The sequence below is a fragment of the Cloeon dipterum genome, chromosome 2, assembly GCF_949628265.1.
Source record: "Cloeon dipterum chromosome 2, ieCloDipt1.1, whole genome shotgun sequence".
Classification (NCBI taxonomy): Eukaryota; Metazoa; Arthropoda; class Insecta; order Ephemeroptera; family Baetidae; genus Cloeon; species Cloeon dipterum.
In genome coordinates this window covers 14,069,845-14,206,824 of record NC_088787.1, presented here as the reverse complement: position 1 = coordinate 14,206,824, position 136,980 = coordinate 14,069,845, and the positions used below count along the sequence as shown (strand labels likewise).

The 136,980-nt window shown below is 40.6% G+C and overlaps 19 protein-coding genes across 42 annotated transcripts in view; 11 read left to right on the top strand and 8 right to left on the bottom strand.

The window, feature by feature from the left end:
* LOC135937105 (cuticle protein 7-like) overlaps positions 1–895 on the bottom strand; it is a 981-nt gene extending 86 nt beyond the window's left edge. The window contains exons 1-3 of the mRNA XM_065480190.1: positions 756–895; positions 257–419; positions 1–200 (exon numbers count right to left, since the gene is read on the bottom strand). The exon at positions 1–200 is cut by the window's left edge and continues 86 nt beyond it. Coding sequence (XP_065336262.1) covers positions 1–200; positions 257–419; positions 756–788 — 396 coding nt within the window. The 5' untranslated portion in view covers positions 789–895. The remainder of the gene's footprint in view (positions 201–256; positions 420–755) is intronic.
* Positions 1–1,059, top strand: part of GramD1B (GRAM domain containing 1B) — a 7,213-nt gene extending 6,154 nt beyond the window's left edge. For all 7 annotated transcript variants that reach the window (XM_065480185.1, XM_065480179.1, XM_065480180.1 and 4 more), the window contains one exon: positions 1–1,059. This exon is cut by the window's left edge and continues 640 nt beyond it. The gene's annotated coding sequence lies outside the window, so the exon portion shown is untranslated.
* CCT3 (chaperonin containing TCP1 subunit 3) lies at positions 972–4,186 on the bottom strand. Its single transcript, XM_065480186.1, has 12 exons — positions 4,038–4,186; positions 3,913–3,974; positions 3,606–3,782; positions 3,298–3,452; positions 3,052–3,238; positions 2,847–2,996; positions 2,636–2,794; positions 2,439–2,582; positions 2,188–2,385; positions 1,913–2,069; positions 1,740–1,855; positions 972–1,337 (listed from the first exon to the last, which is right to left on the bottom strand). The coding sequence occupies exons 1-12, from the start codon at positions 4,075–4,077 to the stop codon at positions 1,227–1,229; spliced, it is 1,656 nt and encodes a 551-aa protein (XP_065336258.1). The 5' UTR covers positions 4,078–4,186; the 3' UTR covers positions 972–1,226.
* A 580-nt stretch (positions 4,187–4,766) lies between these two features.
* Spt (Spitting Image) lies at positions 4,767–8,826 on the bottom strand. Its single transcript, XM_065481020.1, has 14 exons — positions 8,513–8,826; positions 8,257–8,388; positions 7,768–8,112; positions 7,588–7,717; positions 7,413–7,537; positions 7,220–7,354; positions 7,009–7,162; positions 6,759–6,952; positions 6,546–6,696; positions 6,342–6,490; positions 6,135–6,288; positions 5,471–5,719; positions 5,271–5,414; positions 4,767–5,214 (listed from the first exon to the last, which is right to left on the bottom strand). Exons 1-14 carry the CDS (start codon positions 8,570–8,572, stop codon positions 5,030–5,032), a joined length of 2,307 nt encoding a protein of 768 aa, XP_065337092.1. The 5' UTR covers positions 8,573–8,826; the 3' UTR covers positions 4,767–5,029.
* Positions 8,827–8,950: 124 nt separating this feature from the next.
* Positions 8,951–12,959, top strand: LOC135937784 (sialin-like). The gene is made up of 4 exons (XM_065481023.1): positions 8,951–9,238; positions 9,400–9,954; positions 10,400–10,833; positions 10,922–12,959. Exons 2-4 carry the CDS (start codon positions 9,446–9,448, stop codon positions 11,557–11,559), a joined length of 1,581 nt encoding a protein of 526 aa, XP_065337095.1. The 5' UTR covers positions 8,951–9,238; positions 9,400–9,445; the 3' UTR covers positions 11,560–12,959.
* Positions 12,960–14,508: 1,549 nt separating this feature from the next.
* Positions 14,509–25,565, top strand: slgA (proline dehydrogenase slgA). Of its 2 annotated transcripts, XM_065481021.1 has the most exons (12): positions 14,509–14,996; positions 21,002–21,210; positions 21,438–21,449; positions 21,745–21,782; positions 21,843–21,986; positions 22,037–22,101; positions 22,161–22,345; positions 22,539–22,713; positions 22,779–23,021; positions 23,082–23,278; positions 23,339–23,427; positions 23,841–25,565. In XM_065481021.1, exons 1-12 carry the CDS (start codon positions 14,709–14,711, stop codon positions 24,044–24,046), a joined length of 1,851 nt encoding a protein of 616 aa, XP_065337093.1. In that variant the 5' UTR covers positions 14,509–14,708; the 3' UTR covers positions 24,047–25,565. The 2 variants fall into 2 exon arrangements, with proteins under 2 accessions (XP_065337093.1, XP_065337094.1); XM_065481022.1 differs by lacking the exon at positions 21,438–21,449 and having other exon boundaries at positions 14,510–14,996.
* Positions 25,566–26,317: 752 nt separating this feature from the next.
* On the top strand, positions 26,318–28,248 carry endos (alpha-endosulfine). The gene is made up of 3 exons (XM_065480792.1): positions 26,318–26,544; positions 26,608–26,724; positions 27,213–28,248. The coding sequence occupies exons 1-3, from the start codon at positions 26,467–26,469 to the stop codon at positions 27,414–27,416; spliced, it is 399 nt and encodes a 132-aa protein (XP_065336864.1). The 5' UTR covers positions 26,318–26,466; the 3' UTR covers positions 27,417–28,248.
* Positions 28,249–28,488: 240 nt separating this feature from the next.
* On the bottom strand, positions 28,489–29,495 carry LOC135937630 (RNA-binding protein 7-like). The gene is made up of 2 exons (XM_065480791.1): positions 29,334–29,495; positions 28,489–29,229 (listed from the first exon to the last, which is right to left on the bottom strand). The coding sequence occupies exon 2, from the start codon at positions 29,226–29,228 to the stop codon at positions 28,647–28,649; it is 582 nt and encodes a 193-aa protein (XP_065336863.1). The 5' UTR covers position 29,229; positions 29,334–29,495; the 3' UTR covers positions 28,489–28,646.
* A 58-nt stretch (positions 29,496–29,553) lies between these two features.
* Positions 29,554–31,070, top strand: Prosalpha3 (proteasome alpha3 subunit). The gene is made up of 7 exons (XM_065480793.1): positions 29,554–29,682; positions 29,954–29,996; positions 30,061–30,223; positions 30,279–30,445; positions 30,501–30,631; positions 30,693–30,816; positions 30,868–31,070. Exons 1-7 carry the CDS (start codon positions 29,680–29,682, stop codon positions 31,002–31,004), a joined length of 768 nt encoding a protein of 255 aa, XP_065336865.1. The 5' UTR covers positions 29,554–29,679; the 3' UTR covers positions 31,005–31,070.
* A 37-nt stretch (positions 31,071–31,107) lies between these two features.
* ref(2)P (refractory to sigma P) lies at positions 31,108–34,600 on the bottom strand. Of its 2 annotated transcripts, none has more exons than XM_065480786.1 (9): positions 34,217–34,598; positions 33,587–33,794; positions 33,354–33,506; positions 33,042–33,295; positions 32,914–32,983; positions 32,641–32,745; positions 31,811–32,002; positions 31,665–31,754; positions 31,108–31,609 (listed from the first exon to the last, which is right to left on the bottom strand). In XM_065480786.1, the coding sequence occupies exons 2-9, from the start codon at positions 33,774–33,776 to the stop codon at positions 31,458–31,460; spliced, it is 1,206 nt and encodes a 401-aa protein (XP_065336858.1). In that variant the 5' UTR covers positions 33,777–33,794; positions 34,217–34,598; the 3' UTR covers positions 31,108–31,457. The 2 variants fall into 2 exon arrangements, with proteins under 2 accessions (XP_065336858.1, XP_065336857.1); XM_065480785.1 differs by having other exon boundaries at positions 31,109–31,609; positions 32,641–32,856; positions 34,217–34,600.
* Positions 34,601–35,904: 1,304 nt separating this feature from the next.
* On the top strand, positions 35,905–36,980 carry LOC135937627 (protein OPI10 homolog). Its single transcript, XM_065480789.1, has 2 exons — positions 35,905–36,155; positions 36,221–36,980. Exons 1-2 carry the CDS (start codon positions 36,126–36,128, stop codon positions 36,782–36,784), a joined length of 594 nt encoding a protein of 197 aa, XP_065336861.1. The 5' UTR covers positions 35,905–36,125; the 3' UTR covers positions 36,785–36,980.
* An 896-nt stretch (positions 36,981–37,876) lies between these two features.
* Ns2 (nucleostemin 2) lies at positions 37,877–40,349 on the top strand. Its single transcript, XM_065480784.1, has 5 exons — positions 37,877–38,066; positions 38,133–38,369; positions 38,433–38,886; positions 38,945–39,442; positions 39,504–40,349. Coding segments are annotated over exons 1-5 (1,968 nt in total). The 5' UTR covers positions 37,877–38,064; the 3' UTR covers positions 40,281–40,349.
* Positions 40,350–40,702: 353 nt separating this feature from the next.
* Positions 40,703–42,729, top strand: Vamp7 (Vesicle-associated membrane protein 7). The gene is made up of 7 exons (XM_065480788.1): positions 40,703–40,850; positions 41,283–41,498; positions 41,555–41,692; positions 41,756–41,846; positions 41,903–41,970; positions 42,026–42,118; positions 42,173–42,729. The coding sequence occupies exons 2-7, from the start codon at positions 41,295–41,297 to the stop codon at positions 42,320–42,322; spliced, it is 744 nt and encodes a 247-aa protein (XP_065336860.1). The 5' UTR covers positions 40,703–40,850; positions 41,283–41,294; the 3' UTR covers positions 42,323–42,729.
* LOC135937628 (lysozyme C-1-like) lies at positions 42,722–43,662 on the bottom strand. Its single transcript, XM_065480790.1, has 2 exons — positions 43,353–43,662; positions 42,722–43,293 (listed from the first exon to the last, which is right to left on the bottom strand). Exons 1-2 carry the CDS (start codon positions 43,614–43,616, stop codon positions 42,967–42,969), a joined length of 591 nt encoding a protein of 196 aa, XP_065336862.1. The 5' UTR covers positions 43,617–43,662; the 3' UTR covers positions 42,722–42,966.
* Positions 43,663–44,466: 804 nt separating this feature from the next.
* Positions 44,467–48,394, bottom strand: LOC135937625 (uncharacterized). The gene is made up of 5 exons (XM_065480787.1): positions 48,078–48,394; positions 47,973–48,025; positions 47,821–47,901; positions 47,479–47,762; positions 44,467–47,001 (listed from the first exon to the last, which is right to left on the bottom strand). Exons 1-5 carry the CDS (start codon positions 48,126–48,128, stop codon positions 46,622–46,624), a joined length of 849 nt encoding a protein of 282 aa, XP_065336859.1. The 5' UTR covers positions 48,129–48,394; the 3' UTR covers positions 44,467–46,621.
* A 2,243-nt stretch (positions 48,395–50,637) lies between these two features.
* Positions 50,638–54,705, bottom strand: nSyb (neuronal Synaptobrevin). Of its 6 annotated transcripts, none has more exons than XR_010574608.1 (8): positions 54,561–54,705; positions 53,825–53,969; positions 53,310–53,388; positions 53,172–53,251; positions 53,065–53,116; positions 52,738–52,811; positions 52,283–52,313; positions 50,872–51,009 (listed from the first exon to the last, which is right to left on the bottom strand). XR_010574608.1 is itself a non-coding variant. In XM_065481735.1 (7 exons), coding segments are annotated over exons 1-6 (363 nt in total). In that variant the 5' UTR covers positions 54,563–54,705; the 3' UTR covers positions 50,872–51,009; positions 52,283–52,308. The 6 variants fall into 6 exon arrangements, 2 of the variants coding, with proteins under 2 accessions (XP_065337806.1, XP_065337807.1); XR_010574610.1 differs by having other exon boundaries at positions 52,742–52,811; XR_010574607.1 differs by lacking the exon at positions 52,283–52,313 and having other exon boundaries at positions 50,870–51,009.
* Positions 54,706–55,518: 813 nt separating this feature from the next.
* LOC135938159 (transient receptor potential-gamma protein-like) lies at positions 55,519–129,702 on the top strand. Of its 9 annotated transcripts, none has more exons than XM_065481724.1 (26): positions 55,522–55,690; positions 107,497–107,672; positions 110,643–110,773; positions 112,031–112,268; positions 113,203–113,232; positions 113,992–114,134; positions 115,582–115,783; positions 115,945–116,016; positions 116,083–116,181; positions 121,059–121,293; positions 121,365–121,484; positions 121,887–122,026; positions 122,162–122,277; positions 122,351–122,626; positions 122,807–123,074; positions 123,971–124,165; positions 124,222–124,263; positions 125,159–125,299; positions 125,792–125,975; positions 126,456–126,601; positions 126,670–126,969; positions 127,573–127,838; positions 128,001–128,311; positions 128,794–128,896; positions 128,953–129,102; positions 129,151–129,702. In XM_065481724.1, the coding sequence occupies exons 1-24, from the start codon at positions 55,675–55,677 to the stop codon at positions 128,823–128,825; spliced, it is 3,879 nt and encodes a 1,292-aa protein (XP_065337796.1). In that variant the 5' UTR covers positions 55,522–55,674; the 3' UTR covers positions 128,826–128,896; positions 128,953–129,102; positions 129,151–129,702. The 9 variants fall into 9 exon arrangements, with proteins under 9 accessions (XP_065337804.1, XP_065337796.1, XP_065337800.1 ...); XM_065481728.1 differs by adding an exon at positions 97,953–97,995 and having other exon boundaries at positions 128,953–129,702; XM_065481723.1 differs by having other exon boundaries at positions 128,953–129,702.
* Positions 116,801–118,224, top strand: LOC135938160 (uncharacterized). The gene is made up of 3 exons (XM_065481733.1): positions 116,801–117,161; positions 117,296–117,704; positions 117,981–118,224. The coding sequence occupies exons 1-3, from the start codon at positions 116,842–116,844 to the stop codon at positions 118,197–118,199; spliced, it is 948 nt and encodes a 315-aa protein (XP_065337805.1). The 5' UTR covers positions 116,801–116,841; the 3' UTR covers positions 118,200–118,224.
* Positions 129,703–130,254: 552 nt separating the features above from the next.
* Positions 130,255–135,872, top strand: LOC135936165 (ABC transporter C family member 8-like). Of its 3 annotated transcripts, XM_065478882.1 has the most exons (17): positions 130,255–130,559; positions 130,617–130,808; positions 130,866–130,970; positions 131,020–131,224; positions 131,283–131,505; positions 131,582–131,738; positions 131,798–132,120; positions 132,174–132,526; positions 132,983–133,309; positions 133,369–133,928; positions 133,992–134,491; positions 134,545–134,672; positions 134,726–134,833; positions 134,885–135,130; positions 135,187–135,347; positions 135,402–135,562; positions 135,714–135,872. In XM_065478882.1, exons 1-16 carry the CDS (start codon positions 130,552–130,554, stop codon positions 135,541–135,543), a joined length of 3,738 nt encoding a protein of 1,245 aa, XP_065334954.1. In that variant the 5' UTR covers positions 130,255–130,551; the 3' UTR covers positions 135,544–135,562; positions 135,714–135,872. The 3 variants fall into 3 exon arrangements, with proteins under 3 accessions (XP_065334954.1, XP_065334953.1, XP_065334956.1); XM_065478881.1 differs by lacking the exon at positions 135,714–135,872 and having other exon boundaries at positions 135,402–135,588; XM_065478884.1 differs by lacking the exons at positions 130,255–130,559; positions 135,714–135,872 and having other exon boundaries at positions 130,670–130,808; positions 131,030–131,224; positions 135,402–135,588.
* The last annotated feature ends 1,108 nt before the right edge of the window (positions 135,873–136,980 follow it).

The window sequence follows — 136,980 nt, the reverse complement described above, 5'->3', positions numbered from 1 at the left end:
GGCTCTTTCAGCAGCAATTCTGGCATGGTCTGCAGCGATTTTTTCGGCCAGGGCCAAGTGCCTCAGCTTGGCGGCGGCAACCACAGGGGTATCAGTCACGGGGGCGGCTCCAGTATTGAGGACTGGGTGGAATCCAGCAGCGTCGGCCACATAGTTGACGGTGCGAATGCGGTTGCGAGGATCAACGTAGGAAAATTGGCCTGAATTTAATTAATGACCCAGTTAGATAATTAGGCCTCGATTATTTGGCTTTTACCTCTGACAACACCAAACTCATCTTTGGTCTCTGAATGGGTTCGATCGACGTGGCCCGGGGCCCTTCCTGCCGCATAGCTGAACGCATATGGCTGAGGTGGCAGCTCCTCTTCTTGATGTGCAATGACAGCGACCTGCTGCACAGCCGTCACAACTGTCGTGAGCTGAAAGGAGCAGAAAATCCTGTCAGAATTTTTAATTTAAAGCTGAGGAGGCTGACTTGCCAATCTGACAAGGTGGCTTGTCAAACAGATAAGTGTTTCTATTTTAAAGGTTTTAGTTCGTCTCTTGCTTTGGGGAAAATTTAAAAAAGAAATTTATATACAACAAAATTGATAAAATATGACCGTGATGAGTTATTGGCAAGTAAAAAGAGGATTTTTCTGTTTAATATTTGATAGCAAACCTCCAAACGTATGCACGTTAAACAAAGCATATTTGCCTAGATTCAAAATATAATTTTAGCTGGCACTCAATTAATAGTACAGCTATCAACTCACCGCAATAAGCGCAATGAAAATCTGATGTTCCATGATGGCGCTCTGGAGAGAACTGATCACCGTGCGTTAGAAGAAATTGAAAGCACAAGTGAAAGTAAACAACCGCCTGGAGCTACAAGCCACCTTGGCCTGGAGCAGCGAGTACCAGTCTATACCGTTGAATGATCCACGTCCATGACCTTTGGGGGAACATGACGCGCAACAAAAAGACTAAACTTTCTCAGTGAAATTCACCTTTTTTATTTATTACAGCTCAAAATATTAATTACTTGTGAGATGCAAAAAAGTTATTACTGTTACAATTGCAAGCAACATAAATTACGTGAACGACAGCGGAAATTGAGAATCAACGTGTAAAAAAAGAAAGTGCATCAATTAATATTTATTACAAGGATAGCTGTCTCGCTTGATCCAACAAAATATTAGTTTCAAAGCGACAAATTGCCGCCGATTAAGGCTTGCAGGAGTTGATTATTCTCTCATTGCTTCCTCACTGGGAGGAGCAGCTGCTCTCGACTCAGCATCGCCCCTCTTTTTCGAGCCAGAAACAATGTCGTCAATACGAAGCAGCAGGATTGCAGTCTGAAACAATAAACAAAATCGTCAAGATGGAAACATGACAATGAATTTCAGCTAATAGCAAGTTTTCATAATATGCCAAGTTCTAATTTAAATACGTTGGAAAAAGGAGTATGATTATGATCTAAAAGATTACCTACATTTTGTTTAAGACAATGTTAATTAAGAGAAAAAATGTTAAGATGCAATTAAACATTTCCCCAATATTGTGCAGCTGGGATTAAAAAATTTTAATGGAAGTAACTCTCCTATTGTCTTCTTGAATTATATTTATATTTCCTGGCTTTGCAATCTTGGAAAAAATTTCATTGCATCATGAGATTATATCTTCGCATTTTTCTGTTAGAAACCAAAACCAGAGCAGATGTCTACTCTATTTCAAATACACGTTTAGATTTCTCTTACCTCCACAGCAGTCTTGTACGTCTGCAACTTCACAGTGAGAGGCTCCCAGATTCCAAGCTCCTTCATATCAACCAACTGACCAGATTCTCCGTTGATTCCCCAAGAAGTGCCTTCGCCTGTTAAAATCAAAATAATTAAATGCTGTCAAGTATTTTGAGTGTGACTACACAAACCAGTAGCGTGTTTGGCTCTCAGCGCTGTCATGGTCCTGATTGTGTTGGCACCACAGTTTTGAGACAGTGTTCTTGGAATGACTTCAAGGGCTTGCGCCACTGCGCGATATGGATACTGCGCAACGCCCTCGAGAAGCTTAGCCTTCTCCATAAGTGCCTATTTGAAGGATTAAAATAAGTGAGACTTGATGATTGATCAATGCACTCAGTTTTGCTCAAATCAATTTGAACCTCTTGGTAAAGGTAAATGTGTGTGCATTTCAGATTTAAAGTACCTTGGAAACGGCCATTTCAACCGCACCGCCGCCTGGCACCAGCTTGGGATCAAGCATGATGTTGCGGGCGACGTGGAGTGCATCTTGGAGGTTGCGTTCAGCTTCGTTGAGCACGTCCTTGCTCGCGCCTCGCAGAAGGATGGTGCAGGCCTTAGGATCCTGGCACTCAGTGACCAAGCAGAAGTACTCATCGCCAATCTGCATACGTTTCACTTGAGTCTAAGCCATAATTTTACTTTCAATCTTCCCACCTTTTTAATTTCAAAAAGTCCAGCTTTTGTGCCAATATCTTCTTCCCTGAGCTCATCTGTTCTGTTCACAATGGTTGCTCCACAAGCCCTGGCGATTCTGTTGTTGTCAGACTTGCGCACGCGGCGAATCGCGGAAATTCCAGCCTAAACTCAAGCGCATGAAACAATGCTATTTTATCATTTTAATTGAGTCATACCTTCATTAGATAGTGCTGCGCCAGGTCGGAAATTCCCTTCTCAGTGAAGATCACGTCGGGCTTCAGCTCAATGATCTCACAGCACATCTTCTGTACGAACTCCTCCTCAAGCTCCAAGATTCTGCTGAAGTCTTCCTCCTTCGACATTTCAAGGCTGGTCTGAAATTGAACAAGATTAAACCAAGCTAGGCAAGAATTTCAGCAGGCTAACCTGGCTCTCGCCCTTCTTGTATTCCAAATTGCAATCAAGGAGCATAATTCGTGGTTTTTCAATCCTCCTCTTCATTTTGGGGTGGGTCACATCCTTATTGACCATGACTCCGGACAGAACGCAGGAATCAGCAATGCTCCCGCCAGGAATCTACAAAGGAAAGGGTAACCAAGATTAATCTACATTGCACCTTCAAAACAGGTACCTTCTCGACTTTAGCGTAACGTTTGATATCAATTTCTTTCCGGCCGTTGTCATCCAAAGCTACAGTGTTGACAGCATCCAAAGCAATGCCGCAAGCCAAGTCAGACCACCGGCTGATGAATTTGGTGCCGACACACGAATTAACAACTTGCAAGAGCTTAGCGCGGTCATTCGTGTCTAGCTTGATGCTGACGAACATATCACTTGTTTAGAGCAGTTTTGTAAATTAATTATTCACTTGACTAACCTGACTTGCTCGTTGAGAATAGTCACCATGTCTTCAAGTGCCTGTCTGTAGGCGCGGATGATAACGGTTGGATGCATTTGCTGCTCCAGGAACTGCTCAGAAACTGCCAGCATTTCTCCAGCCAAAACAATGACTGAAGTGGTACCATCTCCAACCTGTATAAAAAATTACAGTTTATTAGCATCCATACCTAAAACTAACAGGAAAACACATTTTAATAAACAGCCGTCAGTCAACGCCCAATAATTTTGTGTGGGCGGAACAAGAAGTGACGCTTCACTGCCTCAAAAATATCACACAAAAAATACCTCTTCATCTTGAGTCCTAGCAATTTCAATCATCGACTTGCCAGCCGGGTGCTGCACTGTAATTTCTCGGAGAATAGCATTTCCATCGTTGGTCATAACAATACCACCCATAGGGTCCATCAACATCTTCAGCATAGCTTGCGGGCCAAGACATGTTCGAATAACATCCGCAATAGCCTAAAATAGTCAAAAATACCAATGAATAATACATCAACAGTGTTATCCAAAGTCAGAAGTACTACACAGTTACAAAATTAAATGAATTTTTATTTGTAGTGAAGAGGAAAAGTTCTAGAAAGACGCCTACTTTGCCGGCCTGTACGTTCTCCAGCTGCACTTTCCGACCGGAGTCTCGCTTTGTGTTCTGGCCTAAGATACACATCATAGTGAATTTTAGCCGCAATAGATCAAAACAAAGAACATTTCACTCACTAAGAACAAGAACGGGAGCCGCACCAGGAGGACCAAACATTTTTGCACAGGTAAAAATACTCTAGACACAGGATGAGCACGAGGTTGCTGTCGGTCTGACAATCACGCAAGCTTGCTCAGGCGAAGCACACTGCCATCTGTCGAGGTGTCGAGTAATATAGGAAATAAGACGAGAATAAAATGAGAGTGGCGGGAGCCGACTATGCTTGTCTGCTCATGCTTACAATTATAGATTAAATTGATTTTAAGAGGCTCTAATCTCCGAAATAATTAAGTTAGGGTTCATTGAGTACATATCTCCATTTATTTTCAGATGCTAGTGTGGCGAGAGGTAATGTGGTATGCTTGGTTTTTAAATAATTGAAATAATTATGACTTGTTTGAAAGAAATGCACCAACGCAGTAGAAATTTATTATTTTTTGCTATTTAATGTTGTTATTGCTTATTTTCCCGTTAGCAGCATTATCAAAGGTTTTGATAAGTTTAAAATCGTATTATTGTACGCATACGCATTCTATAAAAATTTTGGATTATGACGAAAAAATTCCCCGCCAGTTGATTATAGGGGGAAGCTGGCAATTTTTACTCACCATTATTAGTAGCCATTGAGCTCCTCAGGATTCAAAATACAATGCAAGCCTAAACTTAAGAGGAAAAATGCTTAAATACATAGCCAAACTGTTAAAACGATTCAAACACCAAGGTTACAGTGAATAAAAATAGTTCGATTGCGTTCCTTAATTTTATTAGCCGAAAGATGTTCTAAAAACAGTTTCTTTGTTTATATTCCTACCACAGTATAAAATGAAAATGAGCTAAGTTCACCATTAAGTACAAAACTATGAATTAAATGTTTCACGTCACATAGCTGCAAAATTTGCAAACACGATTATATATATAATATCAAATGGCAAAATATCCGGCAGTGCATAGGACACATTGAATGCGTGATAAATGCATAAAAATACTACTTATAAAAGTTTGAAAAAGCTTAAAAGAGCTCGTCATGGCATGAATCGATGGTTTTACCAAACGATTCAAGGTCTATTTTGAGATCTTCAATTTTCTTGTGCAGGAATGACAGATCCGTTTCACGCTCTCCAACAGATATGCCTTGGCTTCCAATGCTGGGAGAAGGCAAAGATTCTGCGACTTTTGGCAAATTCTTCACGTCACCTTTAGATTATTTACTGTCTTAAAAATGAGAAAAAGAAAGCAAACTTGAGATTTACCATTGTCCAATTTCCTGGATCGCAAGGAAGCGCCAATTTTGTAGCGTCTCCTTTTGAATCCCTCCAGGGCAGTGCACATGGTTTCTTCCAATCCAGCAAAAAGACTCAAGGTGTCTTCATTGGCAGATAGGTTTTCCAAAATTTCTTAATAAAACAAAACTTCAATTAGCATCATAATCTTGAGCTTTGTCATTATTTACCTGTCACATTTAAATCCATTGAAGAGTCCATGTCATTTGTGGCGCCATTATTTTCCCTATCTACTCCTTCATTTTCAGATGGGAATAATTCTTTTGCAACTGTGGCGCTGGCATTGTGAGAAATGAGATTTCCAGGAGTTTTTCGCAAAACAGACAAAGGAGTTTTGCCCTGCTGCGGCGTCTTGTACATCATATTTCGTTCCTTGTTCATCAGTTTGCCAGCCATTATAATAGGCTCAAAATTTGTTCCTGAAATATTAAATACTAATATTAGCCATTTATTGATGGTAATTTAACATTTGCTGTGAAAGCCCATGTTGTCTAAAGCCGTCAACAGCCAACAGCTACTTTTGATTTTAAGACACTTCCGCTGCGATTTCAGACTCGATCCTGATTACTTTTGATTTGCTGAAAACAAAAATCAGTTTAGTAAATCTCCCTAAAAACGTCTGGATTTTTAATTTCAATAGATGTTTTTCACGTTTTTACGGAAATATGCCAAACCGATTTAGGTTTTCAGCACACCAATGTAAATTATTTTGAATATTCTGAATACTCAGCAGCAGGATTGAATCCTAAAACGCAACAAATCTGCCTTAAAATTGAAAGAATGTGGTAGCGCTATCTGTTGGTGGCTTCGATTAGTGAATTGTTATTAATAAACCTCTGCAAGATTCAGTAATGTCCAGTGGCAAATCTCTGACACTCTCAGGGAAGGATGGGTTGAGCGAATTGCGAGGTCCAGCAGGTTCCTCCTCAGGTATAATCTCATCCTCCGTTGGGATTGAAGCTGTTTTTGTCTGGGTTTGAGATTCACTCTGAAGAATTCGCCTTATAAACATTAAATACAATCAAACCAGTATTTGATTACCCAGTGAGATTCAACAGTGATTGAATGGTCAACAAGCTCTTGGGCGATGACTTGAACTGATTTACTCAGCAGGCGCGCTCTTTCAAGCACTCTCCTCTCCCACTTGTCGCAAGGTGGCTGTTCCAAAGCTGCACGCAGTTCAGCCAAGTCTAATTTAAAATCACGCATTATAAATTATTGCAATGTTGAACATCAAGTGCTTACAAAAGTCAAACTTTTTAATCAACTCAGAGCTCAGGTCCAGTTCAACTGCATCAAGGTGGGAAATCAAATTGCGGAGCTTTGAAGCGCAGAGCACCAATTTTGGAGCTGTCAATGTTGATGACTGAAGGGCAGTTACTTGAGTGGCTACAATCTGTTTAACACATTTTAATTTAAAGAAAATCTAATTGGAATACCAGATTCCCGATAAATTACCTGAGCAAACGCAGCAGGATCGATCAACTGATCCAAAAGGGTCTCCAAACGTCTAACCTCATTCTTCCAATGATTTTCAAAAAACTTGACCAGTTCTGCATCTCCTTTACCAGACACCATTGCTTGCACAGAGGGAACAAATTCTGGTTCCAAGCTTTCAATGCTAGCCAAGCAGCTCCGCACACTAGACACTCCTGAAAAACGAGGTCTTTATAATTATCTGTAGAATGCAAAAAATAGACAAGTTTACTTTTCACGTCGCTGCTGCAAGCTATAGCAAACAGACCGATTTGCATAACTCTGTCAACATACATGTCAAAATCAGAGACTCGCTTCTCAAAGTCTCCAGAATCTTTATCAGCAGTCGTAAGTTTCGCAATGGAAGCATCAACATCAGCAAAAACCTAGGGAGCCGTAGTTTAAAATTACAGAGAAAAAGGAATAATATTTAAATAGCCGACTTCAAGCACAAGTCTAAGCAACGCATTGTTGACGACTATCTCAAGCTGCAGAAGATTGTCGGCAAGCGCCCCCAGTTGAAGACTTATCAGATTTGCAGATTCTTCCTTGCACAATGACTCAGCCCTACTCAGAACCTAGATTATAAGTAAAACGTTTACTTTAACGGCAAATTCGCTAACTGGACAACTATACCTTCTGGCTGATATAAAATATATCTTGACAGTCTTGCTGGAGAGCTACGTGAGCAACGGACATAGCATGGGTGAGCAAGGTTTGACACGTACTTTTGAGCTTTCCTACGTCAGGGTTTGAGGAGCCTATCAAAGAGAATGTTAGGAAGGGTAAATCATTTGATTATCACTTTTACTATTCCCCTCCAATGCATCTAAAACTTCATCCATCACTTCCAAAAACTGTCCGCAATCATTGGCGTCCTCGTCAAAATTCGTATCTTTGACGCACCAAAGGAGTCGTCCAAGAACATACTCAGTTGCAGTCTGATAAAATATAATTAACATGCCAAATCTTGACAGAAAATTTAAAATACTTGAGTTGTCTTGCTAGAATTTTTCTGGTCCCCTTCAAATGTAGCAATTGCTTTGATGAGCAGTTCAAGGCTTGCGTTGATTTGGTCCGCAAGGAGGATGTGTCGGCCTTTGTCCTTTGGCCTTAAACCATCAGCTGTCTTCAAAAGGGCATGTACGACTTTTTTGTAAGCCTGTACAAGCTCTTTCAAACCAGCAATGTTGTGGCTTGCAGGAAGTTTTAGATTGAGCGTCAACCTTCGACACTGCTTGAACGCATCCTCTAATTTACTGTTTCTTTCTTTTTCTTGTTTTAATATGGCAAGGCATAAAGCTTGGTACGCACTAAATACGCGAGGAAACACGTCCTGCAACAGGTTAAACATTTAGTATAAATAATGTTGACATCTGCACAGCATGCACGCTTAGTTCGAAGAGTCAAGGCGAGAATGAGAAATTTCAATTAAGTATAAAAAAATAATGTTAAGACAGATTTTAAATCTTCAACAAACCGAAGACTTCGCCGGTCTGTCATGTAGGGAGTCGATGGTTTCCAAGAGATTTGATTCCCTCTCGTTCGCAAAATTATTGTCATTCAATTCGTTCTCGACCTTCTGAACTATGTTCAGATCAATGTTTTTGACCTGCAACAAAAACATGCTAATTAATTTCAAGAGTATGTTATGTATTTTAATATTATTAGATGATCATTTTGCTATGCAACCTGGTATGCACATACATACAAAATTACGAATTCTAATAACACACCTTTAGGTTGATTGATTTCCAAATTTGATAGAGTTTTACAGATTTAATCTGTTGCTCCATTGTTTTTAGCTGCAGCAACCACTGATATGCACTTAAAAGAGGAAATATCAAGACAGATGTATCTTGAGAATTTCCTTAAGAAGCTGTCATTGCCGGAGGCAGGTGTTTTCTCAATAATAATTTAAATCCCCCGCTCCTCCACCCTCTCTAAACTCCCTTTCACTTCGGGTGTTGTAGAAAATGAGTTGCATTGATGAGCAAGAACTTGCTTAAATTAGTCAAAGCATGCACACCAGATTCTTTGCACTGCAACAAATGTAAAAAACTGCATTGATATATTCAACGGGAAAGCGAAAATGCGCAAAATATAGTACATATTAATGATAATACCAAGACGGCGTTTGCAAGTCTCCTTCCACTCCCCGGTCTACCCATAACCCAAAACAATGATAGTGACAGTGGGGAGAAAACGGGTCGAAATGTTCAACATAGCAGCATTCAGGCTGATAGATTGAGCGCTGTGCAGTCGCAGAGACTGAATACGCATGCACGTTGCATGAAGTGTGTGCATATTTTTCGCTGACTTTCGTGATTCTTTTCGGGGTGAAAAAACTACTTGTGAGAACGACGTAGACGCATTCAACAAGATAAAGATGTTTATTGAAAAACTAACCGTCGAGAGATACACAGAAGTGCAGGCTGCCAGCGCTTGCTGAACGTATAAAGGTTTGCATGATATAGTTTTGCTTTTGCTGCTCAAACACACGCACTCTTTTATCAGATCTTACAATTTTATTAGAACGCTGTGTTACAGTACTTTGCTCTTGAGCAGCTTTCATGTATACAAAGTGTTTTTCTCTCATGTTTTCGAATTATTATTATTGCAGACAAAATATTGGACCCAACTCAAGTTGACTGTGATAGGAAGAAAAGATGGATCAAGAACCCTTGGAGATCTCAATCGACGGCAGGGACCCGACCTATAAGCAATTCCCAACATGGTCATTCCGTCGTCTGCAGGCTCTCATCCCAGCCAGGGCCGTTCTGTACCTGCTCTCTTTTTCTGGGTTCCTCGTCAGTTTTGTCATGCGAAATGACATTAACTTGGCCATCATCGCCATGGTGCGCCACCCTGTCCGGAACGCCACTGATGATTCCTCGACCGAACTTTACTGTTACACTCAAACGAACGTCACTGAAGATGAAGATTCTGGACGACCAAACTATGAAGAAGGAGACCTGGACTGGGACAGCACCATTCAGTCAACTATAATCAGCTCCTTTTATTGGTGTTACGTAATGTCTCAAATATTGGGCGGATACCTCACCCAAAAGTTGGGCCCCAAGACGGTGTTTGGTTACTCGCAACTCGTCACTGCCATTGGATCTATTTCTATTCCTCTTGCAACTGATATCCACTTTGCTGCAGTCATATTTGTAAGGTGAGAAAGCTCATCTCAAAAATATATTATTTAAAGTTTGAATACGATATTGAAAATAGGGCTGAGCACAATTTTGCTTAATTTAACAGACCACTACTATTAATTATTCCAATACTAAAATCCTGATGAGTTTTATCATGAGTTTAAAATAAAAGCAATTAGTATTTTCAGCTCTTTTTGACTTGTTTAGTATTTTATTGTTTAATAGTTTAAATTGACACCCAATAAAGTTATCTTAACTTACCACTTCATCAAACAACAGTTAGGAAAACAACCAGAGTAGCTAGTGTAAAATAATTTAAATTTGTTTACCTTTTTTCTGTTTTCAAAATTTTTAAAAACGTTAAGGCGTCTATTGAGCTATTTTGCTATAAATATTGTTTAAATTAAAACTACAGGACTCGCTATGGCCCAACAAACTACGTTTTTTTTCTCAAAATTTTAGGTCTGTCCAAGGATTCGCATCAGGCTTGACATGGCCAGCCATGTATGCAATGGCAGGAAGATGGATCCCACCGAGCGAGAGGAGCAGGTTCATGTCATCATTTCAAGGTTTTAGTTTCGGAATTGGTTTGACCTACCCTCTTTGTGGTTGGCTCATCGCCAATTTTGGATGGAGGGTTGTTTTCTACGTGACTGGAAGCTTGGGTTTCACGTGGTGCATATTCTGGTTCCTGCTGGCATATGACACCCCTGCTGTGCATCCCCGTATTACGCCTTACGAAAGAAGCTACATTGAAGTTAGCCTGGGAGAGACAGTGGTGAAAGGCAAGGGACTGCCGGTGCCTTGGAAAGAATTGTTCAAGTCCCTGCCTGTTTGGGCTATTGGCATCACCACCTTCGGGCGTATTTGGGTCAGCTACACTTTTATAATATCAGGTAAACAAGACAACTTTCACTTTTTGTGTTCAATCGGAATTAAGACTGGACATGTGGAATGTTACTTAATTAAATCTTTTATTTACAGGTCCACTGTACATGAAAACGGTGCTGGGCTTTTCCATTCAGACAAACGGTCTTCTCAACGGGGCGCCGTTCCTGCTAAGCTATGTCACATCTGTTATCTTCTGCTACCTCGCTGATGTGATAGTCACCAAAAACGTGATGTCGTTGAAAAATGTCCGAAAGATGAACACCGCTATAGCGCAAGTTGTGCCTGGGCTGATCTGCGTTCTGATTGGATACCTGGGCTGCAACATTGTGCCCATTCTGGTGGTTTGGTTTATAGCGGTTAGCTGCATCACGGCAGCCTATGCAGGTGCCATGGCGAGCATCGTAGACATTGCGCCGAATCTTGCTGGCCCCATCTTGGCCTTTGCACAAACCATTCACATGTCTGCTAGCTTTCTTTCGCCCATTGTTGCTGGCTTCCTTCTGAAGGAGAATCAAAGCCTGGAGCAATGGCGAATCGTGTTCGCAGTCACTGCCATCGTTTCTGTCAGCACATATTTCATGTTCCAAATCTATGGCACTGATGAGGTTCAAGCGTGGAATTATCCCGACAGTAAGCCACCAATGCAGCAAGACGACACTAACACACCGCTTCAGTTATTAAATGTGGATGAGAGGCAAAAGAGTAGTTCATCTGAGCCCAAAGAGAAGTGAAAATTTCCAAAACTTTCCTCATTTCATCTTTTATCTTAAATGTACTTAGTGTTCATCTGGTATGAACAAGTACTGCTCAAAAATTAAGTTTTACATGTGACAGGAGCACCTATTATTGTGATCTTGTATTTACAAGCCTTCTGAATTGAATTTTTATTTTTGATTTACGTTGAAGGTTTCTGACTGCATCCAAATATTTTTCTAGTTTGTCCTGTAGAGGAGAAGAGTTAACAAGCCATTTAAGTTTCTTGCCATCAATCATTTTATAACTTAACTCACAATATTATTAACGTTTACGATAGTTAAGAAATTATCACTGCATCAAAATAATTTTGAAATATTCGCGCTTATGCCAGACACTAACATCACAAACCAAAAGGATACTTTAAAAAATAAAATAACATTTAATTTAACAAGTTTTGGAGATGCATGCTCCAAATAATGAGTGCATCTAGATGAAGTAGATAATAAAATCAGGGAGTTGGCGTTGATAGAAAATTTCACGTTTAGTTCATACTCAATCTTGCTGGATATTTGTTCAGAAAATAATTTTTCTAGTTTTATGATTTTATTGGTTTTTGATGCTTTTATGAACGTCTTTTCCCGAAGTGTGAGTATCTCTTAATTGTTTTGAGAATTTAGGTTCGTTTAAGTAGGATTTCGCTTTTGATTTTGCGTCCACAGAAAGGTTCCTTGACATAAACACATAATATTAGTAATAATATATTTGAATCGTGGGACGCGCTGCGAGTACCGCGGGAACACGATTTAGCGCGAGTTTCAGCGGTACTTGCAGCAGCGCGACCAACGACTCGTAAAATATTGACGTGATGAGTTTACTCCGATAAATCAATCTATTTTTCGCGCCAAATCAAAAGCGAAGTCCAACTGTAAGGGATCAATCTTGGTGTTTTATGAACTTTAATTCTTTGACAAACAGCAATTTAATGTTGTAGCTTTAAAATCTTTAATAATTTGTGAAGTTATTGCACATTCCACGTTATTCTGAACTGATTGTTGCTATATTGCAAATATTTATCGCAATCTGCAAGGCGCTAAAGCAGCCATTAGTGACCTTCAAGATCCGAGATAATATCATGAAGGGCTATTTTTAAATGATTTCAATATTGCAGGGAGGCGGGCCTCATTATGGTTGTTCAAAATAAAATCCGGATGATTAGGATTGGGGGTTTTTATTTAGTAACTTAAAGAATTTAATGAAGTACAATTAAACCGAGTCATTCTAAACTTGCAACCACATTTGAATTCATTTTCAGTGCCTATGAATGTGAAATGCAAATTCGATTTTTCTACAGTATGGTTTGTGGCAGAGTTGAGGCACATCTTGTCCTTCACATAGGTTTGTGATCCAATAAAAATATTCCACAAGTTGATCAAAATGTTTAATTTGAGAGTAGTCAAACGTGATCATGATCCACTCCTTGTCATTTTCAGCCTGTAGAAGTGAGCACTAACACCCTGACAAATTGAGACCAAACATGGCTGGGACTGTTGGACTAGTCGCACAATGTTCTTTGCTTTTCGTAAGTGTCCTTGCTGAGCAATACTAATTGCTAGAAATAAATAGCAGCGCGACTTCATAATGGGGTCTCCCATGCGAATAGCAAGCCTCAGCTGAGCCCAAGAAATTTTCCCTGCCATCACAGCCTGAAGAACAGAATACAAAGAAATTTAGAGTTTCTCATTTGATTTTCCCATAACTTACACAGTGACCGTAGTTGTCTCCAAGCGCAGAAAACGCTCCTCCCAAGGTTGAAAGCCAAGAGAATGCGTGCTCAACTTCTTCTCTTTCTCTTGCTAAATATTCCATTCTACGGCCCCTGTAAATACCATAGTTAGCAGCAATGCTACTGGAAACATTACAAAACGTATTATACTGTACCAAGCTTTGTCTAGGAAGAAAATAGTTGGTAGAATCTCAAATGCAAGAAGATTTTTGTGACAGTAGTGACGACTGACGTAGTCTAGCCAAACTGTACGATAGTTTTGAGACCTCAATAATGTTTGCATGAAGAAATGAAACGTGTACGAGTTCAAAACAATGCACAGCTTTCTTCGAGCTACGAAATAGCCATTTTCAGTATGGTTGACAATGCCTTGGGGATTCAATTTTGACTTAGTTTTATCAGGAATACACTGTTTTTCTGAAACTAAAGCCACACTACGGCGGCCTGTGGTGTCTATAAAAATAATTTTAGCAGTTGACATCGCAAAATTTCTTTCCAATCACTCAAAATCGAAAAAATGAGCGATCCACAAGTTCACAACCTCCTGCACAACCATCTGTTTACAAATACAAATGAAGTTATCCGGCTGAAGACTGCTGAAGACAGAAGACTGACATGAGTCAAGTCTGGTCAAGTCAATCCGCAGACGCAGATCATACTCCGCATGGCTCGCAGCGCAGCTTCACACACCCCCTATTTTGACCAATAGGAGTGAAGTGTTTCGATGACGTCAAACACTACAGTTCATTATAAAAAATGCATTATGAATGCGGCTGTAGCGATCAATATTGACATTTAAGGGTTTTAATTTTCTTAAGAGGGTATCAAATTTTAAGGGAAAGTTTGAATAATCATATCTTGTCAACAGAATCCCCTTAGAACGCCTATCAGATGAAATATCGGAAATAAAGTACTATTATTTGTCAGCGCAACAACGATGCCAGATTGGGCTCTCGACCTTTTGATGTACTTTATTATTTCGTGTTAAGAGCTTAATGATGTAAATTATTAAATTTTATTATAGATGCCACTCATTCGGAGGTATTCTGAATAGGACTTAGCTTTTTCATGATAAATTAAATTTAAATAAGAAAATTGGGAGCTGCCGGCAACATGGCCCCGGGGTAAATCAGTACACGCCTCTTTTGTCCCACTCCCTACCCGATCCCGAACCCCGAGCAAATTCTAGAGGAGGCAAGGCAAAAGGCAAGCACGAGCCAGTGATCTGACATCAAGTTTCATTGACGACCGTACGCTCAGGTTGCTGTACTGACGCTGCCGCCGCACTCTTGTGCTTTCGCCGTCAAAAAACTCACCGGAAACATTGAATTAGCGAACGTCGACCCCCGATTGAACACATCGTCGCATTTTCATTAATTTTCATCGGTGCTTCCTTGTCCAATGGCGTACTTGCGGATTGTCTCGCAGAGAATTTGCACGACCAAAAAGCTCGCATCCAACACCCCCTTGATTAAGTTTGTGCCGACTACTTTCAAGTCGACGCATGCCATCAACGTAGAGGCTGCCGTCAACCCCAAGTCGGACGAGAATCCACCCCGCGACCCCCTTGACCAGAGTTTCACCGACTGCCGGGCTGCTTTCAAAAGCAAAACGACATGGGAAATCATCAGGGCGTACATCGTCTACACCCTTTGTTCCTCGAACTACCTCGTCGAGAACAACATGCAGGTATGACGATATTTTCATTTATTTTTATTAAGGTTTTTTTGCTTCTCTCCCAAATATTTTGTAGATACATACTCTACTGTTTATTTTTGAAACTATGTATGTACATAAAAAGTCTGCACTTAAGGCAGGAATTTTTTCTCCTGATAGTGTGCTTGTTTGTTCACTAAGTAAATTGTCGAAATATCATATTTGTGGTGGAAGAAAAATATTTCCACAAAATACTCTTAAATCAGTCCCACTTAAAAAAATCACCCTTTAAACTAGCTGCTGGTTACTCAGCGTGAAGTTGTACTCGATCATTTTTATTTGGACTAAAATTAAAATACATAGAATACATAGCTTTAATTTACCTTGACACCATGAAAATAGCACAACAGTTTAGACTGCAAACTAAATAATATCAATTTTGAAAAAAAATCAGATAATATTTTTCTTTTTTTTACTGAAAGAACAATAATTCAATTATTATCACCTATCAAACTAACACTATCATCTTGCTGGGAGGATGAGTTTGCCATTTTAATTTAAGAACACTATTATGTGCTCGTGTTTTGGAAGATTTCAAATATCAATTAGTTAAATTTGAAAGCAGTACGTACTAATGACGAAAAATGCAAGAAATGCTTAGTGCTGTGCTTGCAAAAATTTGACTAATGCAGAAGTCACTTGAACTCCACATGGCACAGCCATTGATTTACTGTCAACTCTTCAAAATAATACACGTGCCAAAAGGAAATATTTCAAGAGCTTCCCAAAGAAAATACTTTCTTTCGTATAGAGAATTAACCGTAAAGAGCAGTTTTCCCTTTCAGTAAAAATTTCTGGTAACTTAATTTTATTTATTAACTCGTATATTAATATAATATAATTATGAAAAAGAAAACTCTCCCTGAGGAAGAAACTCTTAACTTATTTTTTAATTCTATTGTTGAGATTAATTCGTTGATGAAAAAACAAGACAATGAAACCTAAAATATTACGTAGCTCCGAAGAATTAAATGATTATTTAGGGTTCAATTCAATCCCAACAAACTTTGCAACAATTCAAATTTAGCTCAAGGACGTGGCGCTTAAAAATGAGGCAGACGGTTTACTCCACTCCCACCAGCCACCACCCCAAAAAGGTAAAATAATTGAGGCAGTCAAGGACGGCGCCGAAACACTCATACTTTTTGTACAGCTTCGGCGCTCTTATCAGCTTACAACTTGGTACTAATAATCGTTCAACAAACATTACCAACATGCAGCTTCGCATGAAGGAATCAGCTTTTTCGCTCTCCAAAAAGTGTTATAATAGCTGATACGGCCTAAATATCACCATGGTTGATTATATATGCAGCCTTAAAAATCAATCTCGGTAGCAAGACCAGAAAGTTCTAGAATGTTACCCAAATTTAACGCTCAGATTTTATTTAATTTCTCTGGTTCTTGTTTAAGTTTCATCGCGGGGAAATGAAATACAGGCTACTTACTGAGGCGCGTTTTATTAAACCCTAGATACAATTAAAGTAGAGCTTAACTGACCAACAATTATTACGAAAATTTTGCAATGTTGACCCTAGCAAGTAGTTCATTGGGTTTATTTTTTGTAAAATTGAGCTACAGTTTGTCTCTACAATATAGTGAAATCAGAACCGAGGAACAGTTAAATATCAGATTTTGCCCTTTTTCTTGAAAAAAAAAAAATACCTGTTTTTTGGCTTGATTTCGGCCAACCTGGGAAATCTTTGAGGCTTTTTGCTTTAGATAGTGTTTCAGGTAAAGTTAAAAAGGATTTTTTTCACAAATATTCTGTGCAACGTTACTTTAAACCTTTTAGTACCTCAGCCTGTGCTTTCAATTTCAAAATAACTTGAACTTGGGACATAAAATTTCATACTTAAATCGTGCAATTCTCTACCTTAACTGTTGTTGTAAAAAGTGAGCTGAACCTTGAGATTATATGAAAGCGATTTGAATAAAACTTTTAATTGGGGCTAGTGTGTTTTTCCCTCTTTTTAATTTGACACAGATACACCCAAAATTATGGATTCCCAGCCTCAAGGTGTATTTTTAAAATGAAAGAGCACTTTTATTAGCGGACGGCGTGTGTAGTGTAGCGTCTAGCCGCTCGATTAAGTCGCGGAAAGCAGAGAGCGATTTAGGCCAGCAAGGTGACTTTAAGATCAATGGTGAACCAGTCGGTATCACTTGCCACCGCGCGCTATTGATTTCGCTCGCAGCCAACATCCTTTTTGTGTTCGCCAAAGTTACATTAGGCTGCAGCACCAGACTCGCGTCATTTTGCGTTCTCCCGAATTGCCTCCCTCCAGTGCGTCTCCCAAGGCAATTTTTACTTTGTAGCCCCGACTGGCGTTGCAGTTTCTCTACACGAAACTAAATTTAGAATACCAGTCTTGTTCAATATTGCGTTGTTTTGACTTCCGAGAAAAAAAGACTTGGAGCTGCAGCACCCTGAAATAATAATTTGAGAAATAATTCCTTTTTAAGCTGCTAAGATTGCTCTGGCCTCCGGTTGACCGTCAAACAATTTGAAGAATTGTTACGGCATGCTCTGTTTTTGTATATCTAATTTTTGCTAAATAGTAATTAGCAATTATTATTGGAGGCCCTCTGCATCATAAAATTTGCACACACTTCTTTGACTGTAATATTTGGAATCATGAACAATAAACATTAATAAAACTAAAGCTTTCCAAATCAATGACCCTGAGAAGGAGCAATAAATATATCGGTTATCACCTTCAACAGATCCCCAAAGAATAATAATGTTGTCCTGCGTGTCGGCATTATCATATCAGCTTGTAATTTTCGTAGCATTATTTATTCCCGAATATACATAACGTAAAAGTCCTAACACGGCGGTATTTTCTGGCTGTAAGCTGCTAATATTCACAACAGTTGGGTGGGCACTTCAGACTTATCACACGATAGCAAAATATTTCTGAAACAGCAGGGTACTGTTCAGCCTGAATTTTTTTCGACAGTTGAAACCACAAAGTTGTCATGTGGTTACAAATAGTTTACCGCTTTCTATACGGCTGGGAAAAATATGCAGTAATTGCATCAGTGGAAATCATAGATAGTAAATAAATTAATATAAAATCACAGCCTTCCTCTCTTATTACAACAACTTCAGTTTCGTGGTTCCCACTGTACTCAAGGCCAATCCCTTTAACTGAAGGCTCGTTAGAACCGTGCGTCGCTTCGCAATTTCGTTCTCGACGTTATTGCGTCCATGGCTCAGGTGGTCGTATCGTTCATACGTAACGAAGTACGCGGCAATTTGCTTTGCGGTTGCGGGTGCAGCAGGCAGACTCTAATTTTGGCAGAGGCTTGTTCACTGCCTCGCCAATCACTTTCGTGTCTTTGCGTAGTTATTTGCAGAACGGCATCATTGAGGTCAGTCTGCTGACCAGTGACTATCTGCGACTGCCAGAGAATGTGCACACCTATGCGTACAATGTCTAATCGTAAGAAAGTGCCCCCGTTTCTATTGCATAGTAACCACCAAAGGTGTTTGGAGCATTGAGGACATTGTCGTAAACTGACAAGACGCTTGTGTCGTGAATCATGGGCCCTATAAATAGTGAATGCTACGCGAATAACATATATTCTTGCAATGGTCAATACAATAATAAATACATTGAATACAAAATTTAAAAGCAGGAACAAAATTCAATCAATTTGTTATCGTGACTTTTCAGACCAGTAGATCAAATATTTGGTTCTTATATCTATCGTGACTAATTTTATTTAATTAAGATTGTAAGACTAATTTGTCTATGGGAGTAGCCATGCTAAAATCAATTAATAATTAGTAACCCGAAATGGATTTTTCATTTATTTTAAAGTCAAATTAACTTCAATTTAACTTTAATTTAAATCCTCTTGATTAGCCTGCACTAGCATCTTTCAGGAAGGTATGCGAATTTTATAGTTTCCTTTCTAGATTTTTTTCGGTTGCACACAATCAGAGATGAGTGCAGGCGATCTCTTATTCAAAATTCTCTGCAGCTAATGCTGTGGCTATGAATTTTGTTTTAGAGGTAAAGTACTGCTGATCCTAGGCCCGCGGTGCCGAAACATACGCTGTGCGGTACGAGAGCGTATGATATTTTTTTATATATAATTTTTCGAATTATTAGCCTTCTGTTCTTATTAATTTGTCTCTAACGAATAGCCATTTTAAAATCAATAGCGTTACAATTGTTCAAACGGTTCTCTTTCAACAAAATGCTTGCTCTTTTTTTAAGTTTATGGTGAGGCTGAAGGTACGTTAATGTTATATATTTTGTGCTTTCGTATTATTCATTACTATTCTCTGTAAAAGATCACTCAAAAGGAAGAATAAAGAAGCATTTTAGTTTCACCTTTTACTTTAGCGAAAGTATAATATGCTTGTGGTAGTTTATTAAAATAATCAATCTTTTGAATTTAAAAAAAAAACACTTAGCAGCGATGATCTAGCTTGATGCTTGAACCTTTTTATGAACATTCTATCCATCGAAAGCTATAAAGCTCGTTGTAAAATCGACCGCAGTGCAGCTTCGAGATTTCTCTCGCTATTATGCTCTTGTACCCCAATTTTTGCTTTTTCCCTCATAGATCATCCCTCGCACCCCTCATCCGGAAAAAAGAAACATCTGCTCTCCAGTCCCTTCTGTTATGTCCTCAAGCATTATTCCTGCTCGAATGAAATCCTATTGGTTGGTGTGGCATCGCCTGATGATTTCTGGCTTCAAATTGCAGCTCTTTCCACCGAACAGTTTTCCTTAATTATGGTTCCCACTCCGACGTACCGCAAAAATACACTAATGCAACGCCTATTCCCAGGAAGACCACTTTTTTCTATTTTTAGCCACATTTTGATAGTAAGTTGCCAAACTGCTTGCTCCGCCGCTTTATACTATTTGGCCACACCACGTTGTCGGAGTTAATTAATTTCGGCTTTCGCGATACTGCGGCCTATTTTATCTGCGGTGGCATCACTTGACGGGAAACGAGATAATGTTAGACGAGACGTGATCTAGTTCAAATATTGCGTCACCATCATCGCAAAAACTGATTTTTTTGTTCGAAAAGAGACAGGTTTCATTCCAGCCGTTGTAAATATTTTCTTGGAATCCATTTCCTTAGTGAAGTTATGTAATACCAGAGCTGTGCAGACGAGAAAAACAGGTATTGTTGCAAGGAAACAAATAATTATGAAACAAGGAGGAAAATAAAACTGAAAAATAGTTCAGGAATTTCTTCATTTATTTTTTTTAAAGACAAATCCATATGTGACAGACAAATCCATTAAAGGTAGAAAGAAAAAAACAAGTGTACAAAATCGTAGCCAAATATTTAGTGAACAGCCATTCAGACTTTGCCCTCTTCATTTTTTGTGAAGCGAGATGCGACAATGCGTAAAACGTTGAAGCAGACTCTTCCATTGATCCACTTGAACGCATCATCTCGACGGCAATCAATATTGCAGGCACAGCGCCAGCCAGCTAGCTGGCTGGCTGGTCCACCGGCGCGCCCCCAAAATCAGGAGCAAACACGCGGAGTTAAAGATGCTCGCTCGCACTAATTACTAAATGCAATCTGCCACTGCAACACCCACCAGTGACCGCACTCCAAATAAGCTCTGTCAACAAGCTTCGCAAGGATATTATTTTTGTACTCATGCTTTCTCGTCAGCATTCAAAATATCTTTGAAGTTAAACGAATATAGCCATGCGATTATTGCTGAAATGTTCGCCAGTTCAGATATCAACCATTTCAGCAAGAACGAATATCAATTATTACTTGATTGGATTTTAATCATTTTCGTTGGTAAAATAAAGTTATTGTAATGCGGCAGAGTCTACAATAAAGTTGCCCCTCTGATCTGCAGTAGTTATTTTGAATTAAGAATTAATATTTCAAAACATTTGTTCTTTATGGCGTGTGGTTCATATTTTTTTTCAGATGGTTGTGCAAACTTTTAAATCAAATTGTCTGTATTTTGATTTCAGATTATGAAAATAAGTCAGAAAATTCTTGGCAAAAGGCTGTTCAACTGGTTCATGAAGGGTACGTTCTATGGCCACTTTGTGGCTGGCGAAAATCAAGTGACGATCAAGCCGACCATCGACAGACTGCGTTCCTTTGGAGTCAAGTCCATCCTCGATTACTCAGTTGAGGAGGACATCAGTACCGAGGAGGCTCAGAGACGAGAAACTGAGTAAGTTATTCCATGCAGAGAATTCTTGTGCATTTTCTCACTAATACAAGTAATTCACGAGTTACGTGTTACATTGTAATGGTTTCCTCTTTACAATCCAGCGAGGACTAATTTCGAATAATGGTCCTCGCCGTTTCTGCACCAATCAGTTTGCAACAAGCACACTTTGCCATTCGCTCATAAATTTACTATCATGGTCTTGTGTTTATACTCTTCTCTCTGAAAAGGATTCACGATGGGTAACAACTTAAAATTTGCTTTTGTTAAAGCATGACATTATCTACGAGTGTTTCTTTTCTGCATTTTGAATCTTCGCCTTTCTATTCCTGCGCATTCAGCTAATCTGGAACTTATTTTGATTCCAGGTTTGCCAAAAGGTGTCTTGCTTAGTTGCATGCATTTTAAGTGTGGTGTGTTCTCTACCACTCTGCATATTTAAAAGTTAACTCTCGGCTTTTAGTTTAGTATTTAAAACATTGTTGATGTCGCAGTAAGTGATTGTAGAGCAAACCCATGACTTATTTTATTTTTCAGGTCGTGCGTTTCTGAAGCAGGTGATGATCAATCTCAAGGTAGAATTATCGTTGGACAAAATTGAATTGTGTTGCACCACAATTTTCTTTTGATTGCAGGGACTATCAAAAGATACCACAGCCACCAAGAATTCGCAGACAGGCGATACAAAGTCGACAGTGCAAGAACTTACTTCTATCTCAATGAGGCGCAGTGCGAGAGGAACATGGAGATTTTCTTGCGATGCTTGGAAGCAGTTTCAGGTAAATACTCAATTTACAGCATAATTGTTTGGCATTGAAGAAAATTTTAGGTACAACATCCGGCACCGGAATAACTGCTGTGAAACTGACTGCGCTTGGTCGACCCCAACTTTTGGTATAACCATATTGAGAATATTCTTCTCTCGCCATAAGCTAATTGGTGTAATTTTCAAGCTGCAACTTTCTGAGGTCATCATGAGGGCTCGTCGCTACTTTGAAGAGTTGACTGGTCACCACGGAAGTATCATTGGACACCATGTAAAACCTGAAGAACTCGCTGAAAAGTTTGGAAAGGCTAGGCTAATTAATGATGTGCAAGTTCAACATTTCCTTGACAAACTGACCTACGACAAGAAAGGGTATGTGCACAACTTCACAGAAAGCTTAAGAGATTTGCCAACCACTCTTTAAAAATGACGCAAGGGGTTTGATCTGAATCCATGTTTCATTTAAAGAGAGATATCTTTTGGTAAGAATGACTCTGTCAAAAATTTGCTCATCTATTTTAGACATAAAGAGAGCATTGTAACAAATGTTTTTAATTTATTTTAGTGTGATCCATCTCTTCCCTTGGTCTGGCATTATTGATGAAGATGCTCAACTGAGCGAAACCTTCAGACTGCCTGACCTGAAAACAGGTCGCATGGTACGCTTAATTTCCCAGCTAACGCCAAAGGAGGAGGAAATGTTCCGAAACATGATTCGCCGCATTGACACTCTCTGCAAGGTATGAAACTGAAGATATTGCTGCATGATCACATGAATTAACTGACACCTCCTAACTTGATGCAGTGTGCCAAAGCGCTTGACGTGCGCATCATGGTAGATGCGGAGCAAACCTACTTCCAGCCGGCCATCACTCGAATCACTCTTGAAATGATGAGGAAGCACAACAAGGAAAAGGCCATCATGTTCAACACTTACCAATGCTACCTGAAGGAGGCATTCAACAACGTCAGCACCGACTTGGAGCAAGCCAAGAGACAAAACTTCTATTTTGGAGCCAAGCTAGTGCGTGGAGCATATCTTGAACAGGTTTGGTTCAGATTAAATTTTTTAATTCGGCTCAATAATCCCCAATGGTTGTCACTATAGGAGCGTGCTCGTGCTGAAGCGCTTGGATATGATGATCCAACAAACCCATCATTTGAAGCGACATCTGAGATGTACCAGAAGACCTTGAGCGAGTGCTTGAGGCGCATCAAGGATGGCAAATCCAAAGGAGAGGGCAAAAAGATTGCTATTATGGTGGCTAGTCACAACGAGGACACAGTTCGATTCACTCTCAACGCGTAATAAACCCATTCAATTAAGATAGTGTGTGAAATGTTCTATGTTATTTGCATTTTTAGGATGAATGAATATGGAATCTCTCCTGAAGACAAAGTCATTTGTTTCGGTCAATTGCTGGGCATGTGTGACTACATCACCTTCCCACTTGGTAAGTTTTTGGCCTTTGGGAAGGGGTCCACATTGAAACTTGTCACTCAAACAATACATATTGATGTTTATAGCTGCAAAATTTAGACATTAAGTAATTATTTCTAACTCCCAATCACCATCGGACCATTTTATGTAATTTGAAGCAAACTAAAATTGGCAGAGCCTGAGGGAAAAAGCATCTTATCGTTTGGCGCCGTTTATCCAAGGGTGACTTTTTGGTGAACCCAAATATATTCTTGATTCTGAAATGTTATATTTTTATTCTATGAAAAGAAGGAAGTAAGATACTGTGCAATTTTCAAGTGTTTATTTATGCGATAATATCGATAAACGCTGAAAAAATATAAAATTATGTCAGCAGAATTACATGACCACAAATACATGATTTTGATTCGACAATTTTAATTTCAGGTCAGTCTGGCTACTCAGTGTACAAATATATCCCATACGGGCCAGTTGATGAGGTGCTACCGTATCTCTCTCGACGCGCTCAAGAGAACAAGGGCATCTTAAAGAAGATTAAGAAAGAAAAGTCCCTCTTGTTGCAAGAACTGAGCAGGCGACTTGCAAGGGGCCAGCTGTACTACACACCCAAAGGTAACTACCGGCCCATCTAAAGCGAAAAGCAGTAATGTGATCCCCTTTTATTTTACGAGTGGTTAAAACAACTATAAGCTCCATCAGTGTGATTAAACTAATAGTTAGCTACATTGTAAACGAGTTCCATGGAGAACCACATGGTAGTGGCATTGGTGGGATGATTGTCGAGTATTAGATAACGTTAAAAAGAAAAATAGTACTTAAGCGATAATTAGAGAACGAAAGGATGCGACACAAGCTGGTCTGTCATATCTTGTTACCTATTCAACGTAATTATTTTGGAAAAAGAGATGGTGAACATCTGTGTCCATGCCCCCCGAATCGCAGCGATCATGTTTTAATAGGGAACGCATCAAACTGAAGATCAAAAAGATAATTTCTTGCCAAGAGTCAGTCTTTATGTCCTTTTACAGGAAAACTTAAATGTGTACTTTGAGAATATGACTGGTGTTGTTGTTTATTATTAATTGGTCATACTGAGGAATTAAAAGGTGGGATTATTACACTAGTGAATGAATTGCGGAAACATAAAAAGTATTATTCTCTATAAACTTGGAAACAGTGCAAGTATGCTGACGCAGATCTCTGATTTCACAAGGAATGAATCTCTTGATCATTTTGCCAAGAGGCCTAAGCAGCGTTTTGTTAAATGCCTTCGGAGAAACGTTTGTATATTGAAACAAATAATATTTTGAAAAAGAATCGAAACTGAACAGTATTTTTGTGCCGAATTGAATCTCGAGATATGATTGACACAAAGTATTATTTATTTGTCGTTTCGTCACTATTTTGTGAGTGTAACATGTTCAACCTGGTTATTTATTTCCTTGGAGTTTTCAAATTCACACTATTAGTTTTAAGTCTTGGAATAGGCCCTTAATTCTTGCTAGCTGAGTACATGACACAGTAGAAAAACTAAGTAAATAAACACAGAAATCTAACGCAAAACAGATATATCATTCCTCATAAGTGAGGTCTTTGGGTTGCCTTGGTGCTCATGTATCCATTTTTGTTTTTCATTTAATGTGCGTGTTAATATTCTGTATAACAATAATTTAATTTCAATCTTTTACTACCTGTGTAACGACTGTTCTTTTTTATGAAAAGGATTTCTGTCAAACAAAGCAGACTGTATGTTTTTGAACGTATTGAGCATTATGTTATGTACTGAAGGGTGAAGGTAGGCAACCCTAGACCTAGATTTTTGTACAACAGATTGCTCTGCACTTCTTTTATTGTCAATGGCTAGTCGAAACTGTGTAAAAACAACCTCTCGCAACAAGCAGGTGGAAGTTCCCAAAGTGCATTTCATTACTATTTGTTTAATCCTTGCATTTAGATTATAATTTCTGAAGGATTCTTTAAGTGTTATACCCTCAGAAAGATGCTGTAAGAGAGGTTTTGGCTTTGGCATGTTGAGATTATGTCTTTTCAATCCATACAAATTTTTACACAACAAGGATCCGTCATTTAACTTGGTGAAGAAGAAAGAGTGATATGTCCGAGACAATAAAAATTTCTTTCATGTTCAACGCACTACTTGGAATTTTATTTCTCAACATTATTAATTCAAAAATATGTTCTTAAATCAGCCTAAAAATTAGTTGTGTGGTGGAAATAAATACATATTCAACATTGAGTTTGTAATTAATTGACTGAAGTTGATTTTAAAACTTCAATTATTTAATTTTTATTGGTGGGCGCAAACTTTAGTTACCCTCAGAGACACCTAATCTAATTTAATATTTTTCATAAATTGGTAAAAATTTAAAAATATAACACGTAAATTTTTATTTTCCTCCTCGCCGCCCAAAATATTTAACGTTTTAATATAAAAGAATAATTGTTGAAAATGTCTTAAATTTAGACTCAGTGTTTTCAAAATTATAGTCACTGTGGTTGTCTTTACCCCCTTTACTTTGGAATTATGTGGGGTATTTTTTTTAAATCTCATCCTTTATATTACATATTTCTTTGATCTCCCAACGAAATAGAACAGCAAAATAGTTGAAATATTTGACAATTCCGTTATTTAGTTTTCCAATGTTTAATAAATTTGCCAGTGAACGAGGAAATGGGGGTGATCTTGATACTAAAAATAATTATACATATATATCATTTTTATTACTAACTGCTTACCATTTTAGAAAAATTTAGGTTTCAAAGCAATTTCCCCAGCAATATTATCATAATTTTACAGCAATATGATGTGTTAGGTGTATTAGCACGCATTTCACGCGCCTTTATTTAAAGAAAATCATGAATGGGAGAAGGGGAGTGGCTGCGCAGAGACTGTCAACTGTGTGACCTCGAGGTGCGAAAAGTCTGTTATTTTGCAGCTGCTGGCAACAAATCGCTTGGTTTTTCTATGATTCGTGCGTTTCTGCGCGTCTGAACTTATTAGGTCTCTTAGTTGGAAAACAAAAGCACAGTCGATATGTCGGACAGTGCGGAAAATGCCCCTCAGGAAGATGTTTCCAGTCCCGAAGAGGCCGACACCAAAGAGTTTGTTCAGGTATGAAACGAGCGAATTTCACCTTGAGCGTGGAAATTAAAAAATCGATTTTGACATTTTCAGCCTTCTCAACAGGAGATTGAAAAGATCGAGGAGGCAAAGTTTAAGGCCCGCTACCCTAAATCGATCCAGCCGATGAGCGGGCACTCGGCTTTTTTGCAAAAGCGGCTTGCGAAAGGGGTATGCATGTTCAGGATTTTTGTTTATGTAACATACGCCGTTTTAATTCTACAGGCAGGGGTTGTTGCGCGAAACTTCGTCTATCTGGCAATGCATTTTACTTCAGTTGATTTTCCACATAACTAAGCGCTGTGCTCCCTCATGCTCAACAAGTTAAAAAATATCAAACTTTGTGTGCATATTTGACATCGTTAAATAATATTATGTACCGTCTTGGTGCCGTTAAAATGTTAAAATTGCGCACAGCTCCAAACGTAAATTTTACAGGAGGTTTCTCCACTACAATGCATGGAGCACATCGCAGCTGTTGGTGTATTTAAATGCTATTACTAGATTCACACATTTTTGTCTAAAATACACAAAGCAAAGCCCGAAATCCCAATTTTAAAAACAGGCTTTCTCCTGAGACCTGCATGTTTTGAAAAGGAATTAATCACAAGTCTTTTTATAGTGTTAACTCGTTTTTTATGTACACTTTTATTTTTCAGCAAAAGTTCTTTGATTCTGGAGACTATCAAATGGCCAAGCAAAAAGGCTCTCTGCCGACAGCAGCTAAGACCAGGGTGACCCCCGCGATGCAGCCATTTGCAACAGGAGAGGCAATCCCAACGCCTGAGACCGTGCCTGTCCGAAAGACATCCATAATTCAGCAGCCAAAGTTGAACTTCAACAACGCCCCTGGTACCAACTAAAGACCTTATCAGTGACTTTCTCTGCTTTCGCTTCATGGCAGACTCTGTGGCCTCAAGGCCGTAAATTTTCCAACATTGGCTTTGTTTGCTCTAAATGGTTAATTCAAATTACCGGTGGCTCTGCTCAGACCGAAATCGACTTGCTTGAGATTTGCTTTCCACGGTTATTATCTGTCAAGAAAGATTTATCAATCAATTTACAAGGCACAAAAACCGATATCGTGTAAGTTCCAGTTACTTATTTCCTTCCGCTGTTTGATCTGTGTAAATAACTACAATGATTTTGCTAGGTTTAGTATGTTCTTAAGTAAAGGTGTTAAAAGATTAATTTGAATATATAAAAACACACATTCAATCACTATTCTCTGATAGTTGTATGCATGGTCCAAATTTAGATCTCTGATATCAGTCGCATTATATTGAGAAAAAAATTGGTCAGTGAATTAACAAGTTTATTTGGTGCTTGATTGAGCATTTGGTGATGTCTGATGGTTTGGAAATTAAATCAACGCAAACATGTTGACGTGATAAAATTGAATGTGCGTTTGTTCTCCACACTTATTGTTAGATCCAGTCTTCAGACTGGTCAACATAAAATATTAAAATGTTAGTTCTAGCAAGTAAGCTTGTAATTGACGAGTTTCAGCATTTCGCTTCTATCCACAAAGTCACAGAAAATGCTCATTTTGGCTTTCACACATGGATACAGCAGCTGCCAGTTTTTGTATTCACTGTCCGTAAAAATAATGGAATTCTTAAGATGAAACAACACTGTACAAAAATATTTTCTAATTAAATTTGAATTGTGCCAATAAAAAGAATGTATCATAAATTCAAAAACTCTTTCAATTTTTCTAAATAATTTGTTTTGTTCCTTTATTTAATGGGAGTGGTTTAAATATTAAGTGCCAGCTGATTGTGTGTTTCTTCAAATAACTGTAAGAAAATGTCAGTGGTGAATATGACAGCACGACCCAAATTATTACCAAAATTTGAATATGAAATTGATTTATCCTGATAACTTTGGCGTCATGGCTGTGGAGTGTGCAAAAAGTAATAAAAAAATCGCAAATAAGGCTGACAATCCTATCAGTTGTTATTTTGAAGGGGGAAACACACCTAGAAATGAACATACAACATGGGCATCACAGAGGAAATGTCTGCGAAGTAAATTTTGTACACAAATTCGCTCAACAAGAGCTGTTAATTGCACTCTGAAAGTCTCCAAAGCTATCTCCTGTTTCTGCCATGTCGTTGATGTTGATTGTTTTGGTAGGGGTGTTGCTGGCGGTTGCGGTGATCTCGAGGGCGCTCTTGATATCTATTTCTGTCCTGAGATCTCCCGTTGTTGTGTCGGTCTCTGGAGTAGGGCTCATCGCCGCGGTAACCATTATTTTGTTGATGGTCCCTTCTGTAATCTTTCTGGGAGGCGTAGATTGCGTTGAACTCTTGCTGGTTCCTGTGCTGTTGATGTTGCTGGTACTGCGGTTGTTGCTGGTATTGCTGCTGATGCCTGGGAGTAGATGGTGATTGCTGGGGTGTGTTCCCACCTGCGCCGTCCCTCAGTTGAAGCTTAAGAGTTCTTCCGAACAGCTGGGTTCCTGCTAGCACTTGTGTAGCGTACATGACAGACACCTCATGTTTGAATGTCACAAATGCATAGCCAGCTGGCTGATTTGTCTGTTTATTTTTGGGGATATGAACTTTTTCGACAGGCCCCACTTGAGTGAACAGCTCGTGAATCAGGGCCTCTGTGGTTGCAGGGGTCGCCAGATTTCCAACGAATAAACTGCGCTTTCTTTCGTCGTCCATACTGCGAAACATGAATTAAATCGTGTATTAATTACATGACTCCTTTATGATAGCGGAAAATTTTTGTAAATAATTCATATCTTTACTTATTGCAAAATCTCAAACCTTTCATCAACTCTTATCAAATTTTCTCAAGGCTGATGGTAGATGGTGATACGAGTTCAAGCGTGATCAGAAATTGGGTAGTTTTTGTAATTTTAAAGATTATTTGTTTTCTTAATGAAAGTTTACAATTTTTGGCTATCGAGATCAAAACACAGACAGTACGTAATACAAAACGCTATTAAGTTGGCCATTTGATTTAATTTCAATATATTTGTGACCCGCCCCCAACGCCCACTTTGTTTATGGTTTTGTTGGTACAAAGCACTGCCGTGAGTTAGTAAATTTTGTCGACAGGCTCCAAGCTCGCCGATTATTCTTCACTTTTTGCAGTTATTTCTCTGATAATATGGTAATTTATCCCAACATGAATATATGAAGTCTATGTGAATACTCATATGTTGCATTTTGAATCCCCAAACCACAGATATTTGAACACGGGAGAAGGGAACGAGCATTCATTTGATGCGGTTTAATTTTCCTTGACAACTCTGCAAATTTGATGATATAAATTTGTAATTTTGAATTTATTCTTAATGTATGCAGCAATGGGGATTAAATAATTATTTCACCACGCACATGTAACAATAATTCGACCTTATGTTAATATTCTTCGTTTGCAGGCTCGTCGTTATGACACCAGAACCACAATTTTCTCTCCTGAAGGTAAACAGTATTCCTAAATTCTAAGGCAAAATTGCATACTTATCAAACTTTGAACTGTTTTAAGGGAGACTATTTCAAGTGGAGTATGCCATCGAGGCTATCGGCCATGCTGGCACTTGCTTAGGTATTTTGGCCAACGATGGCATCCTTCTGGCTGCCGAGAGGAGAAACACAAACAAACTTCTAGATGAAGTTTTTTTCTCTGAGAAAATCTACAAGATCAACGAGTCTGTTTTATTTCTTATGACAAAATAAATTAGCTGATTTCCTTTTTCTCTTTAGGGACATGGTTTGCAGTGTTGCTGGAATCACCTCTGATGCCAATGTGCTGACTAGCGAACTGAGGGTCATCGCCCAGAGGTACTTGCTCACTTACGGAGAATCCATTCCTTGTGAGCAACTTGTTTCGTGGCTTTGTGATATCAAACAAGCCTACACTCAGTATGGAGGTATAAAAATTGCAATTCAAAAACTTGGTTGTTTCTAAAATCGTGCATACTCCAGGCAAGAGACCTTTCGGTGTTTCGATCTTGTACATGGGCTGGGACAAGCACTATGGCTATCAACTGTACCAGTCCGACCCCAGCGGCAACTACAGTGGTTGGAAGGCAACTTGCATTGGCAACAACAGTGCTGTGAGTCTTTTCAATCCTCGCCAGTTTTTTACTGTCCGATTACACGCTTATTTCTCCGTAGGCGGCCGTCTCGATTCTTAAACAGGAGTATAAGGAGGGTAAGACCACCCTGACGGAAGCTAAGAGCTTGGCCATCAAGGTGCTCAGCAAAACTTTGGACATGACCAAGCTGAATGCTGAAAAATGTAATTATTTCTTTAGTGAGTTAAGAGAGTGACTTGATTCTTTTGCTGTAGTGGAGATGGCCATTCTGGTTCGTGAGGATGGCAAGACCAAGATTCGCATCCTCCCAGCGAAGGAAGTGGAGGAAATCATTGCTGCATTTGAGCAGTCTGAAGCAGCTTCCTCCTCAGCTGAAGCGGCTCAAAAATAATTAGCGTTAATTGATTATTATTTCTTATTCTATAAATAAAGCAAAGGTTTTGATTTGAACTAAAAATTTATTTATTTCATAATCCTTACAAATTTTATGATTTTCTTAGACTTAGTATTGACTTGATTGAATATAGTAGTGACTGGTAAATGGTTTAGTCTTGAGAAGGCCACAGTTCAATTTCCAAAATCACAACGTTTCTGTTTATAGTTTCATCTAAGCAAAAATTGAGCATAGTAGTAAGACATATTTAAAAATAGGAACATCTTGCTCATTAAAACTTCTTGAGAATATTAATTAATTCATAAAAAATACTTCTGAACTCTATGGATATGATTCTAATTTAACCTTAACATAACTAGCATATTTATAAACACATCTTAACTTAGAGATTAGAGTGGTGTTGTTTTGATTCTAATTATTGCTTATCAGGTGCTTCCTTCAGATTCTCATTCATTGGTCCTCCTCATCTAGAATTTTACAAGCTTTTTCAACATTGAGATCGACGCTTCGTAAAATTGCTCCCATCTTTTCAACGTCCGCAACATAGCCTTTAGCTGAGAGCTGAAGGACTGCTCTTTGAATCTGTACATCCACACTTTCCTCTGAATTAAACAATGAGTTAGTGAAATAATTTAAACCATATTATTGAACAAATACCTTCTATCTTAGGAGAGCTTGCTTGAGAGTTTCCCTGGTGAGATGACACATTCAATGGCACTGCAGGTGTAAGCAGGAATGGATTGAAATCTATCGAAGCATAAATATTAAAAAGGAATACAGTGAGAATAAATGACCACTCTTACAGTCCTCCAATTGACTTGGATAGAAATTCTGATTCAAAGGTGGCATCAAGGGATGATGAGGAAAGTGACCCATTGTCACAGAGGGGGCTAATGAGGCAGCGGGCCTCATGCCCAAGTATGGGAAGAAATTTGGTTGGTAGTGCAAAGGTGGCCCTTGAGCCACCATTGCTCCAGCATTGATCACCGGTCCACCTGCAAGATTTAAGGATTTTTGTAAAATTGGTAGAAGATATTCTATCTCTAAGAACAATGTTAACTTCAGTCTAGGAACAAGTTCACTCTGCTATTCCATAAATGGGCTGTTTATATTATCCAAAGTAATTAATACATAATATTTACTGTGCAGTGCTATAGCAGCATGAGAAATAGTTCCTCAAGGTTTATTTCCAAGCTACGTCATGATATTATACGCATTATAATTAACATAATTAATAATCCAATCAGGGCTCCGAATTTTCCCCACCGAGTTTCAACCGGCCCGGTTTTTTTCGGGTTTTTCCAAGCCAAAAAACCCAATAAAACCAACTACATTACACATGGCTCCAATATTTTTTACAGAATAAAAATCGAAAAAATATGGAAAACACCAACAATTCTTTTTTTAAAAAAAAAAAAAAAATAAAAATAATGCTGCATTGCAAAATAGGTAAGACCTGGCGAATGGGGGATGAGTTTCTTTGTTTCTTAAAACCTTCAGTGAATAGCAAATCCGAAAATACCCTTAAAAACCCTAAAAACACCAAATTACCCCCAATAAAACCTAGGTGGGTCAGGCAAAATGTAAAAACCCCAGGTTTTTCGGAACCCTGAATCCAAGAAGTGTTCATTACCAGAAATCGGCTGGCGCGTTGGTGAAACTCGCATGATAGGCATTGACGACAGAGGTCTCATGGCACTAGTGTTTCCATTCATATTTGGTTTGTTTTGCAATCCACCTATCGGGACAAACTTTTGAGCATTTGCTGAGCCACTCTTGGACAGTTGTCCATTATCAATGATTTGGGGCTTCACCACGCCACACTGGTTACACATCCCAACCTCTTGTTCTGAGGCAAGAAAATTACTCTCACATGGGGCTCATGCAATAAATATTAAGTGCTCACCTATTGTTTTGGCTAAATTAAAAATTGCTTTGTTTAGGGATCCTTCCTTAGGAACACCATTACAGGATCTCTGCAATTGTAATTGCAGGCATTAGTTGTCGTACTGAAGACACATGGAAAGTTCTTACCCGGATGGAGCAGTTGGAGCAATTTTTGTGGCTGCAGTCTTGTTCTGATAAAAGAATACTCAAAACCCTGCAAACATGAGCCACCATGGTTTCAACATTGTTGATGGGCTTTGGCAGTTTCAGCATGGCATGCTCATGGTGTGAGTTTGGTTCGCAGTGACCACATACATCATAATCCAAACACACCACACATCGGTAGCGGTTCCCTAATATTTCTTCGCTGCACTCATTGCATCTGAAGTTCTTGTGTACCACTTGATATGTTAAATCATACTTCAAACTCATGATTACAAGAATAATTCAACCATTCACCTTTCTGGGGACTGTTCCCATTCATCAAGGCATTGGCTTCTTTTGAGGTTTCTTTTCTTAAATGAACTTGTAGCTTCCACACAGAGCCCTTCTGGCTGGTAACAAACTTCAACTCTTCATCAGTGGATATAGTAATATTGTCACCATCCGAGTCTGTAGAGTGAAATTAACACGCAGGATTAACCGAGTTAGTGACATAACATGCAAAAATGACTGTATGATACAATACATACCTAAAAAGGAAATGTCAAATGTTGAATTTGCTTTGCAGATTTTTGGGAATGCATTGCAAATTCTTTGATGAACATTTATAAAATTTCCAGCAGCTGATTTCTCCATTGTGAATTTCCGTAGCTCCATCAGCTTTCCCTCGAGACAGTAGAGAGCAACTTTGTAGGTGACCTGCTCATTTTTCTGATCCATTTCTAACTGGTAGTGCTGCTGCAAAGATAGAATGCAACATTTAAAACTAATTGTATTTATTCTATTTATTCTGATATAGGGGACTCACGCTTTCCGATCACTCACACTTCTCGCTCTGATGGGAAGAATCAATGTTAATGCCCTATCCTAGCCAGAAGTGCGAGTTGGGCAAATATAACAAGTATTTGGATACTCGTTGAAAGAACAGATACAAATCTTTCTCAAACACTCAGATAGATGGCAGAAACAATATCTATACAAATAAATTCAACGAGTGTATCCAAACACTTGCCATGCAAAAATAGTGAGTCTACCATAGTACTTTGTAAGTGTATGTATGAATACATAGTGAAGCAACGTGAGAAATTCATATCACTAACAACAACTATGTATCATTATGTACGTTACATACATACACAATGCCATAAATTGTTTCTTACCTAATGCAAAATTTTTGTCTCATGTATTATTTTAGCCCAACTTGGCAACTTTGTTGGTTCTGTATAGATTTTCAACACATTGATGGTCACAACATCACTGATCACTCCTAACCCAGAATAGTTTGCAGTAAAAACAGTTTCGTATTTTTCAAGCACACGTTCGTAGAAATAAAATGTTAATGAATTGAGGATGTAACAGCAGTGAATTCCGCACGAGAGAGCGTGTTGCTGTACATATTATTATGAAAATACGAAACACGCCATGTTGAATGCTTTCCTTTGTTTACTTTCTTATTTTCGTTCTAAAATATGTATCTCCTGGACAAGTTCGAGATTACTCTTAACCAAACACATGCTTTTGTAAACAGTCGTCAGATCCCTCCTGGATCCCTCCCAGGTTGCCTCTCCCTTACGACCGTGAACTTAACCGCTTGCGTTTGCCGACCGGGAGAAGTAAGCCTCTTTTTCAGCAATGCTGCCAACCTAAAATTTCTAGCGTGACCTACTGCAGGGGTGGGTGGTTCTGTTGATGAGGCCTAAACAACATTAAATATCCGGGCCGTCCCTATAATTCAAGAAATAAAAATAAAAGTGCAAAAAAGGGTCCCATATATGAAGGAAAGAAATTAAAGGGGTGGCACCTGGGGTGAGTTTGAGCTTGTAACCCTACTCAATTTATTTGAACAATAATTTCCTGCGAATTTGAAGCACTCTGCTCGCAGTCCCAAAGTTAGAAATATCCAAACCTGAAACGTTGTTAATCATTGTGTTACCGTTGAAAAAAGGTTATGAGTTTTCTAACTTCTAACTCGAGCTTAAGACGGTGAATTTGCTTCAAATTCGCAGAAAATATCGAAAATATTTGCTTTATTAGGTAAAGAAATCGAGTTTTTGTTTTTCCTTGTCAATGACGTAGACGTGCCCTGCGTAAACTCTGAAAACGCATCTTATTGTTTAAAAGAAATTGAGTTAATATAAAGGATAATAAAGGTTGCAAGCATGAACTGGCATGAACACACACCCCAGGAGCCACCTATCGTATTTTTTCCTTCAAATTCAATCCTTTGTTGCACTCTAACTTTTATTTCTCGACTTGGGGTCGCATATTTATTAATATCTTTAGGTCTTGAAAGAACCACCCCCATCCCCCTACAACGAGTCGATGAATACATCAAACAAGCTAAAAAATTAGTTTGGCAGCATTGCTGAAAAAGCGGCTAACTTCAGTAACTTTTCCTAGTTTGTATACGCAAGCGGCAAAGTTCACACTCTAGTCATTCATCTCTCCTTTCTCCTTTGAAATGCTTATTGTTAGGAGACAGAGACAGGCGCCATTTTCTTTCTTTTTTTAAGTGCTTTCAGCGCTTTAATGTTTTAAGTCTCTCTATTATTATGAATCTTACCTTGAAATCAATTAAATGTTTCGAATATTTCTTTGATACATGTCATGCATGCCAAGTGAATTGTTTTGCAAGCTGTACAAAATCTGTTTATTCGCAGAATCCAGTCCAAATAGATTATTAGAAATCTAAACAGCCGCCTTGTTCCTGCCGCCCACTTCGTTTCAGTCTAGAGTCAGCCACCGCGCCCACCGCCAGTGCAAGTCCTTTTTTCTTAAATTTACTGATTGTGAGCATGCGCGATACATAGCATAGCTTCTGATTCCTAACCTACCTTAACTTTACCGTGTAAAAAGGATAAAAAGAATAGTTCTAGACTCTTCCCGGCTGATCCAGTCTACGCGTGCGTTTGTTTTCTTTTTCAAATATATTAATGCGTACTGTAACATCGCACTGGGTTGTAATTCTGGAGAGGAAAAAAGTGATTGCATAGTTAAGATTTATTCTGTTCCCTACTGAAAATTGAGTTCTAGTTTTAAAAACTTCAAAGCACTTTGACAGTTTTTAACATGTTTGCTGTTATGGTTACAGGAAGACTTGTGAGTGAGCTTTACTTGAATTTTTTGCTAAAGAACTAATTCTTATCTTTTTTCCAATCATTTAGGCTCAGACACAATGCGAGCATATCACCGAAACGCAATCAGTCTTCACGATTCCCGACGCGGACAACATCAACCACATCGTCGTATTCATGACAGGCAGCGTCCCGTTCCCTGATGGCTTTGGTGCTCAGGTGTACTTCAGTTGGCCAGAACCGAATGCACCCCCAACGTGGTTGCTGCTTGGTCACCTGTCCAATGAAAAGCCATCTGCCATTTTCAAAGTGTCAGGCCTGAAACACGCGCCCAACACGGTCATCGACCCAATGCAGTTCGGACAGCAGCAGTTTTCTCATCTCGCACAGATTGGACTTTCTATCGAACCATTATTTACCATTCAACAGTCAACACCTGCCATCGCCTCGGAGCCATTTAAAGGGTCAAAGTTTGCGGAGTTCACGCAGAAAATGCTTGACAACTTTGTCAATTACTTGTCAAGTTTTGGAATCACTCAAGCCGAGATGACACCAACTCCTAATGAGACCTTTCTTCCTATGTCCAAGATGCAAACCTGGTATGCCAATTTCCAGCGCCGCCTAGCACAAAATCCGGACTTTGTCTTTTGTTGAAATTCGGACTTAAGCTGAGCAGCAGACTGATGAAGACTTAGGCTGCCTTTGAAATGCGATTGATTGTGTGTGTCAGTGCGTGTTTTTAAATGTTTCTAGAGGATTGTAAACTAAGTAAACAACTTTCTCACTTAAATTCCAGCTATACAAATTTATTTGCTGGCTTTCCCTGTTGACATTAAATATTTTTTTCAAATAATGATGTTCTTATTTTTAAATTGCTGTCCTGTGATTTGAATTTGAGTGAGTAAAGTCAGATGAATCCCCAGAATTAAAGATAAGGAACTAAAATGGATTTAATCATTATCTAGTTTGTAAGCGAATGTATATAACCTAATATATTTCTTCTCTTTTTCCAATAATGAAAGAGGAAAATTGCCCACGGAAATATTGGACTTCAAAAAAATTTTATTTCTGACAGTTATCTAATCTAAATGAATTTTTTCTAAGTTGTTCACAAATTACGTTTTCAAAATCAACTTTCTGATGCCTGAAAACATCTCCCATGTAAGACTTTTTAATATAGTGCTTTTAGAAATAATAAAAACGGTTCATAACACTCCATTTTTTATTTTCGAAATTCGCAAGTGGGCGCGCGCAATAATAATAATAATTCGTTGGTAAAACTTTATCTAAAAATCAGAGAATTCGCTAAATTTTTGTGGTAATTTTTAAAATATTCCTTGAAAGGGCTAAGAACAATTTATCTGTCAATAAAAGTTAAAGTAAAAGCAACTAACTCGATTGTCATAATTTAACTTTGACAGCTAGATAGCTTACTCATGGTCAGTCAGAAGCTATAAAAACGGAGACTTAAAAAATAAATAACACCATAACGCACGATTAATCAAAAATGCAGCTTTGCACATTAGTAATGTGTTATGAAAAATTATTAAACTAATTTTTTGCAACTGCCAGATATTGTTAAAATGGCAAAACCCAAAAAAATAATTGTGTTTAAATAGACAATTGTGTTGGCGCTCCTTTCAACCAATCACAGCCTTCCATTTTGAAATGCCATTCCTATGCTGCCATCGCCATCTACATTCGTATTCGTACACTGCTACCAACACGCAAAACATAACAGAGTGCCTCTTCTGAAAACCATCAAGACACGTGTTTATGATTATGGTGTCAGCGAAATCAGCCGCTGATTTTCTTGTTTAATTAGCACATTCACCCTACATCTACGGGAGGTTGATTTTGCTGTCCCTTTCGAACGCTTCATAAGCGAACTTTAATCCAAAAGAGTTAAAAGAGGTAGCAATACATACATCACGATGTAAGTGCTTGTTTTCATCCTACTTTCACTAGATTTTAAATTCAATGCTCGAATTTTTAATTTCAGGGGTAAATCGGTACCAGTGAAGAAAATGAAGGTCAAGGAGGGATTCAACCGATCGCGCCACAGCATGAACCCTGACCGCCCAAAAGAGGGTCTGAAAGGTGTTGCTAAACCAAGAGACAAATCCACCATCAAAAGACTGCAAATGTACAGAAACTTTAAAGCTAAACGAAACAGGCATGGCAAAATTGTTCGTGATGCACCTTTCCAGGGAAGACTACCCTCTGGAACAATGGCTAGGTACAGTACCTTGAATGAATTTGTAACAAAGAGCTTCATTGATTTTTTTTTATTAATTTTCAGGGTTGAACCAAGTCAAATGTGGTTTGGAAACTCGAGGGTTGTTACGCAGTCTGCATTGCAAACCTTTCAAAAAGAGCTTGGAGCAGTGATGAAAAACCCTTATCAAATGGTTATAAAGCCAACGACCTTGCCTGTCAGCCTGCTGAGTGACAGTAAGAAGGAAAGCCGAGTGCACGTATTGGACACTCAGAGCTTTGAAAGTGTGTTCGGACCAAAGAAAACTCGAAAGCGAGCCAGTATGACGCATGGTGACCTGGACACTATGGTAGCGGCCGCCAATGAAGTCAATCAAAAGTATGAAGTGGAGAAGAAGGAACAAGATTATGATCTGTTGAAGGACGAAGTCAATGCGGTCAAAAACTCGGCAAGAGATTGGATTATGGGAGCTGGACAGAGCAAGAGAATTTGGAATGAACTGTACAAGGTTATTGATTCATCAGATGTCATCCTCCAGGTTAGTTTTAACTGCTCAAAGGAGCTTTCTAAATTAAATGTGAACTTTTATTACACAGGTTTTGGATGCTAGAGATCCAGCCGGAACCAGGAGTAACCACATTGAAAATTTTTTGAAGAAAGAAAAGCCACACAAGCATTTGGTCTTCGTCTTGAATAAGGTGGATCTGGTGCCAACCTGGGTGACCCAGCGGTGGGTGGCCCTGCTCAGCAGCGAATATCCGACAGTTGCTTTCCACGCTTCTCTTAACCACTCATTCGGCAAAGGCACACTGATCAACCTGCTGAGGCAGTTCTCCAAGCTGCACACTGACAAGAAGCAAATCAGCGTTGGGCTCATTGGCTACCCCAACGTTGGCAAAAGCTCTGTTATCAACACGCTCAGGGCCAAGAAGGTCTGCAAGGTGGCGCCTATTGCTGGAGAGACGAAGGTGTGGCAGTACATCACCCTGATGAGGAGGATCTACCTCGTGGATTGCCCTGGGGTTGTGTATCCCAGTGAGGAATCAGACGCAGAAAAGGTTCTCAAAGGCGTTGTCAGAGTTGAAAATGTTCAGGTAAAGTGAATTGGTAAATTTCAATTGTAAGCAGATGTGCTCAATTTCTACTTTTCTCCAGGAGCCTGAGAGCTACATTAACGCCGTCTTGGAAAAGGTTCGCAGGGAGTATTTGGTCAAAACCTACCAGGTTGACGAATGGGAAACTGATGAGCAGTTCCTTGAAGCACTAGCCAGGAAAATGGGCAAACTGCTCAAGAAAGGAGAGCCTGATTTAAACGCTGTTGCTCGGATTGTCTTGAACGACCTTCAAAGAGGCAAACTGCCATTCTACGTCATCCCACAAGATTTTGAGACTCCACGCCTAGTTGAAGAGCAAAAAGAGGGAGAAGCCCCTGAAATAAAATCGGAAGAAGTGGAGGCTGAAAATGCGAAAAAAGAGGAGGGAAAGGAAAATGAATCAGTCACTGCCACTCCGATTCAAGTTTCTCAGGATCTCAAGAAAATCAAAATCGCAATCGACTTTGACAACGTTTGCGATGAAGACCCATCTGCTGAGGTTGCTCCAAAAGTGGACATTGATGAAGTATTGAAGCCTGAAGATATGCCGGAATTGGAGGGCGCGGTAACAGACGAAAATGAAAGCAGCGACGACGAAGAAGATGATGATGATGATGTAGATGCGACAGATACAGCTAGTGGAAAGTTTACTGTGTCATCGGTAGCCAAACGTAAGGCAGAAAGTGGAGAAAACCTCAAAGCTAAGGAACGGAGAGCACTGGAGAGAGCCCAGAAACGAAAGAAGATTGGTAGCAATTTCTATGAAGTTACGAATGTCAAGAATAGAAACAGAAATAAGATCAAGCCTGGTGCCAGCGAGTTGAGAAAAAAGAAATAGGACCTATTTGTTAATTCTCTAAGTTGGAAAATTATAAATTTAATTGAATTTTTAATTAAAAAATTAAAACCCATTTTTTATTTGAATTGCGCCAAAATTTAACGCCCACAATATCAGATTTTTTCTTAAACAAGTGCCTCAATGATTTTAATCTTTAATAACCCTAATGAATAAAGGAAGGGAAAACGTATCTGAGTGTTGAATTTTAGATTTGGCAGCTCTCGGAATAAGGTTAATCCGACGCGAAATTTTTTAAAATATTTTCCATTCTTTTGTTGCGGACGGGAAAGAATGTGTCATTCCATTAAAAAAAAATTGAAGATATATAGCATAATAATAATTATTATGTCTTATCAACCCGCCATACCTCAATAAAGTGTATGAAGACACTTAAATACCACAGTCCACGATTTCTGATTGGATAGCACAATACTTCGTGGCAACCATTGGCTGCTGTTTTTATGTTACGTCTCACAGGTCAGCTGACTATTCTTGTTATTTCCTTCATCAGTCGTAACACAACTACTGCTCTTTCGTCCTCGCTCAATTGCGAAGTAAATATTACACCAGGTAACTTGTTTTCTTTTCAGAATCATTCTAACCGAAATCTTATTTTAACTATCAATGATTCTGCGGATTAATGATTGTGAACCATTATGTATTCACACACTCAATTGCTTTGTAGGAAACTATGGTGTTGTAGTCCCAGCTCTCTCGATTACCCTCGATTATTACTCCCAATTTTGTAATAACTTTGTTTTTGTTTGGTTTTACTTTGATTTATCTCGCACAATCTCGCTTTTATAACACTACTATGTACTCAGTGAATTGAACTTATTACGAATTATATTTTTATGCATTATCCGTCTATGATACATACCTATTGATTGCATGCTGTTAAAGTTGTTTATATCATTTTTACCAAAAAAAAACCCCAAATAAGATAAGACAAGTGTTACGTTGATCAATTACCTCAAATAATTTTCGTTTATTATTTAATAGGAAAGGATCACCATGCCGATTTTGTACAGCGTCGTTGCCAGAGGAATCACGGTGCTGGCAAAGTATGCATCGTGCCCTGGAAACTTCTCTGAGGTCACGGAGCAGATCATTGCTAAAATTTCGCCAGATGATTCCAAATTAACATATTCCCATGGTAGCTTTCTGTTCCATTACGTCTGCGAGGACAGAATAATTTACATGTGCATCACAGACGATGTAAGTTGATAATTCGGGGTTTGAATTCAGTGTTAATAATTTCTTCACAATTGTAGGAATTTGAAAGATCTCGAGCATTTTTGTACCTTGGTGAAATCAAGAGAAGGTTCCAAGCTTCTTATGGATCTAGAGCTCAGACCTCCTTAGCTTACTCCATGAACACTGAATTTTCTCCATTCCTGGCCAATCAGATGGTACCGAGATAATATTATTTTTGTTGAAATTCAGTAATAGTTATTTTGTGTTCAATTTCTTAGAAACACTATTCTGAATCACAAGACGTGGACACAATTTCACGAGTTCACGGAGAGCTGGACGAACTCAAGGACATCATGGTTAAAAATATTGGTAACTATACTGTCATCTTTTTACTGTGTATCACAAAATTAATTTGTCCTCTAAAGACAACATGGCCATGAGAGGAGAGCGTTTGGAGCTTCTTGTGAACAAGACAGAGAATCTGAGTGCCAATGTAACTATATCCACTCATTAAAAAATAACTTTCTAATAAGTGCACACCTCTCTAGTCTGTTTCATTCCGAAAGACGAGCCGTAACCTGTCTCGCGCCATGTTCTGGAAGAATGTGAAACTGTACCTGATTGCGGCCGCAATAATAGTGGTAAGTGTGAATGTCTTCAGAAATAAAATGGGATTGTGATCACGTTACTTTCAGTTTGTAGTGTACATCATCATATCTCTAGCCTGTGGTGGCTTTGGTTGGGGCGATTGCGTTGCTTCGTCGACTCCGACTCCTGCACCAACCCCAGCACCAACAACCCCTCCTACAACAGCCTCTACAACTGTAAAACCTCCTCCTTCGTAATCTGCAACTTGCTGAGACCACACGGTGGCCACTGTGAGTATGCCTGACAAAATGCAAGTGCTTATTATGTGATTTTGAATGCCTCCAAAAATATTTTTGACGAAAAGCACGATAAGTTTCAAGTAAAATATCAATATTTCGTTTTATGACAAACATATATGTGCAGAAAACTGAGTTAATGTCGCTATTTAGGTTCTGTATCTCTAATCATTCATTTTAAGAAGTTAGTGTTTAACTGAAAAAAAAACGCAACTATTACCGTGTAATTGAAAGTACAGGAAGAGCTTTTTCAAGAGGCTGATTGTGCATATTATTTCAAATGATAGTTGGTATGCTCTGCTGACATTATTTTGTATCTCTGAGGTATTAATTGATGATCAAATATGAATAAACTTTAAATTAGCTGATATTTTATCGTTTATTGGTATCTTGAGAACCATTTGAAAGAAACCTTTTTGACAGTTGTAATTTTCATTGAGCTCTATCAATGATTTCCCTGCAAAAGTTACATTGTCATGGCGTGCAGTTGCAGGAGAAAACATGATCTCCCCACATTTGACTGAAGTGCAGAAAACTTTCTGTTAGTGGAGCTCTGAGAGTGACGGGTGATGTTTGGTTAAAGTTAGTTTTAATTATTCATTTTATTAAAATATATTTTGATAAGTGTAATAAGGATATCCAAATCCTGTGAAGTACAAAGTCAGAGCCCCTGGTTGCTGATCAACTTGAATGCGTTGAGCTGGTTCCTCAACCCGCGACGAGTCTTGTCCAAAGCAATCATTCGTGTATTTCGCTTCATTTGCCGCTTGCCCGGCTGAGCAGTGAGGCTGGTAAACTGCCCAAGCTCTGAAACCGTTTCCCTGAAGGCCCTGGTGCGCTCTATATATTCTACGAGCACAAACGTAGTCATCTCTTATGTCATCGTCCAGTAACGAATTGCAGTCTATCCCGCAAGCTCCACCAACGTCACCCTGAAGATGGCGATTTTTTTTAATTTTACTGCTCGAAATTAATCTCAAAAAGCACTCACCGTCTCACACCAATACAAGTCACTGATTTGGAAAATTCCGTGATCCTTTCCTTGGGCCAGGGTGCCAATAATAGAAGTGTTGTATCTTGATTCGTGCTCTGCAATGCAGACCCAGGTCGCGAGTTGCTCTGCTGGCACGCGCAAGCGGTCCCGGAGTTCCTTGGCAAGCTCGCAGCGCTCGTAAATCTTGCTGCACGCCGAGCCGAGCAGAGTGCAAATTGACAGCACGAGCAACACGTTTCTTGACGATCCTGGCATTTTCATTCAGCCGACTGCCAACACGCAGTTTCCGAGTGGTCCCTTTTATAGCAGCCACCGACCCTGCGTTCATGCAAAATAGGTGTCGTCACCAAACTGGTCACCTGGATGTGCGCGGAGGTGGCTACTAGGCTACTGACGCACTCGAGGAAGAGGCAAAAAACTCTTAAAAGATATCTTTGGATGATCGATCGATAGTTCATAAGTAAATAATTTACTTTTCCAGTTTATTTGTATTTGAAAAAAAAAATCTTGCTGTAATTAATGAGGAAATAATACTTTGCCTTTTTTGAAATACAAAGCACGAATTTTTTTAAAACAATTACGTGACTTTCTTCGATACAATACGGTTTGTTTTGTGAAGATAGTAAAATTCAAGGTTTTTATTTCTCATTCTCACTAGAAGAATATCTATTGTCTTATAAATGATAAATATTAAATGAAAGCGTCCTGGTCCCAGCAAAATTGCGCAACGTTCAACAAACACCCAAATTTTCATTGTCGAATTGATTGTTGACCTTTTCTTGCAACAAGGAAATTCGCGTTTGGTTGTTGAAAGTAACGCAATTTTGCCGGGACCAGGACGAAAGGGTATTAGGTTTTTAATTTTGTTCAAGCTGTGAACATCTCGATAATATTAAACATTAAAAAGATGTTGCCACTCAATGTACTTATTTGAGCTGGATAACTCGATCAAGATCAAGAAGTCCAAGATGCCGATACATTCCAGTCGCCCACTGACTCCTGTTGTAAACCTGATTTGAAACTGTATCTCCCAAAATACAGAAGTCTACTATAACCAGTTACACCCTAATTCCATATAAATGTTGGTGTGTTGCCAGTTTTAAATAAAACCATTATTTTTCTCAACAAAATATAATTTGTGCATATTATAATACAGATTAGCTTTTAGCATGCACATACATGTCAAAAAATCATAGATAAAATGGATTCAAATTCAATTTGAACAAATATGGAATTAAATTGGGATTTGACTAGAGGTAAATAATATCAATTTGACAAGGAAATGAAAAACGCTATATATATACAAATAAATTACAAAGCAGTAAACTCAATGCAATGATACAAAATAAAAATGGAAGACACTTTGTAAAATAAATACATACTTATTGATTTATACCAATTACGGGTCTTATTCCACATGAGTAAAATCGAGTTCAGGATTCATAGTATGGAATTGCGTGAGAGCGCGAACCTAAATTTTAACTGCTTGGGCTAAAATTAGTTGAGATGTGCGTGTTTCCATTACAGAGAATTTATAACAGTTTCTTGTACATGAGACTTGTCTTTTACCGTTCCAACCATTAATGATAGACCGATGTTTACAATAATCGTTTCATCTGAGCCGTTGTCTTTACATATTTAGCACACCCGTGACAGCAATATTAATATTTAGGGTTTAAATTCTACAATATTGATGGTTAGATGATTTCATCCATACTTCTCCGAGCAATACTACCGTTTTGATTGATTCTCGCACTAACATATAATAATTGTTCCCAGCCATACACATGGTACATACAAGATGAAATGTTAAAAAAGCAGACTTGACTGCTCAGACATGTCTTTTGATTACAACTTTAGATTATGCTCAAAAGAAAGTACCAAATATAACAGGTAAAGTTTGTTATCAGCAATGCAGTGAGTGCGAAATATTTTAAATAGATTTAACAAAGCAATACAGTGAGAGGCACCAAAGAGCAAAAGCAGAACGATGAAGATTCGTAGACTAGCACAATGCTTAAAATCACATAATTCTTAGATCATGTTTAATACTCTCAGAAATGTTCAAATATCCACCTAACGTTGTGTTTCAACTACTATCCTTGTACAATGCAATCATTGTATATTTTTGCGCATTAAATTAGGGCCAAATCTCAAAAGCATTTGAAGCATCTCTGGTTTCAGGCACCATGTTATTATGGTGAAATTTGGACGTCAATTTTGATGGCTGATTTTGACTGAGGCTCCACGGAATTAGCAATTAATTATCTAGGGGATCCGCAGCTACATAAATATATAACCTATCAATTTACCCATAAGCGAGCTACAAACAACAGACGCTGTTCATGAAGTGGGCTTCCTGTAGAAGCCAAAACTGGTTGATCTTAATGAAGAACTTAAGCTCCGAGGAAAATGTCAGGAATTTCAATTCAACATTATGAAAAAAGGACGCTTTTTAAGCTATAAAAATTAGCAGATATTTTTGCTTTTGAACTGCGAAAATGGGTTTTATCAAATATTACATAGGAAAACTAAAAACTTCAATTTTCTTAACACAACGTAAATAAGAGGGATGTGTTTCTTGAGATTCTTATTTGACAAACATTCTGTACCGGCATTAAGTTCACTTATTTAATTATTGTATACTAAAATTGATAATGATAAAATAGCTGACAATGAGCTAATCTGCAGGTTCCTCAAGTATATAATGAAATCCGAGGGCCTTTTTCTGCTTTTGTGCCACTGGCACAAAACGGTTCTTTTATTCCCCTTGCCCGGTACCCTCCCTGATTTGCCCAGTTGCTTGTCAATGCAACCGCCGAGCCGGAATGCCTACCTTGGTAGCTTTAAGTTACAATTGAACCCGTTTACCCCTAGACGCCGCATTCAATTCTTAAAATCAAAAAAGGAATTTCAACCATTATTGAGCTATATCTATCAACCATACTTGAGATGTTAAGCAAGCTAATCTCACAACACTACTTTAGGGTTTTGGGCCACTAGCCCTCTCAGATCAATTCCAATTTGAGCGGTTTAAACCATATTTAAATCGACATATTGCTAAGAGTTTCTAAAGGTGTTGTGCAAAATACAAATCGGCCCAGTCAAAATCAGCCATAAACAGTACAGTGGCAATTATACCAACAATTACCAAACCGTCAGGGGGTGAACTAGTCGTTGTGCTTTAACTACCATTATATTATAAGAGGCCATCCAGTCGATGATAAAGATACAACTAGACAATAAGTAAAATCGCCCGTAAGTGATCACAGTGCAGTGGGACTCGAGACAGGGCTGGAAACTGTCTGCGAAGCCTGGTGCGATGTCTGAGGTCCAGGGTCATCCTCGGAGGTAGGCGAACAGGCCTCCTGGTGGCTGGTCGGGGTCATCGGAGAGTGCACCTGTGATGATGGGCAGCTCTCCAGCGAGCTGGTTGCCTCCGACAGAGGCGCCACTTGCAGGTGGGTGCCGGAGGGGCCCGCCTGGTCCTGCTGCATCACCGACTCGTAGCTTGGGGGAGGGCCATACAAGATGTAAGGGTTCATCAGCTGCAAGCCCCCAGTTGCTTGCGGCACTAACACAGGGTCAGCTCTGGCTGTTGTGTATGAAGGAGGGCTGTCCAGGTGGTGGATGCCACCACGCGAATCTGGAAACAGTACATGAAATTCCTGTTATTTTTTTTGTAACAAATAAAAACTTAAACATTTTTACAATATTCAGTGTTTAAAAAGAAAGGCAACTCTAATTCTAGAATTAAATAGCTCAACGGCCTGGGAGGCGCCACTGGATGGTTTTCGCACCTTTCCAGTGGCTATAAGAACAAATGTAAGGCGTTTCAATAGACCTCGGTGCAGGGAGGCGAAAAGATGGCCACATAGGACCCAAGCTCCTCTGCAACAATTCAGACCCCATGCTATCCGTAGGTAATTTAGACCACCAGGATGTACTGACAATGAGTATAGTTTAAAGGGGCAAATAAATAAATCCAAGGCGTAACATCTAACAAGGACATACTAATGACTTAAAATTATCATCAGGGAATAATTAAGTAAACCTCCCATTCTATTAAATTGAATAATTAAAGAAACAACGAATTAAATATAAATTTACTCCAAAAACTGACCTTTCCACAGTCTATGCAGGATCAGTCTGTCTCCCGATGAGCTATAACTGACCCTTGCAACTTGAAACTGTCCTCCCTGAGGAGTGAGGTTATCGACAGTTGGGACTGCCATCGAGGAAGGACGAGAACGGGTCAGAATAGCTGGTCTTCGGGATGTTGCCATTGAGTTGTTTGTACTCGTTCTGGTCACCGAGGTTTGCGTCTCCGGAAATCGGTTCCTCAGCCAACATCGATACCACCAACCGCCTCCGGAGCAAAGCAAGAACATAAATATTACGAGCAGCCTGAAATTAGAAAGCGTTAGTCAAATTTTAGGCTCTGCTAAAAACCAAAACTAAATACCAATAATACCACAGTTGATAAAATTGGAATGCAGGAGAAACACAACATCCAAAATTGCAGCAGTACTCTGTCCGTGGGCATCTGCGAATACATATTGATAAAAACATTAGCGATCTCAACACAAATAGGTCCAAGGACAAGCTCGTTCTTACGTGTAAAACCTGGTATCGCCATTGACTTCATAGGCGCAGTACTTCGCCTCCACCTGTCAAAGTTGTTGTTTTATTACACTGACATAACGAGGAACAAAACCTTACCTCCCGTATTACAAATAGTAGGGCCAGGACTATAATATTTTCAGGGAACATTTTAGTTCATGAGCTGCCTGGCTCGAGGTCGGCGATGATCCAAAAGGCTCGCACGTACTGACTTCTGCATTCCTTTGAGCCTCGGGTATAAACAATTGAGTCAGAAAATTAAAAAACCTGAGGGTTTGCTGTCGGTTCGAGCTGTACTGGAAGTCAATCACTCGAATATTCAGGACAATTAATCCCTTTTTCCCTAGTCCCTTTAAGCCATTGAGCGAGTTTCTGCGACTGCGACTCGCCTGCTCAGTTATTTATTGTTTTCCACGCCCACTTTTTAGGACTGCAGCCCGCTAAACTAGTGCTCACGCATTATCATCGAATGTGTGAATCAAAGTTTAGTACAAATAGATGGTAAAATTATATGCCTGTAGTCTGTGAGTATAAAAATAATTTGTCTACCAGTTCAATCTGATGTTGCCTCGCCGACATTCGATCTGAATTTGTTGCCGCAACGAAGTAATGAAATTTACCCTTTATATTCAGCATTATGAAAGTAGACAACCTGAAACACACAACGGCAACCCAGGTTGCCTAATTTTATAATTGCAGGCGTTTTGTTTCGTACTGGTAGCCTGACAATTTTCGACACAAAAATGAGCGTTAAGGTATAGCTTTATAGAAATTTTCTATAAGACCCTTATTTACCATGAAATGAAATGGAAAAGTTAATATTTCCCAAGTTGTGCCATTTCAATTTTTGAGAAAATCGGCTCAAACGTTTGCGTGCTAATCAAGCGGCGGGCATAAACTGTCTCCTTATTGTAAATCCCGATTAATTTTTTTCCATTTATCTAACTTTTTTAGGATTTTTTTTTCTCACACCAATAGATAGATTGCGACGAGAGGGACTGAAATGAAGCGAAAAAATCGAAAAAAAAAACACATAAATGTTTAGAGAAATTTGTCTGAAATTTAACTTCCTCGGTGCTGATACAGTAATAATTGCTCATTGTAGGGATAAACTTTTGCAAAATTTCACAAATAATTAACCCAATGAACTTCTTGCTAAAGCCAGCAAAACAAAATGTTCTTAATTTTTGGCCTATAAAGCTCTCTTAAATGAAAAACGTTATTTTAAGGTGATATATTATGTGTTCTGTTTTATTGTTATATTTCATGTACATTATTTAATTTGTAATAATTCATAATAAGGGCTTCACAAATTAAACAATCCATTAATAGTAGTAAGCCTATTATGGTAATGTAACATGATGTTAGCATGATATAGTGCCCATATGTCTCCGTAATGGTTTTTATAATTCGCATTACCTACATGCGTCATCGGTCGAGAATATATTTATAATACAGCGTGTCTGTGTCCGTGTTTTCATTTTCTTTCCTCTCAAATACATAGTGAAACTCTTTGAGATGCGGGCGTTTTAATTTTTTAAAATGTTGCCTTTCGCCACGGGTAGCTTTTTGGTAGTTCGTAAATACGCAGTATCTAACCGAATAATACCCTAGTGATATACACATCTTTTAATAGTCAACATTGTAATAAATGTACCTCGTGATAACAGCACAGTGCGCCTGAATATAATTGTATGCAGCTTGCGTAACAACTGTAATCTCACCGAAAAGAAAAACCTGAATTTAATTGCGTACATGCACGTAAACGGTGTGTCCTCTCTTTCTTTATGTTACAACAACTTCTCAAATAGAAGGCAGACTGTTTTTATGATAATATTATTACACACATATAATATTTATCAGCAGGCAAATCCAGGTAAATCGAGATTACAAAAAAGGGAACTAAGGTTATTCCGCTTGCGTGGGTGTGTTTTTTCGTTCATATAATAGTTATGCGACTGTATATCATTCGGACCAACAAAACGTCGATGAATCAGAATTATGCAACACTCATTGATGCAGTGGTTACATCCTCGATAATCAAAGTCTCTGCTACAGACTCTACATTCATTCACCTATATTACAGAATGAGTCTCATTTCGCGTTTCATTTTAATTAACACCGATAAACCTGCGGCCGACGAGCGGCGCCGCGACGCGCCAAGCCTGTTGCGCCGGGCGGCGCCGCGCGTCGCCTGCCGTATTGTTTCAATTACACAGTGCAAAAAATACATCCGATGGAGTTCGTTCTATTATTGTATTTTTCCTCGAGAGACGCAATCGCCGTCTGACGCCGGGAAAGCAGCCGCGGGTTTCGCGAACAGGTTCGCTCGTTCTCGCACTCGCACACTTCCGGCGCCGAGCGCGTGTTTGCACCCCGCGCACCTTATTCTTACTCCACATGCGGATTAGGCCATTTGATTTGCAGCCGAATTTCGCGAAACCCGCGCTCTTTTCCGCACGCCAGGGGGTCGGTCGAATTTGGGCAGCGAAGCCGACTCCACGCGTTTCGTCAAAATGTACACAAAAACACACATTTCTGGGTATGTTATTAGTGGTGTTGATGACTTCTTTTGTCGCAAATTTTGCTCAGTAAACAACTAGTTTTATTGAATGTATTAGAGAGATCGTGTTTTTCATGCCCAGGTCTAAAATATAGAGGAGAAAGCGGCTACCAACGAGAGACGTGACCAAAGACCGAGTTTTGAGACTTGCGGTCGCCACACAGCTGGAGTGGGACTCTTTTCGCAGATACAGACCCGAGGGGGCGGTGGTGGTGATCGGTTGTACATGTGGTCGAGACATTAATACGATAATATATAAACCACACAGTAAAATGGGCTCGAATCAAAGTAGAGAAGAGGTCTGTATCTGCGATTAGGCGCCCGACTTGGTGGGAGCGGCGGCGGCGGCCGCTGGAGCTGCTGCAGGGGCTCCTGCTGCTGGTGGTGGTGCTTGCTGAGGGGGCAACTGCATTGGGTACATGCCAGGTGGGTAGGCGGGCTGTTGAGGCTGGTCGGGCATGAACTTGGCTAGAACACGGAGAAGGAAAATATGAGCCCACTCTGCCTGGCACCAACTGCTGACAAAATCCATTTTTTTTTCTTCAATTCTCTAATTTGAAACTTGTTGTAATTTTGAGAATGGATGTTGTCTTCTGCTGACGACACATAAAATTTTACAAAATATACATTTAGCCAATTAAATACAGTTACAGCTTGGAAGGGCGCTTCGGGCGGCGCCAAAAATAACAGAATTTCTTGAGGATCGCCCAAATATACAGCTACTCGCACAAAATGTAAACGAAAACCAACATTACAACCAACATAGATATAGAGTATTATGTAATACAGACTCTGCGTTAATTCTGATTTTTGGTCTGCTGCAAAAGAAACCAGAGGATTACGGATCGTCGAATAGATTTTAAGGTGAGAGTGGCTGAACCAAACGCTGGGGAGAGTTGCTAAGTAAGTCAAGAGTGTTTACATAGTCGACAGTGAGAGAAAGGGGACCAGAGATTCCCTAGGATTTGGTTTTTCAACATTTTTGAAGCCGTCCCTTACGAGGGGTGAGAAGAACGTGTGTGTCTGTAGAAGAACTATTAAAATAAAACAATAAACAAGGAGAAAATACGCAAAATTATATATAGTACCTGTTTCAAGGGGACAGAGCAATGAGGGAAACGATAAAAAAATGCACAGTTACGTGTGTGATATGAATATGGCGATGTTGTCAGTGTGCAGTTTCGGCAAGATGCTATATATTCTAAATCACGTTCGTCTCTGAAAAGCTAACGCGATTCTGCGAGGATTTTTCAAAGGCGAAAGTGTGCGTCTCTAGGTATGTGTGTGGTTTCTACTAAGTGAATGATATAGTCATCATTATGAAATAGTATCATATATATATATAATAGAGGTTGGTCGTCAAAGAGCTCAGTACAATTTTTCATTAAGCCAAGAAGCAGCAGCAGATCAAAATTTGTGTCATGCACTCTCTTAATAAAATTCAATGTTCTTTTTTATTTTTATTTTGGAGCAAAATTCGACGGAAATCTTGTAGTTTCAAACGCATTCCGTTTTTTTGTCTCCAGAGTCCATAATAGTAACACACTAAGTTTTTTTTAAACAATAACACTCAACACACATCACAATACTACAGTCCATTACATGCGGAACATGACCATACTTTTTACTGTCATTGACACGCATTCTAATCAAAATCCACGCACGAGCAGTAACACACAGACTTTTCAAATCATGCACACGTTAAAACAGCAATACACGGAAATATCATTTGGCTCTGGACCTTTTCAAAGAACGTTGGCACCAAATTCAGGCTGCGAATAAGAAAGTAATTTTAACAGTGAAAGCGAAGCAGAAACTGAGATGTTAATTTAAATCTAATCGCCTCTTAAAGGAGCATGCATTACAAACGTGCAAAGAAACAAGTCCCCTGCATTTAGTACAAAGTCGAAACAAGGAAATATATTTGCCAATATAGCAACGGTATATAGAAATATTACTTTTTGTAAAAGATAGAAACACGGATTTTTTTACTAAAACCACAAGAAGGATAGTATAATATAGTCAAGGTCGGAACACGGACGCAACCCAGAGCATTTAATTTTTGTTTGTTTACTAGACTGAATTCAGAGCAGCAAGACCGAAATCGATAAATAGGGCTGTTTGGCTTTTAAGCGCGAACAATGCGCTGGGTTGCAGAGACACGACAGATACACAGCGATCTAACACGCTGCTAACCTGCCTGTAGATATGGAGGATTTAGATTTTCATGGCCTCGCTTATGCACCCTGTGTGCTCTTACATGAAGTTAGCTGAAAGTGAGAAACAGACGGTGATGCGCGCTCAGATTATTTTTCTCCCTTGACTGGAGTGGGATCAGTGATATGAGCGAAATCGTACAAAAATCATCTCTTCTTTAGAAACCTGTCAACGACTCATTTGGCGTTTTTAGCTTTACTTTGGTTGTAATGTCAGCATATCAGCGTTCTCGACAAACGAGACAACTCTTCTTTCATATTTCTGCGTCGTTATAATTGTGGAAAGGAGGAAAAATGCTATACTTACACACAAGGATCGCAATAATCACGAGGCCAATGACTCCCATAATAATCATCATCTGTGAATGGGATGCAAAGTTATTTTTTATAGAGTTAGCCTTGGATGAAGCTAACCTTGAGATTTTGCAGCCAGAATTTCCTCTTGAGCTTTCCTGCTTGCTGTTCAAACTGCGAAGCCCCTTGCTGCAGCGCATCTGAAAGGAAAACAATCATTTTGATCTGGTTTTCGTCAAGGTAAAAGCAAGTCCTCACCCGCTCTGTCGTCAAGCTCTGAAAGTTTCTGATCTCGCTCCAGCACCTTCTCTACATTGGTCTTCATAATATCCACCACCTGAAATGATTTTAAAATTCAAATTTCAATGCTCATACTGATAATTAAGATTTTCAAGGGAAATCAAAATTGCAAAAATAATAATTTTAAAAAAGGTTATGTTCCTTAGAATACCTTCTCTCGTAAGTATGAGTATTTCACATTGATTTTTGATCAAATGACGGGCAAGAGATCATTTCCATATCTATTTTAGAACCATTTGGAAATTACGGATTTGATTTTTTTTATTTTTAACTGAATCATGTTGCGTAAATTAATGGAGGGGGCTGCATAATTTAACGAGGCCATAGTGCGTTTCTCGACACAGTCACGTTTTATGTAAGTGGTTTAAATATCAAAGTTTACAATTGATCGAATTTGACAGTGTCAGATGGTGCAAGAGTTATTGTCCCGTTTTTCATCGCGGCGATTAAAATTCGTGGTAGTGAATGCTAACCTCATCGACTTGTGCCTGCGTCTGTTGCAACCTTTTCTGCGCAGCAATCTGTTGAGGTGTCCTTGGTCCTCCGATGGGTTCTCCATCAGGGCCTATTTGGGGTTCAAGGACGGTGGGAGGACCGTTTGGGGGAGCTCCAGATGCCCTGAAAAAGTTCACGCGTCAAGTGTGATTGGATATGGTGCGTGCACGTGCGTGCGAAAGACATACATTTAGGTTACGCAAGTGAAAAAGGGAAAAATGATCTCGTCCTCTGCAAATGTCGAATTGCAAAACATGCTTTGATTAACTTAAGCGGCGATCGTGATTTTCCTTGTTCACCTAATTGCGTCTCCAAGCGGCGTGGGAAGTTATTATTGTTGGAGAGAAGGCAAAATGGGATTGCCGCCGACAAATCAATCAAGGGAGGAATCGCCCACGTAAAAATGAGCGCCTCCTCCATGATTTGACACCTACATTCTGCTCCCTTGCCTGGCGCTATGGATTCAAGGACCGGTGCGTGGGACTTTAATCAAATCCCAACGACCTGATCGGTTCATCAAACCGGATCCAATGCAAATAGGCGTGTGATCGGTTGGACGAAAAACCGAGCGAGTTTTATTGAGGACAAGGTGGCGAGTTCCGCCAGGCTGACGGCAAAAATCGACCCAAAGCACAAGTTGTGGCTGAGAGGCTAGGGGCTGCGCCCCCCGGCGAATCCGGGGGGGCTCGGTAATTGGTTTCGGCGACTACTTACATGTTAACTGCTAGTTTTTGATCGCAGCTGAATGATTTTGGAGCTGCACAAGGGAAGTATTGATATAACTGTAGAAGTCAAGAACAGCACACCAAGATACTTGCAATCGCCGCTCGCGCAATCGATAGCAGCAGAAGCGCCACTTTTCTCGCCCCACGCAGGCGCCCCGTTCTCCATGTAATACACTGGGTACAACTGAAATTAAATGTGGGCGTTTTGGGGTTTACTCGGACACAATTGCTGCTTTAGTTTAAAATTTCTAGTTGGTGTAGAGACTCTTAATAAAGTTACCAGTACAATCTGACCAAACTTTCTTCATTGGTGTTTTTATTTTTATTTTTCTCCACTTTGTAATTTTTATAGTAAATTTTTCTTATTTTTGTAACAATTTATTAGAAATTGTCGGATTTGTGGACTGATGGGTAGTCGAATTTGAATTTTGTGCTTTGACAGCAAGTAGGGCACGGCGCTGCGGCTAAAAGTGACGTCACGTGCCGCTCAATACTGGTCGTTGCGTGGGAGAGTGCATTGGACTATCAGAGCTGTGAGCGAGCGAGCGCGCCGCGACGTACTCCTCACGCGTATTAAACCCTCATTATCAGACCGACGTCCGTTTTTTGCCATCCAACCCGAAAATGAAATTAACCCAAATCCGCCGACGTCGGCCGTTCATCGCGAGTAAAAAAAATCGAGGAGGAAATGAGAGAATGGATTTCAGGAAGAGAGAGAGAGTGCAATTTCCTAAGTTGCCGGACAAGAGAAAGAGTGTGTTTGGGTGCGATTTGAATAGCGGAGCGATCCATCAAACGGCGTCAAGAAGTGGGAAAACAAACGCATCGACGAGTGTTCATATAATAAAAGCGCCGGCGGAGGTTTAGGGGTGGCGCCTGCGGTGGCGCCAGCCGCCCCTCGCGCCCAGTGCTGCGTTCTGTACCCCGCCGGGCCAACTACCAGGCGGCCGGCTGGAGAGGCGGTTTCTCGGCCGGAGTTAGTCGGACGGTGGCTCCGGAGCTCACTGGCCTGCATAGCTGGTTGCAGCTGGAGAGCACCACCGAGTGCAGCGGACACCACTGGAGCAGCTCAGGAAAAAGTCGCGCTCCATAGCTGCAAGCAAATGCAGACAAGTCAAGGTAGGTGCTCAATATTTAAATTTATTTAAATTTCAAAAAAATCTAGTTGTTATTTGATCATTCAAGGAAAATTTGTGCATTATTATTTTTCAAACATATTTATTTATTACTCAACAAACCGTGACAACTCTTGTGTCTGTCTCTTTTTTCGCAAGGGTAACAAATCTATAGAATTTATCTTATCAAAAACGTTAATCTCATTTATTATGTCAATTTGCAAATGCCCAATTTAATGGAGCTGCACCCGCAAAAGGTTTGATCTGATTAAGTCGTATTGATTCCACGCGACAGTGAAGCGAACAAAATCTTTTGTGTGCTACTTTACTTACAGCCTCCTTGAAGGAGCCATGAAAAAATTCCGTCATCCGCGAATAAATTAATTGCCCCGCGCAAGTCTTGACAAAGTTTTAATCGAACTTGTTTGCGAAGGCGTCTAATGTAATAAAAAGCGGGCCGAGACGAGCGGCTAATGAATTTAGCCCACGCTCTTGGGCTGTTGTTCGCTGGCGTGATTTAGAATTAATATTTTGATAATGTTAATATTATCCAAGCCATCGTTTTCGCCCTGCGCGAAGGAAGATTATATTATGGAAAGTGTTGCCAAAAACGGACCACTTTTGTTGGCCTCGTGCCGCCGCCGCCGCCAAAGCAAATAAAAATCACTGTTTGCTTTTTCTGCTACAGCAGCAGCTGAAACGATGCAAAAGTCGCGCTTTCTCTTCTCTGGAAACATGCAGATGGCATTTGCAAACAGAGCGATTAAATAGCGGGCACAAATGGTCCGCGAATATTGATGGCATTGAGTACGCTGAGTCGGAAAATAATGAATGACTGTTGTCGTCTGGAACGGACAGATAAAATTAGCAAAGCCCGAGGGCATTTTCAAACTCTGTGTTCGCAACAAAAACAAATAATCTGAGCGCGCGCGCAATTTTAGACCAAACATCGCGCCAGAGAGGTTAAATTCTGTTCTTCCTGCAGAGGTCAATTTTGAGTACACACAATTAGTAAATGCAATGAAATTCTTCCCATTCTATGCTCGGATGCCCGTGTAATAATGTAAAAGCCCTACGGACCGCTGCGTTCGGTAAATTTGCTTAAGGCCATTACCACTGCTGGGATGGAAAAAAATACGCGCAAGATTCGTTGGATTGCGAAACTAGCCGCAAACGAGACATTCCTGAGATGCGCCTGGGGCCACTATATTTACTTTTTACACAGCCTTGGTCGTGAATTTTAATTAACAAAAAGTTTCGTCTAACTACACTGTGGTTTCTCCGTGGACCGTCGGATCCTTTTGGTTGGGCGGAAAGCTACCCGAGAGCGATTGCTTTTCGCAGCGGACTCGCATTCAATCCGCCAATTTCGCAAGTTTTCACTTGGCTTGACCTATAATTCAAGACGCTGGGATGAGAGTCTAGTATGCGCTGGGGAGGAATTTCGGCATGGCAGGCGTGGATTCGCAAATCCTTGTAGAGCCCTTTGTCAAGAAAAAAAGTTGTGAAGGCGTAGGGAACGCCACTCCTCACCGCGTTGGTTGTTTTTGTGGCACACGTGAGAATCAAGTCTTTTGTTTGAATGCTTTATTCACTCGATTATGGCAATTTCAGCTGGGTGGAAATTTGAATATTATTCCAGCTATTATTTCCCTCCATGAATTATTGAAAAGGAGAGCGATGTATTACTTCATTTCGGTTTTTCTTTCATTCTGCTGATTCGAATTTATATCAAAATGAGAAAATTGCGAGAGACTCTTTACTTTGTGCGATCGTGTGATTTGCTCTTTTAAATTATGGCTTGTGGATTCAATGTAATCATATATACGCAGCCAAAGGGACTCTCTTACACAGAAGTTACAAATTTAAATATTTGCAAGATAAGCGGAAAATTTTCGGTGGAAGAAACGCGGAAAAATGAAATTACACGCCACGCACAAAAGGCGCGGCGGCAAAGAAGACGTCTGGTGCTCGAGTAGGAAGGAAATCATACGGACAGACTACTAATCTTTTCCGCGCGCCTTGAAAAAACGCCGACTGGCGAGCCGCGCACCGAGCCGAATGGAAATCCCTTTAAACCCGCACAATCCGCGAGCGAGAAGGCGTAAATTTGGTTGACGACTACGGCGACAGGACGGCAATATGTCGTGCGCGCGAGGACCGGCGGATCAAAGGCGCAAATCGAATTACTCGGGCGAATCGAATCAAAGCGCTCAGCAGTCGAGCGAACGAGCATATTTCATTTTTGTAACGCCACTGAATTAGAATTCGAGCACGCTGGCGGGCAGGCTTAATTACTACCACCGCCATCGGTGCAGTTTGGCTGTTATGGGGCGAGAGGGATGCTGCTTCTGCTCTCCCGTGCAGGCTCCATTACGAGGTCAAATCAATTGGTCGGAGGCGCAGAAACCGAGTCGCAACTCAATTGTCCTGCTGATGAAGTCGCTGCCACTTGCCTGATAAAACTCCCGCTGCGGCGGCGGTAAGCTCAATTGCTTGGCTGGCCTCTCGTAGGCAGATACGTAGGTTGCCCTGCTTCTCGCTTGCCCAGGAATGCGCGCGGAGCTGGCTGTCCGCAAAAAACCTCTCCGATGCTGACAAATGACGGGGAAATTGCAATCTCGACTCGGGCTGTAATTACCAACGTTGCGTTTCTTGCTCTTTTTCTCAACTCGCTTTCCCTTGCTTCATTTTCCTGCACGGCTCGTGAATGACGGTCGGTTGGCTCTTTAAAAAAATGTCGCTCTTGCATGGTGATTACGTTTCGGTTCACTTTCTACGCAAATAAACGACTTCAAACCCAGCGGCTTGACAGCTTGGTGCATTGAAATAGATTTAGGATGGTATGCAGTACTGCTTGTGCTAAAAAACTTGCAAATCCGGCTCCTGAAAACTCTGCAAAGAACAGGAATGCCATCACACTTTTTAACACACATCATTTCTCGTCGAAATGAACGCTTTTAAAAGCTAAATTGAGATCCAGGCTGTTATCTACACTTGCGGTTATTTTCAGCCTTGCCTCGGACGAGTTCGTCTCTTTGCTGATGCCAGAATTGGTTTTTGAACGAATGTAGCAGCAAGAAAATGTTCAAATCAAAACATAGTGAGCTTTTCCAGTCCTCATCGTTTTATTAAATTCATATTTCCCATACGTGCAGCAGCTTACTCATTGATTTCTCGCTTTCAGCTCGCAAATAAATCTTGGCAGTTGCATCTGCATTGGAATATTCGATAAAAAAAAAACAGCGAGTCCTTGGTAGCGGCTGTTGAGTGCTCCATTTAAAAATTAAATTTTTATCTGTCGCGCAAGCGGTGCGAGCGAGCCGCAAATCTGTTGCCGCCCACAGAGTGCTCCAGCCTCCGCGGGAACGAACCGAGATATTTATGAAAACACGCTCGCAGAGACGGAATATTACACACATACGAACGCGGGGTATTTTTATTGTTTGTCATTTTTCGCCGTCACCGAGCGACAAACCTTATTTCAGCGGGACCTCCATTTGTTGGCCGTCTGAGGGCCGGATTTGGAGCCGCTAGCAAAAGGACGGCGACGGCGATAACCCCCTGCACGGGGTGAGCCGCTCCACGTGTAAAGATGACAATCGTTACTGATAATAGAGCGGTCGGGGCTAGGCCCGGCAAAAAGCATACGCCGAGAAGTGCCCTCTAGCCTTGCTTACCAGGGAAGAAAGGAAATATAGGGCACGCATTTTCGAAAAATTGCTGTATTTCCTGCAAAAGATGGACGTTCCAATGGCGGCTGAGAAAATTATTCTGTCTTCCAACGACCTCTCGATTGATTTTCCTTCGTGGAGGCTTTACGCGTTGGCAGGAAACCAAGGCGAGATTATAAACGTACACGACTAAGAATATCTTCTTATTTAGCTGGAAAATTAACTAGGTGGACCCGGGAAAACTCCCCTTTGACGGTAGACTAAACACGACGTCTCATCATTATAGCATATTGATGAGCAAAATAATCGCCAATCACTGTAATCACTGAAAAACATCCAAGCGATAAATAAGCTAAACTTGAATGAATAATTTATTTAACGCAATTATGCATGCAACACTAACCCTACAATAGTTAGCATCAATTTTTACAACTCTTTGCTGCTTCTCTTAAACTAATTCTTTTTTTGAAAATTTCAAAATATGATCCGATACTTTTCACACCGTTCACCACAAAATCTACGTTTTCTGATCGACACAGAACAAATAGTGTTATCCGTGGAATGTGAATCGAGTAAATACATGTCTCAATCCTCAAAATTTGGTCCCCTCCAATTAACATTTAACATTGTTTCTGTCTCATAGAATTCACCACAAATCAAAAGTTATTTTTAAAACCTTTGTGTCACAAAACTTCTTGCATGTATCAGTCTCTGGGAGATAATATTTCACTTTTATATCAATAACATATAAATTCAAGTCTTTGGCCACTAGTTCATATTATACATCTATTGTATTTTTTGATCCCCAGCACACTCCTTAAATATCGTGTTTGACTTGCTCTAATGTTTCAAAATCAGTCATGGTAAGGTAGGGCCAAATAACTTCTATGCAATATAGGAGGCAGTAGTGGAAACTTTCAGGTCGTCACGACTAAGAATATCTTCTTCTTTAGCTGGAAAATTAACTAGGTGGACCAGGGCAAACTCCCCCTTTGACGGTAGACTAAACACGACGTCTCATCATTATAGCATATTGATGAGCAAAATAATCGCCAATCACTGTAATCACTGAAAAACATCCCAGCGATAAATAAGCTAAACTTAAATGAATAATTTATTTAACGCAATTATGCCAATTATGCTTGCAACACTAACCCTACAATAGTTAGCATCAATTTTTACAACTCTTTGCTGCTTCTCTTAAACTAATTCTTTTTTTTGAAAATTTAAAAATATGATACTTTTCACACCGTTCACCACAAAATCTACGTTTACAAATATCCTGGGTTTCTGACTGACACAGAACAAATAGCGATATCCATGGCATGTAAATCGAGTATCAATACATGTCTATCCTCAAAATTTGGTCCCCTCCAATAAACATTGTTCCTGTCTCATAGAATTCACCACAAATCAAAAGTTATTTTTAAAACCTCTGTGTCACAAAACTTCTTATAAATACCAGTCTCAGGGAAATAATATTTCACTTTTAGATCAGTAATATATAAATTCAAGTCTTCGGCCACTAGTTCATATTGTACATACCGCGATCTATTGTATTTAGAGATCCCGATCCCCAGCACTCTCCTTAAATATCGTGTTAGACTTGCTCTAATGTTTCAAAATCAGTCATGGTAAGGTAGGGCCAAATAACTTCTATGCCATAGGAGGCAGTAGTGGATACACTTTCAGGTCAAAGGGTTTAACTGCCGTTTCAATTGAAAGTTTATGCAAATATTTAATGCTATAAGTTGCCATAAGAGCTGCCCTCGCTCGTTTCTCCTCATGCCTACCAAAGGAGACTCCCAAAATTTGAAACTTAACACCAAAATAACAGAATTCTGGCACAAAATAAGCTAAACTGATTGATTATATTGTAGTTTAAAAAATAATGAAAATGTTAAATAAATCATTTGTTTCATATTGCGATGCACTTATTCAAATTAAAAGTTCTTCTGTATGTGACATTTGCAAACATAATAAAAGTTTTCCAACAATACGAAGCAAGGAAATGTAACGTGAATATGAAAGAATGAAACTTTTTAATCAAACTTTGCTCGTGGTTGCTCTCTAACAATTGTGGAATGACTAACAGGCTAGTAGAATTGAATTAATTATTTATTCTAAAACCTAGTCATAAATACATACATTAATGCATGACAGGTCGATTGATTACAAATAGAAATCATGTGAAAAGGGCGACACTTCAGGAAAACAATCAGTGACTAAGATTCTGCCCTGGAGGAAAAAGCCGAAGTGGAAATCAATGGGGATCTTGTTTTTCCATTTTCTGTGTATATCGCAAAAAACTTCAAATGCTAATCTTTTTTAAACATTCAAGGAGATCTATAAAATTTCTAAAAAATCAATTTGAAGGAAAATCAGAAAAGGAGGGAAACGGTAAAAGATGGTTGTTCGGGCCTTTTAGACTCCTTTTGTTTTCTTTTCCTTGTTTCCCCACAGACTATCTTTGAAATATTTGATTTTCTGGATCGATATTTGTTGCCACATTGATTTCTTTATCCAGTCTAGCAATATTTTACTTACTCAGCAGTTTGCATCGTTTTTTTACGCTGTTGAAAGTGTTCACGCCCCCAGTTTGCTCTCTTTGGAACCCGATCCGCTTGCTACAAGATTAAAAATCGTTAGATATCAAAAGGAGACTGGGAATGGATGCTCCATGTTTCCACAACATGCATGTATTGCGATTGGCTTTTGTGAGAGGAAATGGATGGGAGTGCGTGTGACAAGACTTTACTTCACGTGAACGAGTACGCAATGCTTTTTATTTATGCGTGACTGAAACCGCGGCTGCGGGCTCGACTGCGACCGCGCCCGCGGCTGCCGCTGAAGAGCGACTCCGCCGCAGAAAAGATGATCGCAGCAGGCGCACTCACACAGTGCACGGATTGTGTGTGAGCGCATCAGAGTTGCGAAATTTGATGCTTTCTTACGAGCTCGAAGGCACTTCAGGGGGTGGCAAATCGTTCCTTCGCTGCCGCAGTAGTTGATTGCAAATATTAAGAAACACTTATCTCGATAGAGCTGCGCGGAGAGCAATTTTTCACTGTCTTTTCCTCAGCGTTGGCAATTCATCACTTGCTGCGGATTATAGTGCGCATTTACAGCCATTTACTTGGCCACGCTTACTTCCGAGATAATTATAGACGTACATCGTCCGCGCACGCTGATCTCGATTCAATATTCATCCCCGCGGCTCATGTTTTTTAACTTTGGCATGAATCTCAACGATGATTTCGAAATGAGATGTTTTCAAGTGGGTCGCATCTCCGGCTGAGTGTTTTGAAATGATTAGGAAAGACTGACAGTCGAGTAATGAATCGTTTTCAGCTTCCGTCGCGCTGCAAAATATTCCCGCACTCATCTGCATTGCAAAGCACGACTTTTCTCATTGCCTCTCGAATGGGAAAAGGCAAACATCAGTTGGATTCGTGATTGATTTTTACGTTTAATTAAATCCAGACCGTTCATTTACTGACGCAGTAAACAACAAACACGACAGATAATTAACTGTAACGATAGGACAAGAAAGTTATTGCCATTTAATTGCTGTTACATAAAACAAACGGTGCTTTGTTTTCTCTTTGATGACTAGGGTTGGAAACTACACATTGATTTCTAACAATCCAGTGAACAGTTTTAAAAATAAACCTGCATTAATGCTGAGTAAGTTAGACACTTTAAAAATACCAGGGCTTTGAGAAGGCTAATGTTAAAAATACAAAAAAGAAGAAATAGAATTTTCGCTCTTATCATCTCACAGCGTTTGAATGATAAGGATTTTATTGATGAAAAGTTACCTAACAGGAAATTTTCTCAATTAAAAATTTCACTGCTCACAATCAAGATATTATAGTGCTTCAATGTATTAGCAGGTGGTTGTAATAAAATAGAGTTTATTTAGAAAGAGGAAAAACTAGAGGTCTCAGCCAGACGCGCTGCGCCGCGCCAGCCGGCAAATTTTGGGTCACGTGGACAGTCGCCAGCCGCTGGTGAAAAAGGGTCAAAAATTTATAAATGCAGGAGAAAAAAATGTCTTGCGGCCCTTTGGGCTGATAAGCACTATCAAACTTCACGTTTAAAATATTGTCAGCCGCGCCAGCCGCCGGGCCGAAGATCGGCTTAGCTGGTCCCACAAGCCGCCGTCTGAAATTCCGTGGCTGAGACCTCTAAAAAACAGAAAGATACTGTTTAAAATTCCCAACCCTTTCCGTGTGCAGTGTGTAGGCTAGCAAAATATATATCCGACTACATCGAATCCCGCTACCGGCAGCCTCTCTCACTCTCATAGCAGAGGAAATGCACGCTCTAAATATTCCGTGCCAGCCAATAATTCACCCGCTCAGCTCCATTACGCTGGCAATTGCAAATAATCGAGATTTATATCAGCATGCCTCACGTTTTTAATTAGGAGTAGAGATTTTCATAAAATAAAGATGAACGTAAATGCGTGGTACTTTTGACAAGTACGTGAGCACTGCGTCTGCGGACATTCGGCCTCGTGGGGAAAGTGTGTCGAATAAATTTGGCCCGCTGATGAGAAAAGGTCAGAATCCACTTTGTTGCTGCTGAAATGAAATAGGGCAACGCCGGGGAATGCTCTTCCCCGGAGGAAGACCTGCTGTGGAAATTCGTTCCTTTTGGCAACCTTTCCACTCCTAACGCCGACGCCTGCGACTCGCGGCAGAAGCTTAGCTCCTGAATGGGAGAGAGTGCTTTGTATTTAGGAATTGTGCGGCTTTAGCATCTCCCAAGAAAGGAGTTGGAGAGACCTTAAAAAAAGTGTTAAAGTCAACGCAGTTGGCGTAATTTTAATGGCAGCCCTTTTACAATTCTCTCAAAGTGAGTTTGACCTTTGTCTTGTGCTTTTTCTCATTAAATTTCCTGGGAGAGCAGTTCCAATTAAGCAGGCTTCTGGTTTTGAACTAATTTAAATGTTATAATTGATCGGCACGCACTCTTAATTCTAACAGTCTCTAGAGGAAGGTTGGTTATTTTTTAATGAGAGAGCGAGCAAAGTGAAAAAGTTGGCGACACACAATCTTCTTTCAGGCAAGTATATTTACATTATCTCCCAATTCGCAACCACATTCTTCCGCGCCAGTCACACGTCAAATTTGCGTTCGAAAGTAATCGGGGGCGAAGTAAATCATTCAATTCACCATCCCTCCTGCCTTCGCAACCCACTAGACAGCCTCACCGACGTTTTTCGCCTAGCTGTGCGTCAAACTACTAACGCGAATTTGATGTCGCACCCTGAAGCCGAACAATGAATGCATTTGTTAGCCCCTGCCTTTTTACGCTCTGACCATCAGTGGCCGGCAGCCTGCTCGCCAAACAAACCGGTTGTCGCCAATGGGTTCACAGCTGTGGCCATACTCTGCGCGGATTATTTATTGCCAGGCACTTTCGCCCAAATTGGCAACATCATTTTTCTTCCCGGGATGAAATGCGGGAGCAATGACCCGTTGTTCCACATCAGCGAAATTTAAATTTCGACATTAAAAATAAAAACTAAATATTTTGTCAAATATATATGTCTGTTTTGTTGAGACATCTGAGCAATCAAATATGTTGCTGCAAATTCAAACAGAAATTGATTTTTTTGAGACCAAAATAGAAAACCAACCGTAAATATTTTTAGCATGAAGAATTCCACACACAAATTTTGATTTTTGAAATATATTCACGTGGATAAAAAATTTACTGATTTAGACCGATTTGGCTTTTTTAAACGGATTATGATGATTTCGAGAGTGGTTTAAACGACATTATTTCATACGGTTAATATCCTATAACGATATTTGAAAAGTGCGACCACTCGAGGTTGTTTTCATGTTGAATATAATTAAAACCAGGCTTCATCCTCGTTGTCAATTAAAGAGAAATTCGTCTTCTTTATTTCTCGACCAGTTTCGACGTCATCAAGTACGTCCTAATCATGAGTTAGGGGTGGCTTAGAATTTGTTACATTTGGTCTTTGGAGCTTGCCTCAAGTGCCTCATGAATAGGTGGGTGTTTTTTAAGAATTGTATGGAATTTATATGATTTTAGATGTGACATTATTGCATTGTTTGTATTTGATTGTAATTGTAACTCATGATTAGGACGTACTTGATTACGTCGAAACTGGTCGAGAAATAAAGAAGACGAATTTCTCTTTAATTGACAACGAGGATGAAGCCTGGTTTTAATTATATTCAACATCCTATAACGATTAAAAGCAAATAAATAAATCAATATATAAATTCTCAGTTTATTACATGACCACGAAAAAATATCAGGCAAATAAATTAATTGTGCAATTCACACAACGAACATTCGTGTCCCTCGCTCATTTCCAACGATTTTCACGCCCAGTTTAACCTCACCAGGGCGCGTACGAACTGCGGTCGTGTTTCAGGCACGTCAAAAAGTGTTTGTGTTGGCGCAACCCTAATTTTTATGTTGAGAGCAGCACTCCATTGGGATAGGGTGTGACGAACGAATGTTTGCTCTAATTAGCCAGGCGATAAATGCAAACTGCTGCTCGCTCGCAGTCAGTGTGTCGTTCTTTCGGGTCAACAGCGCATCAAGGAGCTTGTTTGCCCGGGAACTTTGCATATTGCGCGAGCATCCAGATGCAAAAAACATCAATTCGCAAGCCGATTGGCAGCGCTTGCATTTTCCCCATGCGAGCCGGCTCTCGAGATATTTCTCCCAGTACAGCAAACTTTCCGAAATGGAAAATTTTCCCATTGCCGCGAGTGGCGAGTAGGTATTGCAAAAGTTTTCTTTCCTCCCCGTCTACTCCAATATTATATTCGCACCGTGGAAATACGCTCACGCATTCTTCGAGTGCGCTGGAATTTTTATAAATTCTTCAGCAACCGTTATGAAGGATAAATCGAGTGTGTGCGAGGCGCGACCAGCGAATGGCAAATTCACTCTGTACCAAGTGCTGGGAAATTTGTAATAGTTAGTTGTGCGGAACTACACTCCTTTCCTTGCCAAGTATGTAGCCCAGGAAAATAAATGGAGAGCAGGTCGACTTGGAATCGTCTAATATGTGTATTATATTGTCTTTACTTTGCTACCCACGGCTGAACACAACCCTTGCGTGATTACTGCGCAGGGTTCCGTTTCATTTTAAGGTCGTTATCCGATTAGTTCGCTGCGGATAATAATAGTACTCATATAACCTCATATCCTTTTTGATGAAAGCAGCAATGCGCATCCTGTGTTCACGGAAGCCGTGCATTTTAAACCAAGCAAGATTTCAAAAAGGAAGTGACGATGTTGTAATTTAGCAATCTCTTCAATACTCGTTGTGAAGAAATGTTGCGTTTTAATAGAAGTGCAAGCAGTGTCATAAGTATGCAGTTTCTAATATTCATGTTTAAAAAAATACATTTTATCAAAACATATAATTGTCCTAATATGCGACAATACCATTAGCATTAATTAACAAGCATTAGAGTTGTTCACCCGAATTCATTTTATTTTTTGAAAATAACTTAAACCAATTATAGAATAAAAAATCTACAAGATACGGTTAAAAATACAATTATAAATATGCTTTTTTGTTATTAAAATTGACAGAGCAGAATTTTAATGTTTTGAAACTTTTCTACTATTATTATACGTGCATGCTGGGCCGTTGTCACGCCCTTGTCGTTTATAGGTTTAATGCTACCTGGCAACGGTTCTTCTCCATCGGCCGGAAAAGTTGGGCAGTGGCGTACGTAAAAGTATAATAGAACAATAATACCCTTTCCAGACGAGAGATGGACTTATTTCAGGTGCGCACTGCCGGTGGTCCTTCTTTTGCCTGTTTAAAATTGCATGATGAGGCGGAAATGTCGAGGAGCACGGGTGTATTTTTATATTCGACGCGAACCTTTCCAATCCTCTTAGGGTTGTTAAATTGGGATTTTGCGGCGCGCCGAATATTTCGCGAGAGCGAACGGAGAGGCTATGGTAACCGCCGGGGACGAACGTAATTTCAAATACGGCCTCCATTGAGGCAGCGCTCACTCTTCATGTACAACAGGGCAAAAGACAAGTGTTATCACCTCACGTATTGATTTTGCTGAAAAATTGAGCCGGGCGGCAACGAGAATAGGGAAGAAGCGAGTGAGTGAAGATGACGAGAGACTTGAGAGGCGCCGACTGCCGCGCGGTGGGCCTTCCACCGAAGAAACAACTTCTTCCTCTTGCTTTTAATTATCATTTGCTGAGTCAGTGCGCAATGCCGTCTCCGTAGCTTGAATCCAAAAGGGATGAGACCCTGGAATGAGATACGCGACGTCCATCATCATTTCCTCTAAAACTTTTGAACCGGGCACGGATTGAACCAGTTTATCACAAGTTAGCCCAGGCTTCTGAGATTAGGAACTAAAATTACTGAATTGAAAGTAAATAATTCCAAATATTCTACATTGTTGGCCTGTAAACCTTTTACCGAAACTGTTTGAGAAGAATACAGTTTCCTGCAAATCAGTATCTATTTATATCGGCAAGATTATGCGTAAAAATAAATCATATAAACAATTTATAAACGTTTTCTCCATAGCAAAATTGGAAAATTCAAACTACCCTTAAACAACGTTACATCCATAATCATCATAAATCAACATAATTGCATGTATTGTGTTGAATGTGTGCATAAAAATAGTTTTCCTTTAAGCTCCGAACAAAACTAAGAAGATTTTTGAGAGCACACCAAATATCCGATGCTGGTCATTCCAAGTGGACGCGCCCAAACATGACAAAAGAAAAATCGACGTCAAGGAATGTCGCACATTCCTGATGCGCGTGCAAAAAGAGCTCGCTCTGCCGATCCTAAATAAGGGTGGGCGCTCGGATTTCTTGCGCTTGGACTGCTTCAATACACATCCAGCATTCGAAGACGCAGATTTTCTTGCATGCCTGGAAACTCGCTTTTTCGAATGAATAGGATTTGCACTATAACAGATGAGAAAAACGGCTAGCGGAGATTTTCGGGCGGCTGGTGCTTTAGCGTCGTTGCGAATCTCCAGGCGAAGCCTCTTTGAGTAGATCCTTTCTGCCACAGCCGGCACTGCTGCTGCTCCATCGCTAACTAATTAGCAAAGGAATTCTTTAATTTTTAACTGCGTTGCTTTTCGTGTCTCTGAATTAAAATTTCGCGAGAAAAGCCCGTCTTCCTTTCCATGATGACCTTTCTTGCTTGATTTAATTAATCGATGTGAGCAAAAAATTGCTACATTTATAATAAAGTCATCTCACTAAATCAATTTCGGCGATTTGCCGCGTTGCCTGAAAGATATATAGAGTGAGCTCTATGTAGCTTGCGTCGTTGAAGCTTTTTTGCTTAGCGATGAAAGCCAGGGGTGGTTATTTCCATTGCGGCCAATCTCGCCAAGTTTAATTACTTTTGCTGCTGTTTGATACTAACTCCACCGCTTATTTTATCTGTCTTTCCTCGATTGCAGTATTCGCTTTTACAGACAATGGGAGTGTTGTGGTTTCTGCTTGCACATAAAAACGACCTAAGCGAATATTTCTACTGTTAAATAAGCTCTTTTGTTACAAATCATTCATGATTGTCCTCCATAAATATGCTAAAAGAAATAAATAGCATAACAGAGTGCGTAGGAGTTAATTTGTTGATCTGAATTTTGAAACAAATTCATTCAGAAGTTATAAAGAGACATTTTTCTACGCTTTTGAAAAGAGGAAACTTAATTTTCGGTTCAACTAACAGCAAAAAGTTGCGTTTGTGTAAGTAAAAATAAGTATAATAAAGAAATATACATTTATTAAGTCAAATTCCAAGAAAAACTTGATAAATAAATATCGACGCTCAAATACGGAAAGTAAACACTGCGGCAGCTTCACTGGCTTGGCAAACAAACAAGCTGATCATTTGAATACTGTTTGTTCAGATAGCAAACGTAAAATAGCACAAACCGAGGGGACGCATTATTCGCATTAGCAACGTCCACGGGATCAGACATTGCCCAATTTAGATTGAATCAATTATCACATCGAGAGTGGCGCGTTACCATTCCATTTCCGTCATTACACCATTGCAGCAATGTTATCTCCGGCTGGGCGAGCGCGAGCACTCGAGACAGACAAAAACGAGGTGGTGGATAACTTTACAGCTGCGAGGACATTCTTTTCTTTGCACTCATAAACCTGCCTGCCTTCAGAACAAACGCGCCGCAATTTTTCACCAGTCCCAGGCAGAGCAGACCCACAACGATTCTTTATCACGATTATCTCTGAAACAAAAGCTAACTCTGTTTTCCTCTTTCTGGAGGACGACGCCAGCAGCAGGAATTTTGGGCAATGCTCAACTTTTCGTTCGACGATACGAGACCGGAACTCATTGAATGATTATACACGAAGGAAGTGACGTAGGTACACACACTCGTAAGCTCCAGATGCCGTTCGTGCACAATAACAAACCGCAAGCGCCTCTTTGGTGAACTGCTAACCAGTTAGAATAGATATGCATCTCGGCAGCTGCGGTCTTGCTAAATTGAGCCCGGCTGCCTGCTCGTCGCTCCTTTCGCAGCTTCCACGCACTCTCAAAATTTGTGTGCGCCCCACATAATTGCGCCCCAGCCTATTGCCGAGAGCACCACTTCTCTTCGACGTGGCGACGTCTGGAACATTTTCAATTGGCTCAGCCCCACAGCGAGCGGCTCAGCATAAATATTATTTGCGAGCTGCCATAATTGAATTGCGGCTGAAACACCGATCAACAGGGATAATGGAAATTAACTCGTTGACGTTCACTGTGCCAAGTCTTCTAACAGTAAAAAGTCGGTTTCTTGTTTCAATTTTAATCTCGGTGAAAGCAATACAACAAACCTAAAAAATAATTAAATACAGACAAATCATGTTAGATTAAAACCCTATTTTATTAAAATAAAAATTAAATCATTTTTTATGTGGAAAGTACTATCCGCAAAATTAGTGCCAAAATTGGTTGCAAAAGAATCGTCGTCCACATCAATCACGCTACTTCACGAGACAGAACTACAAGCAGATAAATAAAACTGAATTAAGCCATAAAGATGAAGTGCTGGATGCGAAAATTGGCTCTAATAGATTCAGTGCTTTGTATCGGAGTCCATTTTGCGTGCTCTGGAAGTCAGTGGCCGCCCAGCGGACTGGGGAATGTGATAAATATGATTGCGGGCGCTCTGGGAGAGCAAAAGCAGCTCTCACCAGTCGCGGCAATGGTGGTGCTCTCATAAATACCATCAAGGCCGCACTTCCATACGAAACAAATGCGCTAAGCACTCGTGGCAGCCAGCCTGTCTCAAAATTTCCTCCATTCCGTCGCAGTAAAAGCAGCGGCAACGACGGCGGCGGCGGCGGCGATGAACATTTTTTCTCTCGCCATTTTTGTTGTTCACAGTGAAAACAATGGAAATGCGCCGGTTTTCCACCGTGTGCGTCGTGCTTTAATGTAATCGCCAGCTTGTTCGTCTGAATCGATGAATTCCGCTCCCTTACGTACTTCTTGCAATTTGGCTTCCCGCCCATCAACTATTTAGTGGCTATGCAACCGGCACGTCTGAAACGCTAGGCAAAAAGTCTACCCGTGCTTAAAGAGGCGGAAAATAAATGGGCACCGCTCTGGGCCGACCGGGTTGGCTGCTATGTTTTTCGCCCGTTTTTTGCTCTCTCGCCAGAGATAAGAGTTATGCATCGCGTCTCTTGAGATTAATTTTGTGCACCCAGGAGCCTAAACACTCATTGCAACACTCGGAATTTTAACAAACACAATGATAAATTATGAAAATCGCAAGACGCTCTCGAATACTCAAGAGTTTACGACTAATCGAGCAGACCATCTGTCGGGGTGAGTTTGCGTGCAAACGCAATAAAAAAGCGAAGATAATAGGACCAAAATGTAAATGTAGTCTAGGGAGCGAAATCAATAACCATTTTCTGCCGTCAAAATTGAAATTTATCACACCATAGAATTGAAGGGGGAAACACGAACGTTTTTATTCCTTTCTTCACACAAAATTCAATTCTGTAGAGAGCTTTTAAATTATCACGCCATCACAACACAGTTGAAAAGGAAATTCCATTACGGTCACCTGCACTCAAATATTTAGCCGAGGGACTCTTTCGCAAATATTTGAGTGTGTCGAAGAGAGATCTCACTCGCAGTTCCCCCAAGCGACCATCCCTTTATGACTCCCGCCCGAGTCGTGCACACCCGCAGAGACCATGTACGCGCTCTGAACAGATTTTTCGCATTCGCATCCTCGGCCATTCATTCGCACTCGCGTAATTTGTGTGAGAAAAAGCCTGCCTCGTGTGATTAATGGAGGACTTTTTCTGATGGCTTTATTTTACTTTCGCCCAGATATCCTTCCCGTCCATCTGGATGATTTATTTGCATGCGCTGTTTAAAATTCCTCGCTAAAGTGGCTGCGATGCAAGCGAGCTTGAATGAAATATGGCTTGACAGCAGCAGAGGATTACTATTTTGTTTCGATAGACCTGGCCTATGAAAGCTTTTTACAACGTGTTTTTAAACGGGTGACAGCAGTGTTTTGAAATCTTCACAGCATCGCTGAAGAGGCGTTCCCGACATGATTTCAAAACAATCTCAGCGTTATGAGAGCAGTAGAAAATTTATAAGTCGTAACTTAAGTTGGTGGATATAATGAAGAGAGGAGTTTCCTTTTTTTTTGTTAGACGTACAATACCACCGGCATTGAAAGGATAAAAGGAAATGATTAATTTAGTTTTTCTTTCACCAGAATCTAGAAATTACTTTCATAGGAAATCATGTAAAAACTATATTAACCCACAAAAGCAAATTACTTTTTCAGAAAGCTCTAAAACCGGTCGTGAATAGGCAAGTCTTCACGGAGCGTAGCAGTTTTTCTTTCTCTCCCCCTCTGCGTTTGCGTGAGGGAGACGTAAACAAGCTTGGAAAAATAAAATGGAAGGGAAGGAAAACATCTGAAGCTGTCAGACTAACAATATTTGGACTAATTTACAAATGAAATCACGTGCTCTGCGGCGCGTGTATTCGCTCTTGAGTTTTTTCTGGAGCGAATTCTGCACTTTTTAGCATCTGAAAGAGAAAAAAGTTGGCGGAGAGAGATGAAAGTTCTTTTGATGCAAAAATATTGAATCTTCAAGTAGTATTAGGAGAGGGGACTGAATTTACTGCTGCGCTTTATATTTAAATCGCGATTCAAAGGAATTTCCACGCGCTCCAGGCGTCAAAACAGCGGTAATATAGCCGTGCGCGTGAATCTTCGCCGATGAATTAATTAACCTTTCGCATTACAATGACAATGTTGTTCCTTTTCCTCAGCGGGCTTTCAAAAACAGATCAGAGCGAACGGATCCGCTTTCTGCGAGCAGCTGGAGGCGTTTTCACAAAAGAACAATATTATTTAATGCGCAGCGGCGCACTACCAACGCCGCGGCTGCCGCTCGTCTTAAATTTAGAATATACACCAGCACAGGCTGGCAGCCGGGATCTGCGCAGGAAGGAAAGGAACTACCCAATTATTGCCGGGAACAAAGCAGAATAATCGCGTCAGAGGCAGCTTATTAATTTGTTTGATTCGCACGATGAATGGCTCTTATGCCGCGTCTGCCGCCGCCAGAAGATGACTTTTCGCGACTGCACGTGCGGCCATGAATTGCCAAGTTGCGAGCCACAATGGCTTTCACTTTTAGCAGTTTAATGAGCTGAATGCACTCTGCTGCATAAAACATTTCTCTGATTAGCACTGCTGATGTAGGATGAGAGCGCCAGGAGCAGTCGGTTGCGAAATTTCAATTGAACTCGCCTCTGAGCATTAATGTGCGCATCTGTAAGCTCCTTGAATTAGCGCTCCGGATGCACGTAAGCACGCTTGATTATTCCTTCGCAGGGCGAATCCATAAGCTGATTATCTATTGACTGTGCGTTGCCTCCTCACAATGAGCTTTTGTATGTACTAGAAACAAGGGTGAATAGTTAACAATAGATTCACATAAAAAAATTACTGGTTGAAATTTATCATCAAATTTAATTTCCAAGTGAAGTTAAAATTTTAATCAAAATTAGTTCAATTACCGATGGAACAAAAGTAAAAATGACCAGTTGAATTTTATGTATCTTATCTGTCTGTTTAAATTCTTAGGCGACAGTTGGCACAAAATGCAGAATCGTGGTTGAACGCAAAGGAAAGATTATTGATTAGAAGACCACCACAATCCCGATACTCTTAATCTGAATTGTTGGGATGTTTCCTGATGTCAATTTAATGTCATAGTAATACAGACAATACTATCTCTTGCTTGATTTCGTACCAACATGTTGCATCAATCCAATTTACCAATTATTTGAATTTATTATTTCACCTTTATCACATGCAAAAAAATAACTCCCAACTTAATGTGACATAATTTATCGCTGCAGGCTATAAAATTAATGTTAGCGTTATGGTCGCTCTCTCTTTTCAAATCAATCGCGATAAAATTTTGTATTGCCTGATAAAATGTTAGTCATAAACGTCAAGGGCTATTTATCGCGTATGTAATATATTTGCGCATATTAAGCGCAAGCAAATTAGGTTCCATCGCTTTACACGTCCACAGTGTCGGGACCGACTCAATCTCTCATTGTTCCCAGCACCCCCAATTTAGCAGGCTCTACTGATTTAGACGGTGGCACCAGCAGAGAATCCCCAGAGCGGAATCTGCCGAATCGGGCCAGCGTGCGCATGAAATATTTTGCGGGAGCTCTGTGCGAAATTAATCGCGGCACGGTAATCAGTGTGCGGTTTCGGAGGCTGCCGGATCGAAGCAGACCCACTCTGGATTTGGACCGCCGCACGATTTTTGTAGCCAATAAAGGGCAATATATCAGCTAGAGGCCTCTCTCAACCTGCTCTCAAGAGAGGTTTGGCAGAGGCGCTTTCGGGCTTTAAAAGGCTGCAGAGACGCTCTCGCTGAACACTTAAAACTGAATTCCAATATATACCGCTGCTGGGCCCTCTTCACCGAGTGTGGATTCTTTCTTCCTTGGGTCGGCGGCTAACTCCCACTGAGGCATCTTACCCGACAAGAAAACGCCATTAAGTGTCTGAAAGACATTTCAAGAAGGGTTTGATTGACCTTTCCGAAAACGGCTCGTTTTCGCCTATTTTAAATGTCATCGTGGTAGTTTTAAGGCAAGCGCGTGAACGATTTAAAGGACATGGGCTCCAAAAATGAAAAATTTGACATGTCTTGAAAAAATCTGAAAACCATTGAATTCTACTAACTCTTGCCACCATTAACGGGCCAGTTCATCATGAATTATCGGAGTTTCGGCTTGTAAAGAATGGGACACTTAAACTTTCCTGTACCCTGATTTGCGGTCCTCTTCTGAAAATAATATTATATGGAAAAGTCAAAATAGTTAATTGCATCCAAAAAACCAATACGTTTTAACTCACAAATTTTTTTCGAGGCCCAAGCGTCCTTTAAATATTGGAAATGTGCCGCAATGACAATATTCAAAACCGAATTGCTCACCCCGTTCCACATGAATCAATTATTCTAACACTTACAGTATATATATATATATATATATATATATATATATATATATATATATATATATATATATATATATATATATATATACACACATATATAGTGAAGTGAATGGGAATTGCATATAGGAATGATTTGGTTCTTTTGTTTGCCTGCGGTCGGCTCTATGTAAAGGGTTAAGTAAACAGAGTGCGTTTTGCAAAGTTTAATAAAACAGAGGGGCAAATTTTCAAGCCACGAGGAAGAGCCCTCCATTATTTTTCCAAGCCCGCACGTACTGGAGGGACGTGTGTATGTGATGCCGCGTCGACATGGTGCTGGAAATTTGTTCAGAGAGGAAATTTATGGCAGCATCGCACCTTGCCAGTTGCCAGCAGCGCCGCGTGTTGCGAACGCGGCTTGAATTGTTCCAGGCGCGCCTGCTAAATGACTCTTAGGCACTCAATCGGCTAATCCTGATAAATAAGCGACGGCACCATACGCTCATGACAAGGCCTCGCTCGCTGAAAGCTGAACGTGCTCGACAATCGTCGGCCAAAGCTATGCAAACAAGCTAAATGAGCGTAATTTCGCCTTTTGTTGTCATTAAAGCAAATTAACTTATTGCTTGGGCCAAATGTTTTTGTTACAAACTCGTAGAAGGTACATAAATAAAAACTGTATATTTTCTTTTAGCAGTGTGGGTGTGGTCCTCATTGTTTGTGCCTAAAAAAGGAAAAATGGAAGAATATAGTGGCTGTAGCTCTTACATCTGGGTACGTTCCAAAAAGCACGTCCTCCCAACCGCGCAACCCCAGCTTTAACCATAAAAAGCATTAAAATTCAAGTGCTATCTCCCGCAATATTGCGTTTTCTGGGAAATCATTCAGAGTCGAAGGACGACGAATGTGAGACTGATCATTTTCTCCAGGGAATTCAATATCAATAACCTATTATGTGTAGGTGCACATTTTTTAGTTTTAGTTGAAGTGATAGATGAGGGAGGTTGTGGGCGTTGCTCACTCACAATGCAAAATGCTAATTAAATTCATATATTCAGTGTAAACTTCTCGGTATTTATTTCACGCTTAGAAACTGGAAAACAGCAGATGAATGAACTAACAAACTGAAATAAAAAATCTGTTTGCTCCATGAATAAACAATATCGTAGAGTTCGATGCTTTAAAAGTTTGAAATAAATTGAAATGAAAGGAGCCTTTATAAATAATAAAAATGAGCCTGATCAGCCCTTTTAAATGCCCTCGTGAAAGAGCGTTCAATTTATCTCAGATTTAATCCGCGAATTTGCATGAGTTGCAAAAGTTTGCGCATAAAACAAGCGGGAGAAGTTAATGGAATCGAGTATGGCTTGAAGCGGCTTATTAAAGGTGAGACCGCGAAAAGGCGTACGCCAGCCAGTTTAATTGATTCGCACTCGAGCCACAAGCACTCGCGGTGCCAATAAATCCATGCTGCCTTGCTAACAAAGGCCTGCTGCCTGCCGAGCTTCTCCACCACCGCATTTTGTTCGCAGCTCTAATAAGCCACTAGTGACAGGATCAACTCGACGTCCTCCTCCGTGGTCATTCTTCCGTCGCAGAAAAGTGGTAGTTTGCGGCTTTGGGATTAGAGCCGACCGCCGTTGAAGGATTTGCGAGTGCGTCGTGTCTTGCAGGCTCTTAATTCTGCTGACGTGCTCCATAGAATATAGTGTCCATAATGAACTTTTCTGATAAATGCCTGAAATGTCTTTGTCTATGTGCTTCTTTTGTGAGAAGGTAAATTATTGTTCTCTTTTTACAGAGAAATGAAAGGCGTTTGTAACCCAATTCGACACTTGGCAATCAAGTTACACGAACGCAATCACAGTAATATCACGATGAATCGCACAAATGAAGTGCCGCGTGCAAAAGTGCAGAACAATTCGCGGCAAATGTGCTATTAGCTGTCACTCCAATAAAGCAAATTAAACCTTGCATTCAATTCGCAAACAATCGCACTAATTGCTTTTAGATTGCCTCTTCAGTGGGAATCGAAAATTGTGTTACCGGGCACAGAGGCGGGAATTCCTCACGCCGAAAAATTCTAGCTTACGGCGTTTGAAGGGGCCCTGACTGTGCCAGTGGTAAATTTCGTGCGTTGCAGCAGCTTGGGAAACAATTCAAGGCAGCTGGAACAACACTAGATACTGACTTTAGCACATAATCCACTTTCACCCTCTGTGGAGCACATTAGGCTTATTTTACACGCCAGAGTCTGGTGCAGTGCAAAGCAAAAGCACACCCTTTGACTTCCACGCGTCGTTCATTATTTGCTGGCGACGAGATACATCTCTGCTCTTTGCGGCGGCGATGCAGCCTGACCTCCGGTAGTATCGCAGGTTAACGAGCAATGACGTACGGAATAAATAAACAAGCGGTAATGCGAGAGTGTTTGCACTTGGTATGCTCTCGCAACTGATTTTTCGCGAAAAGGACTGAACAAACACGAGTGCATTCGTTATGCAAATCCACGTTCGAATAAGCTGGATAAGTGAGCTGGCAGAGCGGTCACAAGAGTGGAAATTTCAAACGTATGACTTTGAACCAGAGGTACGTGCAATTTGAGATGCAAAATTCCTGCCTCGCAAATTTGATTGAAAGGCTTCACCAGGTCAGCGTGTGCATGCTTGCTCTTTTCACATGCAAAATTGGAGCAAACGTTGTAGCATCAAAAGAGTGTGCGGTATAAGGGGCGAATTTTATGACAGGCTGCACAATCTTGACTGCTGACAGCGGGAAATTGCTTTTATTATCCAGGTCCGAGGCACCGATGCAAATTTCAGTTTCGATATTTAGTTACGTCAGTAAATAATTCATTGTAGTGATATTCGAGGAGTTAGGTCGAGGAAACGTGCGTCGAACATAATTTTAAGGGATTCAAACAATTAGGAGCTAAGAAAAATAAATAATAACACACTCAGGCAATTGGCTAAATTTAGACTAGCTAGGTAGTCAAAAATGCAATAACAATTTATAGAATGGATGAAAACGGGTGGTGATTATCACACTTAAAACCTTTCAGTTAGTTAAAATTCGAATTTAAAATTTAAATTTCATGTAGGATTTTGCTCACCAGTGAAAGCAACACTAAATGGTGTTTTGCAACGTGAAGACCTACTTTAGATTTCGGAATCTTTTGCAACGTCATAAAAAACAGAACGCACTAAAAATTTGTCTCCGAAAATGTTGATGCGTCAAAACCATGAAGATAAGTCAAAATCGATGCCGTTCCAATGAATCGCCATTGATTAAAAGATAGCCTCAAACGATTGCTGATTTATAAGTGCATTCATAAATGCACTGTTTGACTATTCACACCACATGCAAATGACTCACACGAGTTAAATAATGCATTACTGCGCCACCCAATTACCCTGACCAAAGCAAAGGCCGAAAGCAATCGCAATGCAGCCCACATGTGCAGACTTTCATCCCTGCTTTCACCACAAACTGTCCGTTCTGTACTTTGCGCCTAAGCAAGTTTAAACAGCCATTTTGAGGCTACGCTGACAGCTCGCCGATTTGCTTACCTGCATGCCAGGTCAGAGCCGCGATGCTGTGCGTGTATGCATCAAATCCTTTGTGCTTGATATAAGCACCCGGCGCCCAGAGGTCAACCGTAACAAAATTAAGGCCTCGAAGGTTCTCCATTAAAAGCCGCACCACCACGAGTCAAAAGCAAAATTCGTGTCTGGCTTTGGCGGAGCAAACAAATGTGTTTATTTCTGTGTGTAAGCCTATACGCTCTCTACCTTTTTGCCACGTGCGTTTCATTAAACGCTGCTAGCTGCGGACAGTGACACGCGTTAATGAAATAACGCATGTACCCCTTTTTTAATCAGGACGCAAACCGGTGCGGCACTGGTGCGCTGACCTATAATGAATAATTGCCGACCAACCGCCATTATTGTGCTGCAAACAAAAAACGGCCAGACACAAGCGGGCCTTGTCGAGCAATGATGCCGTTGAGAGACTCGCGCCGGTTAGGCAAATAGCAACCCATTAGAGCCCCTTGGGAGGAATATAGACGTAATAAAAATGCAATTAGTGGCGGAAATGATTTTAAAATGAAGTGGTTAGCGCGCGGTTGTAAAGTTTGGAACGTAGGCCAGTGTAAACGGTGCATGGCTGGTCTTGGATATTTTTGGATGGCTAATTTCAAAATATACAAAGACACAATCAGCATTATTTATTCATTTTCATAACAAAACAATACATTCAATTTAATTAACGAAAAAAAGGACATATTAAAATAATTGCGAAATTTGAAACCTTGCAACCAGCTGAAGATTTAACGATATCTTTTGGACATAATTTTTAACTGTGGTATGTATGAATTTTGTTTTGGGGGTTTTGTTCTGCTGATGAGAGTTGCGGGGCAGAAAAACTGCTGCACAATACAAGAATATGATATGTGATATTTTTCATTTACATTTATTTCGATTTTTAGCCACCCTTTCCTTGTTGTGCGTCTATAGGATTAGCCACTGTAAAATAAAAATTTAAAAATGGCTTCCAAAAACTTTATTTCTATGGTATTTAAAAGGCTGTTTTATCACGCATTAGTTTTACTGAATTGCACAAATCATTTTTTATCATTTCTCTGTGCTCTGTGCAGAGAAAACGACAGTCCATTTTGGCAACCCCTTCCATTGAAACAAGATGCCTTTTACTAAGGATAATCCAGTTGAATTTAAGTTGGCCCGTGAAGTTTAAAACAGTTGCGAGGGCCAGGCCCTGCTCTTGTTTTTATTAACACTATACAAAACTGGTGCGGCTGGCTGCGTATTCGGAGCTTGCTGGCTCTCTCTCTCTCACTCTCTGCTCCAACTAGGGCTTTCGGCGGTGCTGTTCTATATGCAAGTGTGCCTGCCGGCAGCTAGGGAGGCGCCGCAACCAGGGAGGTGACCCCTTCGGCAACAATGCATTATTGTTGTGCCCTCGACGAAACAAAGGCTTTATACATTATGCTCTAATTCAGGCGGGTCATAGGGAGCAGAGTGGCAAAAAATTCGTCCCTGCTCCTCGACGCGGCTTTGAAGTCGGCTTTTCGAAAAGACCCGCTCCTCGCCACGTGTGTTTCATTCTTTCATTTCTCTGCTTGGAAAGGAGAGCCATTTGCTCGAAATGCGCTGCTAAATTTTCAAGCTAATTGCCAAGCACTCCGTGAAAAGCAGAAGAGGAACTGCCAAGTGTGCACGGCAGTTGAATGCTTAGCGAAAATCAATCCTTCGGTCGCGTGAGGAGGCGTTCATTAATTAATTGCTCAATTGATGTTGAATGTTTCTTCATTAGTGATTTCACTTTCCTGCCTATGCATGATTTGAGAGCAATGTAAGGTTTTCCCAGAATATTGTTTATGTTTATTTTGCCACACTTCAATTGAATTGAGGTCTGTCGTATTAAGCATAGCTCACAATTCAATGGGACAAAGTCGTTTCAATCCAAACACTTTCAAGGTTGTGAAAATAAATTTACCATATGTATTAAAGGTTCAGAACTCTTTTTATTGCTCCTCCTTTGGCTTTTTTCAAATCCAGATCACTTTGAAGATTCTAACAAAGCCATCGAAATTTAACAGGAAAAACATATTATTTTACTTTGAACTTTTATATATTTGAACAAAATGCAATTTTTAAATGGATCGAAGTACATATGAAAGATAAAACGTCATACGCACTCTAAGCTACATCCCTTCATAAGGTTAAATCGATTTTCACTTGCCTGCAACCAGTTCAAGTATATTCCAGCAGCACTCACGTATTCTCTCTTGTTGCTCTCGGACTGTAAATGGAATATAATTTTGCTACAAGTGGCGTAGCTCCATGTTTCTATTGCATCGAACAGATTCCCTACTCTGGGCAGCCGGTGCCTGCCTCCGATGGCATTCTCTCCTCGCATTTCCATTACATTATTCAACGAGGACAACTGGGGACATAGTCTCGTGCGTTTGCCTATCCCTGAGACCCTCTTTCCATTCTCCGGATAAGTGGTTTACAAAAAGAGAAGATGCAATGGAATGGAGCATGGGGATTGATATGTTTGCAGGATATTAGTAATGGAGGCACGGACGGAATAATGAATACACTAGCTCCAGCAGCGAATGAAGAACCCACCTAGGGATTCACAAACAAACTTTCAACGTGAAGATGTTTATCATCATTGCTAAAGAGCTGGTGAAACGTCTGCGTTTGGGCGTCTGCCGCCACGCGTGCGGCTCGAAAGTTAGCCCTTGGGATGCACGTCATTACAGGCCGAGGAGCGGAACAGATTTTTTCCTGCGAATCGCGTCGGGGCTTTATCAATTTCGGCGCCAACTTTGCACGCTAATTGCGCTTTGTGCGGGAGGTGAGGGCGGGCGTAAAGAGATAAAAGCCCCGAACCGACACACTAGCTGGAGTGGCAAGGGGCGCCGCGCCGCACCAGGCTAGGTATCTTTCACGCAAATTGACTATCATTGTTCTAGCGCGGAGAGATGATTACCTGTGGACTCGTGTTTCCCTGCCAATCCAGCCGGCAGCGGCACGCCGATCAAAATTGGATTCAGAAAGCTCTCTCGAGCGAATATTGTTCTCAACTCATTTGCATACGCATTCAGCGGAGCTGCCATCCACAATGAAGTTGGCGGCGCGCATACACTCATACTCACACACAGAGCGAGAAAGCAGTTCTCGTCTACGTAGTATTTATTTTTCGCGACCGGCTCAAGCAGATAATATAAATTACCCTGCAGTGTGCATTCTCCGCCAGTCCGCCAGCCCGCCGCACTCTCATTTGATTCTGAGAGATGAGCTGCGAGAGTCGCTCTCCCGCTCAATATTTTAATTCGGACGCCCAGAATTGGCTAATGGCTTCGCCTGCAGGAACAGCACAGCCAAAATGGCGGTTCAACCCCCTTTCTTGCGGCACCATTCGTGCAAATGTGTTGAATTATTTATTTTCCTTTCGCGACGGCAACAAATTCGCCTCGCTCCAACGATCGGCGCCGCCGGAGATTTGTTTTCCTTTGCTTTGTTTAAGAAACTCTTTGAGCAACATGCATACCAGTATCGCTCTCCGGGGAAAGGGATGGATTTCAAACTGTGAATCCGTGGATAAGTGTGGCCTCATTAGATTTGCGTTCTAGTAAGCGCCTGAACCAGAGTGATGCATAGCAAGAATAAAACAAATTGATGTGTTATATAACACTTTTAGACAAAAAACGTGCCAAAACGCTTCTCTAATGGATTACCATCTCTCAAGATAGGAAACCAGAACCAACTGAAATAAATTATGTGTTAGAGAGAACTATTTAATCGGTCAACATTTATTTTTGTCATTTTTGGGTGGGTGTATGTTTCTCCTTGACATGTTTGCTGTTTTTCTATATAATTTTCACTTTTATCCTCACAAAGTGCGACACTTCTGGTAGACTAGTTATCTAAGACCCTATATCCGAAAGGATAAAGCCGGAGTTAACCCAGACAAGAATTTCCCGTTCGGCGGTTTTGGCAGCCTCTGGGGTAAGCGTGTGTAGCGATGCAGCGATTCGGGCGGCAAAGGAAACCTGCTTCCTTGGCCTTAAGACTTAACCAAACTTTTAAGGATCCTCCTATCTCATACGCCTTTCAGAGTCATACGCCGAGAGCGGGTGGCACAGCGTCCCACTCTTTCACGAACATCAATGTCAAACAATTATTGGAGTTTTTGGTAAAAATTTTGCCCTGATTCCATGTAACGGATAATCAAACATGTGTATGGAGTGGTAGCGCAGCTGTTTCGCAAATGACATAATCGCCGACAGAAAGTCGGGCATGAATGGCTGCAAATGAAGGCTGCTTTGAGCTGTCGCGAATGCTGGGTGCACGCATTAATTATGATTATTCATTAATCACCCTCTGGCATCAGTTGCACAAAAGGCACGCCCATTCGCGAGGGGCCCTAAATAACAAACACCCGAGTGAATACCAAATGTTTCTATTAAACGTGACACGTGAAAATTTGCATGCATAACCATAAAAGTGTCACTATATACTGCCCGCACTAATGAAAAGTCGAGTTGACTGCCCGTCGGCGGGTACTTTATCTTTTAATTAGGGCGTTCACGGCAATTAGGCACAGGCGCATAATGTGTTTTGAAACACTTTTTGCGTTTCCATTTCATTCTGCTCTCACTCTTCTCCTGCGCACCCAGCAATGCTGCGTTTCCTGACCGAAGTTTCGTTTTTGGTAGGTGAACAAACACAAAAATATTTTCCTTGTTTGACAAGCTTAATTAATAAAAGCCGTTTCAAATTCGCATGTTTTTTAACATGCGCCACAGCTACACGCGGATCGCAACCCAACATAGATATGGTCGACGTTCGCGAACTTTTTGCACCATGTGCCGTGTTTCATGTCGAGCAGGGAATTAATCCTCTGGCAACAAAAGCGCCGGCACGAGTGAGCAATTACCGAGCACTTTAAATGCCCTGCTGTCGTTGTGCAAAATGCATTTACGGTAATTTTGCTGCAGTCACCATCCGAACGTGAATACCGGCACAAAATGAAAATGGATCAATTATTGACGTGATTAAACACTGGAATTTCGTTCCATTAACTTCATATCATATTTTTTATCAACTTTGCTACAGGGTGCATTGCTATGGGTTAAATATAATTAAAGTCCCTATACACTATAACTAATACATTTAATTAATTTACTGTATTAAAAATTGTGTAACATTAGTTAGTCTAAATGCAGGAGAGAAAAGTTTTAACATGCTTTGCAAGATTAATGCGAGTAAACTGGCTCAAGCAGGAATTTTGTTTTTATAGTTGGAAGCGCCGGGGCGCATATATAGTGCGTGCACCGGTCTGTCAAAAGGCGGGTGCATTTGCCCGAATTTATTGCCAGCGCGGACAGGAAATGCCGTGTGCGGTTTGAGCCCGGCTGCGTTTCATGGGCCTCTCTCACGCACCAAACCAGCCAAGTGCTCCTCTGCAGCCCTTTAGAGCTCAGGAAATGCATCTTGACCTGATGTGCACGATGCAATATTCATGAGCACCAACAGGAAAAAATAAAATTCCTCCCTTGCCGCCTCTCTGCCGTGTCACACACAGCTTGCGTGACATTTTTGCCGATGTGCTGTTTTTGCCACGGGGTGCTAATTTGTGCCCGCGCCAACAAGCGTGTAATGATGTAAATAATAGATGCAGCTTTTTTGCATATTCAAGCATTTGCTTCTCGTTTGGTGCATAACGGGGCTGCTGCGGGGACGAATTTGCGTCCCAACCCAACACGACGTTAACCGCGCTAATAAAAGTGCTGCACCCAGCAGCAGCGGCAGCATTCTATGCACAGAACAACACACACACACACACAGGCGTCGGAATAACTGTAACGAGATGCACACTTGCGCGAGACTATACGAGCGAAGTCAAGTGAAGTAGATAGCTGCTGCATAATATTCACCATCTTGCTCCACTTTCTTGAGGAAACAAGGTGAAATTGAGTTTGGTCAATTTTGACCTCAAAACTACATGACTTACTAACGAGAAACAAGGAGGTTTGTTTGCTTTTAAATAAAAAAAATTGATACTAAATATTTTAATTATATACGCTAAGCATTTGACACTCCAAGATTTGAGCGAGCAAAAGAGTATTCCATTCAAAACGAGTGTTTTTATTTAAACTGCTTCTAGTATGGGGTTGCCTGTTATGTAAGCTGGAAATAATAAACACAATTATGTTAGCTTTAAAGCTTAGCAATTGCGGCAACGCCTCTGCCAACGGCTACTAACTCTTTTATGTTGCTCAGCAGGGCATTTTGAATTTTTTCCCTCTGACACCGACGTGCTGGCTATCAGTTAGCCTAATTGAATGAATTTCACACTGTGGGATCCACGCTGATTGGAAAACGAAATCAGCAAGTGAGCGCGTGTCAGGTGAGCACACAGGCGGCATAATGAGTCGGCGGCCGGTCCGTGCGTGGCTTGAATCCAATATAATGAACAAAACACCCGGCCTCTCTCAAGTATTTGCTCCCGCTGACTGAGCAAATTTGCGAATCAGCCTCTCGATCAATAAATCGACCCCTGGGACCGTCGCCGCCGACGCAGGTCATATTAAAAAGCAGCCGGCAGCAATTTATTTTGACAAAGATGCTCTTCAATGGCGTTTACCGGACGAAATTTAATGAAGAACTTTTGCCATACTGAAGGGTTTAGTTTGAAGACGTCAAGGACTACGCAGGAAACTTAAGCCTAAAAGTCGTGCGTTTTAAACGTATTTGTAAATAAAAATTGTAAATGCATGTATTTAAAATTTGTTTTTGAATTAAATAGGTTCACTATAATTCAAAGGTAATTATTAAAAACCAATCAAAGGTGTTAAATTTTTATGTGTCCTCGAGAAATAATTTTTTTTAAAGTAAAAGCATCATATTTAGGGTATGCAAAAGAAATTTTTTATTTATTTACCATTAAAAAATACTTGAATTTGGTTCAAACTCTTTACTGTATTTAAAAATATATATTTAAAAAATTGCAACGAAACTATAAAGCAAATAATGTTCAGACACATATAGAACTAATTGATATTGCGAGATAAATATTTGAGGGTTCTGAATTCTTAGAAGACGGTCTTAAGTCAAGGAAGAAGGAGGCATCACCCGAATGATTGGATTTCATGCACAGCCAGTCTTCACTCGAATCACGAGCAGACCCAACAGATAATTTCGACAAGGATCAGACGGAAAGGCATGGGGGCGTCTCTTCACGAGAGTTTACTGTCTGTCCAGGGAAACTGCGCCGACAGTGAAGCGCGGATTTTCCATCGCTCCCTTTCTATATGTCTCTCTTTGTTGTTTCAGTTGATTGCGCCGTTTCGAGGCAAAACAAGGGTCTCTCGGTTCAGCCAAAACTCTTTTTATCAAAAGCAAGCCAGGGCCGAGGGCTAAAGCGTAGCGTACAAACGAGCGGGCGTTCTTCGCAAATGTATTCCACACAGCTCTTGGCGCCACGTTTCTGCGGATGGTGGCGTGGCGTGGCGTTTCTTCCCCTCGACGCCGTGAACTGTGCACTTTTTGCCACTCTCGTCTAATGCCGTTTTCATCCTGGCAGTCGCCGTCGATTATTAATACCATCGGCTGTCTGTCGCCATTGACGGATGTTACTATACAATTTATAATGCAAATGTCGCACGACTGATTGCGTTTGATGCAACTGGTGCAGCGGTTCACAGGCTCATGTAATTCGATAAAATGCGAAACAAGCTTAATGAAATCCACTTGCAAATCAATTAATAAATTACAGCTCCCAACTTGCTCAGTATAGAGGAACTCAGCAAAGGATGCAAATCCTGGTACTATCAACAATCCAAACCAGAAATTTATGATTTGTTCTTAATTATCGTTTTTATCAGCATTAATTTATAATGAGAAGGTTGACTGTTTTTGCCATGCTCTCTGGTCTCTGGATGTTAGCCGTGTGAAGTCATAATTTTGAAAATGACGTGCTGAAATTGACTAAAAATACCGCCCTAATAATTTTCCGTAATTCCCGACCTATTCTTTTCTCAAGATTTTATTTCCTGGCTGAAAATTAAAATATTTTTATGAAGACAAGGTGTTTCCCTTTAAGACAGTTGCAGAAAATTTCATGTTAAATTGTGGTCTTAATTTTAACTTCTAGGAATTGACTAAATTGGCAAGGAATCAGTAAAACTGTTAATTTTTTGCGAACACAATTTATTGACATGGAAACAAAGAAAAAGGTAATTTAGACTCTAATTTGCTAAAATATAAAAAATGACCGAATTAAACATTTAAAGTGTAAATATTAGTTTGTTATTAAACTTATAAATTAAGGTTTACAGGGCTGTCATTGGATATGTATTGAAGTACAGCCTTTTTATGGCCTCTTTTGCACACGCTATATCCGAAAACATTATTTTTTCATGCGGTTGCCGCAATACAACTCCTACACTGTACAGAAAAATCAGAAAATAAACTATTTCATATGCGAGTCATGCGCCGAAAGGATATTGGCTTCTCTTTGGCATTATCTTCACGCATTTCATGCGTTTGATGGTTCAATTCTAGACTCAAACTGTTCTATTTAGCAATAACTGAGTGTCAAAAATATCTTTCAGGTCCTGTTATGAGGAAAATTACAGATCGTCTATAGTATAAGTAAAATCCTGTCACTTGCGTGTAGGAAAAATATTTATGATGCCTTGGTTCACTGAAAGATTTTTTTTGTATTCATCATTTTTTTGTACTTTTGGAAAAGAATGTCATGCACATATTTTCATGCTAAGCGTAAGTTAAATTCTATTCATATTTTTTCTCTACCCAGCAGCCGCTATTATGGTTTTTTCCTATATACTTCATACAACCCTGACACAAGCGTCATATGCGTGCAGCTGTGATGCCCTCAAGTCGCATCATTAAAAACAATGGGGAGAAAAATCACGCGTGCAAGGATGAGTCGGAACGGCAGCTGTAGGGAATGTGACAAATCGAATGCGAAACCGTTATTGGTGACCTCAAAAGGCGCGGCAATATAACGCGCGGTGACTTTGATTCCGTTGCAGGCAAGGAAAGTAGCAGCAATAAAAACTAAAAGGCGCGTGTGTTCTTGATCCCTCTGCTGGTGTGGTGGAGGCGGCGGCGGCAGATGCACTCGCTCGTGGAAGCTGCACCGATAATCAAAGGAGCGGTGTCAAGCATGCCGAGAGGGAGAGCAGCCGCCCAATCAATAGGCATCGCGAAGCAAGTCACGGGACGATAAGGACGTCGGCGAAAATGACTTCCATCCCGGGCTAGCTGCATGGCGGTGCGCGGTGCCTCGGAAAATTCCCACGCGCTCGCCCTCTAAAAGACTCTGCGCCAGATGCTGCTGCTGGCACCGCGCCGATGGACCAAATGAGGAAGAAAAGCGGGCTGAAAAGCCGCAAATTGCTGCCGACTCGCCACAGGTGAATGGGAATAAATAACGATGCTGCCTGGCCAAGCTGGTGCGGTATGAGCATGCATGCATCGTTAAAATGGGAAAGGCCGCCGCCGCTGCTGTTCGATTGAGTTACACAAACTGGAGCCACCCGATGCAGCAGGCTCACACGGCGTTGAAAGCGACCCTGATCGTTTCGATTCTGCATGCACTATCATGGAATACATAAATTTCTTCTCCCGGTATCAGCTGACGCAACCGATTTTGTATTTTGAGACTGTAAAGTAGAGATTCGTGGGAAACATTATTTATCGCTGAACTGGCTGACTCAAACTGAAACTCCTTTGCACTGCACACTGGGAAGTACACACGCGATCGAAAAAAGAAATAAAAAATGGGAAAGTTCATTTTGAGTTTTGAGTTAATAAATTAAAAGAAAATAGAAAAATACACTCGCAGTAATTTTTCTAATTTGTCTAAAAATTAATAATTGAATCAGTTTACCACACAATTCCGTTTGATTATTGGGTTGCCCTTAGTAAAGAACACGGAGTTTTTCCAGCTAGGTTTAAGAGGTGAAATATTACTCTTATAGCTTAGGAAATAGCTTTTGAAATATTGAGAATTTAATCACAGGGCGAGTTGCGGAGTTTTCACAAAATTTCGTCACTCGATCTCAAGATAATCTGTACTCAGCAATGAAAGCAAATCGTTTACTATGACGAGTGATTAGAAATTTCACCAGCAACTAAAAACACTGCGGTGTGACGGCGTGAGTTTTGTAAAACAGGCAGAACTTGAGGGGCTGTCCAGTACGAGATCATTTTAACCCTCAAATTTCACATACTTATTAATCAATCCACGCATTTCGTATTTCCTTTTATCGCGAGAAAGTTGTTTTCAAATGACTTTGCAACTCTCTCGATTACGCATATTTAAAACAAAGAAAATTATTTACTCTGTTTGACGCGAATCCAATAGCGATATTTTACGCTGGATGAATATTAATATCGGTCTGGAGGACGCAGAAATTATTCCATGAAAGTAACTGAATCGGCGGAACAATGATTGGAAAAAGCTCGTTCACCGCGCTGCTATACGATTTGAATTTTAAATGTACGGCTCACGCAGAGCAGGGGAGAAAGCGATTCATCCATCTATACAGTCGTTTGCGCGCAGTGACTGGCTGATTGAATAAAAGTAATTTTCTGCTTCTCTAAACAGCACATGGAGGCCGATTAATATTTGACTAGCTCAATCGCGGAGCTAATCCGTGTGGCGAAACGCCGCCGATGCTGCGTGATTTATTCAAAAAGCTTCTCCAAACGGTTGACTCTGTGTTTGCCAAGTGAATACTCTTTCTGATTTCACGGCCCGTTGGAACAGCGAGTGCGTATTTCATCTCTTCTAAAAGGAGCAACCGTCTAATTGAGACCCATCTCGAAGGCGTTTAATATTTACGGAGATATTAAAACTAAAGGACAGGTGTGCGTGAACGCCGTGAATTCTTGGCCCATGAATGTTTTAAATGAGGCAGCTACTTCACGCCTCGCTTATTTTCACTTGAACGCCAAGGCTTGTTGCTCTGCACAGCATAGTGTTGTCTCGTATTTTCTCCTTAACCAACGGCCCGCCCGTTCTAGATAAATTTTGTCTTAATTAGCTTAAGGACACTTTATATTAACTTTCCAGCCACAAAAAAGCTGTTTACTTGAGAAAATAAATCAGCCTGCTTTACACGTAAAATTCTCGCCCGCCGTCGGATTTAGAGATTATTCACAGAAGGCAGATTTTTTACGATGAAGCCAACTTTTACTCCCCCGACGCCGGAAAAGAAAAGCTCCAGCCGCAAAAATAGCTTTCACAATTTCAATGCTTAGAACCTTTAACCATAAAAAAGATCGTAAAAAGGCAGGGAGACAGAGATAAAACAATTTGTCGCCAGAGTACATTCATTTTTAAGGCAACCCTAGCATTTCAAGTTCATCCATCATCCGAATGTATCTGACAAGAGGCCAATCCTCTACACCTCGCTCCTTTTCATCTGCTGCGTGTAACGAGGAAGGAAAGGGAAGTGACGAATAGACACGCTGCAATATTATCAGTGATTTTAAACTGCTCAAAATTCGGATAAATTAGAGAGCTTATAGAAATTAACTCAGCAGGTAGTAAACAAATCATTACACTCAACTTAGGAAAATATTTTTGTTGTTTTCAATTTAGCATCGCATCTTATCACCAAAAACAAAGAAAATTTGTGGTTTTCATTTGATGTCTGCAAAATGAACAGTGAAATCAGGCAAAGAGTGCAAAATTCAAGTTTCGCATTTTCCTTTGAAATACTCAGAAGTGCGGTAGAAGCAAATAATAATGGACCAGGGTGCTTTGCCAACAGCAAGTGGCAGAAGGAGATTGTTCTCCTTAATGACTCCATTTCTCACTTCCCCTGGTTGCGGGCCAGGAGGGCATTCTCGGAGAGCACGCGGCGGGTAATGATTTAGAGGCCGAATGCACGCATAGAGAGGCGCTGATGATCCAATATGTGTCAAAACATGTCGGCCATAACTCTTGTCACAAGTGCGGCCGCTCTGCATTTCTCGGCCGCCCTCTCAAAATAGCTCCCTCGCAATAAACGCTCAAGAATGGAATACAAATATATTTTTATGTACTTATTTTGGCCGCTGGCGGTCAACGACCCCTTATGCACCCGTTTCCTTGAAATTGCGTTCTAGCTTTCGTTCAACATTCACAGGCCTTTTGTATATTTTGCAAAGCAGTTTTTTCTCTTTAGTTATTTCAGAGACACCATTAAATTTCTCGTCAGATTTTGACCAAACAGATGTAACTTTAACACAAAATGCGTAAGATTGTAACACTTTCAGGTATTTTCAGACAATTTTGGTGATGTTGATTTTAGACGAGTTTTACTCGTTTTTATTCTGGTGTTTTTTTCTATAGAACTATAAATGTGTCCAAATAAACCACAATTTTTTTCGATATTTTAGAACAATCATAGATTTTCTACGACAGAGCATATTTTTTAAGATTTTTGTGGGCTTCGTGCGAAGTGTAGGTTGTACATGTTTGACGGTTTAAGGGTCGATTGTTTTAATATGTTACTTCTGGAAAGTGTTATGGTTACGCTGGAAATTTTCGAAGAAAATAATAAATTTTGACATTGTTAGAAATTTAGTTTCTTAGTAGAATAAAAAATTTATTAAACGCACCAAAGGTGTAAAACATTAAAAAAACTATTTTTTAAAGTCATCTTTTACCAAAAAAGACTACTAATTAAACTAAATTTCGACCATGTTTGCTTAAACATCAACGATAAAATTGTGATTTTTACGCAAACTCCGTGAATTGAAAAATAGGAATGGTGGCAACGTTACATCAAATTAACTTTTTCCCTTCTAGATGAATCATCAGGTTTTTTAAAAGAACTATAATATATGTGTCCAAAAAGCACAATTTTTAAGCTTATTTAGAAAAAATCATCCTCTTTCTTCAAACACGTGGTCCATATATTCACATTTTATGGTTTTTGTGGGCTCTCGTGCGCAATTTACATAAGTATTTGTAATTCTTTCCGCACACTAGTTTTTGTAAAGATAGAAATGATTTTGCACATTTTTTTGTTAAATAGCTGCTGCGACGCAGCAGCTGAGCGAGCACCAGCGGACAGGTTGTCCTGAATTGACTTGACATGTAATGTTTTTCTTATAAAAAAATCAAACAAAATAGGTTGTGTCAGATGGTTTAAGGCTCTTAAGGTGTTTTAGACGATTTTAAATGTGTCATAAAAGTCGTTGGATTGCGTGATTCGTGCTTATTTGTAGCTATAAGTAAATCAGACGCTCAGAAAAAATCGAACGTCTTATATTCCCAACGCAATAACCTGCATTCTGACTAATGAAGAATTGTGACTGGTTGCTCTACTTTCATTTTTCATCTCCCAACGACAGCCTTCCATCTAATCCATCTCCGATCTAATCAAAATTTACTCTATTCATTCTAGTTTAAAATTCACCTTACGTTCACTCCACATACCGAGAGAGTACGATTTTATGAACCTGGGAATATAATCGCTGCGTCGAAGAAATTATTACGAGGAGTTCATAGAATCGAAATGAATCCACTTGATCACCAACGTGCGGAATGAAAAATGGAAGGCCGTGTGCGCGATACATCTTTCTCGGGGCTCGCTCCACTTGACGTTTTCAAATCGCTACATAGCACAACACACAACTCGCGAGGAGTTGATGCAGTGCACACGCGCGCACAGAGAATGAAATTCCAATTTATCCGTCCAACATACCAGTACCAGCGGCAAAACTCGCGCGAGGTGCACTGTGCAGGCAGCAAAAAAAAGGGAGTGTGTGTCAGGAATGTGTCTTTCTCCCTCTCGCAGGAGCAAAATGCAGCAATGGCTTTGCTGCAAACGCGCGGAATCCATGCACTACTTTTAATTTTATGCAGAAACGTGCAGCCGAGTGTTTAAAATCTCTTTTGTTGTACTGGGCTCTTATTCATTACGGCTGGGAGGGTGGTGCTGCGTCGCTTTAAATGTTAAAGCATCGGTTTTGCGCTTGGGAGAAATTTTTATATTTGGCGCAGCCTGCTTCTGGTACGGTGGAACCTCAGCTCAAAAAGCAGCAATGGCTTGCTGTTTGCTTAGTGCTTAAGTTTGTATAAAGCACAGCCACACATGAGAATTCACGCAACCATTAATTTAAAAGCTGTGGAAAATCAGAGGTGGAATTTCTCTGTTTGACTCGGTGCTTGCTCGGAACGCTTCATTGAAATATCCCCGGTGCAGTGGAACGTGGAACAATATATTATTTTTTCAACGAAGTTTGGGCAAAACAATTTGCTTTTTATCCCCTTGCAGTCAAATTTATTTTCTATCTTGAAACAATGTAACATTTTCTCCCCCTTCTGTTCCCAGTGGAGTAGCACTCGGTCGCAAATTGTGCTGAAAGTACTTTTTCCGCTACTACGACTTTGCCGATAATTTCAATTTTATTGCCCGTGCGCGCATCGCGAGAAAACTGCTTTAGCACACTTCGATAATCCAATCCAGCGCGATAACCCCTTTTAGGATCCAATAAAGAGAGGCGCCGTGGTGGGGGAGCCGCGAAATCTTGCCTTGCTTGCAAATTTTTCCACTATTCTTGTGCGAATCGTAAGCACGGGCTCAGATCACACGTAGCGCTTCAAAAATTCACAAACCCTCAAGAATAAACAAGTCCGAAGCTTTTCATCATAAAAAATAAAACCAAATACCTCAATAAACATTTAATGTGCGAATTTCTTGAATTTCTGAATAGAAATGATGCAGTTACGTAATAATGTTGACCAATCTATGAGCAATGGTGACAACACGTTGCAATAACTCACACATACCGTTATATTATGCAACCGTGTTGGATACACAATGTCCACATTGCGTCGCATTTGCTGATGCTCGTGTTCTCAAATAAAATGCTCTCATGCAGACCCGACGGCTACGGTACCAATTGAGTGCAGAATTTCTAGGAATATTGATAAACACATTTTCTACCGAGAAATAATCACTTATTGATCAGCGTGAAATGCTTTCTTCATCACGTAGCGAGCCATTGTGACAAATATTGAGCTGCAGAGGGGAAAGCAAAGGTAAAGTGGAACTAAAAGGCATGCTTTCATCTCAGGAAAGATTGTTTGGCCTCCCACAGCTCGTCTGAGAGCAAAGTTTTTGTCACAATGAGGAATTTGATATGGGTTCTCGGGGAAAGAGAGCAGCAACCCGATATGATGGTATTAATTTTTTTTCTCGGTAAAGTTGATAACCGTAGCAATCGCATGAGATTAAACTTGTTTGCAGCTTCCCAAACATGGCTGGCTTATTAGGAGGCAAAAGTTTTCATCTCTGCGTACAGGGTTTTGCGATCTGATCGGATCAGTTTGGCGCGGCTGCTGCTCGGGATCGCAACCACTGCTAATGGGCCCTGAGATTAAAAGGAGTCCTTTGCTCACACTCTAGTGCAAGACGGGGCGCCGGAAAAAGTTTTATTAATTGGAGTTTTGGCTGTGGCCTAATGGATTCCAGTCAATTAACTTGATGCGCGGTGACAATGGAAGGATCTGAATAAATGACTGAGACCCTTTTCTTGACTGCGAAAGTTTTGAATCTGGGGCGCCCAGAGCTTTGATTATTTTTGGCAAACCTCAAAGCGGCCAAACTTGTACGTACATAAGTTTCTCGTGGTCTTTGTATTGTAATTGCAACTCTTTATTATTCCCAATGTTAAAGAATCGGTCTGGTGTGTACAAAAATAAAGGGTTTTTTGTTAGTGAAATTAAATGCAACTTCCTTATTTCTACAGAAGTACCATACAACTAGTTTAGACTGCTTGTTGCAACCCTAATTCATGAGCTAGAATGGAGCACAAGTTTCAATTAGAGTTTATTTTATTACCTGGGCAAGAATAAACAAGAACAGTTTATTAACAAATTTCCATAAATCAATTTTTACATTTGCATATATTGAAAGCATCCTAGTGAATCGATGACGCATTCATTAATCACTGAAAAGTGTTCAAATGGGTATCATTATTAGGTTTCATCTTACTTATTGTTAGCTACAGTCAAACCAATATCTCGCTTTTCACAATTCAGGACATCTACCGTCATCTCTCTTATCGCAGAACCTAGTGAATAGTCAAGGCAAAATCAATGATAGAAATTTGATTTTTTTTTACATTTAGAGAGAGCATTTAAAAGGTATTGTGTTCTACCTTCCTATCCCATCTGGGGGATGAGGATAATAATTAATTTAAATATTTCATTTTTGTTTTCTACATGATATTTTTCCTTCAATATAGGTAAAATAAATTACTTAAATCAATTGTAGCAAAATACCACGGCAAAATTGGCCCAAATTTGATCTCAATTCAATCAGTAGAATTTCCAGCCAATTTTCTTTAATATACATATCTTATATCAAAACTTTAAATTAGGGAATTCCATGATACGTGTGTAGTTTTTATGAAAAATTGAAAGACCACAGCAAGCTGTAGCTACTGAAAGGGTATAACAGTGATATTTTGTATTACTACTTCAATAAATCTTAATAAAAATGAGGTGGTGGAAATGTTTAAGCAGCTATTTGATCGTCGAACTGCTAATAAATCATACAAGAGTAAGCTCAAGGCCGCATCAGCAATAATAATTGGCCTTGCCGGGAGCAGAAGCAAACAAGTCCTGCGGTTTCGAGTTGCGAGAGGCTGGATGCTGTCACAACCCTTTCTTCCGCGCATTAGCGGCGTAATCAATTAATTTTGACAGGCGCCGACGAGCAGCGCCGGCCAAAATCAGGCGGAATTCCGGTACACAAGCGATGATCAATAACGCCATAATTATCTTGTCAAGGGGTAGATTAATAATTTTTATGTGGATAAGATGCGAGGCGGGTTCTCGCGCGTACTGGCGATTAATCATTGGCCGATCTGCGGCTTCGCATGGATTTTTTCCGCCTTGTCTCATCCAATAATGTGCAAAAAGCGGCGCAGCACAGGAGAGGGTGCGACGGGGGTGTCGCCATTAATCATAACACGCGGCGTGTTCGCCGCCAACAATCACTTTTTGCGTTCGAGTCACAGCAGCTTGTGTCCCGCGGAGACCGAAAAATTATTCGCTGCGCGGAGCTGCGGCGACAATCGCGCACCACGCCGGCTTTTCTCAGTTGCAAACACGCGGAATGCCTCTTTGCTCTTTCGCTCGGCGTGACTTCAAGGTGCTCTTTCTTTCTTTTTACGAGCGGCACCTGCTTTTTGTTCCAGCTGCCGGGAAAATCACCGAGGCCTGGCTGCAGCTAAAGCGTCGTTTCGCGGCGACTTTTCATCTCGCCGCTCAAATCTGTTCTGGTAGCGGAATTCGAGAAATTTGCATTTCATACTTTGCTTTGGTCCTGCAAAAAGAGCGAACCCAGAAGCCAGTCGATCCAGCACACACCTTGTTATGCTTTTTAAAAGATTTTTGCTTCTTTTTACACTCCATAATGGCGACGCATGGTTACGTCGCGTAAAAACATAAAAAAATATATAGCACAGAATAAGGTGGCAGTCGGAGCTCCGTTTGAATTTTTCATTAGCACTACAACTGTTTCGTCACAATATCTTTGCCCAGCGTTTGTTCCAATATTTCAATCCAGTACAGATTTTCTTCCATCTGCATTCGTTATATATTCAAACTCCAAAGAAATTTTTAAACACTAGTCATAGTTGCACCTGAAGAAGTTCCACTAAACTTGTGGTAGGTGAAGTTGAATAAAACCGGGCTTGTTATAGCTGCCAAAAAGTTGAGATTTCTATCAAACTTGATTAGTACCGGCTTCAACTGTCGTCTTCAATCATGAGAATTGTCACATTCTTACTTCTAAGAAGGAAGGCTTGACTACGTGCGGTAAATCCAAAATGCCACATTATACTGACGCATTTGCAAGAGATTTTTACACCTTTTAGAGATTTACTTATCAAGATTTTTATTTTATGCGAGAAATAGACACACATGACATTGGAATGTGAAACTAATCTTTCCTTGGAAAACCAGATCTATTAAGATGTATCCCAAATGTGATTGCGTTGTGCCATTCCAGAAGGAAGAAGTGAGTGTCACATGGCAAATATTTGCTCTCTCAACCTCTTCCATTCGCTGGCTGAACAGAATAGAGTATTTTTGGAACTAGATCAAAATCGGCGGAATGGACGCACGCGCAGCCAGAGGCAACAAAAATTATTGAATGTCACACACGGCAACTTTTTTGCGCCAACCGCCGATGTTTTCGCGCCAAAGCCGAGAGCTGTGTTATTATGATCGCGTTGGGTATTAGAAATGAAAAATTGTAACCATAAATAACATTCATCTGGCTGGGATGGCAAAAACTTGTGCCTGTGTGTGATTGCAAAGAGTCAAGAGTCAAGAACAGCTCATTGTGCATGGGTGTCTTGGCAACGGCGGAAGATCGAATGACCGCCCGTCGCACACACTCATCACGTTTTTTGCGCCCGCAGCGCAGGTTGAAAAAAGGCTTGATATCGCGTGTATCAGCGGCAAAAGTAAGTTTAGGGTCGCTTTCAAGATTAAATGGGAAACTGGTTAGTGTCGGCGAATAATTCACTTAGCAGTGGCTGTCATCATCGCGTCTGATGAGAGACAAGCGCAGCAAAATCTGGCGAGTGCGCCCTTGTCAGCGGAAGTTTTCCTTTTTCTCTCAGCAACTGCGATGACGGCCGCTCCAAAACTTCTTTTATCAGGCCAGAAATACATTCTAAAAGAGATATATCTTTTGTGCAACGTGAAGCGCCGGGAACAGAGCAATGGGCCTGCCGAGCTGAAATTTATCTCCCGTCAGACGACTGATGTTGTGCAAAATAATTAGATGAGTTCTTCAGCTCTCAAAAAGAGCCAAAATGGTTGGAGTGGAGAATTAATGCCATAATTTAAAACTTGGTAAGAATTTTATAAGGCTTTGTTATATATTTAAATTACGGTTTTTACATCTCTGGAGGCAGCAACACGATAATATTGGAATTTTTAGAAAACAAATTACGATGATGTTACTTCATGGTTTTATTTTCAAGCCCTTTGTAGTTTCGGTTTATTTTATTTTGAATATTTAAACCGATATGGTAATGTTTTTTCAGCGAATTTTAAAAACAGAATACCATCATTCGACGGTTGGTAAACCACAAATAAGCAATTCTAATCAAACTAGATATCCCGTGTTGCGTTCAATACTCCTCATCAGCATATAGAGCATTCCCCAGCGTTAGCTACGCAACATTCACTCTCGGAAGGACTGTCAAGTTTTTGAGCCCACTGAATTATTGTGACTAAATTATGTCGCTCACTCACAATTCAATTGCCGCTGATTTAGCACAGCTGCTGCAAAATGCTGGGCACTGCCTGATGATTTTCCCCAGTCACGATTGGCCTGCTGACTGGGAATAAATTATCCCGACTGCGATTGTGTAGCGAAGAACCTCTCTGGGGCTATCACGCCTATCACTCATCGCATCGGAGTCTGATTTTGTGCCTCTCTGTGTTCCAGTTCGGCGAACGGCGAGGTCATGACGACAAGAAGTTCCATGGTGGTGAGTTGTTTTCCTGCCTTTTCAACGCCGGTTGTGCTGAGAGTGCATATAATGCTGTGCACCCTTCGAAACGCGCCATGCCAAACAAAAGAAGCAATCAGAACGCAGATTTTTCAATGCAAATTGCTTCCTCGTAAATTTTGCTTGCCGACAAACGCAGGCTGGCTGTGTGCATGGGGCCAGGCAAACACTCCATTTGGCAATTTTTTGCGGCTTTCATTGATTCTTTTCAAAGGCAAGCAGCGTTGGCTGTATGATGGAAATAGGATATTTCCTCCATTCCGCTGCATGTGAATTTTTGAAAGCCTTAAAACATTATTGGTTGGAAGGGAAAAAGAGCAGTTTCTATCAGCTGCGCCCTTTTCAAGCAAGAAAAACAAACCATTCTTCGCGAACGCACCGCTCTCCAGAAACATGCTCTTGCGATATTCTTACTCTACCCAAGCAGAAGTAGAGTATTCAGCTTTTCATCTCTAATAATAGGTTCTTTTATTGCTAATGACTCGAGGAAATTCTTCGATCCAAACTCCTCGAATACTATGATGGAATAAATTTTTCAGTTGTCGAGATATATAATGATGACTTCTGGAAAATATGCAATTAAAACGTCAAATCTTTATCTAAAAATTCATCATCCCTAAATTTGGAGTTTGAAGAAACTATGATATTATTATTTTATTGAAAAATAATAATTAAATAAGTACAAATCAAGAGATGTGGCGGGTGGTAACCGCATTTTCCGCACCAGGAAAACCATCACCCATATTTGCCAACCAACTGGCCAGGCCCCACAGCAAGTACTACAAAAAGAAAGGTCGCGCGCACGTGTTGCTGTAAGAAAACGCCTAACATGATGAACAAGCATACCCGAAATTCGCCAAAGTGTGCATGGTCGGTCGATCTTGCCAGAAATGGGCGATGGCGAGACACGACAATTAGCGCAAATGAAAGTGGCGTTTTCCTTGCGGAGAGGCGGCAAACAATCCGTCTAGCCTAGCAATTTATCATCTCGCATCTCTACTTTCTCATAGACCGGAATGGAATGTGAGGGCAAACAAGGCGCCATATGAGACTTGGGTGTTACTCGATTCGATCGAAGCGTCGGCACGGTTAATTAATTAACTCGCTCTCCTCGCCATACGACTTCAAATTGGGTCCTCTGCTCGCTTAAGAGGCTGAGTGTGGTGTGTGTGTGCGAGCCCACATGGTCGGAGTTGCTGGATTTACACGCCCTCACGTCGCTTCTCGAGCTTCCAGGGGTACGCAGTCATGTCAGCAGAAATTTGTCCTGCATGAATATTTCATACACCCTAAAACCCTTGCGAATTCCGATCGAAATGTTTGCATTTATTTTACGTTCAGGATGTTGAGTTTTGCATTTTTATTCCTTCTTGCGAGAAACATAAAAACAAGGGTTCAAGGCCACGTCAAATGAATTGCAGTCTGGTGGGAAAAAACGGATGGATAGAAGGAGCGGGTCTCCAGAGTGCCAATGTGACCTCATTTGTATGTATGGTGTGGATGGAAGAAAGAAAAATCATCAATATTACACAAAGGCAATGAGTTTTTCGTTGCACACAAATAATAATTTTTTGAACTGAACATGTTTAAGAGCCAAGGTTAACGATCTGTCTCTCTATTAAGCCGTGATATAATTCAATCTGCCGCCAGCCGTGCAGTTGACGAGCGAGTGCTTTTGAATTTCCACTTTTTTTTATTTTCCAACCACGCAGCATGAATTCAATGCAGCGTGTTATGTATTTTTTTTTTTAAATAGAGGCTTGACCCAATAAACGGCATGCGAAATCCACGTCACATCGCTGCAATGTTCATCGCAGCAGCTCGCTCCAGTTTCGCAGGAGCTCACCTCGGCTTTCACATCAAAGGCTCTTAAACCTACTGAACCAACTATCTGCAGCTGGATCTCGTGCGCTGCGTACATCACGCCACTTCCTACTTTGAATGGCCGCAGCCACTTGGGTACTGAGTGCAGTTTGCAATTTGCGAAAGCTTTTTCAACACACAATCCAAACGGCGATAACAGTCGCAGATGCTTCGCTGAAGACCACGTAAATCAATTAAGGGAAAGAATGCCATGCCGAGCGGAACTTTTACTTTCCGCCGAGGGCTGTAATCAAAGGGCTGCGCGCGGAGGCTCGCGTTAATCCCCCCTTGACTCGGATTCGCAAATTTGCATGCAGCGGAAAGGCCATATTTGCGCGGTAAGAGGCACCTTTCGCCGACTTACTACCTCTACAAAGTCCCGCCAGCAGCCGCTCAGTGCCAAACAACCACGCCGCTCTTCTTGTTTGCTCAACCTTTATTTTCAGTGTTGTCGGCAAATAAAGCGCCCACTTGACCCACCATTGTTGTAACCCTCTTATCTAATTTTTTACATCTGTATCTCTCGTCGGTGCTCTAATGGCGTTTCCTGCTCGCTCCAGCCGGCCGAGGGACAGGTCTCTTTATTGTTCACGGTCAATTCTTTCTCGTTCAATAACACGAGTGTGCTCGCCGGTCCAGGTTTAATCATCGCAGTTCTTTTTCATTCTGTCCAAAAGGTGCAATTTCGCAGCGTTGATTGTTTTTCAATTTAAATATGTTTTTCCTTGGAAAACTAAAATGATTTAAATATGATTTACGACTCGATTTAATCAGCATGTTTTTTTAGCAGGATGGGAGGCTAAAATTATCTCGTTCTGCTCATCAGCAGTAATTTGTCTGCAAGACAAAGTCCATTACTTTAAATCTATTTCAAAGAGTCAAATCCAGCTGTAACCTAACAAAAGCATTACATAAAATGGCTGAATTCGTTATCCCCTTTGAAATTCTTCAAGCTTGAAAAATGCAAAATGAAGCCAACGAGCGCAAAAATTTGCGAAATACGGACTGTTTTTCAAAAAAGATTTTCAGCAAGGTTGCTTTTGATGGAGGCAGTGAGCTGCTTAATAAAATTGAGTCCTGGAAGTCGCTCTCAAAGAATCGAGAAGCACACACAAGAGTTCAAAAGCTTTTCCTGCTCGCTGACACGTTGTGTGTCAGAGGCAGAACGAAATCTTTTTTAATTCATCGCTACTGCTGCTGCGAGGTGCAGGAGCGAAAAACGAGATGTGAGAGAATACTCGGGATAATGTGGAATGTGGGCAATAGATTGACGACGCGAGGCCCGACAGAATGAAGTAGCGGCGAATAATAGAACGGGATATAAGGGTGAGGGCAAAGAAAGGCCACGGCTGCCGCTGCACTGAATTATTGAACCAGATTTCTGTTTGGATTTTCGTGATGCAGTCGACTTCGCAAGCAGGCAGAGAATAAAAGTGAGTGAGGGGACGATGGAAAAGAAATTTACGAAGCGCCCGCCGACCCTCCGTGGCGACCCCTTAATTTTCTTAGCGGGGTGGTTGGAAATCGATGGAAATACGGAAGGAGACTATGCAGCTGTGCATGTTGAAAAACGAAAACGCAGCCCCCGAGCGGTGGAACTAGTGGAGAACAGCCCCTATCGAAAACACGCCCCTTCTTTGGCTCTATGCAGTTCAATGACATTACCCACCGGCCTACAAGGGCTATTGTGTTTTGAGCTTACGTTGCATAAATTCCAAACCCTCCTAACATGTGTACACAGTGGGGAATGTTTATTTATAAAGCTAGACCCAATATTGGTATTGAAAATTGGTTGATAATCATAATATAAGAGAGATTGAAAATGAGTAACAAAATCCCAAGAACTCTGCACGAATTACATATTGAAAGGAGTGCATAACAATGTTGTACGCAATTTAATTGAAGTGCGTCGTTTGTAATTCAAATAGAACCCGCAAACCACGGTATAAATTCGTTCTGCATAAAACACTCTTCTTCTGTCTCATGCAATTCAATTTTCGCATGCGGAAATTTCCCGCCGAGATGCTATAGGAAGCAACGTTCGCCTAATTTACACCCGAGTTATGCAACCTGCTGGTGCCGAGTGTGGAGCGCATTGCCTACATTTTGCTCGGGAGGGGGCGTCATCGCTCCTCCGGACTGGAGGCAAATTGAGGACGGTGGAAGTAAAAATTTATCAGCATCTGGCGCGGCAGACTAATGTTTCACGTCACCGACCAAATTCAATCCGCAGCCAGCCAAAGTGCGAATCTTATCAATTATGGGCTGGCGGAAGGCCTCATTAAAGGCGAGAAGAGAAAGACGAGAGGCCAGCCGGCCTAAAACTAATGGACGTTCTGGTGATAAGACAAAAACGCTCGTTTTTCCTCCTGTCAGCTGCTTGACGTGAAATGCGGCTCGCCGCTCCGCTCAACCGCTGGACCGATCCGACGGCAACAAACACAACGTGTCAGTTATTTTTTACTGTTGCCAGCCTGCTGTTGGACAAAAAGCCCGTGGGAACTGGCTATTAGCCAGCAATTAGTACAGCACATGAATTATAAACAGCCTTACGCGATAATTGTGATCGAGGCAACCTGTTTTGAACTAGGCCGCAATGCAATCACTGGAAGCTGGAAATTAAATTTTCCCTTTTAGGACGCATTCATGCGATTTTCATGAATGTGCTAAATGTCACGCACGAAATCGCGTTTTATTATTATTATGATCTCTCCATTATGGTTAAATAATTAAAAGTGATAACAATTCATTTTACAACGGATTAATCGGTTCCTAACAAATTACGATTCGACAATGCGATTAAAACCAGAGTAATCTCCCTTTCAGCTGTATCAACTACATCAACTCTGCTTAACTTAAGCAATTGAACATGAAGCTATACAAATGCAGCTCTGACAACGGGTAGACAACTAGGAGCTGCAGAGCTAATTACTGCTCGACGTCAATACCGGCAGGGCCGTTCAGCCCCTTTAGCATCGACAGAGCTGACACGAGCGTAGCTGTAAAACTACGACTTTTGCCCTCGCAATGAAAATTGCAGCGGACCAAATTAGGGAAACAATAATAAGGTCTCGGTGATAAACGTTTCAGTGCAAGTTGCTACATCGTCGTTGTGGCGTTTTGAGCGAACGACAGCGATGCTATCAGCCTGAATTATTCATGAGAAGAATGCCCGAGCTAGCAGTAAATTGCGTCGCAGCCTCTTCCCTCTTTGTCTTCTCGAGCTCATCCTTTATCGCTCTAGTGTGTGTGTGTGTGTGTGTGCACGCTGGTCTTGTGTGTCTCTAGCTTGGGAAAAAACACAGCGGCGCGGCAATCACAAGCCGCTGATTTCCCAGTCGATAGCGCTAAAAATGTCTTTGAGGCGCTTTGTTGTCCATAGCCAAGAGTCGAGAGTGAACGCCTTGGTGCACTTCGCGCCAGGTGAGATCGAGAACACGTGGAATAGATTAGTAAAGACGTTCAAACAAACCATACACTTCAGTTTACTTACCCTGGAGATGAACGTCACACGCCCAAAATACGTAGCAGCTGTCATGTAGTTATCAATGAAACATAGTTTTAACGTATTCCTTTTCTTGTTCAACAGAAATTTGCGTGATTGTCAGATCCTTGCTCTTGAATTGGAGTGAATGAAACCGACATTTCAGTATATAACCAAAAAATCAGCACAGTTGATGACAATCCTTCACGAGCTGAATTTGCACAATTATAATTTAAAATAAATTAAGGAAATCTGAAGGAAAGTTATTATTGAATGTAGCAAAAGTGATGGATTAAAACTGTTTATTCGTAATCTGCTCTTTTTCTCTCTTAATCTAGCTTAACAAAATAAAAAAATATTACAAACAACCAATTGAATCCAAAAATTGCCAAATTAATCAATAATTTTTATAGTTCTGGCTGATTTTGGTTCTTCTCGCATAGCAGTTTTTTAATCGGCGTTTGGCTCACGAGGGAAAACACTCCAATGAGCTAAAGAAATCACGATTTGCGTGGAAAAGGTTATGAGGTTGTCTAGCAGCTAATTAATTTCCTGGCAATCTCTTTTTTATTAATGGATGAAATATTGCAACTACAGTGATTAAGCAGCTTATCACTAATTAATCGTGGTAACGATTCAAATTGAAAACCTGTTAATAAGCTTTGCGAAGCACGCATAAATCTTTTCCATTTAATTAATGATCGCTCACGGAAACAAGCGAACCTGTCCACGTTATTAATACTCTTTGCACGCTCGCCGGTCGCTTGGGACGAATTGGAAAATCGGTCGATTCGCTTTAGTGTGCTTGCTGGCGGGCTAAACTCAACTTAAAAATTGCCGTATGCCACAGCACGCGTGGTCAACAAACACCGCATTACCAACGACGAAATGATAAAACCGCACAGCGCATTATCCTCTCGTGAGATGAGCAAATGGGCAAACACAAACACTGGACTAGCGTTCCAGGCGGAACGCAAATATAATGGCTCTCGCTTCAGCCTGGCAGCAGCATCAAAACACGCATTAAAACGATGAATCGTGCAGCGCGTTGAAAAGAAGAATAGCGGCATATATAGTGGAAAATAGCGAAAGTTGGCTCTCGGGCATCGGATTGAAGCAGTTTATTGCGCACTCCGCCGCTGATCTCTATCTCATCACACGAGAAGAAAAGAGATCAGTTTGACTTGGAAGAATCTCATTCCGACGGTCAAAAGGTTATTTCTCGGGTCGTGAAACGTAGGCGATTGTTAAAATGATTAAAGCAGATCGTTTTCAGTCAATTTCCGCCTTGTCCGGGAATCCGTCCCGAATGTCAATTTGTGTCTCTTATCAAATAAAATAGATTTTGCAACGATAATACTTTCTCCCAAGCAAACGCAAGAATTTTGTTGATTTCGCCACCTTGATCTAAATCTCAGCCTAAAATTCACTACCCCTTTTCAACGTGTTTGCTCTCTCTCTCTCTCTCTCTCTCTCTCTCTCTCTTTCTCCAGCAATGCCAAATTCATATTGCGAGCGGCGCTACACATATTTATTCGGTTCGGCCATTGTGCTAGTCGCTTCTTTTTTGCGGGAAGACGACCGGCACGGCACTTCCATTGCTTATTCCGAGGAGGGTGGAATCTGCCACCATCATCTCTGCCGCCTTTTACTCTTCACTTGACCTTTTATGGGGCACCAGACTTACGAGAGAAAGAAGTTCTCCTTCCTCCTTTTTTTGTCGGCTGCGCGCCGGCAGATATGCTTAGTTAGTTAATGTTGACACAAACCCGCAAAAAACAAGTACAGCCTCGCGTTTGCCCTCTCGCTGCTCCTGCGCTTCGACGGAGGAAGAGAGCGGAGGAGAAATTCTTTTGAGCTCAAGCTGCCTCCGAGAGACCAGTAACTGCGTTACCAGGAAAAATATTGACTCGGATGTGCAGCCCGCTAGTAGGCTTCCTTGGCAAATTTAGTTAATTATCTGGAGTGAAAGATGGTTCCGAAATTGAGGTTGTCCAATTGATCTAGGGAGAAGTGGATCAATGCCAAGTTTTCGTACAAAGAGTTAACTGTTTCATGTCTCAATGAAAGAAAGGAAAACTTAAATGATTTTAACACAATGTTTTAGAGTTAGCAGCAAAAGTTCCATAGTTAGAGGTGGGAATTTTGTACAAAAAAAAAAAAAAATAAAAAAAATAAATAAATAAAATAAATAACATTGTGAATTGGAGAACTGGTTTTTGTTGCAATATCGGCTAATCCCAATATTCCTAATAATGCATTGCGTATTTGATATGACTTTGCCCCTCGTATTTAAAGAGGATTGATACTGCAAAATCCAAAAAAATCCTTGTTGCCAATGCATGGACTTAGTATTCACTTAAAGCCAAAATTTGACTAAGTAGCAGAGTAAATTTTTTAGAAAAGCTGTTGCAAAGTTAGCGTGTTTTCTAATGGTGAAGACGACCTTATTTGAAATCCTATTTAATTTCACAACATAGAGTTTCCCTAAAAGTTGTTGGACAGGTCTCGACGAGAGCAACTGAAATCTGCCAAAAAAAATGTGATCAAGCGCTGTAAATTTTGGAAAATTTGAATGTTTACTGTAGCAAAGGTCCTTTTTTGATTAGAGCAAATTAATTGATCAACAGCTATAGCATCCATAAATTCAAATAATTTTCAATTGTCACCCAGTATATCATTCCACTTTAATAAAAAAAATGTGCCTTTAACCTACAAAAAACAATGAAAAAGCTTTTTACATTTCAGTGGGTAAATTTTAATCACGCTAATTGCGAACATGGTGACGCTCCTACGTAGAATTTCAATCCGACGAGTCAACTTGATCCAGTTTTTGCTCGACAGAGAATTTTATATCGCATAATGCCGTATGTAGGTGCAGGAGAATCTGGAGCTTACAGCGCGGGGAATATTGATCCACACATTGCATCCCTCAAAACCTCACATATTCGCACACCGTCACAATAAAATACAGAGCGTGGGAAACGTTCCGGCGGTAAAAATGATTGTGACTGCCGGCCGGAGAAGGAGAGTGCATACTAGCACAAATTTGTGTCTGCAAGAAAAATAAATTTATGTCCAATATACACGAGTGTTGAGGGGCACTTGGAAGCGCTGCTGTGCCAGAAACGGCTCTTTTGCTGCGGCTCGAGAGCGAGAAAAGCCCCTGAGGCGCCCCACGGAACATTTGCATGCTAGTGCTACACTGGCCGCATATGTACATACACAAGGAGGCTTAAAGAGCACGGCCCACGTGCAAACTGTTTTTAATTTTTGATTACTCGCCTTTCCTGTTTGTCTGGAGGGGCAAACCTTCGCAAACAAATTGCTGATTATTAGTTCCAATGTCGAAATAATGTCATAGCTTCAAGGGGCCAAAGGAAATGAGCTGCTTGCTTAACTCTGCAAGTTTGCGTTGGCAGGGAATATAATATAGTGAAAACCAGCAAGTTAATAATGTGCTTTTCCTGACCTTCTCATGCCTCTAAAATTCCAAATGAATTTTCAATACTACTACAGTCGAATTCCTCATTGCATTGTTCTGTCAGTTCTCTTTGGACCTGGCTAATGTTTTCTTGTAAGCGCTGCTTTATTCTGTTAGGCTTGCGAGCTCTAAATTCGGTATTCAGACTTTGTCATATTTCCACTAGATTTTATTATTTTTTATTCACAGAGGTGGGATTTGCAGAAGGAGACTTTACACAACTATGCGAAATTTTTCGTCCTTAGACAGCTACAGTATATACGATTATAAAAAACAAAAATGCACCTATTTAAATTCACAATAGCCCTAACCCAAATCAACCTTAGACAAACAAAAATTGACAATGAAAGGCTCTAAAAGATTTCTGCCCTTTAAATTTTGTTATTGAATTCATTAAACAATGGTTTTTTGCCAAAATATATCCATCGGTCACTGAATAGATTTTTCTGAACAAGAAAGAGGGTTTTTAGGCCCTTTAAGTCCGTAGGGTTCCCAAAAAATTTGGTTAGCTAATATGTAAACCATTTTAATGATTTTCAATCTACAAGCTTTAAATACATACATAAAAATATGATTTTGTGTTATTACATTTAGTCTTAGCAATTATTATGAGCAATTCTTCTAATCCGATACTTTTAATTTGTTCTAGATTGCCAAAGCGCGGTAGGCTGCCAAATTGTGATTGTTGGTGACGAAGAGGAGGACGCAATGGAATCCCTTGACGAGGACGTGGAGGCAGCCCCGCCTCCAGCATATAATCAGTACCGGCCTCCTCAGTTTGAGGGAAGCACTTTGGCTCCAATACCCATTGACAAGAGAGTTAAGGTAGCTATTATTAGTTTCTATTTGCGGCAGTGTTCCTGTCAGGAACAGCATTTCCCGAGAATATGTGTTTATGTTCTGCCGCTTCTCAGAAAAAGAATTCATAGGAGGGTTAAGAAAGTTCTGCTGAAAGAAGTGTTCTAATTTTACAAAAATAAAATTTTAAATTAATTATAAACAAAGAGTAGGACAAAGAATTATATACGAAAAAAAAAACACAAATATGCGTCGTATATGAATATCCAAAACAAGCTCCCGAATTTTCGAGTTCACTCTTTGTAGATGCGATTCAATAGTGGATTTTATAATGGTGATTTCATTTCAGCACTCAATATGATCTGGCATTAAATGCGCAAGGGTCAGTGGAATTAACGTAATTGCCCTTAGTGGAATCTAATAATCGCCAGCTGAACAGCCAAACGCTACGTCTCGATGCCCGTCACGAGGCAAATCCTAATTTAATGCAGACCCTCATCCCGTCTTAATACAGGGGAGGTTAAAGGGTTTTAGGCTGATTAATCACGCGAGCAATTATGATGAATTGGTCTCCTGTAATGAGAAATTGCGAGTGCCAATTAGCGTTGATTGCTTTTTAAAAGTGTCTATTCTACTCGACTCGCTCTCGCAATTCATTAAACTGTCAATCAAGCCGGCTCGAAACTGATACTCTCTTTGAAGTCTCCTCATCGATCGAAAGGCAAGTTAGAGAACAGTCAGGTTGTTATTGTGTTTAGAATAACTGCGAACGTGCTTTAAAGCGCTTGTTAGCTGTTACATTTTTTGCACTATTTTGTACTCGCTTTGCGCGAAAATTGCTCCAGTCAGACCCTTACAGCACTTTCCTTTCATGCTGAGCAAAAACAAATTTAATTTTGCCTGACGCAAACAAGTTCTATCATGGAAGCTGTCGTAAAACGAAAAGAAACTAATTACAGTGAAAAGTCAGAACTATGAGTTGTGTTGATAATTTTAGTCGCAATCACCATAAAATATTTTGTAACCGTCAGTGTAGACAAAAAAGCAACGTCCACATTTTCAAGATAGAAATTGGATAATTTTAAACTAAAATGTACAACCTCTCGTTACTTTAAAGTCATTTGATTTTATTCATTCAACGCCTTTTTTGGCCTGCTGGTGCAGGCCAATGCACTTTAGGAGTGTCCATTCTTAGTCAAAATTAATAAATCATTTTTATTTGTCATTTATTGTTCTCATGATGAACATGAATTTTCGAGTACAACTATTTTTAGTATTTGGCTGCAGCCCAAATTTTAGAGCTTAAAAGTGATACGAGAGTTGTTTACAAGTTTTCCTCAAGTTTATTTGCTATCTTCATACACTCAATCGTTGAAAATAATATCTTGGTACAATTTCTAGTTCCCACGTCAGGTACATATTTTGACGTATCAATTAATTAAATTTTGCGTGTCTTGTATATTTAGGGGAAAGTTAAAAGTCTGGCCAGGAGCCTCATATTCCATTAGAGAAAAACAAATATCTCATTAAAAACGGAGGCAGCGGCGTTTCATTCAACGTTCAACTCAAACAAGGATTAATTAAATATATGATTAAAATGCACTACCCTGCAAAGAGCTGACGGATACGCAGCTGAGGCTCGTCTCCTTAATTGTGTGTTAACTAGCGAAGGAAAGCTGGAAGTCGTTTTTACGAAAGCAGGTGCAATCATCATCAGCGCGAAGGCAAAATGAGTAAGGGTGTGCAAGGGGCTGCCGGCGGCCGGGAAGAAGATTTACATTTTTATTAAAAAGAAAAGGATTTACCAAACGGGAGAGCGTCGTCCTGCCATTGGCTTAAAATAGCCAGTATATGAGATGTGTGGGGATTTGCTCCCGTTCCAATTAAATCGCAATCAAGCCGAATAAAAGAGCAGGATTTGTGCAGAGGGTTTTCAAGGCCTATCCTGGGACAGGATCAGATGCTGAAGCCTTTCATCGGCTGCGCGGGTGACCTGCTTTTCTCTTGTTGCTCAACAACTTGGCTCTAATGATATAAAACTTTCGCGAATCCCGGCCGCCTCTAAAGAGTACTCACGCAAAATAAACAGGGCTGCCACGATGAGCATGCTTATTAACTAATCCCAAGTTCAATTTTCGCAATAAAAGTTGCGACGAGACGGAAACTTCCCTCCTGAGGTTGTTTACTTTGGGGTGGGGCAGCGGTGCACGTAATGTGTGCACCAATACATATTAATTTTCTCAGAAGATCAATTTTGCTGGACTCCTTGTCGAGGTCGCCGATCTTCTCTTGGAGGGTTTTGTAATATCCTTGGAAAAAATCGTGCTTGTGCATTAAGGATTTATTTGCTTCAAGTAGCACACACAAGATTAAATCTTTCTCGGTGGTGCATATCCGTCTTCTATCTTTTTTTTTCAATTTTCCACTTGGTTTCAACTCGTGCTTTGTCGAGAAATAGTTTAATTTTACTAACGGTGTAGGCGTTTTCCAGTTGCCTACCACATGTAAAATTGTGTTTGCCTTTTGAACGTATCGTCAGACTGTCTGAAAGTGTTAATTGTCTGTCTACTAAAGGAAGGCTTTTATGTGCTCATTAGCGCAGTCTCAAAGGTAGCAATTTAAATTTTTCCTCGCCAGAAACCAGATGGATGAGTACGTAGGCATGGAGGCCGTGACATGATTTTCGCCGCTATACAGTTCAAGAACAGCTTTCCGTAATGAAATTGACAGAAAAAGGAGAGAGTCGCTTTCTGGATGGCAGCCGCAGCAGCGTGGCGTAAAAAGAGAAAAGAAAATGCAATTTCTGAGGAGCGTCTTTTGTGTGCTCAAAGCAATTCTCGGGAAACGCTCGTTACGAGATGAGCCACGCGCGCGGGCAAAAAAGGGCAAAGGGCCTTGATGAAGTGTATTTGCCCAAGTCATTAGGCACATGCCCTTCTCCGTTCTGCATGTTTTAATTGGACAGTGTGTGTGTATATGTGTGTTTTTTTTTGACAGAGACACAGCATTCACGGCATGATGGAGGAGGAAAATGTGGTGCGGCCTCATCAAGAAATGGCCCAGTTGTCGCTGGATGAAAAGAAATTCCTGCTGGCTGTGGAACGGGGCGATGTCGCGTCTACCAGAAGGTATACATACATAGTCTATATTCTAGCCGAGCCTTTCACAAGTCGAAAAAGCGTTTGTGTTGTTTCATGCCGGAGGAAAAAGCCTCCTTGTGCAAAGGAGCATCATTGTTATAAACGAAGATAAAATGTCTTTCCGAAAATTTTCCAAGCGATGCTGGAATTTCCAGAAAAATGGTTTCTTGCAAGTTTCAAATTTCCACTTAGAATTTTTCAAGCGGACTGAATATCATACATAATTTTCATTTCTGAAGATTGAGCTTCTTGGAAACCCTCAGTTCTCAAGCAATTAGGTCCCAACGTCTCCAAATATAATTTCGCAGAATTAACGAATGCTTTATGCTAATCTCTCTGCACGTTCGACCAATTTTAATGTACATCTGGACGTGGATTGAATATTCAATTTCTTGCCCGCGTATACAATGGAACATGTTGCGTCGCAGAATGTCGCAGCTTTCGGTTTAATTGGTCCGAAGTGTGGAGCCAATGCTAATTCCGCTGTTAAAATCCAATTTCAACTCAAGCCGTTGAGCATTCCAACGCGGCGAGCAATAATTGTTTTGTACCCACTCAAACAAATGCTGACGAGATACAGCTGTTTTAGCCAGATTTTGGGGCAACATGCAAATTAAGCCTGAAATTAAATCTGCGCGAGCTCGCTGCACAGTTCAGTTTTATGACTTTCGCAAAGCAAGCAAATAATGCAGCCGGCGTGTGCTAAAATGCCTCAGGCTGTTCGAGTTAAAATCATTTAAAGCTAGTGCACGCTCTGCTGACAAAAGTGGGCAAATGGAAATTTATCGACACTTCAAATGCTTTCGCCGGGCTCGCGCAGCATAAAATACGAGTTGGCAATTAATTTTGTTCACCAGATTTTTATCCCTGATAAATTGAAATTGCGCTGGCTGACTGCCGGGAAAGCCACGCTCAATTATTTTGGTCACTTGATAAATCGCATGGGAGAGAAAATCTGGTTGGAGTGGACCTTCGTGTTCGAGAAAATCCATTGATAGTAGTACAAGTCAAAATGTTTGGCATCTCGTTGACATATTTTCAACAGCTGAAAAATGTTTTAAACAAAAAATATTTTCCTCTTTTCATGAAATTAAATTAAATAAATCAGTAAATTGCTTCAAACTGTCTTCATTTCATTATTTAAAATTTGGAAACATTCTACGAATCGAATTTCATGTGAAAAAATACAGACTTGAATTTTTCAAATCATAATCAAAATAAAACAATTTATTGGAATTGTTGTAGAATGCTTCAAAAGGCAACAGACACAGGTTACATCAACGTCAACTGTGTCGACCCTTTGGGGAGATCCGCCCTCCTGATGGCAATTGACAACGAAAATCTGGAGATGGTGGAGCTGCTTCTCGAGCACCGAGTGGATACAAAAGACGCACTCCTGCATGCTATTTCAGAGGAGTTTGTCGAGGCTGTGGAGGTGTTGCTGGACCACGAGGCAACCAGACATACCCCAGGAGAGCCCCACGTGAGTTTAATGTCAAAACACTCCTCTGCTAGCAACTTCCATTTACGTACAAGCGTGATATGTTTGTCTCTTCTTGAGGCTTTACAGTCTTTAGCGTCTTAAGTCTAAAATGAAATAATAATTTCTCTAACTCTCGGTCGTTAGACGACAAACTCATCTGTTTGCAGCTTACATTAATCACATCATTGTTAAAAATAATCATCTCCAGATTCACTTAGCCAGTTGAAAAGGCTTAAAAATATGTCTGGCAAAATTTTCTCTAATATATATAAAATAACACACATCACTAAAAATTACGTGTTTTTAAGATTAGAATGCTGAAATAAATAATGCTCCCTGCTTTTACCTTTCTGACATCAAATTCAACGCATGTTTTGTATTTTCTACGAGATTCTGGTGCATCACATAAATATCCAAATCCGCGTTTGATACCTATATAGTTAACTAAACAGGTGGAATTTTATGTTTTACGTGATTGTTTGTCCCTGTCCAATCAACTGTTTCGCCGCCAGGCAACGAACCCATCAGCCACCAACGCATATTATTATGATTTTGTTTTAAAAAGGCGTCGAGCCAGGAGCGTGGAATATTGATAAGCTCCTGGCCGGCTTCTTCCTCTTTGCATTTTGATAGACCTGTCAACATGACGAGCTTGCGAATCTAAAAGAGACGGAGGAAACTTTCTCAGATATGAAAAAAATATCTGTGAATCACGTAATCGGCTCAGAAATGTTGGAGGGAATCCAATTTCCTCCAAAATGAAGTGCATCCTCCGTCTCATCTAATTAGCATGCTCTGCGCATAAATTCTATTTATTTTTTGACTGTTTTCGAACCCTCATCAACCCCCGGAATGCCCTGCCTGTTTTAATGTTGTCACACACTGACCTGTATACCATTGCGTGGTGACCTCTCCATTATTCTCACCTCACCAGGACGCCAGTAAGCAGCAGCAACACCTACAGGTGAGCCGCACCAACAAACATAATCACCAAACAACGCCGAAATTGCTAAAATAAATCTTCTCGGCGATTTCTGCCTCATTTTCATTTCTGCATGTGTTCGTTTTTATGCATTTTTGTCGCCCTCTCGTAGAATAGTAGTATTTTCGAGGTCAAAAGTGAGAAGTTCTGAAGAAAACCTTTGAATGCGGAAGAGAATCGGCAAAACTTGTTAAAATTCAAACAATGTTGTGTAAAAACTCATGAATAAATCATTCGCGAACTTTTCTCTGCCACGGTGTCATGGCAAGCGGCGAAATCTATTATTTTGGCCTGTTGTTTCTCAGCAGTTTTCGTGGCGGTAAACAGAGCGTGGGCCTGCCAAGGTTTAATTAAACCAACGCAAACTTCTCGACTCTGATTATAACTCGCTCAACTTGGTGCACGCCGTACAATGAACGGCCAAGCCGCCAGTGTTCATACATGTTTGAATTATTCAAACATCAGACACGTATGTGCGCCTTACATCACACCAACAGCCATAGTTTTGCTGAACTTTAACCGTTCTCGTGCGAGCGGCGCTAATTGTTAATGAAGGAAACGTGACTGCAATTGTATTGTATTATTGACCCACTGAATAAAATGGCTTTAAGTTCGGTCAGAGATAAAAGTATGAAATTATTAACAAAGTTTTCCGCAGAACAAATCTCATTTGGTCTCAATGCTGTGTGTTTTTCGCATTCACGTGAAACTTTCTGACCGAAAAATCTGCTCCTGTTGCAGAGCTGGGAAGCGTTGCCCCCTGACACCGCCACTTTCACCCCTGACATCACACCGCTGATCCTCGCGGCCCACAGGGACAACTACGAGATCATCAAAATCCTTTTGGACAGGGGTGCGACTTTGCCTATGCCGCACGACGTGAGGTACGAAAATAAAAGGAGACAATCAGCGCGGCGCTGGCCCGGAAGGAATGATTTTTCCCTCGCGAAACTTTGCCAATTAGGCCTGACTCTGTGTCGCCTCTCGTCCTTGGTCGGTCTCGCTACCGCGCGCGCAAGACGTGGACGGCAAGCCCGTCGTTAAAAAGCGATTGCTCAAAATGATTGGTCGTTAGCGAGACTGCATTGCCTGTTTGTGTCATTCCAATAATCGTATCACGCACGTTTATGTGAGCACACAGCAGCATGCTGGCGACACACACCCGCCGACTAGACGAAAGGGCTGTTACATTTTATTGGAGCGCTTTTTGCTTTCGCAGGCGTTGCGTCGTCACGGTTTCAATATCGCTGGCTGCTCTCGCTTTGTTAATTATTCAGACCGATATGCGCGAAAATCCGATACAGCAAAGGTTTTCACAAGAGGCCATGCAAATTTTTCAGCCTGGGCCTCCAATGTCACTTCTTTGAACTCGTTTGTTTCGGCGTGGATGTGAAAAACGGTATCATGCATTTATAAACGAGGAGTTTTTTTTTTTTTTAAAAAAAACTACTTTTATGTTTTCACAAGCGTAGCCAGCCAGGGAGAAAAAAATATTCATATTTATTAGAACAAATTGGGAAAAAGCTACTATTTTTCATATAATAGGGGGTTCCCTTCATTCACTTTGACGTGTTGCATTGCCTCCCAGGTCAAAATTGTTAATGAAAAGACTGGATATTGATTGATCATCCTCTTATCGCAACTTTGCGACTTTGACGCCCCAGTGTTTACAATGAAAAATGCTTGGACCGCTCTTTCGTGCTGAAGTTTTTCACGTAATTAAATATTAAAAAGGACAATTCAGCCTTTGCGCTCAAATGAATCAGCAGATTGGTGAACAAAGTAGAATGTTTATAGAGGGAAAAGCTGGAGCATGCCAGGAAAGTTGGCGAAAAGGCAAAGAGAATGACTAATCAAAAATGCTGTGCGTTCTCGAAAACACCGCGATAAACATTGGGAACAAAAAGCTTGTTGAACAAAGAGGATAGAGGGAAGTGGAAAAAAACAGACAATTCTGCAAAATTTCAAACACTTTCTTCCTTGGAGACACAGCATAATCGATTTTATGTTGTTATTTCAAATCATTGACGTTTACGCCATTCTCTAAGGAAACAAATTTAAAGTGAAAATTGCAAAATTTGTTTGATACCAAAAGTCGATCCCATACTTTTCACATCCCTCTGCTGAGGTCCAGAGCATTTTTCATTTCGCGTTTGTGACCGAAAACTCTGTGAAAGAACATCTCGTCCGATAAAATTGAACTGGCTGGCATGCCGGGGAAAAGATACAGCGTGACACGCACGCAACCCTAAAATTTTATCGCCTTTTTACTGCTTTTGCAACTTGATATATGTACTCACACGTCCACTTTGTATCTGTGTGGGCTGGCAGGTGCGGGTGCGACGAGTGCGTTACATCGCGCCAAGAGGACTCGCTGCGACACTCACGCTCCAGGATCAACGCCTACCGCGCCCTGGCCAGTCCGTCCCTGATCGCCCTGTCCAGCAAGGACCCCATACTCACGGCCTTTGAGCTTTCCTGGGAGCTTAGGAGGCTCAGCTTCCTGGAACACGAGTTCAAGTGCGAATACCAGGTAGGGATGAAAGTGTTCCATGCCTTGAAAAATGTGCTGGAAGCAAATTTCTGCAAATGAGCGGTGAAATATCCGGAGCAATTTGCCGCGCCATAAATCTTCGCGTTGGCGGCGGGTCGGTGATCGATGTTCACCTTCTAACTCGGCGGTTCTTGTTGTAGGAGTTGAGAAAACAGTGCCAAGACTTTGCCACTGCCCTGCTAGACCACACCCGATCATCTTATGAGCTAGAAGTAAGGCTTGATCTAATTAATCATTTCTAAAATAAAAATGCGATTTTTGCTTTTCAATGTGTTAAGGTTTTGTTAAACCACGACCCCACTGGACCAGCTTTCGAACATGGGGAAAGAATGCATCTCAACAGGCTAAAATTAGCAGTTAAATTACGTCAAAAGAAGGTAAGACACATCATGCAATTCTGATTTGTATTTATCTAAACGTGAAATATTAGCTATAAAAGTGTTAGTCTGTACTTAAAATTTCGGGGAATATCTTTTTAAAATACTAGAAATTTCCACCGATAACAATAAAATTGTCAAGTCGTAAATATAGTATAGGTAAAAATCAGGCAAACTATAATGTCATTTGAAAATTAGAGTTTGTGGGAGTTATGTTGATTGAGAGAAAAAACAAAGATTGAAAGAATGATAAAATGTTTAGTAAATTCGGAAAAAGAAATTGATTGCTATGCAACGTGTTCTTTCCAATCCTCCAAATCTACTTCGTATATCAGCTTAAAAGTTAAAAGAATGGTGATAAATGATTAGAATATAGATATAGGCTTCTCCTTTCATTTCATATATCAACGTCTATTAATAACAGTAATTATTGAGAATGAGTACCAATCACAAAGCTCGTTTCAGCAGTATGTAGGATATTCATATTTTATTGTTATACTGAACAATATGCTCTAAAAATCATTCATTAAAGCCTTGTCTGTTGCAACATATAATTATTATTTATTCATTTTTAAGAATTTTGAAGCATTATATTTTATTTACTTTTATACTCAAAGAGTACCGTTTCCAAAATCAAAGAAAGTTTCGACCTCCGCTAAAATGGTAGAGCAGAGTGCTGATAAAATCAACGACCTGCACTTGCGTCTTATCGTGCCTCAAGAAGGAGAAAGACGCCGATCACTGAAGAAGATGAAGCCGGAAAAAGTGGACGTGCATCTGTCAATGTCGAAGAATCCCAACACCGGGCAAAACACGATTACTATTGGCTCAATGGTGAACAAAAAATGGACCGACATGAGCCTTTGCCGAGAGACAGAGTGGTGGAACCGGCTTCACTACGTACCCGAGCGATATCGCACACGACCCGAAGAGGCAAAAATTAGCTGTCGCAGCTTCCAGGATGAACTGATCAATAGGAGGTGCAAAGATTGCCGATTCTACTCATTTTTTTATTTTACAAATTTTATATTGTTTGATTCTTTAAGTAAACAATAGATGGAAATGATTTGGCTCCATTCTTTAGCGAATAGTAAATCTTATGCAATGGGTTTAGCTACTTGAAAAATTTGGCTCATCGCCCTCCCCGTCAAGAGAAGCAGGCCGACGACAGACCCACTTTCCATCCGGAGATCAACAGGAGGAGCATAAGATACAGCGGCGAGAGTTCCTGGTGGGAAAGACTGAGCCGACCCTCTTGGATTCAGGCCGATCTGCTGCGGGAGCGCTTTAGAGACAAGTGTAAATCGGACGGCGGCTCGTCGCTGAACCTGAGCTCCCTCTTGGATTCAACTTTGGATCATCTATCTGAGGATTCGATTGAGAATTCTCTTGACGTTGAGGCTGCTCCCGAGGAGAGCGAATTGGACCTTGGATATCGTGCGTTTGCGGAGGGAATACAGCAACGAAAGCAGTCGACAGCCAGAGAGGAAAAAATCGCAGAAAATGATACAGAAGAACTTTTGGTCAGTTTTATGTCGAGTTGAAAATCGGCTTTTATTATTTTTCCCTTAATGTTTTCGCAAAATTCTTTATAACATTTTTCTTTAAAAATCGAAATTCTGTTTTTGTTTTATGTATTGATGAAAATCCGTTGAATATTACTTTATTAATTCATTTATACTTTATTAACATTCAAAATTCCCACTCCCAAGATGTTTTGAGGGAGTTGGCATAAATTTTCCAACCCTGGAAAACGAACAAAACCAACCAAAAAGTTAACAAAAACATAAATTATTCAGAAAAGCTCCATTTCGGACGAGCCTGACGCTGTTGAGACCGATGAGCTGGAAAATGCCATTCTTGAGACTTCTGCTGATGATAATGTGTCTGGAGAAAAGGAAAAGTTTGCCGAGGATGAAGATGCGGAAACTCAGAAAGAAAATGATGCTGGTGTTCCCAACGATTTGGAACAATCCGAGCAGGGCCTTGATGATGCTGAAAACGAAGCGGAAAGTTGAATAAATTCCAGAGAAGAGAGAAAAACTTCCTTTTGCTTTGGCCTCCCGTGGGATCACGCTGAGAATTAAAATTACGAGCTGCTTTAAGGAAGAAGCACCAGCAAAGTGTTTTAAATGCGATTGTTATTCAAGCGGCGCCGAGCCAGAGTATTAGCAGGCTAATCACAAGGTTGTTGAGCCTGCAAAGTGCACCGTCACTTTATACTTGCTTCATAATTAAAAGGAAAAAGTGTTTAAACAGCAAATGTAGTCCAGCACCAAGTGAAACGCAACCCTTATCTCTTAGGCGCGGAAATGGCACCGGTGGCGATTATCTTCACATTCATTTTATTACCTTTCTTGACGGAAACAAAAAGTTAAACCAAGTTTATTATGCTGTTAATATTACGGTCGAATTTTACATCTGCTGGGAAAGAAGAAATCGCCGTTTACGAAGAAAGTTTTGAGGAAAGTTGGAGCAATTTTACTGCCTCTTGAGCAAAAGCAGTTTGAAATTATCTTAGTTAAACTTGTTTCTTGTTATATCCGAAGAATTCATTAAATTCTTGACGGGTCAGTAGCTTGTAAAATATCATGTAAGTTACTAAAAACTCAAAGCTACAACCTCAACATGTCAAACTTTATTTTTAAATTTATCTTATGTTAATTTATATAATCTGTTCATTTTAAAATAAAAAAAGCTTCAATATTATAAAATAAGTAAATTACAAAACCTGCTAAAAAGCAGACTTTTGGCTTTTCCCTACGGAAGAAATTTAAATATTTATATATTTTGCTCATGGCTGCAGCATAAAGATTTAACAGGATCTTGGTTTAGTTAAAAAATTATCTTTTAAAAAATATTCACCTCCGTACTCGAGTGAACTCATTAGAATCCATTGTTTCTCAGAAGATCAAGGGCTCTCGTGAACAGACAAAGGCGTCTGTCTAAATTTCTTGAGGCGAAATGTCGCTTTTCCAAGCATTTAGCAAACATCTCAGCGGGAGGGAAAATAAATAGAGCGACAAGTAGCGTGTAGAACATCATAGGTGAAGAACTCGCGTTTGAAAAATTGTTACACGACGGCGCAGCTTTTCATTTTCGTAATGTGAGCGCTAAACCTTTTTCCAGTGCAAACTAAAGAAGATAGTCGACGGCGATGAGTGGTGTGAGTGCAAGATGCTCATTTGGTAGTGCATATATCACGTTTGGTACAAGAGGTGGCGGCTTTGTGTGTTAGACTGCAAACCGGGATGACTTCATCCTACTTTTCTTTGCTCCAGATTTGAGTGATATTCCAGCTGAGCGCGCGCGCGCTCTCTTTCTTGTTTTGCGAGCGCATTTCATTTCCATAATGCACGATGGCTGGAGAGACAGCACGGGGGAGGGGGTGCCGACGGAGGGGGTTCGTTGACCCCCCGCGTGGTACACCCCATGCATCAATAAGATTACTCGGGTGTGAATTTAGCGGTGGACATGCCGAGGGACGCGCGTGTGCGTGGAACGCTGCCAAGACGCGCTGTTGGGATCTTTCGGGCACTTTCCGAGTGAACGGGGGTGAACCCAAGACGAGCGAACGTAATCCCGAATTATTGGATAATTTATCGCGTGGCCAGCGGAAGGGTTGAAAGTAATTTAATCATCGGCACAACTTGCGCATCTTCTTTTAACTAACAGGCCTTTTGGGTGCGATGGGATTTTAGTTTGTTCTTCTTGTTAAAACCCTCCTTTGGATTGCTTTTGCGAAAATTGGCGGCTGTTTAATACTTCCTAGTGTTATTGCAGAGATTTGGCTCAGCTCCAACGCCGGCCGCGTTATTTAATGTTGTCTTTATTAAATGTGTGAGTTATGATATTGCTATATTTTCTTTTGTTGTTGGGGGTTTTTCTGCAACCGTCGAGGTGTAAAATTCATACAATTTTATAGCTCAACACGTTTTATAATATTTCCTTTGTTTGAGAAGGAGGGGGATTGGCAAACTGCGTGGCATGGTTGTCGAGAAATTGCATAGCATTGCATAAACTGATAGATTTGTTTCTTTATGTGTGTATTTTCATCATTTTATGTTGTATGCTTGTCTTCAGTCTCAATTTCATTATTCTGTTACTGTCGAATATAATAATTAAAAGGATGACAATGTAGCGGATGCGGAACCGAGATCCTATGATTCTTTCATTTTTGGTTTTAAGGTATTGCTTATGTTTTTTATGAATTTTGTTATTACGCGCCACTTAATTAAACCGTAGTGCAACAGAGAAGTTTCATTCTTTTGACTTTCGACCAGCTAGGTCGCAATTCTTTAAGTACCAAGCGTTTAATAGCGATGGACCCGGATCATGCGGGCTAATTCTTGCTCTAATTTAAGTCGTTTATAATTCAATCCAATTTTATTTGTCAATTGTGTTTTGCTGAGGATGTTAATCTGTTAAATTAAAATTTGAACTTGTTGTTAAGAATTTCGCTCTGACAGCGAATTTAATTTTGTTTAAGGTCCTAAGGTCCACGTGATCAATTATAAAAAAGACAATTCAACATCCGAGATCATTTTTTATCACTCCTTTCCCCAAAACAATTTAGAATGAATAATTTTCGTTTCAAAAAATATGATCAGTATATAATAATTCAAATAAAACTATTGGCGTATACTGCACCTGTAATTTCTAACTTATAATAAACAGTAATTAAATAAAAATTAATGAAAGAATTTTCATTTTAATATGCAACAATAAAAAACAAAAGCTGAAAAGATCAGAGCAACAATTTTTCAAATTTATTGATTGGAGATACAAAATAAAATTATATTTCATGTATTTTGCTATAGGAAAAGCTGTGAAATATTCTAAAGAGTCGCGCTCAAACGTGACGTTTTTTGTTTCAGTTTGTCGCACACTCGAATGTGCAGCAGCTGTTAGCATCCATTTGGTACGAAGGTCTTCCTGGCTTCCGTCGCAAAAATATGATTCTACAGGCGCTGGAAATCATTCGAATCGGCCTATTGTTCCCCGTGTTCTCCATCGCCTACATCATTGCACCGTACTCGTCTATTGGACAGACCATGCGGAAGCCCTTCATCAAATTCATCTGCCATTCCGCCTCCTACTTTACCTTCCTTTGTGAGTTTCCTTTTCCCAGCGGGAGCAATATTTATTGCTCGTGTGAATCTCCATTGTCTTCTCTATTGCAGTTTTGCTGATTCTCGCGTCGCAGAGGACAGGACTCTTTTTTGAACTCTCAGAAGACGAGTCGAACAAAAGGGGTGGAAAACCTACCCCGGTAGAATGGGTCATCCTGGCCTGGGTTTGCGGTGAGTTCGATGATTATTTGTGCTCTATTAATTATCAACGCGCGTTAGAACTGGAATTATCGCCCTAGTAATTTGAAGCTGTGAGCGAATTGTCGGTAAATAAGTAATGAGGTCTTCTTGGATTCTCGCGTAACGAACACACACCGCAAATTTGCATGAGCTCACTCGTAAGAGGCTTTCAAAGTTAGCACCAAAAAGCACATTCGCGCCGCTCATAAAAGCCGCAGTCGGCCGACTTCACAGAGGGGGCTGAAATTTCCGAGATAAAAAAGAGGCGTAAAACGCAAAACCGTTTCTATTGTAAATAGCAGAAGCGGCCAAAGCGGCGTATTTCTCTGCCGAACGCCTCGACGGCGTAATAAATCTACCGATGCGCTATTCTCGTGTTTCCTTTGTTGTCAGGTCTGATCTGGAGCGAAATTAAACAACTGTGGGACACAGGCTTTCAGGAATACGTACACGACATGTGGAACGTCATCGACTTTGTCACTAATTCCCTCTACGTTGCCACCGTGGCTCTTCGCATTGTCTCTTACTTCAAGGTAGGTAACTCTTGCTTACCCTGCGCACGACTCTGGCATACGAAATTATCGAAACGCCGCCAGTCAAAAGACATGTGTGTATTCTGTCAGAGAGCGAGCGGAATTCAAAACAGACACTCCGCCTCATTGTTACAGGTGCAACAGGAAAAGTCCCTAGGTATAAACACCTCGGATCTCCAGCGTGAGTGCTGGGACGCCTGGGACCCCATGCTCATCGCTGAGGGCCTTTTCTCTGCTGCAAACATTTTCAGGTTATTTAAAATCAAAATGTTAAACAAAAGTCATAATTTTTCCTTTTAAAATTTGCGTGGTTCTATGTTGCAGTTCTTTAAAGCTAGTGTACATCTTCTCTGTGAATCCGCACTTGGGACCGCTTCAGGTGTCCCTAAGCAGAATGGTGATGGACATTATGAAGTTCTTCTTTTTGTACGTGTTGGTGCTCTTCGCCTTTTCTTGCGGTCTTAATCAACTCCTGTGGTACTACGCTGACATGGAGCGGCAGCGCTGCCATGAACTTGGGGACTTGAACTCCAAAATGGATAATGGCACCTCGATAGCCTCAGATACCGATGCTTGCGTTGTCTGGAGAAGGTTTGCAAAGTGAGTACAGAATTTAGCTAGCATTTCATGTAATTAAATTTTTTAGATAACCCCATTAAATATGACATTCAATAATAAATAAATAAACTGACAATGTAGATTAATTTATAAAAAAAATCTGAATTAATTCACTGCTTCAGAAAAATGCACACTTTAGAGCAAACAAATAATTGTTTCCAGTTTGTTTGAAACAACGCAAACTCTATTTTGGGCTGTGTTCGGCCTGGTGGACTTGAACAACTTCGAGTTGGCCGGCATCAAGAGCTTTACCCGCTTCTGGGGGATGCTGATGTTTGGCACATACTCAGTGATCAACATCGTGGTGCTGCTGAACCTGCTGATTGCCATGATGAACCACTCGTACCAGCTCATCTCGGTAAAGAGCAAGAGCAGCGCCTCATCAACTTTCCTAACTAAACACGAGCTGCGGTTTAGGCAACCTGCAAAGGTAGCCTCATTAATTGCCAGTGGATGCAGCATTCCTGTATTTTCCTATACACATATTTGGTTTTGTTTGTTTCTATATTATACATTCAAGACCAATCCCGTCTCTCTCTCTATTTTCATTAATATACTCGTACACATTGCTCACTCATATATGATCAGACATTAATTTGACTTTGCTGGCTGGCTGGGTGTTCTCCGGATGTCCCTGTACTAGAGAGCTCTCTCGCCCTCTTGTGTGCCTGCCTGCGGTTTGTATGTGTCGCCCTGCTGGTGTTTTAGGAGCACAATACTGCTGCAAGCGGCTCAGTTAATCAATTGATCGGCCCGTTAGTTCTTGGTCTGTGTCTCAAAACTTTAGACCGTCTCGACGCTGGTATCCGACTGCTGCTAAACTTGTTTCACTGACCAAACGCCAAATTTTGTAGTTTGTTTGAATTTTGCAGGTGATATATTTTGACACAAAGGCACAACGTTTTTTGATATCAAGTTTGATGCAAGTATTATTTGCTTTTTGCGCATATGTGAAGAGGAAAATGCGGACCAAATTATTTGGTCAGCATCAAAATTGAACATTTATAACAACTACGCAGTAAAAGCGATTTCAAAAACATTATCTCTTTCATACATCACTGTGGCGAACGAAATCAATAACGTGTTCATTTCGCTGTGGCGCAGTTGGGTGCCGCTTATTATGACAAAGATGGTCTAAAGCGCTGCATCCTGAATGCTCAAATCGCTTCCACTGACTTCATTGGCTGAAATCCACTGCATATGTAGCTCGTTTTTATGTCCAAAGAGATCAAATAACAAAAGCTGCTATCACTCTGAGAAAAGTGTTTCCAAACTTTACCTTTTGAGCAAATTTTGATTCGGGGTTTTGTTCTTGGTGAAACGCAGGAACGGGCAGACACTGAGTGGAAATTTGCGAGAAGCAAATTGTGGATCAGCTACTTTGAGGAAGGCGGCACCGTTCCTCCGCCTTTCAATATCATCCCAACTCCCAAGAGCATATGGTACCTGATCAGGTGGATGCACCGCAAGGTTTGTGGACAGTCAAGAGCGGCCAAAAAGGAGCACATGCGAACAATCAGGGTGAGCACGAGAGAAATCAGTTAATTATTGAATCATGAAAAAAAAAATTGTTACAGAGGAAAGTGAAGCAAGCCAGCGCGAGAGACTTCAGATATCAAGTAAGCACATTCAAAATCACACCCCAAGTATATATACCTTCTTTAAGAACTAGACGGAATCTCATATTCAACACTCAATACAACAGTTGATACAATAGCCTTCGTAAAGCCATGAGTAAATTTGTGATATGAAATATTAATTACGTAATTTGTATTCTATCGTGCTTTGAATCTCACACACCGCCCAGTGAAACAGTATTATATACATAATGTTGAAAATACTCCTTGCCTTGCATTTTATCTTTTATTACTTTCTCTGCGTCATTGTGGCATGTGCAACTGCAAAAGCAGCCCGCAGTGATGGTGAATGCGTTTTCGACTGCAAGGCTTTGAAGTTCCATCAGTACGACCGTTTGCATGTCTGATCTCCCCAAACTTTTCAATGCCAATTAAGCCTGCGTATTCTCTATCCTCGAATGTCGTGGCTGGCAATTTCTCTCTTTTTTCTCTCTGTCCATGCATTTATTTCTAAGGGGTGTATATAACTAAAAATTATATATATGTTTTGCATAAGTCCTGACCTCAAATTTAAAAGGGATATTTATTTTGCGCATATTAAAATTAAATCTTTTGGCCAGATTTTTCATTGGCAAAACCCTTAAGACAGTTAACAAATCTGAATCGCTGTTTCCTACCGACTCCAATTTTTACTTTCGTGTTTCCGATAGCTCGTAACCCTTTCCCCGTGTATAATTGTGTAAAAATACGCTATTTGTGACAACATGCGAAAAACTCTAGGCCCATTGGACACTTCTCTTGGACCCGTCTTTACTCCTAGACTCTTTCTCTTTCCTTCCATTATTACTCTCTTGCTATAAAAAGCAAAGATCCCACCTCTGTGACTGTTGCTGGCTGGCTTCTTACTGTTTATGTTAATTGCTCTGGTGGGTCGCAGCATTGCTGCGGGAAATGCTTGCCTGATTCCCCGCCACCACAGCGTCGCCACGACAAAGGTTGCCCCGCGTTGGACGTGGAGGCGACCACCCGAAGCAGCTTAATTAGCATGGAGCGCCGAATCGGGGAGCTCAGAAAGCAGGTAATCGAGTGTGATCGCGCGGCCTTTTGTATCTCTGTGTGCGTGCGTGTGACCTCTGATTGTCGCTTGAGAAAAACGCATGCTGTGCCGCATCACTGCTGCTTCTTTCGCACTCACTTACGCTTCAGGTGCAGCACTCTTGACTCACCCCTCACTCCACCCCTGAACGAACACACATACCGACCGCCACGAAATTATATTATGCACAATTCAATTCGACCTTTCTCAGTTTCATATTGGTCATTTTTACCATTAATTTTGTAAATACGATCGCTTCTCCGAACTAATAAACTCATTCTCAATCAAAGTAGGCAACTTTGCGAGGCAGTAGGCTAAATCGAAAATTATAACTCATCCGCATAAATGTGATTCTTTTCTGGTGATCCGAGATTTGAGGAAAATAAGTGTTCGTAACGGATTAAACAAATTTAGCTCCTTGTCGCGGATCGTTTCGCGTTGCATTGACGGCAAGGAATGGTGTGAACTTTGCAGAGCATCATGCGAAATCTGGTGCGACGCTATGTGACCGTGGAGCAGCGCAAGGCTGAGAGTCAAGGGGTGACGGAGGACGATGTTAATGAGATCAAGCAAGATATCTCGGCATTCCGCTGCGAGCTCATCGAGATTTTGAAGAATTCAGGCATGAACACTGCCACGGCCAGTGGCGTTGGAGGAGGTGAGAGATTAGACACATCCTCTGAAAAGGAGAGCTGAATTCGCAAATAATCCCTCTCAGCTTGACAGCGGTTTTATTTTCCGTAAATGATAAAATCTATGAATAAATCATCTTGCGGCTATAGCCACGGGGTTTGATCTTCATTGTTCTAAACGTTCAATTTTTTCTGGGTTTTTTCTGTCATTTGTACTTTTTATATCGGTGGCAATAAAAAATAACAGTCTACAATCAATTCTGTTATTTTGAATAATAGTATTTTTGCACAATTTTTATTCAATGAATTTCCATTACGTATATTTTCCATTGCCATCTTTAAAAATTTATGCAACCTTGGTCATAAATTGTATTTCGATTAAATTTAATGTTTTAACATTAAATTTTGCCTTTTCATAACAAGAGTTTGAATACACTCTGTACTTTAATCTGGTTTCTGTTGAAACAAAGACCATTTATTGAGCGGTTTAATTTTTTCCGGAGCAGGCGCTGGAGGCAAGAAGAACAGACAGAAGGAAAGAAGACTGATGAAAGGCTTTAACATCGCACCGCCACCCACATCGGCTTCATCGCCAAAGGGCGGGCAGGCTGCAGTTACAGCAGCAGGCGCCGATCTAATTGCCACTTTGCAGGTGCGTTTCCATTCAGGCCACGCGTCTCGCCGACTCAATCGAGATTTCACATGGGAATCGTTTTTCAGGAGGTGGCCGAGCTTGACAAAAAGTCACCACCTGCGCGAGTCGGACGGCTGGCCAGGCTGACCGGCACAACGCCCAAGAGGGAGAGCTCCAAGAGGCGCTGGGGCACCATCATCGAGGCGGCCAAAACGGGCAGGGTGCGCAGACTGATGGGCAGGAGCCGCTCGCAGGACTCCATGTGCAGCGGCTGTCCTGAGGGCAGCACCAGGAGCAGGAGGGGCGGAGTCGCTGAACGGGGTGACAGCAGGGAGGAAGAGGAGGACGAAGAGGATGTTGACCCGGAGGATCTCGAAGACGAAATGGTGAGAGACTTCAAACTGCTTCAGATCGTCAGTTTGAATATCTTTTATTTCAAATTAATTGCTAAAAAACTAGATTCACAAAAGTAATTTTACATACATTTAATTATAAAATTGGTAATATTCTTTTTTTTTAATTTCAAATTAATGAAATATTTTTTCCCTTCAATATAAATATTGATTTTAAAAACTAAATGTTTATTTCTTAAATTATATATTTAGATTAATCACCTTTCTATGTTATGTATTTAAATATTTTTTTATATTTTGTTCTCTCATCCTTGATTTGAATTCATGAATTATTTATATAAACTGTTTACTTCTACTGTTCCAATGGTTATTGATGCGTCAATATAATAAATACAAAGCAAGCTTCTCCATTAAAATCTAACAAAAAATCGGGAACCATTAAATTAAAACACATTTCGGAAAAGGTTTTGGGAATAAAGTGTTTAATAGTTAAAATTATTTTATTATTATTATAGACTTTTACAGCGTACTGATAAGCAATGAAACATTTTACAAAGCAGCCATTTGTCCATCATACTATGATTTGAATCGCCCTCGATACCAAAGGACAGAGTGATGAGGGTGCTTTGTTTGCAGGGTAGTTCGTGCTCTGGAAGTGGGAGGGACGAAGACCCCCATCCTGTCGTTCCCAAGAGTCCACGACACCACGGCAGCCTGAGTGCCCTGAGCGCCGCCTGGGGCGGGGGTCTACGCTTAGTCCGCAGTCTTCGCAAGAAGGATGCCTCCGTCACTAGCCGCGGGGGTGGCTTTTTCCACCCAAACCTCCGTCTGCGTCTCCTGCACCATCACCACCAAGGCTCCTCCTCCATCGAGAGCGCCCCTGGCAGTAGCGTCGGAAGCAGGTGAGAAAAAAATGCGAAATAAAGCCTGTTTCAGTAAAAATCGAATTGCAAAATGAGTACATTTTATGTACACGGAAATTTGGCCCGAAGTATTGTAATTGATGTAAATCAAACATTATTTAAATGAAAAGCAGTGATAGTAATAATTTGACTGGATTTCAGTGCCAAAAGGCATTCAAAAAAGCAAGAGAAGCGTCTGGCCAGGGCGGCCAGCGTGCCAGCGCGCTCCGACGACCCTCCAGTGGCGGCCGGTACCACGCTCAGGGATGCAGGGGATGGTACATCCTCGGCCCCGATATCGCCCCCGTCGAACGTGCCTCAGGAGCTGGTGCCGCCACCGCCTTTCCCACCGCCGCCGTTCCCCGCAGAACCCTCGGTGTCCCCGTCAGCCTCGTATCAGGGCGCACAGCAGATGCTCAAGAACCGAAATGGCACCGTCGTGCTGCCGAACCTACCAGGAATTCAGCCTATTGGTTCGTAAATTAATTCAGAGTTTTTAAATATGGATAATTTTGAAGAAAAAAAAACTCACATAAGAAAGGATGGTATTTGTGACTTGGTTGAATTTTTGTAAGAGATTGTCCATTGCGTTGCTCGTTTTCTCTTTTTGCTTTGGACTCTGAAATGCAGTGTAGGCGGACATTTTCTACGATCAGTGATTCAAAATTCTCTGCAGTTTATACTGTAGCTTTTTGTTTTGGAGGTAAAGTACTGCTGACGAGGCCTGCGGGGCCGGAACAGCCACTGTACGGTACGAGAACATGTAATATTATTTTTTTATGATAATTCCACCAATTACCCTTCCATTCTTATCATTCTTATATGCCTATATGGGAGGAGCAATTGTAAAATCATTTAATAATGGATTTATTTGATTGTAAAAAAATCATCAGAATTAACCTCAAAATTACTTTAATCATATTTAATTGACTAAACCACCTAATTTTCATTACAGGAGGTCATCAGATGTCTGCTGGTTGGCTCTGATCCATAAGATGTTCCACCTTTGGTGTTTTGTGTTGAGGTTTATTTGATACTCGCCTCACTCTCTGTGTTACGTAAGTGTTTTCCTCGCAAGCACTCGACTGAAACTAATTGCCGACTGAATTTGCAGGTAATGCGGACGATTTGCTGAGGTGGGTCCCTCGAGGGGATTCATAGCGTTGAAGGAGACGAAGGAGGGGCGCAAACAGGGGCTTTTGATACACAAAAATGCTGTACTTGCTGGCACTTTTGCAATCTCATTGAATACGTCCATTAAAAGGTTTTGCACAAGCAGCGTTTTGGAAGCAATTAAGATAGGATGATTTAGAGCACGCGCGAAGGGAATGATGAGAAATAGCGATATATTTGCAATGCAATGGCCTACAAGAGAAAATGAAATCAAGAGTGTTCTCACAGCAGCGACAACGGAAGGCTACACTCTCGAATTATGCTGATAAATAACACACACACACAATACTATTTTTACATCTGTAAAATTAATATGCATTAGGGACCATTCCTCTTGTAAATTACGAAGAAACCACACACATTTTCAGAGGCCAAACTCGAGGAGAAAAATGGGGGAATGCGTACGACTTGTTGTAGAAAGATTTTTCAAATTGAAAATTGAGGAATTTAATTGTTCTCACACTCACAAAAGCAATTATATGCAACGTTCAGAAGTTAAAAGCAAGATGTTTGGATATTGAGGTAATTATCTCTTAACGCAGGTTAAGTGTTTTTACATGATCTTAATGAATAATATATATTACTATTGGTCATTATTCTATGATTATATGAAAAGTTATACCCAAAATTAACAGCATATTTATCACTGTTGAAGCACAAACAAAATAAAAAACAAGTGTTGAAAATTTTACGTCGATTTGGTTTTATTTTCAAACACAGCAGCAATCCCTTTTGACGTCATCCTCACTAACTGATGCATATGCAACCGGCTTACCTCGGCTGTGATGCGGAGATGCATACTTTACAAGTTCGCTATTGGAGAAAGAAATTAATTTATTATTTCAATGATGAAATTTCAAATGTAATTTAATCGAATTAAATTTATTTTTCCTCCATTCACATGCCATAATGAAAAATCATTTAAGCGTATAATACAAATCGCTTACGTTTCACGCATTAAAAATAAACACAATATCAGATTTTTCAATTAAAATTATAAGTGGGCAGCAAACGTGTTCTACATTTTAAATTAATACACATAAATAATGCTGAGCGAGGATATTTTTTCGACGGTGTCTGGTAGTAAACATGTTTAACTAATCAATTGTTTAAGCACGACTTAATTTCAACGAGAAAGAAGGTCTGCTATGCTACTTTGATTATTTTGAGTTGTTATTCACTCTTAAATTTGAAATTTGATAAGATTTATCAAGCGGCCAGCTATCTATGTGCCTGCTTATAAAGTCAAAAGCAAATAGCTTGGAACAGCAGTGATGTTTGAGCTGCCCGCAGAAAGCAACGACAGTGTTGAACAACCACGAGTTTAGAGGAGGCGAACGGGTATTGTTGGCAACCGAGTGCGTTCATTGCCCAACGCTGTTGATGAGATAATTACACTCAAGCACACACACACACACACACATTTGAAGCGTGGAGCTGCTGCCGTCGAGATATTCACGCTGACTTGCATCTTCATATGGCTTAGTGCGCAAGATAAAGCTACAAAAACGACTCTGCTCGAAATTTCTTGCGTGAAATCATGAGAGGGTAAGACTATAACGCTAAATTGTGATTTCGCTCCTAAAACTAATTGTTTTTTACTAGTGCTGACGAGCCGTTAAAAAGAGATAAAGTTTGTTACCAAAATTTATCTTTTACTGCAAAACTGTTGTTCTGGTGGACAAGGCCGATTTTTCGTTCCTGCCGCCAAGAAAATTTCGATCTGCACAACTTTCAGGATATCTTCGAAATCAGTGAAAATGACAAAGCTTCCCTGTTGGCCGAACAGCTCGAGAAGTGAGTTCGTGCAAAATTACATAAGAGGTTCCTTTGTTCATTTAACAATTGCTCCAGGGAGTGGCTCCGCAGGAATAATTTCCTCCTCGCTTTGCTCTCGACCTTCAGATATGAAATATTCATGACAGGATGCATGACATTCTTCAACGAAGTCATCTTCAGGTGCTGCCCAATTTTCAAATTACGTGTCTCGTCATTTAGTTTCATTCAGATGCATGCAGCCAGTTTTGCTTGGCAAATTGCTGCAATTGTTCGGTTCAGAGGTGACAGTGAGACACAATGAAGCAGCCACAATAGTTGCCGCCTTGATATCGACACTGGTGCTAAATATTCTCTATATGAGTCACTACTCGTTCCTTTGCTACCACGCCGGTTTGCGAATGAAGTCAGCCACCTCAGCAATTCTCTACAAAAAAGTATCTCGGTGGAAAAAACGCCAGTCTCCACGCACTATATAACAGTGTCAAATTTCAGCTCCTGAAAACAGATATCACGGAAATGCAGCGGAGTAAAAGTGGCAAGATGATCAATATATTTTCCAGCGACGTGGGCAAGTTTGACCAGATGCTTTATTACGCTCACTTGATGTGGAGTTCGCTGACCCTGGGTGTCATCACGAGCGTGCTCATTGTGCGCGAGATCGGCTTCGATGGTCTGTTTGGCGTCGCGGTAGTGCTCGTTGTCTGCCCGATTCAGTGTAAATATTTTTAAATTTCCCATTCTAAAATACTACGAAAATTTAGAATTTTGACGGAGATAATTTTGTTCTTTAGCTTGGACTGGGACGCTCACGACAAAATTCAGGGAGAAGTCTGCAGGTTATGGAGATCAAAGGGTTAAACTCATGAGTGAAATCGTGGCTGGAATTGAAACAATCAAACTGCAAGTCTGGGAGAAACCCTTCCAGGCGATGGCAACAAAGTTAAGAAAGTAAAATTAGCTCTATGAATAAATACTGCAAGAACGTTTGCAACTGATTTTCATTTTAGCTCCGAGCTGGGGTGGATTGTAAGAGCATCGTATGTGCGCGCTCTGTACATGACGTTCAGCATTTTCACAACGCGGATGGCACTATTCGCAACTGTGCTTGTGTATATTGTTAATGGGAACAGACTCAGCGCTGACAAAGTGTTTGTGATCTCAACTCTGTACTCGATTATGTCAAACACGCTCGCCGGCGTTTTCATTCGCGGAGTTGCAGAGCTGTCGGAAATTAAAGTCTCTGTTGGCAGAATAGAGGAGTTTTTATCAGCGTCACAAAGTGTGTCAAAGGAAGCGGAGAGTAAAAATGATCGCGGAGAGGAAAACGCAAGTATAAAATTAAAACAAGCTGTTTGCTTGTAAAGTAATGCAAGAATTTCTTAGAACTCCTTTCAAAGGAAGAAAAAGACCTGATCTATATAGACCAAGGCCGTCCACCTGGAGCTGTTTTTATAGACAATCTGACAGCCCGCTGGAGCGAAAAAGGCGAATTCACGCTGAAAAATATCAATTTGGAAGTGGAGCCAGGGTCCCTAGTTGCGGTGATCGGCGCCGTCGGCTCAGGGAAATCATCTCTGATTCAGGCACTGCTGGGCGAACTGAAATCGAGCTCAGGGAAAAGCGCCATGGAGGCACGTGCCGTCTCATACTCGTCGCAGGAGCCTTGGATTTTCTCTGGCAGCATCCGCGAAAATATTTTGTTTGGTCGTGCGTTTGACAATCACCGATATAACCAGGTAATTTATTATTTTTCAATTGTTTTACGAGGAAAGATTATATCAGCTTACGGTAATTTACGTTTAAAGTGTGTTTTTATAATCACTTTCTTTTAAACACGATGCCATTGGTTTAAAATCCAGAACTAATGGGCACTTGTTTTTTGTGTAGAGTAGAAAATATTTATTATTATTGAATTCAGGAAATCAGTTTAAAGCATGAAAATAATACAATTTTCGTTATATTTTTATAAACAATTTGTCATTTTGAATAACATTAACTGTTACTTATTCTAATTTTTTTTTATTTGTGTGAAACAACAATAATTTAAAGGAACGATTTCTCGGAGTGAGCATGGGGAAACTCTTTTTAAGCCCATCAACTATTGCGAAACGTTCTTGTGCGAAAAGCAACAAATGTATCAATCAAATTTACTATAGCTTTTTGTTAAAAATTATATTATTTTTTTAAATTAGGTGCTAAAGGCGTGTGGCTTGCTTCCCGATTTAAAAAGAATGAGCAGTGGCGACGCGACTCTGGTTGGCGAACGCGGTGGAGCCCTGAGCGGAGGTCAAAAGGCACGCGTGACCTTGGCTAGGGCCGCATATGCGACTCAAGTTGACGCTTACCTGCTAGATGAGCCGCTCGCTGCCCTTGATGCAAGCGTTGCCAAACACGTTTTCGAAAATTGCATTGTTGGCCTGCTCGGAAACAGCACGCGCATTCTAGTCACCAACCAGGTGCACCTCCTGAGGAAGGCTGATCTAATTGTCGTGATGGACAAAGGCGCTGTCGTTGCTCAGGTTGGATGCATGAATGTCTTTCTTTCTTTTACCAATTCCAATTCTAATTTTTATCTTAGGGGAAATTCGATAATGAGACCATGAACGACCTGATAAAAGGGTTTCAGCCAGTTTTAATTGAAGAATCTGAAAACCTGGTTGAAACCAAAGATGAAAAAGTATTTAATGCGCATGAGGATACAGTTGCGAAGGTTGCAACAGAAACCATCAGACGCGCTAAAGTTCCGCTGTCCCAATACATCGCGTACTGGACGGAGAGCAAATCATACATGTCATTATTATTATTAGTATTGCTGTTTTTTATGACTCAGTGTATTGTAAGTTGCTCAGATTTTTGGGTAACTGTTTGCATTTCAAAAGACTACAACGCAACTGTTCAAGCGAATGTCACGTCACACTCATTCTCTGAAATTATTTATTCTTTTGCATTTTTCAATTGCTTGAACGTGTATTCCACGCTGATTTTGTTACTATTTTTAATAGCGTTGGGAAGGTCACTTTTGTACTTTAAAATTGCCAAACTAACATCAAAGAACGTTCATGATTCTATGCTATCATCTACCATAAATGCCGAGTACGAATTCTTCTTAAAAACTCCAAGTGGGACCATAATGAACAGGTAAGCATGTATTTAGGAGATTCCAACGTGCGAAATTCACACGATTTTTTCTTATTTTTGTAGATTTTCCAGCGATTTGCTCGCGGTTGACGTTCCTCTGCCGAGGATAATGCTGGACACCATTCAGTACCTGACCCTGATAGCCGGATCTCTTTTCATTATTTTTGCGATCAGCCCTTTGCTGGTTCTTCCAGTGGCCGTGTTTTTGTTCGTCATTCTCAACGCCAAGGAGTATTATTTGAAGACGAGCCGTGTTCTGAAGCGAGTGGATGCGGCGCTGCGTAGCCCGATTTACACGCATTTGAGTGACACCATTGACGGCATCGTTCCGATTCGAGCCTTCAGAAACGAACGTCGAATGGAGAGAGAATTATTTCGCCTGCTTGATAGAAATTTTTCAGCATCGTTCTTGTTGTTTGGCACAAGTACAGCTTTTGGATTTTTCTTGGACGTAATCGGCGTAACCTGTGTTGCCATCCTCATAGTATATCTTGTGATATACTCTCGACTCTACTCTAGCGAAATCGCTGGACTGGCGCTGACTCAAGCCATTTCCATTACAGGTAATTGCAGTTTATTTGCACTCTTTTGCGTCACAGCTTTCAATTAAAAACAGCCCTGCTGCAATGGAGCGTACGACAGTCAGCCGAGACTGAAAATCTAATGACCAATTTCGAGAGGGCAAAGGAATACACAAAATTGAAACAAGAATCAATCGAAACTCCACAGTTAGCAGTTTCAAAGGTATTTGTGGGTAATTATTAATGACGTCTAAAATATTTAATAAATATTTGTAGAAGTGGCCTGTCTATGGGAGAATACGCTTTGATGGCGTTTCAGTAAAACCAGAGGGAAAATTAAGCACGTTGAGAAATGTGAATATTGAAATTTCCCCCCAGGAAAAGGTGAAAATAAACATTCTATAATAATATATGATGACTAATTTGAGAAAGCAGATTGGAATAATTGGCCGCACAGGAGCAGGAAAATCGAGTTTGGTTAAAGCTTTGTTCAGGCTTGTGAAATATGAAGGAAAAATCACGATTGATGGCATAAATATAGCCAGTGTCTGCACACAAAAATTGAGGAAGAATATTTCGATGATTCCACAAGATCCTATAATTTTCACTGGGAGTGTGCGGAAAAATTTGGATCCGGGTTTCCTGTTCTCAGACAAGAAATTGTTCAATGTCATCCACGCGGTTAGTGTGATAATGTACTGTAGCAAATACATTTTAACTATAGTAATAATTTTTAGGTTGGATTAAGTGATATTGTGGAAGGACCAGACTATGTAAGTGAAGGGGTAGATTTAAATCTCAGCGTTGGCCAGAAGCAGCTCCTTTGTTTGGCGCGAGCCCTTTTGAGAAACAACAAGATCATTGTGCTCGACGAAGCCACTGCGAATATCGATATAAAGTAAGTGCAGCACGTGTGACCGCTAAAAGCTGTATGCCCTGCCTTTATTTTTAGGACTGACTCATTGATTCAAACGCTTTTGAACGAGCGGTTTGCCAATCGCACAGTATTGACCATTGCTCATCGGCCACAAAGTGTAAGAGATTGCGGGCGAGTGATAGTTCTCGACAAAGGAGAGATAGTACAAGAACAGTAGCAAAAACATACATGTTATGGTAAATAAAATAAAGGGAAACTTTTATTTCTTCACATTAATCAATTAAGGGGAACAAAGATTATTCCCTTTCATCACGATTAGCATTTCCAGCGACTTGTTCTGGCTGTTTTGAAGGAGTGCGACCAGTCTTATCGACTATTTTCTTGCAGGAACCACCTCCTCTCTTCAGCAGCTCACTTGGTGAACCGTATTCATTGAATTTTTAATAAACTTAAATCGGTTGCTATGTTTGTTTCAAGGAATCGTTTGTTTAATGTACTGCTTCTTCATTCTCCATTAAATTTATTAAAAAGCGCTCACTGAGGGAATTATCTCGGTCATTCACTACACATAGCTATGGCGTTTTAACAAACAAGAAGATAGGGCGATGCCATTCACGGTACGCGTGAAATTAGAACTTTGAAGAGAGAGACTCAGACCCAATCTCTAAGGTCGACCAAAAGCGAAATTCTTAGAATAATAACGCTAACAGGAATTTTCCCAACAAAAGGTGCAAGGGTTCTTCGTCTCGTCATTAGAAGTTAATATATGCACGAAATTAAATTTAAGCTCAGAATACGTTTTTCTACCGGAATTAAATGTCAAAATAAGAAACGGAAATTGTCACCAACAAAGAGACTGTCGAACAACAGATTTTACTATGTAAATTTAGACAAGTAAAAATAACTGTGTTGTCGTGTTCGTACTATTTGGTTCTGTTGCCGAAATTTTTGTATACAAAAATAGAAAGGGTTAGTGAGATCAATAGATATATAAATACTAAATCAAAATAGTCATTTTGCAAAATTAACAGCTGTACTCATCACTCGCTCGCTATCACGCTGAACGTCCTTGATAGGTGTTGCTCAGGTAGTCCTTCGTCGAGGAAGTAGAAACAAGTTACCCACCGGGTTAGGTCACGACGCGCCGTGGTAGTGACCACCACGTGCCAGTCGCTATGACGCTGCGACTCGAAGCTCCAGTGCAAGCCGTCTGAATTACAGAGTGAATCCAACGACCCACACTGGGCACGTTGAATAACCACCGAAAATATTAGATGGATCCGATTTTAAATCGATTTCGTGCGTACACACCCTAGCAGAGGTGACGTGCGTAACGCTTACGTGGTTAGGGCCATCTCAACCTCCTTCAACCCACAAAGAATTAGCAAGCTAACTCTCCCCAATCGCACCTGTGGTGGTGGCATATGTTTGTTTTGTTCAAGGTCATTCACCTCATTCTCCGAAGGAATGTCTTTTTCACTTACACAATTTACACACGCATTTATGGAATTTTACTGGTATACAATTCACTTATGTTGATTTGAAAGAAAGAGAGAATTTGGGGATAAAGAGAAAGATCTTGTTTAAAAAATCATTTATTCTTTAATTTACGTGTAGTCGCTATTTGCGTGCAAAAATGGCCTTGCCTTTTTTT

Coding starts and splice junctions, on each gene's coding strand:
- CCT3 (XM_065480186.1), bottom strand. CDS start 4,077: ATGTTTGGTCCTCCTGGTGCGGCTCCCGTTCTTGTTCTTA. Junction 3,783..3,912: donor AGAACGTACAGGCCGGCAAA/GTAGGCGTCTTT, acceptor TGACTATTTTAG/GCTATTGCGGATGTTATTCG. Junction 3,453..3,605: donor CTAGGACTCAAGATGAAGAG/GTATTTTTTGTG, acceptor TTTTTTATACAG/GTTGGAGATGGTACCACTTC.
- Spt (XM_065481020.1), bottom strand. CDS start 8,572: ATGGAGCAACAGATTAAATCTGTAAAACTCTATCAAATTTGGAAATCA. Junction 6,697..6,758: donor ATCCTGCTGCGTTTGCTCAG/GTAATTTATCGG, acceptor TGTGTTAAACAG/ATTGTAGCCACTCAAGTAAC. Junction 6,289..6,341: donor TCACTGTTGAATCTCACTGG/GTAATCAAATAC, acceptor CGAATTCTTCAG/AGTGAATCTCAAACCCAGAC.
- LOC135937784 (XM_065481023.1), top strand. CDS start 9,446: ATGGATCAAGAACCCTTGGAGATCTCAATCGACGGCAGGGACCCGACC. Junction 9,955..10,399: donor GCTGCAGTCATATTTGTAAG/GTGAGAAAGCTC, acceptor TCAAAATTTTAG/GTCTGTCCAAGGATTCGCAT. Junction 10,834..10,921: donor CTACACTTTTATAATATCAG/GTAAACAAGACA, acceptor TTTTATTTACAG/GTCCACTGTACATGAAAACG.
- slgA (XM_065481021.1), top strand. CDS start 14,709: ATGGCGTACTTGCGGATTGTCTCGCAGAGAATTTGCACGACCAAAAAG. Junction 21,783..21,842: donor AGGTGATGATCAATCTCAAG/GTAGAATTATCG, acceptor TTTTGATTGCAG/GGACTATCAAAAGATACCAC. Junction 22,714..22,778: donor GCATTGACACTCTCTGCAAG/GTATGAAACTGA, acceptor AACTTGATGCAG/TGTGCCAAAGCGCTTGACGT.
- endos (XM_065480792.1), top strand. CDS start 26,467: ATGTCGGACAGTGCGGAAAATGCCCCTCAGGAAGATGTTTCCAGTCCC. Junction 26,545..26,607: donor ACACCAAAGAGTTTGTTCAG/GTATGAAACGAG, acceptor TGACATTTTCAG/CCTTCTCAACAGGAGATTGA. Junction 26,725..27,212: donor AAAAGCGGCTTGCGAAAGGG/GTATGCATGTTC, acceptor TTTATTTTTCAG/CAAAAGTTCTTTGATTCTGG.
- LOC135937630 (XM_065480791.1), bottom strand. CDS start 29,228: ATGGACGACGAAAGAAAGCGCAGTTTATTCGTTGGAAATCTGGCGACC.
- Prosalpha3 (XM_065480793.1), top strand. Junction 30,632..30,692: donor GCATTGGCAACAACAGTGCT/GTGAGTCTTTTC, acceptor ATTTCTCCGTAG/GCGGCCGTCTCGATTCTTAA. Junction 30,817..30,867: donor CAAGCTGAATGCTGAAAAAT/GTAATTATTTCT, acceptor CTTTTGCTGTAG/TGGAGATGGCCATTCTGGTT.
- LOC135937627 (XM_065480789.1), top strand. CDS start 36,126: ATGTTTGCTGTTATGGTTACAGGAAGACTT. Junction 36,156..36,220: donor TTATGGTTACAGGAAGACTT/GTGAGTGAGCTT, acceptor CCAATCATTTAG/GCTCAGACACAATGCGAGCA.
- Ns2 (XM_065480784.1), top strand. Junction 38,370..38,432: donor CCCTCTGGAACAATGGCTAG/GTACAGTACCTT, acceptor ATTAATTTTCAG/GGTTGAACCAAGTCAAATGT. Junction 38,887..38,944: donor CATCAGATGTCATCCTCCAG/GTTAGTTTTAAC, acceptor TTTATTACACAG/GTTTTGGATGCTAGAGATCC.
- Vamp7 (XM_065480788.1), top strand. CDS start 41,295: ATGCCGATTTTGTACAGCGTCGTTGCCAGAGGAATCACGGTGCTGGCA. Junction 41,499..41,554: donor ACATGTGCATCACAGACGAT/GTAAGTTGATAA, acceptor TCACAATTGTAG/GAATTTGAAAGATCTCGAGC. Junction 42,119..42,172: donor TTGCGGCCGCAATAATAGTG/GTAAGTGTGAAT, acceptor CGTTACTTTCAG/TTTGTAGTGTACATCATCAT.
- LOC135937628 (XM_065480790.1), bottom strand. CDS start 43,616: ATGAAAATGCCAGGATCGTCAAGAAACGTGTTGCTCGTGCTGTCAATT. Junction 43,294..43,352: donor ACTTGTATTGGTGTGAGACG/GTGAGTGCTTTT, acceptor CGCCATCTTCAG/GGTGACGTTGGTGGAGCTTG.
- LOC135937625 (XM_065480787.1), bottom strand. CDS start 48,128: ATGTTCCCTGAAAATATTATAGTCCTGGCCCTACTATTTGTAATACGG. Junction 48,026..48,077: donor TACTATTTGTAATACGGGAG/GTAAGGTTTTGT, acceptor CAACTTTGACAG/GTGGAGGCGAAGTACTGCGC. Junction 47,763..47,820: donor TATCAACTGTGGTATTATTG/GTATTTAGTTTT, acceptor TTCTAATTTCAG/GCTGCTCGTAATATTTATGT.
- nSyb (XM_065481734.1), bottom strand. Junction 53,389..53,824: donor CGCAGGCACAAGTCGATGAG/GTTAGCATTCAC, acceptor AAATCATTTCAG/GTGGTGGATATTATGAAGAC. Junction 53,252..53,309: donor AGAGCTTGACGACAGAGCGG/GTGAGGACTTGC, acceptor TTTTCCTTTCAG/ATGCGCTGCAGCAAGGGGCT.
- LOC135938159 (XM_065481724.1), top strand. Junction 121,485..121,886: donor CATCCTGGCCTGGGTTTGCG/GTGAGTTCGATG, acceptor CTTTGTTGTCAG/GTCTGATCTGGAGCGAAATT. Junction 124,166..124,221: donor AGCACATGCGAACAATCAGG/GTGAGCACGAGA, acceptor AAATTGTTACAG/AGGAAAGTGAAGCAAGCCAG.
- LOC135938160 (XM_065481733.1), top strand. CDS start 116,842: ATGGTAGAGCAGAGTGCTGATAAAATCAACGACCTGCACTTGCGTCTT. Junction 117,162..117,295: donor GATGAACTGATCAATAGGAG/GTGCAAAGATTG, acceptor CAATGGGTTTAG/CTACTTGAAAAATTTGGCTC. Junction 117,705..117,980: donor ATGATACAGAAGAACTTTTG/GTCAGTTTTATG, acceptor TAAATTATTCAG/AAAAGCTCCATTTCGGACGA.
- LOC135936165 (XM_065478882.1), top strand. Junction 132,527..132,982: donor ACAATCACCGATATAACCAG/GTAATTTATTAT, acceptor TTTTTAAATTAG/GTGCTAAAGGCGTGTGGCTT. Junction 133,929..133,991: donor AGTGGGACCATAATGAACAG/GTAAGCATGTAT, acceptor TTATTTTTGTAG/ATTTTCCAGCGATTTGCTCG.